Source organism: Muscardinus avellanarius, assembly GCF_963383645.1.
Source record: "Muscardinus avellanarius genome assembly, chromosome: 21".
Lineage (NCBI taxonomy): Eukaryota > Metazoa > Chordata > Mammalia > Rodentia > Gliridae > Muscardinus > Muscardinus avellanarius.
Window position 1 is genome coordinate 11,228,562 of NC_137807.1, and position 143,315 is coordinate 11,371,876.

The 143,315-nt window shown below is 50.2% G+C and overlaps 1 protein-coding gene across 2 annotated transcripts; it reads right to left on the minus strand.

Moving 5' to 3' along the window:
- Window positions 1-14,524: 14,524 nt before the first annotated feature.
- Window positions 14,525-103,508, minus strand: NOS1 (nitric oxide synthase 1; the record flags this gene model as incomplete). 2 transcript variants are annotated; one of them, XM_080717727.1, is made up of 28 exons in its annotated part: window positions 14,525-14,647; window positions 16,147-16,341; window positions 18,451-18,599; window positions 20,722-20,843; window positions 21,922-22,009; window positions 22,657-22,867; window positions 24,606-24,775; window positions 25,371-25,564; window positions 34,788-34,866; window positions 36,021-36,159; window positions 39,769-39,943; window positions 44,012-44,128; window positions 47,618-47,719; window positions 48,894-48,952; window positions 49,488-49,592; window positions 51,285-51,429; window positions 54,960-55,045; window positions 55,449-55,643; window positions 59,719-59,820; window positions 61,314-61,488; window positions 61,631-61,770; window positions 64,884-65,025; window positions 69,062-69,153; window positions 69,871-70,033; window positions 73,337-73,482; window positions 75,418-75,546; window positions 92,321-92,444; window positions 102,784-103,508. In XM_080717727.1, the coding sequence occupies 28 exons, from the start codon at window positions 103,506-103,508 to the stop codon at window positions 14,525-14,527; spliced, it is 4,392 nt and encodes a 1,463-aa protein (XP_080573853.1). The 2 variants fall into 2 exon arrangements, with proteins under 2 accessions (XP_080573853.1, XP_080573854.1); XM_080717728.1 differs by lacking the exon at window positions 47,618-47,719.
- Window positions 103,509-143,315: the final 39,807 nt, after the last annotated feature.

The window sequence follows — 143,315 nt, forward strand, 5'->3', positions numbered from 1 at the left end:
CGGTTTCCGCCTCCTGTTCCCGCTGTGGGGTCCCATGGTGGGGAGGGGGAACCTGACCTATCAAGGGTGACTTAAGCCATGGGGAAAGGTGATTGGAGATGACGTCACCAGTGGTCTGTACATGTGTAATCAATCCTCATGGCTCTTCATGGGACGTGTGTTCAGAAAAAAAAAATCTGTGGGTGGAGTTTTGGCTTCCTGATGTCAAAGGTCACCCATCCAATACCTGCACAGACCCAACTGATGTCAGTGATTTCAATAAAAGTGACCTAGACACTGGCCGTGGTGGCGCACGCTCGTAATCCCCGCGCTTGGGAGGCTGAGACAGGAGGATCGCACGGGTTGGAAGCCAGCCTCAGCTACTTAGTGAGGCTCTCAGCAACTTAGTGAGACCCTGTTTCCAAATAAAATATAAAATAGGTCTGGGGATGTAGCCTGGAGGTAGAAAAGCCCCCGGGTTCCACCCCTAGTACCACACACACACACACACACACACACACACACACACACACACACACAGTAACCTAGGTAACTGCTATCATCATGAAATACATGTCACAGGTATCTTCTACAGCAAAACTAGTGGGAGACTAATAATACAGAGCTTAGCTATGTGCCCTTCAAAGTCAGTGATTTTTATTTTTTATTTTTTATTTTTATTTTTGGTGGTACTGGGGTTCCTGGAAGCCCTTCTACCTATGGGCTACACTCCCAGACCTATTTTATATTTTTGAAACAGGGTCTCTTACGCCAGTGCGGCTGGCTTCAAACCTGCGCGATCCTCCTGTCTCCGCCTCCCGAGCGTGGGGATGACAAGTGTGCGCCACCACGCCTGGCTCAAAGTCAGTGATTTTTAAAGTCAACTAAAGCAAGTAACTAAACACAAGAGAAGCTGGAGGGCTTACTCAGTTTCCCTCAGTTTCGTGGGCACAAGTTTTGGCTCGGTGTGAATCCTGAAGCCAAGGGACAGTTATTTATGCACTATTTCTCGGCCCATCTCCCTTCTTGTCTTGCTAATACGATGCTTGGTTTCCCGAGGTGTGCTTAGCAAGGATGCCTGCGTTTCCACCTGGTGGCTGGTCTGCAGACCGCACGCTCTGCTGAGGTCTTCTGCGTCCTGTCCTCAGGGAAGCCCTGCTTTTCATTCCATAGCTGTCTCCCAGCTGTAAGAATGTACACACCGCTGGACAAGGCGGCACACGTCAGGCATCCCAGTACTGGAGAGGCTGAGACCGGAGGGTCACAGGTTCAAGGACAGCCTTGGCAATTTAGTGAAACTCTCAGCACTTAGCGGGACTCTGTTTCCCAAAAAAAAAAAAAAAAAAAAATCGGGGCTTGGAGTATGGCTCAGAGGTAGAATGCTGAGAGAGAGAGAGAGAGAGAGAGAGAGAGAGAGAGAGAGAGGGAGAGAGAAGAAGAAGAAGGAGGAGGAGGAGGAGGAGGAGGAGGAGGAGGGGAGGAGGAGAGAGAAGAGATTGAGATTCAAGAGGGTCAGACAAAGAGAAGTAGAGAGTGGACTGATGCCAGCCATAAGCCAAGAAAAGTAGGCAGATTGTAGAAGCTTCTGGAAGCTGGAAAGGTCAAGGAAATGCCTTCTGTGCGTGGTGGCGCACGCTTGTAATCCCCGCGCTTGGGAGGCAGAGACAGGAGGATCGCGCAGGTTCGAAGCCAGCCGCGCGCGCTGGCTTAGGAGACCCTGTTTCCAAATAAAAATGTAAAAATAGGTTTGGGAGTATAGCCCGGAGGTAGAAAGGCTTCCAGGAACCCCAGTACCACCACCACCAAAAAAAAAAGAAAAAAAATATATAATTAAAGACAAAAAGGGCTGGGGGTGTAGATTGGAGGTTGAATGCCCCTGGGTTCAATGCCTAGTAACCACAAAACAATACACAAAAACCAAATGATTAAAATAATACAATTAAAACAATACAATTAAATACAATACAATACAATTAAAACAATCCCCTCCCCCGAGCCTGGTCATACAGAGAATTTTGGGTTTTTAAGAAAAATTCACTTTAGTTATTTCTGGCATCTAAATTCTTAGGTTGTTTGATGAACTTACTCTCAATTTCCCCTGGAGACCATTGGTAAGTGATCTCCTTCCCACGATGTGGATTAATGCTGTATCGATCCACCCAATGGTAAATCCGTTTCTTATGTTTTTGTTCTTTTGGCAATTTTGCGAAGGGTAAAATAAATAAAAAACAAAAAAAAACCAGAAATGGGTTTACTATGCAACTGACGGTGAAGCCCATATGCTATATCAATCTGCAGGGACTTAAAAAAAAATCGTTCCCCACACCCATGCTTGGTTCTCACCCTCTGCTTCTTTGATTTGTGCTGAGAAGGTTCTGTTGTGGTGTAAACTGGGATTTTCACCTGGTTGCCAGGCAACAGAAGCCATTCATTTGGGAGGCATGTGATGCTAAATTGTGCCCAGAAGCCTGTGAGGCTGGACCTGTCAAAATCCCAGTGTGTGTAGAAATCGGGTGGAAAATGGTTAAACCCACAGGTGCCCAGCCTTCCCCAGAGCCTGTGCTCATGGGCAGGATGGGGAAGGTGCCCAGGAACTGTCTTTTTATTTTTCTATTTTATTTATTTATTTATTTATTTATTTATTTATTTATTTATTATTTTGTGGTACTGGGGATGGAACCCAGGGGCGTTCTACCTCTGAGCTACTCCTCCAGCCCTATTTTAAAAATTCTTTCTTTCTTTCTTTCTTTCTTTCTTTCTTTCTTTCTTTCTTTTTTTTGCGATACTGGGGATGGAACCCAGGGGCATCCTACCTGCAAGCTATACCCCCAGCTCTATTTTTAACTCTTTATTTTGAAACAGGGTCTCATTGAGTTGCAGAGGTCCTCGCTAAGTAGCTGAGGCTGTCCTCGAACTGCAATCCTCCGGTCTTAGCCTCCCAAATGCTGGGTTCCATCCCCAGGCCCATGAAAAAAAAAAAAAAAAAAAAAGAAGTGACCGTGCAGCCCAACATGGTGGCATACTCCTGTAATCCTCGTACTTGGGAAGATGAGACAGGAGGATCACAGGTTCCAGGACAGCCTCAGCAGAGTGTAGCAAGATTCTCAGTGACTTAGTGAGACCCTGCCTGTTTCAAAAACAAAAAAGAAATAAAACGGGCTGGGGATGGAGCTCAGAGTTGAACCCTGGGTTCAATCTCAGTACCAAAAAAAAAAAAAAAAAAAAGTGACCTTGACAGCAGTGGTCAGAAATGGCCGGAGAAACTCGACGATGGCTGCTTGAACTTCTAGAAGAGAAAAACCTGAGACTGGGAAAATTGGTGGGAACCATCCATCCCATCCCACCCATCTCCATGTGTGGCACCTATGAACTCACCCCTCCTATCACACCAAGGCAGTCACAACAACCAGAGCCAGGTGATGAGGAGGCGAAGGTCCAGAGAGGCTGGGTCACTTACCCAAAGCTGCACAGTTAGGAAGTGGAGGAACTGGGGTCGAACCAACACAGTGGGTTCTCAGTAGCATGGGGTGGAGGAGGAGGAGCAAGAGGAGGAGGAAGAGGGAGAGGAGGAGGAGGAGGAGGAGACGGAGGAGGAAGAGGAGGAGGAGGAGACGGAGGAGGAGGAGGAGGAGGAGGAGGAGATGGAGGAGGAGGAGGAGGAGGTAGGAGGGAGAGGAGGGAGGAAGAGGGGAGAGGGAGAGGAAGAGGAAGAGGGAGAAGAGGAGGAGGAAGAGGGAGAGGGAGAGGAAGAGGGAGAGGAGGAGGAAGAGGAAGAGGAGGAGGAAGAGGGAGAGGAGGAGGAAGAGGAAGAGGAGAGGAGGAAGAGGGAGAGGGAGAGGAGGAGGAAAAGAAAGAGGAGTAGGAAGAGGAGGAAGAGAGAGAGGAGGAGGAAGAGGAAGAGGAGAGGAGGAAGAGGAGGAGGGAGAAGAGGAGGAGGAGGGAAAGGAAGAGGGAGAGGGAGAAGAGGAGAAGGAGGAAGAGGAAGAGGGAGAGGGAGAAGAGAGGAGAAGGAGGAAGAGGAAGAGGGAGAGGGAGAGGAGGAGGAAGAGGAGGAGGAAGAGGAGGAGGAAGAGGGAGAGGAAAAGGAGGAGGAAGAAGAGGAGGAAGAGGAGGAGAAGCAAGTAGGAAGAGGGAGGAGGGGGAGGGTCTTGGGCTGGACAGCGGGGTTCAAATCTACCTCTGCACATCCTCTAGCTGCTGATCTTGTACAAGCTCGTCTCCCCATGCCTCAGTCTCTCGGGCTTTAAACTGGGGTGCAGCAGTCCTGGGCTGAACAGTGATGTATTATTCACCTCCGAGCTATACCCTCAGCTCTGTTTTTCATTCTTCATTTTGAAACAGCGTCTCACCAAGCTGCAGAGTCTCATGAAATAGCTGAGGCTGACCGCGAACCTGCGATCCTCCCGTCTCAGCTTCCCACGTACAGGGATTACAAGCCTGTGTTACCACGCCTGGTTCCTTTTTAGTTTTTATTTGCTAAATTGCCCAGGTTGGCCTAAACTTGGGATTCTCCTGCCCCAGGCTCCTGTGTAGCTGGGATTATAGGTATGTACCTGGAAAGTTAATAATTTTTTTGAGGGGGTCCTGGGGACTGAACCCAGGGGGAATCTACTTCCGAACTGTATCCCCAAGCTCGTCTTATCTTGAAAAAAGATCTTATCAAGTTGCTGAGGGTCTCACTAAATTGCTGAGACTGGCCTTGAACCTGTCATACTCCTGCCTCGGCCTTCCAAGTACTGGGATTACAGGTGTGTGCCAGCACACCTGGCTACTTAATACTTTTTTTTTTTTTTTTTGCAGTATTGTGCATGGAACCCAGGGGCATTCTACCTCCAAGCGACACCCCTAGCCTTATTTTTTATTCTTTATTTTGAAGCAGGGTCTCACTGAATTGCAAAGGGCCTCACTAAGTAGCCGAGGCTGTGCCCAAACTGCGATCCTCCTGTCTCAGCCTCCCAAATGCTGGGATTACTAGCGTGCGCCACCACGCCCGGCTCTAACCAATGCGTTTGTACAGGACAGCAAGATCAGGGCACTGAGAAGAGTTCCCTGAAATATGCTGTCTCTCATCTTGGCTTCAGACATGAGGCTCAGGGATGGGACTAAGGAGTTAGGAATGGTGTGTGCGTGTGTGTTGATGCTGGGGGAAGTTATCTTGTAATTTATAATTTTTTATTTTTATTGATCATTTATGGAAATCGACTTTTGTGTACCGATCTTGTATCCTGCTTCATCGTCACGTATATTATTCCTTTCTTTATACAAATTCCTTAGGATTTTATATATATAGAATCATACTTTTTTTTTTTGGTAACTAGGGATTGAACTCAGGGGCATTCTACCTCTGAGCTCCATCCCCAGCCCTTTTAGATTTTGTTTTGAAACAAGGTCTCACTGAGTTGCCGAGGCTGGCTGTGAACTTGTTGATCCTCCTGTCTCAGCCTCCTGAGTACTGGGATTATAAACATCATACACTACCATGCCTGGCTATCTTGTAATTTTCTTTTGTAGTAATAGGGATGAAACCCAGGGGCATTCTACCTCCGAGCTACACTCCCAGCTCTATTTTTTATTCTTTATTTTGAAACAGGGTCTAAGTTTTAGAGGGCCTTTACTAAGTAGCTGAGGCTGGCCTCAAACCTGTTATCCTTCTGTCTCAGCCTCCCAAGTACTAGGATTACAAGTGTACACTGCTCCCAGCCCTATTTATTTTTTATTTTTTATTTTAAAACAGGGTCATGCCGGGCGTGGTGGCGCACACTTGTAATCCCCGCGCTTGGGAGGCGGAGACAGGAGGATCCCGCAGGTTCGAAGCCAGCCGCGCTGGCGTAAGAGACCCTGTTTCAAAAAATATAAAATAGGTCTGGAAGTGTAGCCCGGATGTAGAAGTGTTTCCAGGAACCTCAGTGCCACAAAACACACACACACACACACACACACACACACACACACACCAACCAACCAACCAACCAACCAAAACAGGGTCTCAAAGTTGCAGAGGGCATAACAAAGCAGCTGAACCTGGCTGAGAAGCAACAATCCTCCTGTCTCAGCTTCCCACGAACAGAGATTACTAGCGTGTGCCGCCATGCCTGGCTGCTCTCTTGCAATTTAGAGGCTGAATGTCCAGTGGTTTGTGGTCTATGATCAGGAAATTGGCGTGAATACCTAATTGTCCACAGCGTCCAAATTTCCCTGTCCAAAAGGCCATTCTAAAGCCTCGGCACCCCCTCCCGTCTATCCCTTTGTAGTAATCAACCTGCCAGGACATTGGGGATAGACTGGCACCTCTTTGTCCATCTTTGCAGTGCCCTGGTGGTCTCTTCCTTTGAGAACCAGGTCTGAAACCAGGTAGGAATTAGCTCTGGGGTCTCCAGGCTATGTACAGGGCGAGGAAGGGGGCGTCTCTGGAGCCCCTTCCACAGATGCAGCTGTGCGGCCAAGGTGGTGCTGGGAAGAGGAACGAAGGGGATGCTAAGCTGGACCACGCAGGTGTTTACTGGGAACCAAGGTCCATGGCCGTCAGTGCTCAGCCCCTCGGGGGTGGAAGCTGTTTGTTCCTGGAAGGACGGATACAAAGGTATAAAACTTGGCCCTGGCCCCAGGCAGGTCACCTGCGGTCTGTAGCCCTCCCTGCAGGACCGGCTGACTCTTCTGCGGAGCATGCCCGGCCCAGGCTTTCCCTCTGGGTTCCCCCTTCCCAAGGGCATCCCCACCCCAGGCTCCTTCGGACTCCATCTCTCAGCACGGACTTCCTCGGGGCGCCCAGCCTGCCAAAGACACAAGGAATTCCAAGCAACGCCAACAAAACAAACCACAAAAGCCAGCCAAGTCGAGTCCACTTTTTAATATTTTAACCATAATGCAAACAGGCATAAGTAGACTTTTGTTGAATCCCATAAAAGTAGAAGGTGAGAAGTACACGGCAGAGCATGCGGCGAACACGGCCTGGACAACCTCGCGGGCGGGCGTGGGGCTGGGGCAGGAGCGGGAGGGAGCGCACGGGACACTGGCGGAGGTTAGCAGCATCAGAGCTCGGAGGTAGGGGGCGTGTGAGTCACTGACCGCGCTTGAGAGCCGGGATGTCTCCGGCCCCAGGATGAACACCTCAGGCTGGGTCCAGCCACGCGGAGGGGTCGGTCGGGCTCCCTGGTCCTTTTGCAAAATTGCTGCTGAGCCTGGAGTGGGTCTTGTGAGCACGATGAAAGCCCAGCAAAGAGGCGGGAGGAGCTCGGGGCACAGGGAAGCCTCACAACCCGCAGGGCTCGGTCAGAACCAACCAATGCCGGTGCATCTGGTCAGAGCGGAACCACCCATCTTTCTAGCTGGGAAGGGAACCTGTGAAACTGCGCTCTTTTTCCCCTTCAAGACTCAGTTTGGCAGTGGATAATGAAAGCAGCCATCAGGCAGAGGAAGGCTCTGCTGGGTTTCTCCAGGAAGTCCTTGGGGTGTGGGAGGGAGGCATTCCACTGCCCCTACAGTTCAAGTGCAGTGGTGTTCAGTCCAAGGGCTGGGGGAGATCGCCTTCCCGGGGACACTGAACACCGTCTCAAGAGCTACTTGGTTGTTACAATTGACAGGAGCTGCTACAAGCGTCTAGTTGGGGGCAGGCCATGGGCGCTGTTCCACGCTGTACAAGGCCCAGGACTGTCCCCAGGACAAAGGCTCAGCCAGCCCCAAACACCAAGGAGGTCAAGGTCGACAGGCCCTGGGCTGGAGTCTCCTAGAGCTTTGGGAGCCCAGGCTGGGCACGTCCACGTCCTGGTACCACTGTCTAAAATATTTCAGGAACGGTATGTTAAGGCACCTGTGCCTCTAGGCCTGCCGGGGCTACCATGGTCACGCCGGACTCCCCTTTGCATCAAGTGTGCTTTCTTGTCCAGAACCACTCAGATACTTCAGGACAAATCAAGGCGATGAGCCTGCCAAGACATATTAACTCCTCGCTTGAGTGTCCCCTGATGTGAAATGCTCGAGTGTTTCAGATTTTGGATTTTTCAAAGTTTTGGAATATGTGCACACGCAGAATGAGATATCTTGGCGATGGGACCCAACACTAAATAGGAAACCCATTTTAGGACTCCTAGATGGCTTATCCACAGAGCCCAAAGGTGATTTTATGTAAATATTTCTTTAAACAGTTTTATGCACAAAATGAATTTTCCACTTGCAGTGTTATGTGGGCAAAATTTTGGATTTGGGGGCATTCTGGAATTTGGGATTAGGGGTGCTTTTCGGGGAAGCCCAGGTTAGCATTTTTAGCTCCGGCTGGCAGTCTCGGGCCAATATGATGCTTCAGACAGAAGGCCTGGGGGTAAGATGAACAGTGGCAGGCCAGAGACCAGAGACAGCGGAATGGAAATACAAGCCAATGGGGCTGGCTCAAGACATGTGCTAGAAGCCCATGGTTTCCCAGGGGCGAGGGTGCAAACACCGTGTTGGGGGCTGGCGCTGTGGGGCGGAGCAGCCCAGATGCCCAGCTTGCCCCATCCAGTCAGGAACCACCTGCCCCATGATCTGGGTCGGAACACCTCTGTGTTGTTTTGGGCCTAAGGCAAAACCTGACCTCTTTGGAAACACGAAGCAGGTGGCTGCGGAGGGAACATTTGGCAGAAAAATCCTAGAAGGATTCACACTGGGCTCCAGGAGAAGCTGTCTGTCTCGCCAGCACTGTCCGGATTCATCTTTCCCCGGAGTCTGTTTCCTCACCGGACCCCTTTTGCAGCTGGACCTGGCTCTAATTTCTTGGTCTTCATTTCCCATTTATTTATTTATTTTTGTGGTCCTGGGGGCTGAACCCAGGGACATCCAACTTCTGAGCAACACCCCCAGCTCTATTTTATTTTGTAGCAGGGTCTCGCTAAGTTGATGAGAACCTCACGACTTGCTGACGCTGGCCTAAAACTTGTGATCCTTCTTTATCAGCCTCCCAAGTATCTGGGTTACAGCTGAGTGCCACCATGCCTGGCATTCTTCTTCTCTGTGACAGATGGGACATCAGGTCCTGCGAAGTCAGTCCCCGGACTCTGATAATTATCCCAGTTGCCCCATCCCTCACTCAAGTCTTGGTGACGGCAACCGCCATCAATGGCTCAACAGGTCAGCCGTCCACTCTAGGTGGAGGGTGGATACTTTCTTTCCAAGCATCCCGGTACCACAGTTTCCCTTTTTGGAAAACATTTTTAAGGACCCCTGTTGCCTACTAAACACAGTCTAAATCGCTCGATATGCCATTTCTCTCTCCCCGTTGTATAGAGAGGATCCAGCCCAGCTCCGATCCTTTCCTCTCCTTTCCTCTCCTTTCTACTCCCTGGCAACCTCTTGACTTCCAAAACCCACTGATGAAGTCCTGCCCATTTCTCAACCTCAGATGCTGCTGTCAGTTCTGCAAATGGGCATCTCTACCTGCCTGACTCAAACTTCCTGCCAGAAAGGATCTGCATTCTGCTTCTCTCTGTATATGTCACCGGGTCTTCCACACAGGGTACCCTGTGAGGCCGCATAGGGTACTTGTGAGGCCGCACACTACCAGGAAGAACCAGGAGTCAGACACGTTCCAGATTAGGTGAAAAATTAAGATTCATGAATGACCGGGCCAGGCATTGTACCTGGGCGTTGTCCCATCCCATCTACTTTGTTATACAGGAGAAAGTTAAGTTAACCGGCCATCTGCAGGAGAGGGGCGGAATGATTGTGTGGGCTCCGGTCTATTCCCCAAACTCTACTTTGACCCCGTGAAGCATTTTCCCCCAAGAAAGATGCCTGGATAGCCAGGCATGGTGGCGTACGCTTGTAATCCCAAATTCAGGAGGCCAAGACTGGAGGATCATGGTTCACGGACAGCCTCAGCTACTTAGTGAAGCCCTCTGCCACTTAGTGAGACTCTGTTTCAAAATAAAGAATAAAAAAAGGGCAGGGGATGTAGCTCAGAGGTTGAATGCCCCTGGGTTCCATCCCCAGACCCATAAAAAAGAAAAAAAAAAAAAAAGAAAAAAGAAAGATGCCTGGCTGTCGCTCACCAAAGACACTCAGGGAAGCCTGCTCTCCTCCTAGGGAGCAGGAACTGGAGTCCTCTGGGGTGAGGGGCGGATATGATGTACCGGTGTTCCTGATTCAGGGGTATCACGTTCTTCCCTGTCAAACCCGCTTTTATAAAATGGGGTTGCGGCTACTGCAGGCCAGTTGTTATGCAGCAATCTGGCAACTCTCTGCCTACCTGTTGCCAAAACCACATTCTGCCTGTATTCTTGGCTCCAAGGTCTGAACTACAGTCCACCAGCAGAGGGCAACATTTGTCCACCCTGGGTCAGAGCTAAACCCACACCTGGACTCTGTCTCTTGTGAGGCCTCACACTACCAGGAAGAACCAGGAATCTTGGCCAAAAGAACCCCACAAAAACACACACAAAAGAGACACAAGCAAAAACAATAACAAGAAAAAAAAAACCCACATCAGCCAGGAATTATGAGGCAGCTTATGTTGGGGGTTACAAACCCAATGCTGGCAGTTACAAAGTCTTTACTTAAAAAAAAAGCCTTGCTGGGAAGAAAGACGAATAGTGGTTACTAAATCATTATAAAATCATTTCTCTGGATGCTCACCTGCTCCCGGGAGGGTAGGGGTCTATGGGAAGGAGGCACCTGGCATATAGTAAGCGCTCCTAACTCAGCAGTAGAAAATCCTTTGTGCACGAAGCTTGGGCCGGGGAGGGACACGCTCATCAATACCTTCCTCTTGGATGGAAGTTAGTTAGACATGGAGGTTCAGTCCTTTGGAATCAGTGACATCTTAGAAAGTGTCCCCAAAGGCTCAATGTGTTGGAGAGAAAGTGGCTGGGAGGATAAGCAAGCAGGAGTCAGAACTCAGCTGGCTTCCTTCCAGGCAGGGAAGGGTCACCACGGGGTGCTGAGGGCTAAGTCTCTACATTCACAAAAGAACGAGCAGGGAAAACAGCATTAAAGGGAGACAGGTGAGAGTATGATGGACGGCATGCCAGGCAAGGCTTGGATACCAGCGGGGGAAGATGAGATGAGGTTGGCCCTTTACGAGTCTGGGGGTTGGAACTCTTGGGATTTTGGTATCCTAACGGTAAACTCCTTCCAAATGGGGCCATGACACTTTCTCTTTGGCAAAAGAGTTTCCCCTCCGCAAACACCAAGCATCGACATAAAAAGCATGTGAGTTTTCTGTCTGAAAAAATTAAACAAATGTACCAGAAGGGTAAAGCCCAGAGCCATCTCTCAAGGCGGAGCGTCATGGGGACTTCTGAGCTCTCTCAACACAGCCTGGCATTGATTTTTGGCACGTAAGTGTAGAAGAGCCCTCCTTCCCCATTTTAACTCTGAGAGGGTGAACTCGCCGGGCTGCCTCTGAAGGAGAAGACACGCAGGCCCTGATTCCTACTGAAGACATGGCTGCCCAGTTTCTGAATCTGAGTCGAGGGTATTTATTTGTTAAAATTATTTTAGCAGGTTAAAAAGCTGGGAGAGCATTTTCAGAAGGTAGAAAGCCCTGGGGCCAGACTCTCCCCGCCCCAAGTCATAGCTCCTATAGAAGCCACGTGGCTCCCCATATTCTGGTACCTGTCTCCACCATGATCCTCCTTAACCGGCTCCAGGTATTTGGACAAGGGTGTAGCGGCGAGCCTCCTGTGCAGGAATTAAAAATAACACCTGTTTTCTCCTTTGACATTGACTCCAAGCTCCAAAGTGCTAAAGTTCAATCCATTTGTTTCCTTCAGGATCCTATGGATAATATCAGGGAAAAAGGAGAACTGATTCGTCCAATGTCCCTGCTGACCAAGCGGGAAGACCAGAATTCCCAGCATGCTCGCCGGGACAACGGGGCCTCGGGGCTTCATGTTGGGATTTCAGAAATGGGGTCAATAAATGTGGCCAGATCAGTGACCCTGGCTGGGATGGGTGGGTTTGAGGAAGGCGTTTTGCTGATGGGTTCATGTCCCAGTTAGGACTCCGCTGACATGTGTCATTATCTGAAAGTAGGGAATTCCACGATTCCCCCTTTCATGGGGAGATTTTCCTCTTAATCATATAACCCTCCTATTCTTTGACCTTTTTCCCAGGAAAATTAGAGGGCTTCCCAGTGTTTTGAGGGCCATCAACACAGACCCTTAACTATGGACACACAGGAATTAACACGGGCTAGGACACATTTCTTGGCACCCAGGGTCTTCCATTAAATAGTGGACTCTGATCTAAGATCAACATACTTGCAGAGGCAGGAGGACGAACAGAGACCTGGCCTGTTTCATACACACACACACACGCGCGCGCACACACACACACACACACACACACACACAAAACTGAAATATCATCATAAAAAAGAAGCAGGGTGGGTGGGTAGAGGGGATTCAAGCGGCAGGGGACTGGCTGAGAAAACTCCTGTCCAGCACCTTCCACCTCTCCAGTGACCATCACGGAGGACAGACGCTAACAGGAGCAACGGCCGGCCACAAACCAGTGGTTTCATGCACCGCGCGTGGCCCTTGTTGACAGAAGAACGGGGAGAACACGATTTTGTAAGGGCCACAGCAGATTATAAAGGCGTCGCATTGCAGCAGGGAAACTCAATAGCAAACCCAGGAGAGCTGAGGAAACCACTGCCGGGCGAGGGCCCAGAGGAGGAAACCGGGACGCAGAGACAGGTCGAAAGGCAGCGTGAGGGCCACGGAGTCCTGGAGGAAGGTACGGCCGTGTGTGTCCGCGCGTAGGGAACCTGCGGCCACCCTGCTGGGGCACTTGGGGTGGCCGCCCTGCCGTCCGTCTTGGCAGGAAGGAGGATGTGGTTAGGAGCTGAAAACCCTGTGATGGGAGGAGAGTAGGGAGAGAGTTAGCATAGGAACCTGGCCATTCTGCATCCTCAAGAGACCCAGCAGAAAGCATGTGCGCTCTGGGCTCAGGGCCTTCATATCTTTCATTCCTTCTCTCGCTCAAGTGTGCTCAATAGGACCTTACACACAGTATGGACTTGTCTTCAGTGAATAGATAAAAGGATGCTTGCTCTCCAGAATAACTGGCCAGGAAGCCTTAGAGGGGCTTTAATTAATTAATTAATTAATTAATTTTTTTGTGGTACTGGGGGTGGAACCCAGGGGCTTTTCTACCTCCAGGCTATACTCCCAAACCTATTTTATATATTTTTTGGAAATAGGGTCTCACTAAATTGCTGAGAGCCTCACTAAGTAGCTGAGGCTGGCTTCGAACTTGTGCGAGCCTCCTGTCTCAGTCTCCCAAGCACAGGGATTTTTTTTTAATTTTTATTTTTGGTGGTACTGGGGGTAGAACCTAGGGCTTTTCTACCTCCGGGCTATACTTCCAGACCTATTTTATACTTTATTTGGAAACAGGGTCTCACTAAGTTGCTGAGAGCCTCACTAAGTAGCTGAGGCTGGCTTTGAACCTGCGCGATCCTCATGTCTCAGCCTCCCAAGCGTGGGGATTACAAGCGTGCGCCACCACACCTGGCTCTTAGAGGGGCTTTAGACACCCAAGGATGATGGACAAAGAGTGTGTTTGCAGGTAAGTTTCTTGTCTCCAAGAGAAAACAATGAGGGTGCTGAGTCTCAGAAACTGTGTGGGCTGGGGGTGTTGCTCAGTGGTAGAGCTCTTGCCTAGCATGTGTGAGGCCCCGGATTCCATCTCCAGTGCTGCAAAAAATATATATAAATGCATATCATAAATCAAAAGCCAAACAAGCTGGGCGTGGTGGCGCATGCTTATAATCCCAGCATTTGGGAGGCTGGGACAGGAGGATTGTGGTTTGTGGACTGCCTCATCTACTTAGTGAGGCCTTTTGCAATTCAGGGAGACCCTGTTTCAAAATAAAGAATACAAAACAGGGCTTAGAATTTAGCTCAGAGGTAGAATGCTCCTGGGGTCCCATCTCCAGTAACAAACACACACACACACACACACACACACACACACACACACACACACACACACAAGCCGGGCATGGTGGTACACACTTGTAATCCTACTCCTTGAGAGGCCGAGACAGGAGGATCACAGGTTTGAGGACAACTTTTGTAAGTAGTAAGGCTCTCATCAACCTAGGTAGACCCTGTTTCCAAATAAGAAATAATATTGGGGTATAGCTTGGAGGTAGAATGCCTCTGGGCTCAATCCCCGGTACAAAAAGTAAGAAATAAAACAAGTGAGATTTAAGTACTGAGACTTCATCTGGGTCGCATCAGTTTCTAAAGTTTGAGTGAAACTGTCTTATCAAGTGCAATTTTCAGGGAAGTTGGTGCAAAGTGCAAGAGTGGAGAAGGAATCCATCTTCCAAAGGCTGGAGCCTTCCTCCACTAGGGGGCGCGCCAGGTGAGCGCAGGCTGCCATTATTTTAAGAGCCTCTGGGTGCCCTGGAACGCTTGTTTGTATGCTAATCGCTGTACGGCCCCCAGGTGGCGCTGCTGTGCTGGGCTAGAGACCCCACCATGGAAAAGTCAGATGTCCTGGTTCTCCAGGGCCAGCCCAGAGGGCTCTGCCCGCACCTCCCCACCCAAGGGATGGAGCCCACTTACTCATCCGCGTCTTTTTTGCTCTCTTCAATGAAGGCAATGGACTCTGATCTAAGGCGATTGGTCACTTCATATGTTCGCAAGGTGACTCCAAAAATATCCTCGTGGTATCGATTGTCATCCTAGGGGACAGAGACAGTCAGAGAGAACAGCCTTCTGATGCCAGACCAGGACTTGGAGAGGGGGCAGACACGGCTGACACCCCGGCATGGAATATACCTAAAGAAGATGGTTCCTAAAGAAACAAGACTAAGCCCAGTGTCCTGGGGCACCTGTGGTTCCTGAGGCTGTGTGAGGAAGACTGCCCCCCAGGGGTAGCCCGGGGGCTGAGGCTTTGGGGATTCTGAACCCAGACCTGTGAGGCCAAGCAGACACCTTCCCAGCCTCCCCTCTCCTTCCTCCGACTCAGCCCTGCAAATTCAGACCTGGGCAGGCAGGTTAGGTGCAAACAGTCTCAGCTTCTCACTCAGCCCTGGACACCCGCAGAGAGAAGGGCGGGCTGCAAAGCTCACAGCTCAGGGACACCCCACAGCGGCTCAAGTAAGGTCTTTTTAGCATCCATGAATTTCCAAAGTGCTGGAAGCTCTTTTGGAATATTTTGGTCTAGAATATTCTCAAAGGGCAGAGGGGGAAACGCATCTCGCTGCGGAGGAGGGGTGATGGTGGAGAACTTGGCTCGGCTGGCGAGGCCCCACCGTGCGCTGAGTCCCGGCATCCCTTCCTCTCACGGGTTTTGAAGAAAGTCGCCCTTTAGTAGACGGGGAAGGTTTCATCCCTAGATAGAGGAGTCCTGGGGAATCTGATGATGTCTCCCTAGGATCGTGTCAAAGAGACTGAGGATAGAGCGGCCTCTACAGCTTTCCTCTGTGACATTTCTATCAGAAAGTTCTTTTTTTAACCCACTGGGGTTTAGCACCGAATTTAGAACAAGGGCTTCTTCTACAGAAAGCAGCTCGTTTAGGAAAGCACGGCTCAGGCTGGGATCGCCTCTGGAGATTTGTGGCTGGGGACTCGGTTCTATTTGGGGCAGTCGGTCACACTGTTAGGAGCGGTGCCAGCCTCCTCCCAGCCTTCAGGCGCGTTAGGAAAAGGCCTTGAGCTCAGGGTGGACGGGCTCCACACCAGGTGCGCGGCTCGGAAAGCCACGCGGGTGGCTCGGACCCTCTTTCCCACCTGGGACAGATTTCTTTTCCTTCCCTCCCTCCCCACGTCCCTCCTTTCTCCTCCTCCTCCTCCTCTGTCTTCTCTCCTCTTCTCCCTCCTCTTTCTCCTCTCCTTCCTCTCCTCCTTCCCCTCCTGTTCTCTTCTTCCTCTTCCCTTTTCCTTCTCCTTTCTCCTTCACCTTTCCTCCTCCCCTCCTCCTTCTCTCCTTTTTCTCCTCCTCTTCTCCCCTCTTCCTCCTTTGTCCCCCCCCCCCTCTCCTTCCACCTGCATGCCCACCATCCTTCCTTCTCCCTCGAGCATGGTCCAGGTCCCCTATATCCCCTGCCCGCAGTGGCAGGGCAGAGTCAGGAGCAGGGGTATCACCCCGGCTGCCCCGATCATTGTCAGGCGGGCGACACCCAGGGGACGGTAGCAGATGCCAGAGAAGGGGCCCGGCAGGTGCCCGCCGCGTGCTCACCCTCAGCCTGCTGATGAACACGCCGGCGTCCTCCTCCGAGAGCTTCCCCTGTTGGGTGAGGATGCGCTGGACGGCTTTCAGGACGTCAGCGGCCATGGTGACGTCCCCGCAGACGTAAATGTGCCCCCCTTGCTCCTTCAGGGCTCGGTACATGGGCTCGGCCAGCTGCTCTTGGAGGACGTCCTGTACGTACTTCTGCCGGGGTGGGGGGAGTGAGCTGGAGTCAGCCCTGTGGAGGCCCCTCTAGGGAGCAGGAGAGTGCTCCACAGATTAGCCCTGGAGGACCCTCTAGGTAGCAGGAGAGCCTCCACAGATTAGCCCTGGGGGACCCTCTAGGGAGCAGAAGAATGCTCCACAGATTAGCCCTGGAGGCCCCTCTAGGGAGCAGGAGAGTGCTCCACAGATTAGCCCTGGAGGCCCCTCTAGGGAGCAGGAGAGTGCTCCACAGATTAGCCCTGGAGGACCCTCCAGGGAGCAGGAGAGTGCTCCACAGATTAGCCCTGGAGGATCCTCTAGGGAGCAGGAGAGTGCTCCTCAGATCAGCTACTAGAAAATCCTCTAGGGAGCGGGAGAGTGCTTCATGGATCAGCCCCTGGAGAGCCCTCTAGAGAACAAAAGAATGCTCCCCAGACCAGCCCCTGGAGGACCCTCTAGGGAGCGGGAGAGTGCTCCCCAGACCAGCCCCTGGAGGACCCTCTAGGGAGCGGGAGAGTGCTCCCCAGACCAGCTCCTGGAGGACCCTCTAGGGAGCAGGAGAGTGCTCCCCAGACCAGCCCCTGGAGGGGCAGCGAGGCAGCATTACCCCCCTGCTCCTCTCCCCCAGTGCCCCTGTTTACACAGGGGTGCCTGCACACGTGGGTCTGGGGGCAGGCTTGGTCTCTGCAGGCATCCTAGCCCCATGTCAGGAAGCCCCAGGACAGCGGGTCAAGGCAAGGGCCTGCACCCCTGCACAGCCGGCTGCTGCTGCAATGGCTGGAGAAGAGCTGGGCCCGGGTGGCGCGAGGCGGACTCCAGCAGCTGGTCTTTAACTTATCAGGGAATTCCCGCCTGGCAAGGCTGCCATCGGGCTGGTGTATCCTGACGCAGAACAGCTGTTAAGGTTCACATCTGTCCACGGGACCTTGTCAAACAGCTACTGAGGAAAACCTGTGAGTGCCCCATCTTTCTCCCTGGGACCCATGGACACACACATGGACACACACATGGATGCACACATGGGCACACACATGGACACACACACACACACAATTTTTTTTTTTTTGCAGTATTGGGATTGAACCCAGGGGTACTCTACCTCTGAGCTCTATCACCAGTCTTTTTTTTATTTTTTATTTTGAGGCAGGGTCTCACTACTTGAGATCCTCCTGCCTCGGTCTCCTGAATAGCTGGGATGATAGGTGTGTGTCACTGTACCAGTTGTTAAACAGTTTTTTTTAAAAAATTCTCTTTGTAAGCATTTCTTATTATGGTGAAAGACACACATACATGTTAAAGCAGATGAGCAATGGCATTAAATACCAGGTTGTGCAACCATTACTACTATCTAGTTCTAGAACTTTCTGGCCAATCTAAATGGAAACCTTGTACCCACGAAGCAGCGACTCCCCGGCTCCCCTTGGAAACCACCAGCCTGCTTCTGTCTCTAGGGCTTTGCCTGTTCTAACATTTCATGTAAACATAACCATACAATACGACTGTTTTATTTGACATTTCTTTTTTTGGTACTAAGGATCGAACCTAGGGGAATTCTGCCTCTGAGCTACACCCCCAGCCCTACTTTTCAAGATTTTTGAAATAGGGACTCACTAAATTGTGGAGGGTCTCCCTAAGTTCCTGAGGCTGGCCTGGAACTTGCGATCCTCCTGCCTCACCCTCCCAAGCACTGGGATTACAGGCACATACCACCATGCCCGGCTTGTTAAATATTTTATTTGTTTTATTTTTTGGTACTAGGGATTGAACCCAGAGGCATTCTACCTCCAAGCTATATCCCCACCCTAAATTTATTTCTTATTTGGAAACAGGGTCTCACTAGGTTGCTGAGGGCCTCACTACTTGCTGAGGCTGGCCTCAAACCTGCAATCCCCCTGTCTCAGCCTCCCAAGTACTGGGATTACAAGTGTGCACCACCATACCTGGCTTCTCATTAAGTATTTTATAATATACCCTTTCCAGGCTTTCTGAAGTAGAGAGCAAATTCCTATTGGGGAATTCAGAAAGGGCAGGGGGTTTTCGGAGATGGACTCTCTAAGAGTGTACACATGCGTGTGTATACAAGTGTGCGGGGTGTGGACTGGGGGTTACCTTCGGTTTGTCTGGCTCCCGGGAGTAGGCCGTGTACAGCTCTCTGAAGACCCCCTTGTTCTTGGCCTGCAGGGTCTCCTCCCTGTAGAGGTGGTCTAACTTGGACTGCCGGCACCCGAAGACCAGGACCATGGGGCAGGGACTCATTCCTGGGGACGGCAAGACACTGGCTGGGGAGTGGCCGAGGCGCCAGGCGGGCTGCTGAGACCCGAGGGCGTGCCACGCAGACAGAGCCAGCGAGCGCCAGTCGGCCCGCATGGTCGGGCTGGGCGGATCTTCCCTCCGTGGGTCCCGGTCTTTCCTTCTAGCTCCCAGACCACTTCGCGGCCTTCCCCAGACTTGAGCTGGGCCGCCTGGGTTCCAATCTCAGCTCTGTGTGACGATGCCCAGTTGACTTACCTTTCTGAGCCTCAGTTTCCCCATGTGCAAAATGGAAATGGACCATCCGTCAGTGTTTGCAGAGGACTGGTTCCAGGCCTCCCCCGAGACACCAAAATCTGAGGATGCACCAGTCTCTCCTATGAAGCGGTGTGGTGCTTGCATACAGCCTACGCACATCCTTCCGTCTACTTTATTTTATTATTATAGTTTCTTTTGTGGCAATGGAGATCAAGCCCAGAGGCATTCTACCTCCAAGCTACACCCGCAGCCCCCTTTAAATTTTCTTCCTTCCTTCCTTCATTTCTTTCCTTTCTTTCTCTCTCTCCTTTCTTTCCTTTCTCTCTCTTTTCTTTCCCTTCTTTCTCTCCCCTCCCTCCCTTCCTTCCTTCCTTCCTTCCTTCCTTCCTTCCTTCCTTCCTTCTTTCCTTCCTTCCTTCCTGTGGTACTGGAGTTCCTGGAAACCCTTCTACCTCTGGGCTACACTCTCAGACCTATTTTTTTAATATTTTATTTGGAAACAGGGTCTCTTAAGCCAGCGCGGCTGGTTTCAAACTTATGTGATCCTCCTGTCTCTGCCTCCCAAGCGTGGGGATTACAAGCGTGCGCCACCACGCCCAGCTTAGATTTTTTTTTCTTTTAAATGAGGTCTTGCTAGGTCACTGAGGCTGGCCTTGAACCTGTGATCCTCCTGTCTCAGCCTCCCAAGTACTAGGATAAGAGCTGTGTACCACCACGCCTGGCTTTTATTTTGAGTTGCTTTTCTCTCTTGTTTGTTGCTCTGCATCCAGCACCTACTTTAGTTTCAGGAACTCATTAGGTGCTTAGTAAATCTTTTTTTTTTTTTTTTTTTTTGTGGTACTGGAGATGAAACCCAGTAGCATTCTACCTCCAAGCTATACTCCAGCCCTATTTTTTTTTTTTTTTTTGCAGGTCTGGGGATGGAACCTAGGGGCATTTAACCTCCAAGCTACAACTCCTGCCCTATTTCTTATTCTTTTAGTTCTGAAACAGGGTCTCACTAAGTTGCAGAGGGCCTCACTGAATAGCTGAGCTGTCCATGAACCGCCATCCTCTGGTCTCAGCCTCCCAAATGCTGGGATTACAAGCACGTGCCAGCTCCCAGCCCTATTTTTTATTCTTTATTTTCAAACAAGGTCTCAATGAGTTGCAAAGGGCTTCACTAAGCAGTAGCTGAGTCTGTCTGCTAACCCTGATCCTCCTATTCCAGCCTTCCAAATGCTGGTATTACAAGTGTGAGCTCCCATGCCTGGCTCAATAAACCCTTGTTTGATGAGTGTTACAATGGTCACTTCTCTCTTTTCTTCTCCCAGAGCTGAGCCGAGCTAGAGGTTTAGAGCTCACGTAGCCAGGCCTCCTCTGTGGGATGGCCTCATAAGCACACCCATTTGCTTAGGACGCATGCTTACCCCTAATAGGGCTACTGGATTTTTTTTAAAAAGAGGGCACAATTTAGCTGGGCCCGGTGGCACACACTTGTAATCCCAATACTTGGGAGGCTGAGACAGGAGGATCACAGGCTCATAGCCCGCCTCGGCAACTTAGTGTGAACTTGTTTCAAAATAAAAGAATAAAATAGGACTGGGGGTAGAGCTCAGAGGTAGAATTCCTCAGTGCCACACACACATAAAAAGGCACAACTGAAATAGTCAAGGCATGTTCAAAGACATGTTCTTTGGGGAGATGGGATTTCAGGCCCTTAGACAGAGCTGTGTGGAAGATGTGCTTGGATGGACCGTGCGAATTACACCCTAGGGGTGAGGTTGGTACTTCAAGCCCCGGTAGTTTAGCGATGGAGAGAAGGCTCTTCCATTCTTTAGAGCAGTGGAAACTCAGGGCTGGGAAGCCAGTAGCTGCTGGCCTGTACCCTACCTTTGTGCTGGATGTCGAATTGCCGCTGCTGCCAGAAGCTTCGGAAAGGGGCGATGCCGGTGCCAGGGCCGACCAGGATGCAGGGGACCTGGGGGTTGCGCGGCAGGTGGAAGCTGGGGGCCCTGGACAGGGAAGAGAGTGTTGGAGGCTCTGCTGAGCTCAGGGCGGTACGGGGGAGCGGAGCCCCAGGCAGACAGCCGCCCTCTCAAGCAGACAACAGAGTGACCTATGGCCCTTCAACCAGGGCTAGGTGCCCCCTGCGGGTGGGAGTCCCAGGGATCTGGTGACTGCTCCGTTCCCCAGGGTTCTCCATGGTGATCTATGGCACACATCCCTAGGCATGACAACCCCAGATGTCTTTAGACACTGTCAAATATCCCCAGCATGTTGGTGGCAGCGTACAAGTCATCCTGGATTGATGTAGCCATCTGTGAGATTTTTCTTTTCCTTTGTGGTGCTAGGGATTGAACCCAGGGTCATTCTACTTCTGAGCTATACCCCCAGCCCTATCTTATCTTTATTTTATTTGAAACAGGGTCTTACTAAGTTACTGGGACTGGTCTTGAACCTGTGATCCTCCAGTCTCAGCTTCCCGTGTACCGGGATTACAGACGTGTGCCACCATGCCTGGCTGTATTTTTGGAATACACCAGGGGATTCTGATGTCAGTGGTACGTGGACCATCCTGTACACACTCTACATTTAATGGTTGGCTAGGGACTCTGTTGGCAAAGCAGGTGTCTGTCATGGGTCTGCGCTCAGGTCTACGCTCGAAAACTGAGATGGGGAGGAAAAGCTCCAATTGACAGGGCTGGTTGAATCTTTTCCCTCTCTGAGAAATTGGGGACAGGTTAGGGGCGACCAGTAACATTTAGATAGAATTTCCACCAGTCTGGAAATTCCAGGAAGGCTGAGGCTCTATTTGCCTGGTTTTCTAGCAGGGAGCTCAGCACTTGATATATCTTTATTACATTGATATATATTTATTACATTGACTTTACTTTGCCTGGAGGACAGTCTTAGACTGCTCTGCTGCTCCATCCCAGGATCCTGTTTCCCTAACAACCCGGGGTGATACGGGATGCTGATGTGATACTAGCTGCTCCAGCCACCTCTCTAGAACCCTTCCGGCTGGTCCAGCTACTCCCACTCGTGACGCTGAAACCGAGAGGACTGCCCATATCTCTGCTTGACACTTACCCCCTCACGAAGCAGGGGACCACTTCGTCAGCCTGTATCCGGTTGAGCCAGGAGGAGCACACGCCATGGTGAATTGGTCCTTTTCCATCTAGCAGAATGAGCAGGGTGGTCTAGTTCAGCGACTCCCCCACCTCCCTTGTCTCGATGGCGCCACTCCCTCCAATGGAGTGTGCTGGCAGGCCAATGCCCTGCCGCTTCTGCATTGGAATTCCTGGTCTGGCCCTTGCTCTGAAGGGGAGTAATTGGTAGAGCTGGGACGAGAGTATGGCTGGGTTCTGTTAGTTATGGGTAGCTTGCATTCCAGTTATGCCCACGAAAGGGCCTTGGTCAAGATGCTCTGGGTGGCTTGCTGGGATTCGGGGCTCAGAGTTCTCCAGACACTGTAAATTATAATTGTTTTATCAAGGATGGAAAATATATAGGGGTCAGCTGGCCCCCAACCAGCTGGGCCTGAAACAGCAGAGAGCCCCCCAGGGAACGGGGATGGCTTGTGCTAGCTGCTGCCTGGGGGTGCCGGGGATGGAGTTAGCCAATGAGGCCCCGGGCTGGGAAGAGCTGAGGCTCCCAAATGCACACCTCGCCTCCTCCTGAGTCCTGCTCAGGGTCCCAGGACAGTCTGCCTGCTCCTCGTCTATCTTGTTTTCTAGCTTTGGGTATGAATGTCCTGTAGGGTTTGGGGATCTGGCCAGGGACCTCTTAGCCTTGGGGTCTGCAGAGCACAGGGCCGGTGCCCACCTCGGGTGTGGTAGGAGACGACGGCCACGGTGAGGTGCACCTCGTCCGGGTACATGTCGGGGGAGGAGCTGATGGAGTAGTACCGGGGCTGCAGCAGGGACAGCTGGGTGAGCAGCAGGGTGGCCGGCATCTGGATGGACGGGAACTCCTCCAGCACCTCCACAATGGTGGGGTTCTTGCCCCATTTCCATTCCTCGTACTCCTGCAGCCCCTGAGCCAAGGAGAAGACAGAAGACGGCTTGAATCCAGCGCCCACCAGTGGGTGCTTAAGGAGGTCCAGGGAAGGCAAAATACAAGGCTGAGTAGCCCGCCCTTGCAGAGGAAGGATGCGTGCTGGGTTTTAATCTCCTGAGGGCCTGAGGAAATGAATGTGGTGTGAGTTCCACTGGGCTGTTACACCAGAATACCTGGATTGAGACAACAGAAATACACTGGTCACTGATCTGGAGACACTGGCCCATGGTCAAGGGGCCAGCAGCCGGGGTGTCTGCTAGGGCTACTCTGTGCGTGTGGCACCTGCCACGTGTCCTCACAGCAGAAGGGGTGACCTGCTCCCTCGAGCCTCGTTAGTAATGATATAACCCCACAGATGATTGCAGGGCCCTCCAAGGCCCCATCTCTTAATACCATCAGCTTGGGCAGAATAGGGAGAGAAAGGAGAGAGAGAGGAGAGAGAGAGAGAGAGGAGAGAGAGAGGAGAGGAGAGAATACTGAGGGGGAGAGACAGAGAGGGAGGGAGGGAGGGAGGGAGGGAGGGAGGGAGAGAGAGAGAGAGAAAGAGAGAGAGAGAGAGAGAGAGAGAGAGAGAGAGAGAGAGAGAGAGAATGAATGAATATGAGTACATTACTGGGGATGAAATCCATTCTACCTCCAAGCTACACCCACAACCCTATTTACTTGTTGTGGGGCAGAAGGATTCTGAGGCACGCAGTTTTTGGAAGGGACACAGATACTCAGATCGCAGCAGGTGTTACTGTTCTTCTCATTTTCGGATGAGGACACTGGACGGTGCAGAGGTCCTCTAAAACTGGATTCGAATCTAAGTGGGATAGCGGCACACCTACAACCCCAGTACTTGGGAGGCTGAGCCGGGAGGATCACGGGTTCAAGGACAGCCTCAGCAACGCAGTGAGACTCTCAACCACCTCACTGAGTGCTGTTTAAAACTAAACAAATTCAAAAGGGCTGGGAGTGTAGCTTGGAGAGAGAATACCCCTGAGTTCAGTCCCCAGTAACAAAATAAATAAATAAATTAAAAAATAAAACAAATTATATGCACTTGTTAATTAGCCCCCCCCCCCTTTTTTTTTCCTCCCTACCACTCAAGCTCCTCTCCTGAAACACAGAAGAAAGCAAAACCATCTTTTCTTGCTGGAAGCTTGCTTAGTGGGGAGGACATGCAAGTGGGAGGAGCCTAAGAGATCTCCTGAGTGCAGTTCTTACTGAGCGAGGCTGAGCAGCAGCTTGGGGGTGGCTAAGTTTCTGGACTGGTTCCTAAGCAAGGGCGGTATGCTCTGTCTGGCCCACCTGTCCACCAAAGGCCTCTTCTATCCAGCAGTCCTACCTTCGGCTCCTCCGCACTGGAAAAAACTTATCTTTACATCGAGCATTGTGACGTTCAGTTTCTTTTTCTTCCCACTGTGGGCTAAAATGAACTCATGGAAACTCAAGTTAACAAACTGCCTGCAGGAGAGGCCAGAAATTTCTATGGTGGCCAGAAATATGTGGGTCTCAAGGGAGTCACCGGTTCCTTCAGGCCTTAGAGTTAGGGGAAATGGTTAGGACCAAGCTGGACAAACCAATATGGCAGCCGTATGCAAATTAAAAAATGGCACCCACTGCTCAAGACTGCCATCCGCTGGGCAAGTGCTGGAATAACAGCCTCACAGATCTCCAACATGGAGGAGGTGAAAGGCGCCCCTGGGGTTGTACAAAGCTCAGGGACCCACCTTGCTGAGGACCAGCAGACGCTGCTTCTCCTTCTCACTGGTGGCGAGGGAGGCGAACTGCTGCAGCTGCAGGGGCGTTGGCGGCGTGGTGATGTCCAGGTAGTACTTGAAGGCCTGGAAGATGGTGCAGGGCGGGAGGCGGGGCTCGTCCCTCCAGTTACTGATGACGCCTGCGGAGGGACAAGGGGTGGGGAGGTGAGGAGGGCCTGGTCCAAGTCAGCCGCCCAGGCCTGCCACGGGGCGGGACCGGGCAGGTGAGCAGGACGGTCCCAGACCTGAGCAAGCTGTCAATTCTGTGTGTGTGTGTGTGTGTGTGTGTGTGTGTGTGTGTGTGTGTATGTGTGTGTGTGTGTGTTTGGTACCGGGGATTGACCCAGAAGGATTCTACCTCTACTTCCAAACTACATCCCCAGTCTATAGCACCGTTTGATTCTGATAGAAGTAGGAATGTGATTTCAGCTATGATTTTCTTGGTGGGCAGTGGGGTACCACTGATTTTTTCCAAGGGGCCATGGTCATAAGAAGCTTCTCTCCCCAGTGATGAGTCCCCAGTGTCCAGGAGTTATGAGCATCTGCTCAGCTGTTTGGGCCACGGAGGGTCAGCCATGAGAAAGGGGGAGTCTGTCTCAGAATGTGGAGGTGACAGACACATACCCTACTACCTGGCTTGCTGAGTGGACATTGGAACGGGCCTCCTCTCCTTCCCCACACACCCGCCACCTCTGGACCTTCCCTGGGGATGGCGAGGGCCCCCGGGAGCGTTACCCAAGGCCGTGTTCCGCTCCTCCAGCATCTCCACCTTCACCATCTGGTTGACGGGCGGCGCGTCCTCCAGCCGCTCAATGAGGGCGTTCACGAGGAGCTCCTGGTTGCCAGGGAAGACGCCCAGGTGGTCCCCAGGCTGGTACTGTAGCTCCTGATTCCCGTTGGTGTGGAGACGCACGAAGATAGTCGATCGGCTGTAGGGAAGGACCAGGGGAATGGTACCACCAGGCCCACCAGCTCCCGTGTCTCGTCCACCCTTGTGGAGTACAGGTCCTCCAGCTCTCGGGGCCTACAAGGCCTGTGCCCATCACCCCACACCGCGGCTTTGAGCAAGGTCAAACCGACGGCCTTCCGGGAGCCCTGAGCGGAAGAAGCAGCCCTGGACATGGCTGCTCACCTGACCCAAGCTCTCCCTTGCTTTTCCTCTGCTCAGTCTCCTCTCCTGGTTCATTTTCATCTTCCAAACTCTGAACATTGACGCACCCTGGGGCTCAGTCCTCAGACATCCTGCTCCTCTGGTTCCTTCCTTCCTTCCTTCCTTCCTTCCTTCTTTTTTTTTTTTTTTTTGCGGATCTGGGGATGGAACCCAGGGGCATTTTACCTCCGAGCTACACCCTCAGCCCTAGTTTTTATTCTTAATTTTTATTTATTTATGTTTTTGGTGGCACTGGGGGTGGAACCCAGGGGCTTTTCTACCTCCGGGCTATCCTCCCAGACCTATTTTATACTTTATTTGGAAACAGGGTCTCACTAAGTTGCTGAGAGCCTCACTAAGTAGCTAAGGCTGGCTTTGAACCTGTGCCTTCCTCCTGTCTCAGCCTCCCAAGTGCTGGGATTACAAGCGTGCGCCACCATGCCTGACTATTTTTTATTTTTATTTTTTGCGGTACTGGGGATGGAACCCAGGGGCATTCTACCTCCGAGCTATACCCACAGCCCTATTTTTTATTCTTTATTTTGAAACAGGGTCTCACTGAGTTGCAAAGAGCCTCACTAAGTAGCTGAGGCTGTCTGTGAACCGCGATCCTCCTGTCTCAGCCTCCCGAATGCTGGGGTTACAAGCGCGCGCCACCACGCCCGGCTCTCCTTTTCTGTTTACTTTTCTCCACTGCATTCCCGCCCCTGGCCTATAGTATCCTTTATTTCCTTCTGTAGTTTGTGACTGTCCTGGGCAGGGTAACATAAACAATGGTGGGGCGTTCGCCATATGTCCACCGCGATTTCCTCAGCACCTATGACAGAGCACAGCGCATAGCAGGTCCTCTAAAAGCACGGGGGCTAACATGGCATCCCGGTAGTTGGGAGGCTGAGACAGGAGGATTGCAGGTTTGAGGGCAGTCTTAGCAACTTAGTGAGACCCTGTTTCAAAAAAAAAAAAAAAAAAGAAAAAGAAAAAAGAAAAGAAGAGAAAAGAAATAGGGCTGGGGTGTAGCTCAGAGGTAGAATGCTCCTGGACTCAATCTCCAGTACCAAATGATTAATATGTAAATAAATAAATAGTATGCGTTGGCCTGGCATGGTGGCACACACTTCTAATCCTAGTACTTGAAAGGCAGAGACAGGAAGATTGTAGGTTCTTGGCCAGCCTCAGCAATGTAGGGCCTCCACAACTTAGCGGAACCCTGTTTCAAAATAAAAAATAAGCCGGGCGTGGTGGCGCACGCACGCTTGTAATCCCCGCGCTTGGGAGGCGGAGACAGGAGGATCGCGCAGGTTCGAAGTCAGCCGCGCTGGCTTAAGAGACCCTGTTTCCAAAAATAAAAAAAAGTATACAATAGGTCTGGGAGTGTAGCCTGGAGGTAGAAGGGCTTCCAGGAACCCCAGTACCACCAAAACAAACAAACAAACAAACAAACAAACAAACAAAAAACGCCAGGTATGGTGCTGCACACTCGTAATCCCAGTACTTGGGAGGCAGAGACTGGAAGGATTGCAGGTTTGTGGCCAGGTTCCCCTGTTTCAAAATAAATAATAAAAACAGAGCTGGGGTAGCATGACCTTGAGTTCAATTGACAGTACTATTGAAAAAAAAAAAGAATAAATAAATTATGGCTGGAGTGTAGCTCAGAGGTAGAATGCCTCTGGGTTCAATCCCCTCCCCCACACAATATGTGTTGAATGATGGAATCTCAGGCTTTCAAACTTAACCAGTTGCTGGACAGGGCCTGAAGCAGAAGCAGGGTCTCCAAACTGAAATTCCATCTTTTCTAGAAATTCCAGGTTCCATCCCCTTTTGTAATCAGAGACTTCACATTGTCATGATAAAGAAAGAAATACCTGGCCTTAAACTTGGGTTCTTCTTATGCATAAATTCACCATTTCATTAAACTGAGGGCTCTAAGAAAAAACCTAGAGGGAAGGGTGTCCGCGCCCCTTCCGCTAACTCTTGTGTTTCAAGTCCAGGAGGCCTGTGTTAATTAACCGCTTTAAGAATGAATTCTCAGTGGGGCTTGGTGGTGCCTGCTTGCAATCCCAGTACTTGGAGGCTGAGACAGGAGGATCACAGGTTCGAGGACAGTCTCAGTAACTTAGTGAGGCCCTCCGCAATGTAGTGAGATCCTGTTTCAAAAAAAAAAAAAAATTAAACAGGGCTGAGGGTATAGCTTAGAGTTAGAAGGCTCCTGGGTTTAATCCTCAGTACCACAAAATAAAAAAAAAATTGAGAAGTAGACATTCTGGACCTGTGGAAAATTTTAGGTCTGGCATAGTACATTTTACTGAATCCCCGAAGCATCAGGGATCCGGGCCACCTTGGTAAATCCCAACCAGGAGCTGTGTTTCCTTTTCAGATCTACAACTCTTCACTGACAGCTGCTTTCAGTTTTGTCCACCGAGGCGTTTGATATTCAACATGAAAGTTCCTACACCCGCTATGGTATATAAATCACTCTTGAATAGATCAACGGGATTCGCCAGTTAGAGGAGTTTCTGGCACAACCAAGAGCCCTTTTGTGCTACAAATAGCCACCATTATGACGAACAGTCGAGCTCACACATTTTTTTGTGTGCGTATGGGGGGGAACATCGAGTGTCTTCTCGGAGGGAGGCGCTCCATCTGTAGTATGATGGGGACCTCGGTGGTCAGAATTGTGACCGGAACTGTCAGGGCCTAGGGCTCCTCCTTCTTTCCCCCCAAGCGCGGATCTCGCCCTCTCTGGAGCACTGATCTTGTCAAATTATACAGATGTGCATGATTGATTCTCCCCTGAGCTCACGCCAGTCTCTGGTTCCCAGGGAGCAAAGACATCAATACAGGGCGCTGGCGGCAGGAAGGGGATTAGCAGGAGCCGGTAGCCAGCAGGGGGCGCCAAAGGGCTTCCAATTTGGGAGCCTCCGCGCTCCCCCATAAAGAGCCTTTGAAAGGCTCGCAAATTAATTCCGGCTTTCTTTCCAGACCCACCAACAATCCTACAAAACAGGAAACGCGGAGGACCTGGACTTGCAGAGCCGGCGCACGCTCTGAGCCAAGTCCTCAGAAAGTGGTCAGGCAGATGAAAGGTTAGGAAGGGGGAGAATTAAAAGCCACTTGCTGAGGTCCTAGAATTGAGGCCACGCTGCACAGGGGCCTTGATACGTTGCTGGAAACCTGCTCCTGTGGATAGCACTGGCCTGGGTACCTGTCCTTGTAAATCTAAGCTGTATTCTCTTTCTTTCTTTCCTTTTTTCTTTCTTTCTTTCACTGGGATTGATCCCAGGAGCATTCTATCTCTGAGCCACACCCCTAGCCCTGTTTATTTATTTATTTTTGGTAGTACTGGGGATTAAATTCCTGAGCTACACCCCCAGCCCTATTTTATTTTATTTGTGGTACTGAGGGGGGGTGGAACCCAGGGGCCATTTACCTCTGGGCTACACCCCCAGCCCTGTTTTATATTTTATTTGGAAACAGGGTCTAAGTTGTTGAGAGCCTCACTAAGTAGCCGAGGCTGGCTTCGAACCTGTGCAATCCTTCTGTCTCAGCCTGCCAAGCACTGGGATTACAGGTGTGCATCACCACGCCCAATTTACTTTTTATTTTATTTTGAGACAAGGTTTCACTAAATTGTGGAGGGCTTTGCTACATTGCAGAGGCCGGCTACAAACCTGCAATCCTCCTGTTGGAAATTCCCTACTACTGAGATTACAAGCGAGGGCACCACACCTGGTTTCAATTCATGTCCTTAAAAGCTTACTCCAGTGCTGTTTGGAAAGTAGATCTTTGAGCACAGAGGCAAGAAACAAAGAGACAAGCTGGGCGGCTATTCCAGCCACTCTGACCAGAGACGGCCACGCGTGTGCTCACGGTGGCTGCTGTGAAGCCGGGAGACAATTCATGGATCAGACCAAGCCTCTGAGATGCCAGGAAGAAGGGAGACGAGGATGACCGACACTGGAGATCTGGGCTGGAGCCTGTGCTGACATCCTGTGCTGAGACGGGGAAGGCTGAAGAGGAGGGTTTTATCCGCCGGGAGATGGGAATTAAAAGTTATCTCCAGCCGGGCGTGGTGGCACACACTTGTAATCCCAGCATTCGGGAGGCTGAGACAGGAGGATCGCGGTTCACAGACAGCCTCAGCTACTTAGTGAGGCCCTCTGCAACTCAGTGAGACCCTGTTTCAAAATAAAGAATAAAATATAGGGCTGGGGCTGTAGCTTGGAGGTAGAATGCCCCTGGGTTCCATCCCCAGTACCGCAAATAAAATAAAATAGCCGGGCGTGGTGGCGCACGCTTGTTATCCCTGCGCTTGGGAGGCGGAGACAGGAGGATCGCGCAGGTTTGAAGCCAGCTGTGCTGTGCTGGCTTAAGAGACCCTGTTTCCAAATAAAATATAAAATGGGTCTGGGAGTGTAGCCCGGAGGTAGAAGGGCTTCCAGGAACCCCAGTACCACCAAAAAAAAAAAAAAAAAAAAAAAAAAAAGCTATCTCCATCACACACCCTCTCCTGATAATGTCCAGAGCACTCAGCCTCCTTGTCCTTCCATCCTTCTAGACACCTCGCTCTGTTCTCTTTTCTACCCGACCACCCGGCCTCCCTTAGGGCCTCAAGCCGTGCACCTGCCTCCTCCTCCTGGCTTGGAGGACTCGCCCCTTCACCGCCCACTAGCACTCCAGTCCACCCTTAAGTACTGTCTGCTAATTATTGTGCATATATTAGGGAATTTATTTCCAGGCAGGACATGACTGCGGTTACATTTTTCCCTTTTAGATTTGCAAGGATCGCCCTCCCCAGGCTGTTGACTTCCTCCTCGGCACTTTGCTCGCAATTAAGGGGTCTCTAGTGGGGGTAATTTGTAAAGTCCTGGGCCAAATAGCCCTGACTCTGGCCTTGGGCAGGAGAAAATGGGATGGTCATGCTTTTCTGCTCAATTATCCATTTTTTCCTTTTTTAAGATAAGCTGTATAAAGCTGGAAATGGGATGAAGGCTGAAAATGAGCGGAGCTAGAGAGTATGCTTTTAAGGAGATAAACACTTAGGGCCAATTTGGTCCTTTTTGGGCTAATTCATGAGTGTTTTAATACTATGTTCTAGTTCCCAAACTTGCGTGGAATATTCTCGTCTGCCACCTTTCTAGGCTTAGACTCAAGTATCCTTCCTGGACGCAGGCAGGGGCTGATCTGGGGATTTGGGTTCGATTTAGTATCAAAATATTTGCAAGTTTTCTTGCTGCTTTAGGCACCATGGTTTAGGGAGGTCTTAGGATAAGCCAATCATTCACAGCGCGGGCTGAAAGAAATGGCTAGAAGATTCTTAGCCACTTCTCTTCCCATGCTATTTAAGTCATGCCTTTTCATAGGATAGACACACACACACACACATACACACACATACATACATACACACGGGATGGAACCCAGGGGCATTCTACCTCCGAGTTAAACCCCCAGCCCTATTTTTTATTCTATTTTGAAATAGGGTCTCACTAAGTTGCAGAGAGTCTCACTACATTGCTGAGGCTGCCTGCAAACCCGCAATCCTCCTATCTCAGCCCCTGCCCCTGTCCTGGGATTACAAATGTGCACCAGTATGCCTGGCTCTTATTTTATTTTGAAACAGCTCTCAGTAAATTACAGAGGCCGGCCTTGAACCTGTGATCCTCCTGTCTCAGCCTCCCAAGTACTGGGATTATAAACACGCACCACTATGCCTGGCTTGATAGATAAATATTCTGAATACAGTTTATAAGAGGCCACTATGCTATGAACATTGCCTTTAAGTAATTATTCAAAGAGAATCATTTCCCCACACCACTTCCTGATGGTTTGAGGATCTAGCAGGGAATACAAGAACCCTTAGGCTCTCTCTTATTTATCACAGATTTGGAAGACTACATAGAAAGCCGGACGTGGTGGCGCACACCTTTAATACCAGTACTTGGGAGGCTGAGACAGGAGGAGCTCAGGTTTGGGGCCAGCCTCCGCAACTTAGTGAAGCTCTCAGCAATTTAGAGGAACCTTGTTTCCAAATAAAAAATAGATTAGGGCTTGGGGATATATTTTGGAGGTAAAAGGCTCCTGGGTTAAATTCCTAGAACCAAAAAAAAAAAAAAAAAAAAAAGACAAAAAAAAAGACTGTTGAGGTGGGGAGGCTGGGTGACTAGAGCAGAAATGGAGAAATCGGAGGCGCTGCTGTGTGAACCTCATTTGTGAGACTCACAGGAGCCCTGCGAGGCCGCTCAGGCCATCTGTGTAGTCATTTGGCACAAAGACTTTGGAATCTGATAACCAGGTCGGCGCGACCTTGAAAAAGTTACTTGCGGTTCCTGTCATTTCTCATATTTAAAATGTGGACGGTCACGGTCTCTTCTCACTGGGCTGGCCCGGCTCCCGCGCAACGGGCTCTGCACAGCGCTGGGAATAGAGGCCCCTGCGTGAACCGTAGCCATCTTTCTAGGCTTTGTTCCCAGCTTCTAGGTAAGGAGACAGGGCTCAGAGCGCCCGAGCGACCTGCCCGATGCCACACGGCTACTGCAAGGGAAAGCCGGGGTCAGAGCCCAGGGCCGCAGCTCCCGCAGCCCCGTGCGCGCCACGCCAGGTAAAGGACCAAGATTTCCAAGCATCTTCCTGGGCCGTCTTGCATAGTGAAATCCTAGAGCGGTCGGCACGAAGAGCTTCATTAGCGCTAAAAAAATTGCTTATCCCAGTGGCGGGGTGGACGGCCCGGGTCAGATCATTTGCAGAAGAGAGAAGGTGTTGAGGAGCAGCCAGGACGCGGGCTTAATGGGATTCAGGCTGGCCGCAGAGGACACCACCTGCATTCTCGGGTGACATTAGCACACGCGGCTCAGATGGGCGATGGCAGTAATAGCCCAGCGACTCGGCAGCGGTCACACGACCTCCGCTGCACTGCGACCAGGTCTGAGGGTGACATTTCCAGCAGGAGGCTGTGTCCTTTCTCTAATGCCAAAGGCTCGGGGAGCCAGGGCTTGGGAGAATGATTTGAAGGAACCAGGGATTGTGGGAGGTTGGTCAGTGTTTTTGCCTATTTGCAAGTCTTTTTTTGGGTACTGGGGGATTGAACCCAGGCGCATTCTACCTCCAAGTTACATCCCCAGCCTTTTTTTTTTTTTGGTGGTGCTAGGGATGGAATCCAAGGGCATTTGACCTCCGAGCTACATCCCCAGTCCCATTTTTTATTCTTTATTTTTATTTTTTATTATTTATTTATTTATTTATTTATTTTTTGTGGATCTGGAGATGGAGCCCAGGGGCATTCGGCCTCTCGAATACTGGGATTACAAGCATGTGCCACCACGCCCGGCTATTCTTTATTTTGAAACAGGGTCTCACTGAGTTGCAAAGGCCTAAGTAGCTGAGGCTGGCTGCGAACCACCATCCTCCTGTCTCAGCCTCCCGAATGCTGGGATTACAAGCGTGCGCCACCACGCCCGGCCCCCAGCCTTATTTTTTATTCTATATTATTATTTTTTTAATTTATTATTATTATTTTTTTGGTGGTACTGGAGTTTCTGGAAGCCCTTCTAACATCTGGGCTACACTTTCAGACCTATTTTATATTTTTTTATTTTGAAAACAGGGTCTCTTAAGCCAGCGTGGCTGGCTTCGAACCTGCGCGATCCTCCTGTCTCTGCCTCCCAAGCGCGGGGATTACAAGCGTGCACCACCACGCCTGGCTTTTATTCTTTATTTTGAAACAGGGTCTCACTAAGTTGTGCAGGGCCTAAGTAGCCGAGGCTGGCTGCGAACCTGCGATCCTCCTGTCTTAGTATTGGGATAACAAGTGTGCACCTGTGTGCTGGGCTGCAAGTCTCTTACTTGGGAAAAAATGACTTGGGTTTGAATATCACTGGGAAAGATAACTGGGTTTAAGATAAATGTCTAAACCAGGCATGGTGGCACAGGGTTGAGAGGGGTGTAGGTCTGAGGTAAAAATGCCCCTGGGTTCAATCCCTGCTAACACACACATACACACACACACACACACACAGACACACACACATACACATATACACACACACATTAAACTACTAAGAAGATATGCTTTGGTTATATTGGGTATTGAGATATTTGGCTATATTAGATATATTTGTTAATTGACTATGTTGGATATTATGATAATTTCTAATAATTATGACTTTAAAACAGAGACTGGGCTTTTTTTTTGTGGTACTGGGGGTAGAACCCAGGGGCATTCTACCTTTGAGTTACACCCTCAGCCCTATATTTTATTCTTTATTTGGAAACAGGGTCTCACTGAGTTGCAAAGGGCCTAAGTAGCTGAGGCTGTCCGCGAACCGCGATCCTCCTGTCTCAGCCTCCCAAATGCTGGGATGACAAGCGTGCGCCACCACGCCCAGCTATTTTTTTTTGTTTGCTTAACAGTGTTGGGGAATGAACCCGGTGGCACTCTATCTCTGAACTACACCCCCAGCCCTATTTTCTTTGGAAATAGGAACTTGGTAAATTTCTGAGACTGGCTTTGAACCTCCACTCCTCCCGTCTGAGCCTCCCAAGTACTGGGATTACAGGCCTGCAACACCACTCCCGGTAGAACAGATTGCCAAGCAAGGAAATGACCCTCCTGTCATCCCAGAGACACGTACGCAGAAGCCAGGTAACTATTTTTGCAGCAGTTTAGAAAAATTACCCACAGTGAAGAAATGCTTGGACTAAGCGGTTTCTGCTGAAGGTGCCGTGGTGCAGTGGGTGTTTAGCGATGCCACAGGGGTGTGGCTCCCTGCTAAAAGTCACTCTGAACCTTCCTCTTGCCCTTTTTCACCCGGTCAGCACCAGCCCCTTTGTCTGGGCTTGCAGGTCGGAGCTTAGCCAAGGCAAACAGGAAACGCAGGTGTGCCCAGCGGCCGGCAAGTTCTGCAGTGGTTAGGCAGGTGGGGGCCTGTTGGGGAGCCAGGAGAGACCTCTCACCCCGAGGGTGGCACTGGGGAGCAGAGAGCGGCAGCTCCCAGGGGCAGTCCTACCTGGATTTAGGACTCTGGAGGTTTTGACGGCTCAGAAGCCGGGCGGCGGAGACTCGCTTTTTGTGGACGTTAGAAAGAGCTGCGGGCAGAAACAACAGTCTTGGTGAAAGGAAGCTAAACAGGTGTCTGTGAAATGCTCCAGCTTGCTGGGCGTAGTGAGATCCTAGGATGTGGGAGGTCGAGGCAGGAGGACGGCAGGTTTGAGGCCAGCCCCAGCGACTAAGCGAGGCCTGGTTTCAAAATAAAAAATAAAAGCCAGGCGTGGTGGCACACGCTTGTAATCCCAGTACTTGGGAGGCCGAGACAGGAGGATCGCAGGTTCAAGGACAGCTTCGGCTACTTCGTGAGGCCCTCCGCAACTTAGGGAGACCCTGTTTCAAAATAAAGAATAGCCGGGTGTGATGGCACGCGCTTTTAATTCTAGCATCTGGGAGGCTGAGATTGGAGGATCACAGTTCACAAACAGCCTCAACTACTTAGTGGGGCCCTTTGCGACTCAGTGAGACCTTGTTTTAAAATAAAGACTAAAAAATAGGGCTGGGAGTATAGTTTGGAGGTAGACTGCCCCTGGATTCCATCCCTAGTACTGCAAAAAAAAAAAAAAAAAAATATATATATATATATATATATTTACATAAAATAAATAAATAAATAAAAAAGTAGGGTTGGGGGCGTGTAGCTCAGAGGTAGAATGCCCCTGGGTTCCATCCCCAGTACTGCAAAAAAAGAAAAAAAAAAGAAAAAAGAAAAAAGAATAAATAAGTAAAGAAAGAAAGAAAGAAAATAAGATAAAAAATGAAAAATAAAATAGACCTGGGGATGTAGGTCAGTGCTAGAGTGCCCGGGGGCTCAATTCCCAGTACTAACACCACACCACACCACACATCATTCTAGCTCTTCGTGACCCTCTATTCACACTTATATTGCCCTTAAAGTGAACTAAAGAAATAGAAGAGGCCGGGCAGGCCTGACTTGGGATTGCTGAGGCGGTTCTGGCTAATACAGAACAATAAGCCAACTTGGTGGAGCTGAGGAGACGAGGAGGGTTCTGGGACGCGCCCTGCAACTGGAGAGAGAGGCCCGCAAGCACATGCTTTCCCGGGCGCGGGTCTTTGGGAAGGCCACACTCGAGGAAGACAATGCACCTTCCCCAGGCGGGTTTTGGAGGAAGATCTCCCGCCGTCCCCCCCTCCCCGCGGTCCGGGAGCCTCGCCGGGGGGCGGTGCTGGGTACCTTGGGTGAGTCCTGGAGCCTCGGCCACATAGGTGAGGCGGAACTTGTTCCTCTTCCAGCTGCGGTCGTTGCTGATGAGGGAATTGTTCGCCTTCTCGATGTTGACGTCGTCGCCCACGCAGAACACGTCGCAGGCTGCCTGTGGCACACACGGACGCTCTGTGACCCCTGTCAGTCAACAGAACCTCCCCTGACAGCTCCAAGCCACAGCATGCGCTTCTCCATTCTCCCTCCCTCCATCCTTCCTTCCCTCCCTCCACCCATCAACTCATCCACCCACCCACTCATCTATCCAGTCATCTGTCCATGAATCCACCACCCCTCCCTTCCTTCCTTCCTTCTTCCCATCCATCCATTTACCAACTTATCTATCTATCCATCTATCTATCTATCTATCTATCTATCTATCTATCTATCTATCTAACTTACTTACTCACCCACCCTTCCTTCCATCTGTCCGTCCGTCCATCCATCCATCCATCCACCCACCCTTCTTTCCATCCATCAACCCACCCACCCTTCCTTTCATCTATTTATCAATCTACCCATCTATCCAGTCATCTGTCCATTAACCCATCTATCTATCTATCTATCTATCTATCTATCTATCTATCTATCTATCTACCTATCTATCTATCTACCAACTTACTCACCCACCCTTTCTTCCATCTGTCCATCCATCCATCCATCCATCCATCCATCCATCCATCCATCCATCCTTCTTTCCATCTATTCAACTATCCATCCACCCACCCTTCCTTCCATCTATCAACCCACCCACCCTTCCTTTCATCTATTTATCAATCCACCCATCTATCCAGTCATCTGTCCATTAATCTATCTATCTATCTATCTATCTATCTATCTATCTATCTATCATCTATCTATATCTATCTATCCGCTTACTCACCCATCCACTCACCCACCCTTCCTTCCATCTGTTCATCTAGCTATTACTCCATTTATCTTTCCATCCATCCATCCATCCATCCATCCATCCATCCATCCATCCACCCATCCACACACCCATCCTTCCTTCCATGTATCCACCATCTGTCCACCCACTTGTCCACCCTCCCACCTGGCCATCTGTCCCCCGCGTGCCACCCATTCACTCATCCCATATTTTTAAGTGCCCTGGATATGTTGGGTGTGTCACATTTTCATTGACCTTCGGCTCTAACTTCTACTGAAGATGAAACTGTATGATGACATTTATTTCTAAAACCACGTATACAGACTTTGCATTAAAGAAGAAAGTAAACACCACAGCGTTTCCTATTCATCTTTCTCAAAATTTAAAATTTTTGTCGAGGCAAACTCTACTGAATATCTGGATGGCCGCATATGAGTTTTTCTCTTCTCTTGTCTCCCCTCCCCTCTCCTCCTCTCTTTTCTTTCCCTGGCGCTGGGGATTGAACCCAGATGTGTATGAGACACGTGTACTACACGTGCTTTTCTTTTTTGGTCAACTTCATTGGTTTTCCAATGTTAATAATTCTAAGAATTATTGCTTTGACTTACTATTATTATTTTTGAGATGGGTTCTGGCTGTGTTGCCCAGGCTGGCCTAGAACTCCTGGGCTCAAGTAATCCTCCCCTCTCAGGCTCTTCAATAACAGGCATTACAGGCACATGCCATGGCAGGATTACTTTTTAATAATAAAATTTAAGGACTGGGCATGTATCTCGGTGGTAGAGCACTTTCCTAGCATGTGTAAAAGACCTGGTTCCATCCCCAGCATGGCAAAAAGGTAAAAAATTAAAAGTTTTTCAGGAACGTCTTTAACATCATCTAGCTTTGTGTTGACTTTAAAACGATTCAAGTACTCATAAATAGACACATGGATAAACAAAGTGGAATATCATTTGGCCATAAAAGGGATACAACCCCAACTCTTGCTTTCATAGGGATAAACCTTGAGAATGTGGAAGAGGACAGAATCAAGAGGCCACCCATTATACGATTCATTTGCACGAAGTGAACAGAACAGGGGAATCTGGAGACACAGCAATAGACTGGTGGTTGCCGGAGCTGGGAGTGGGCTCGGAGAATGGGAGGTCGATCGCTAAAGGGTCTGAAGAAGGCTTTTAATAGGCCTGACTTCTGGGACATTAAACTGAAGACAGCCAATAGACGTCAAGGACAACACCATGACGTTAGATGTGAAATAGGCCAACTCATCTCACCTGCCTTTGCCTGGGTGGATACGCAGGGTCTGGGCTTACAGATACAGCCCCTACCACAGAAATCCTTATACTCAGGGCCTCAGTTTCCCCTTTGTTCTCTGTCTTTGCTTTCAAGATGAACAATGGTGCCAGTCAAATGATGGAAGGTTGCCGAGTCCCCCTTTCTCCTGGGGCTGTGGATGAGAGCACAGTCCAGGGCAGGTAAAGGTGACGGGGTCCACATTCAGAGTCCCCTGTCCCCAGGAGCGCCAGCTGGATTCTGCCCCATAAGGGGGATCACGGGCGCTGCTTCCAAGTGACCCTGTATTTAGAGCGGCGCTATCTGATGTTCTACCATGGTGGATACCTTCCATGTTGTCTAAGATGGTGACTATTGGCCGCCTCTGCTGCTGAGAATGTGAACTAAGTAATGTACGAGTAAGGCGTGAATGTGTGTGTGTGTGTGTGTGTGTGTGTGTGTGTGTGTGTGTGTGTGGTACTAGGGATTGAGCCCAGGGCCATACTACCTCTGAGCGACACCCCCAGCCTTATTTATTTATTTATTTATTTATTTATTTATTTATTTATGGTGGTACTGGGGGTGGAACCCAGGGGCTTTCTACCTCCGGGCTATACTCCCAGACCTATTTTATATTTTATTTGGAAACAGGGTCTCACTAAGTTGCTAAGAGCCTCACTCAGTAGATGAGGCTGGCTGCGAATCGGTGCGATCCTCCCGTCTTGGCCTCCCAAGCGTGGGGATTTCAAGCGTGCGCCGCCACACCCGGCTTATTTTTTGAGACAGGGTCTTGCTAATTGCTGAGGAACTCACCCAATTACTGAGGCTGGCCTCAAACCTGCCATCTTCCTGTCTCAGCCTCCCAAGTACTGGGATTATAGGTGTGTGCCATTATGCCCCGCTAAGACATGGGTTTTTATATTCTATTTAATTTTATACAGTATACTGTACATATGTAGACTCTATTTAGCTTTTGTGGTGTTGGGGATGGGACCCAGGGCTGTTTGTATGCTAGGCAAGTGCTCTACCATTGAGCTATACCTCCAGGCGAGAGAGAGAAGAGAGGAGAGAGAGAGAGAGGAACGAGAGAGGAGCGAGAGAGAGAGGGAGAGAGAGAGGAGAGAGGAGAGAGAGAAGAAAGAGAGAGAGGAGAGAGAGGGGAGAGAGAGGGGAGAGAGAGAGAGAGAGAGAGAGAGAGAGAGAGAGAGAGAGAGAGAGGGAGAGGGAGAGAGAGAGGTAGTTTTATGCCAAGGATTAAACCCAGAGGCATTATACCTTTGAACTATACTCCCAACCCTTTTAAGTTTTTTTTTTATTTTGAAACAGGGTCTCTCTAGGTTGTTGAGGGTCTCAGTTAGTTGTGAGGCTGGTCTTCAACCTGTCATCCTCCCGTCTCAGCCTTCCAAATACTGGATTAATTCACGAGAGCTCTATAAAGCTGGCTGACACACAGGGGAAGTAGAGGGGCCCTCAGCTTCCGTCTCTTTCTTGACAGGCTAGGTGCTGTCTTGGGGCGTGGGGTGTGTTATTTCTCCCGGGGTCTCTGAGGATCTGGATTACCTTGAAGACCTTCTTGGCCCAGGTTCGGAAAGCCTCCTCCTGCCCACACAGCTCATCACCTTCCCGCATCTTCAGGATTCTCTCCCCTCCCAACTCCTCCAGGAGGGTGTCCACAGCATGTCCGAAGGCGCAGAAGTGGGGGTATGCCCGGGAGCCGAGGCCAAACACAGAGAACCTACGGAGGAGACACGGGCGTGCGAGGTGACTGCGGGGTAGGTCTGCCTTACAGACGCTTTATGCCGTGTGTCTGGGCCTGCTTTGGACCTCGCCGGAAGTGGAGTGGCGGGTCTTCAGTGGACAAGAACGCCCCAGCCTGCCTCTCTGCAAGGCCAGCGCATCCCGCGGTGGCCCGCACCCCAGATGAGCCCCGGAGTGGAGCTCTTAACCTGCTCCATTCCGGGTCCTGCCCTGTCCCCGAATCTCTTCCTGAGGACCATGGAGACAGGGTGGGATGGGGGAGGAGGGGAAGCAGTGAGGGAATTGGGAAGGGGATCCTCCATCATTGGAGGATGAACCTGAGTTGGGCTCAGGAGCCTCGCCCGTGGAACGAAGGTCCACCCCGGTCGATATCCGCTCTTCTCAAATCCGCGCTCACCTGTCCTGAGTCATCCTTGACTTTCCAGCCTGCCCTTTCCTGGGGCTCCCCAGCCCTGAGTGTGTGGAACCAGGCAGTACTTCTCCCATCACTCCTTAACCTACGATCTTGCTGGATCTGGGTACCTACCCCACCTATTCCTCACAGGACAGGAGCATGGAAGCGAGTGGCGTGGATTAGCAGGAGGGGTGAGAGGAAAGGGCTTCCCAGCCTCAAGCCACCTGCCTTAGTCTCAGCCCGGTGCAAATTTAAAATCTGCTAGCGGCAGGCCTGCCTGTGTTAAGGTGTTGTTTCCCGTGTCTATTACTTTTATTTGTGAGGTCCGCCATATTTAACGAGCTCTCATTCTGTTGATTCCTTTCTGCATTCCTGACCTTGCTTTTGGCCTTTATATTCTAAGTCATCAAATCCCGTGCCACGGTCTGAATGTATGCGTCTCCTCAAAATTTATTTGTTGGACCTAATCCCCAAGGCGATGGAATTAGGACATGGGGCCTTGGGAGATGATCAGGTCAGGGTGGGACCCTCGGGATTGAGGTCAGCGCCCATGTAAAGGGCTGAAGAGACCAGAATCCTTCCCTTCTGCCATGAGTGGATGCATGGAGAAGGTGCCGTCTGTGAACAGGAAAGTGGGCCTGTGTCAGACTGACTCCGAAGCTGCCGGTGCTTTGATCTTGGGTGAGCAATACATTTCACCTACAAATGGTTGAGGGGATTCATTCATTAATGCACTTCTGGGTGGACCTAGAGACTGGTTCCACCATTTGTAGTAGATTCACATTCCCACCACTGTCTTCACCGAGGATTTAAAAATTCTTAGTGTAAGCCTCCAAACCATCAATTGACTAATTTCTTAGAGGTGGGCCCAGACAGCAAATATTTTCAGGGCCACAAAATCAAAAGTACTATGTGAATACTTAACGAACAAGAAAAAGAATTCCTATACAGTTTTAATTGATGAAATTTAAAAAAAAATTATTATTATTATTATTATTATTATTATTATTATTATTATATTTTTTGGTGGTACTGGGGTTCCTAGAAACCCTTTTACCTCTGGGCTATACTCCCAGATCTCTTTTATATTTTATTTGGAAACAGGGTCTCTTAAGCCAGCAAGGCTGGCTTTGAACGTGCGCAATCCTCCTGTCTCCACCTCCCAAGCGCGGAGATTACAAGCGTGCGCCACCACGCCCGACAAAAAATACTAATATTATTATTTTGCAGTACTGGGGATCGGACCCAGGGACATTCTACTTCCGAGCTACACCCCTGGTCCTATTTTTTAGTCTTTATTTTTTGAAACAGGGTCTCACTGAGTTGCAAAGGGCCTGGCTAAGTAGCTGAGGCTGTCTGAGAACCGTGATCCTCTGGTCTCTGCCTCCCGAATGCTGGGATTACAAGCATGCATCACCATGCCTAGCTCTAAAAATTATTTTATTTTTTTAAATTTTTTATTTTTGGTGGTACTGGGGCTCCGGGAAGCCCTTCTACCGCCGGGCTACACTCCCAGACCTATTTTATATTTTTATTTGGAAACAGGGTCTCTTAAGCCAGCGCGGCTGGCTTCGAACCTGTGCGATCCTCCTGTCTCTGCCTCCCAAGCATGGGGATTACAAGCGTGCACCACCACGCCCAGCTCTAAAAATTATTTTAAGTTAAATTAATTAGCTGGGCGTGGTGGCCCACGCTTGTAATCCCCACGCTTGGGAGGTGGAGACAGGAGGATCACGCTGGTTCGAAGCCAGCCGCGCTGGCTTAAGAGACCCTGTTTCCAAATAAAAAATATAAAAAAAATAGGTCTGGGAGTGTAACCTGAAGGTAGAAGGGTTTCCAGGAACCCCAGTACCACAAAAAATTAAATTAATTAAATTAAAAATTAATCATTAATAATAATGATGATGATGATATTGAGTATAATTTAAAAAAATACAGGCCAGGAATGAGATAAATAGGATTGTTTTTTGAAGGGATAACATTCTGCTTAGCTGGGACTTAACGGTCATGTTCCCATCATTAATTATGAATGTATCAGTCTGAGCTAATTGGTTATAGAAAGTTATGTAGTGGCTGGGCTGGGCTTGGTCCACAAGTGTTAGTCACGCCTCTGCTGTGATTAAGAAAATGTATATGTGTGTGTATATATATATACACACACACACACATACAGATGTATGTATGTATATGTATCTATGTACGTACATATGATATATATTATATATATTACTGGGAATTCAACCCAGAGACGTTCCACCACCAGAACTGAGGGTTCAATGTTGAGTCAAAAATGTACTGATGTTAAAACCTATAAAGCCCACACTGAGGGTGAGTCCTAAGGCAAACTGTTGGCTCTGGCTGATAACGGTGCATCATGGAGGGTCACTGGTGGTAACAAAGGTACCACGTTTGTGTAGGATGCTGACGCCGGGGAGGCTGCAGTGTGTAAAGACACGGTGATGTGGGACTCTTTGTACTTTGTGTTCAATTTTTCTGCGAGCCCAAAGCTGCTTAAAAAAAATAGAGCCTATTTAAAAAAATATACTGATGGACACGATCCTTCCAAAGCTAGGAATTCTGCGACCTGCTTCATCTGTTAAACATTGCTCTGAGCTTTGGCTAAAAAGGTTTAGTAGTGAAGTTGGGAGCAATTTGTGGGTCAGCCTGAACATTCTTCCTCCGGGGTTATCTGTGTCAGTCTCACCTTGACCAGTATCTGTGAGACCAAGGGTTTGATATTCAGTTTTATATCTTTCCAAATACTCATTGAATTGAACACACAGGGGTTGAAATGAACAAAACATCTATTCGAATGTGCCTTAAAATTACTTCATGGTATATGACTAGTCTTTGGAGGGCTAACATAGTGGTAGGCTAGGGTACTTATTTTTAAATATTTTATGATACTGGGGGTGGAAGCCAGGGGCTTTCTACCTCTGGGCTATACTCTCAAACTGATTTTATACTTTATTTGGAAACAGGGTCTTACTAAGTTGCTGAGAGCCTCACTCAGTAGCTGAGGCTGGCTTCGAACCTGCGCGATCCTCCTGTCTCAGCCTCCCAAGATTACAAGTGTGCGCCACCACAGCCGGCTAGGCGAGGGTGTTTAGAATCTGATTACACATTAAACTCCACTGGGGAAATATAAAGAGAAAAGGCCACGCATGGCCCGGATTCTACACCTGTCACGTCAGAATCTCTGGAGGTAGAGCCTGGTTATTGTACTGGGATATTGCAAACATCCCTAGGTGAGTTTGAGGTACATTCAGGTCATGGAAAAGTATCCCCCAAAACTTCTATCAAGTGTAAAATGTATCCATTGGTAAGGACATCTCAGTGGGCACGATCTGGGTGGTGTTAATATTCTTCAGCACGAATGCTGGGGCGGACTGTGGGTAACAGGGCTCTGAAAGAGGGTAACAGGAAAAGGTGAACCCAGGAAGGCCAGGCAGTGAGCTTTAATGGGGAGGGGCCCCAGGTGGCCAGGACACAGCTGGTTCCACAGAGGGTAATAGAGGAGGGAAAAGAGAGGGAAGCCCCCCCCCAAAAAAAAAAAAAAACCAACAACGGAGGGCCCACCTTGCCCCTAGGCCCAGCCGCCTTGGAGCTCGGAGATCGGAGCTCTTCCCCGGCCCCAGGCCCCCTGCTCACCTCACATTGGCCAGGGGTCCGGTACTCTCGAAGTTGTCTCTGAGGTCAGGCCCATCGCCTGATGATTTGCGTGAGTCGGAGTAGGAGGAGACACTGTTGAATCGGACCTTGTAGCTCCTGCCAAAATGAATGGCAGTCGGTGAGGATTGGCTGCGAACCCCCTTCTAAGGACAACACCCTCTTTGGATCTTCAAATTATGATTCTGGTTCTAGCAACCTCCCTCTCTGTCTCTGTCTCTGTCTCTCTCTCGCAGTAGTGGGGAATGAACTTAGAGGTGCTCGAATGCTCTACTATATCCCTAGTCCTTTTTGAATTTTTTAAATTTTGAGATAGGTCTTGCTAAGTTGCATACATTACCCTTAAACTTGTGATCCTCCAGCCGCAGCCTCCAGAGTCACTGGGATTACAGGTGTGGGCCTACGGCACCGGGCTAAGTACCTTCCTTCTCTTACGTGTGTGGCCTTTTCAAGATTGAATCAACTGCTGGGCATGATGGCACACGCTTGTAATCCCAGCATTTGGGAGGTGGAGACCAAAGGATTATGGTTTGCGGACAGCCTCAGCTACTTAGTGAGGCCCTTTGCAACTCAGTGAGACCCTGCTTCAAAAACAAAAAGACTAATGCCGGGCGTGGTGGCGCACGCTTGTAATCCCAGCATTTGGGAGGCTGAGATAGGAGGATTGTGGTTCGCAGACAACCTCAGCTACTTAGGCTCTTTGCAACTCAGTGAGACCCTGCTTCAAAATAAAGAATACGAAATAAAGCTGGGGTGTAGCTTGGAGGTAGAATGCCCCTGGGTTCCATGCCCAGTACTGCAAAAAGAAAAAAAAAAAAGAAAAGAAAAGAAAAGAAAACAAACAAATAATAACAAACAAAAATCAAAACAAAACAAAAAATAAAAAGACTAAAAAATAGGGCTGGGGGTGTAGCTCAGAGGTACAATGCCCCTGGGTTCCATCCCTGGTACCACACACACACACACACACACACACACACACACACACACACAAAAGGTGATTTAAGAATGTATCAACTGACCCCTGCCCACTACAATGATAACTGTGTATCTTCACCTGACCATACCTGTAACTTTCCTATGATCCCAGTACATGGGAGGCTGAGACAGGAGGATTATAGGTTTGCAGCCAGTCTCTGCAACTTAGTGAGATCCTGTTTCAAAATAAGAAATAAAATAGGGCTGGAGGGTTAGCTCAGAGGTAGAATGCCCCTGGGTTCCATTCCCTGGCCATGCCTGACGTAAGAATCTAAGAAACTTTAGATCTATACAGTTAAAATGGTAAGAGTAGGCCGGGCATGGTGGTGCCCGCTTGTAATCCCAGGAGACAGGAGGATCGCACAGGTTCAAAGCCAGCCTCAGCTACTTAGTGAGGCTCTCAGCAACTTAGTGAGACCCTGTTTCCAAATAAATTATAAAATAGGTCTGGAAATATAGCCCGGAGGTAGAAAAGCCCCTGGGTTCCACCCCTAGTACCAAGAAATAAGGTAAAATAAAATAAAATAAAATAGTAAAAGTAGTAAGAAATCAGAAACAAAATGTACCATCCCCTAACCATGCAACCATGCTTCCTTGTTTTCCAAACTTTAGTTAGGGTGCACAAGAATCACTTCAGGATCTCGTTAGAATGCAAACTCAAGTTCATTAGGACTGGGGCAGGGTCTGAAAGCCAGCCATTCTAACAAGTTCCCCAGGGATGCCAGTTTGCTAGTTCCTGGACCTCACCTACAATGGCTAGGTACTAGCTGAGCGCAGTCTTAGATGTGGTGAGCCCAGCCACTCTGAAGGCTGAGGCAGGAGGGCTCCAAGTTTGAGGGCAACCTGGGCCATGTAGCAGCTTGTCTCCAAATAAAAAATAAAAAGGGCTGCGTGTGGAGCTCAGGGGTAGAGTGCCCCTGGATTCAATCCCCAGGACTGCAGAAACAAAAACAAACAGAAAAACCCCCAAACCAAAAAACAACCCCCGCCCCCAAAACTCCAAAACAAAGAACAAAAGATAGAACTATACTCGGGCTGTCTAGTAGCTGTTGCTGAGTGTGGCAATTTAAATTTAAAGTTAAATTAATTAAATTGGGATTAAAAATGTGCTTTCTCATTTGTGCTACCCACCTTCGGGTGTTCAGTGGCTACAGGTGGCTGGTGTTTTGACAGCACAGACTTAGAGCATCTAAGACAGAGCTCGGCTATCGCAGCCAGCGCTTTCCTTCCACAGAGCTATGTCCTTAGACATTGCAGAAGTGAGTCACAGGTCACATTTCAGGTAAATATGCGCATATACCAAAGCTTCAGCATGAAAAAGCAAATGCATTTCCCTCCCTTCCTTTCTTCCTTCCTTTTTTTTTTTTTTTTTTTGTGGTGCTAGGGAATGAACCTAGGGGATTTTACTTTCAACTTACACTTTCAGCTCTATTTTCTTTCTTTTTTTTTGTGGTAATGGGGATGGAACCCAGGGGCATTCTACCTCCGAGCCACACCCCCAACCCTATTTTGTATTCTTTATTTTGAAACAGTGTCTCACTGAGTTGCCAAGGGCCTCACTAAGTAGCTGAGGCTGTCCGCGAACCGCGATCCTCAGGTCTCAGCCTCCCGAATGCTGGGATGACAGGCGTGCGCCACCACGCCCGGCTTTTTCGTTTTATTTGGGAACGGGGTCTTGCTAAGCTGCTGAGGCTGACTATGAACTTGTGATCCTCCCGTCTCAGCCTTCCAAGTACTAGGATAACAGGAATGTACCACCATGCTTAGCTAACATTGGATTTTTTTTTTTTTTTATCAAATCATTTTCAGAGGGAAGGAAGACGTTCTGGGTTCAACTCTCAGCATGAGAGGCTCAGGAACCTTGAGACTTGGAAACAACTGGTCTCCCAGTTTACCCCTAAAAGTGGTAAGTTTTGTTTGCAGACAAGGCAAAACCCAAGCAAAGCAAAACCAACCACAAAATCCTAATACCCCCCAAATAAACAAAACAACCCCAAACCCCAAACCTGAGTCAAGAACCCAACACAAAAATCTAAGTGCAAAAGAAAAAAAAAAAAAAGGCACAATTATGTAGAAACCTGGCAGCAGGGTTTCTAAACTGGGCGTTCTTCAAAGGTTTTGCTCCGGCCTCAGGAAAAGTTCTAAATATATGCAAGTGTATTTTCTGCCCCAAAATAGTCTCACGTTGAGTCACTTCTCCAAATAAGTCATGCAATATATCAGGGGGTGGCTGTGTCGTTAGTGTGGGCAGCGAGGTTGATGGGTGTGGGGTAAAAATAACAGCACGTGTGTTTGTGCGAGGCCGGAGCTATCTCAAATGTTTTCCTGTGTGCTGGTATCCCTGGATCATGGGCCATAGGCTCCACAGGTGGGCAGGGCTGACGTCACGTCTCCCCATTTGTCAGATGAGAAAGACAGATGCCCCGGAGAATTCACACCGTGTGCTCGAGGTCGTTGAGAGTTAGATGCACAGTGTGGGTTAGGATGCAGGTCTTCCTGGGAGCCAGATGCGGCCAGGATGCTCGGGCACTGGGCATGCGTACATTGAGGTGCACACACACATACGTGTATACACGCACACGCATGCACACGTGCACATACACGCTCTACCTGTGCTGGCTGTCACGAGCGGCAGCCAGACCGTGGACTTCTGTGTCACCGTGGGGGAGGGAAGGCCCTTTACGGGGAAAGAAACGCAAGGGTTCCGGGTACCTAGAGGGGAGAACGGATGGTGCCCTAGCTCTCCCTGGAGGAGGGGTGTGGGGCGCGGCTGAGGCCAGCGGGCATGGCTGGGTAGGCAGAGCAGAGCGAGGTCCAGGATGCTGGAGCTGGGTGCAGCAACGGGCTGACTACAGGGTTCTGTCGCGCTCCATCCCCCGGGTATCCCATGTTCAGCGCTGCGCTCAGCTAGAGAAAACCATGTGTGATTTCCTGCATGACACCGTCTGTGAACACCGGCAGCAGTGGCATCCAGTGCTCATCTGAAGACACAGGGATCTGCTCCACGCTCCAGGGAACACGGGTTAGCTTTGGATATGTTGTGTATGTGCCCTGTGTGCTATACCTCGCGGAGGAGGATGCCAGGGGTTTTCTTTTCTTTTCTTTTTTTTTTTTTTTTTGGTGGTACTGGGGTTCTTGGAAGTCCTTCTACGTCCGGATTACATTCCCAGACCTATTTTATACTTTATTTGGAAACAGGGTCTCTTAAGCCAGCGCGGCTGGCTTCGAACCTGCGCGATCCTCCTGTCTCCGCCTCCCAAGCGCGGGGATTACAAGCGTGCACCACCACGCCCGGCTTGATGCCAGGGATTTTCAAGGGTGATTTTATTTACCCAAGTTTCACCCTGTGAAAGGCCCTTAGAGCCAGCCCCGGGTCAGACGCCATTCCTCTGTGAACGTCTGGGGACCACAGGTGTCTTTGCCTTGTGGGATCGTGTTGTCTGGCCTCTGTCCTCAGCCCCCACATTGCTGACAGTCTGCTGGGATTTCAGACAGAAAAGGCCCCAGAGGCGCTTTCCCTGTTTTGAATGTGGGGCTCCGAAGGGGGAAGAAGGATAGGAACTGATATTTACACACGGTGCTCCACTTTTCTCGGGTCTCTTCCTTCTTCTTTTAAATTTGATTCTTACTAATCAGGAAGTTAAGGTAGGTCTTGTGATCTCTATTTGTCAGAAAAAGAAACAAGGCCCAAAGCTGGAAAATGATGTAGGCAAAGACCAAAGTCTTAGCCCCAGAGGATCGGGGATAACACCAGCTGAGATCAGTCTCCGATGGACTCTGGGTCACAACCGCTATCCGGAACCTAAGTGTGAACCCCAGGTGCCAAAAGATGGGTGTCGGTGGCCCCTGCGGGTGTCACGTGACGTCGGAAGGCTCACTCACTTACTTTCTTTCCTCCTGGATGGAGTTGGGGTGCCTCATTTCCATCAAAGCACAGCCGAATTTCTGGGGGTCAGAACAGATGAGCAAAATGTGAAGTGTCTACTATTAGATAATCTGGGGCAGGGTTGGGCACAGGATCTAGGGCCCTAGCCATTAAAAGAGGAGCCTGCTGCCTGGGAGCCAGCTGTTGGAGATGGTCAGGGGGTCAGGTGGGCAGCGCTGCTTGGGAAGCAGGCATAGCTGAAGACTGGCTGTTTAAAGGTCTGGGTGTGTGGACTTCCTGCACCTGCACACAACGCTCCCTTGTGGCCTGCTCTCTCTAAAAAAAAATCATTGCCCCCCTGTCTGGAGCAGGGGACACCAAACTCACGATTGGAGCCCGCAGCCCAAACACGCAGCTCCCTTAGCTGGCATTTTCACTCGGGAGACAAATAACACCGAGAATTTGGAATTGTCCAATCTCGGCATCGAAGTCGCTGGCTTCGAGGCTCTGGGTGGGTTTGCCTCTGAGCAGCGGGCAGAGGGGAGGGGTCCCGCTGCAGCCCCTCCTCCTTCCCCGTGGATGGAACTCAAGCTGGAGGAGGGTCGGCCCTCTCACCTCTCCGTTCTCAGGAGGGTCTCCGTTGCCAAAGGTGCTGGTCACCACCAGGACCAGGGTTTCATGTTCCAGGTGCACGATGTCATATTCTTCCATGGACATCACCTGGGGGGTGGGGGAGGGGACGAGGGCAAAGGCAAGGGGCGGGGGGAGGAAAATGGGGTCAAGGAGAGAGAAAAGAAGTGGGCCATTTTGAATCATCTCCTTTGGAAGGAGAGACAGATACTCTGGACTGTGAATATTTCAATGGGCTCCGTGGTTAGAACCGAAAGCTTTTTGGTAGCATGGGATCTTGACCCCACACTGCCATGACTCTCAGGCCCTCAGGTCACTGGGGCCTGAGGTTCACAGGAGTCTGGGGTTGAGAGCCAAGGGCTTGGCTGCCAGAAGACATACAATTTTTTTGGTAGTGGTACTGGAGATTCAACTCAGGGGCCTATAGCCTCTGAGCTATACCCACAGCCCTATTTTTATTTTTAATTTTTAATTTTGAAATGGTCTCACTAGGTTGCTGGGGGTCTTGCTAAGTTGCTGAGGCTGACCTCAGGCCCGGGATCATCCTGTCTCAGCCTCCCAGGTACTGAGCGTACAGGCGTACAACCTTATGCTTGGCTCGAGACATAGATGTCCTTGGGCCTCTTGCGACCAACCGATCCTGGGTTCTTCCTGACTCCATTTAAGCTGAGAACAACCTGGCTAGGCCTCAGTGGTCCTTCTCAACCTCTTCTCTAATACTGCCTCCAGCTCTGTGACATCCCCAGGGCCAAACAGCTCTGAGGCACCTGCCTTGGGGAAAGATGCTACTCTGCCTCAGCATCGCCTGAACAACATTTCCCAAAGTAGGCTCAAAGGAGGTCCAGCCTTCTGAGATGCTCATAAAAACAAGTGGTCCATAGCCAGATGTGTTCGGAAACATTTATAGTCTATCCATTCTTCTATGTATATTCAAAGATTAAAGGCTCTGAGGAGTCCTGCAGTAATGGAACCTACTGAGCTGTATGTAAGTGAGAGATTTCCCAAATGGCTCATCATAAGCCTGCTAACAGATATGGGGACCTCCTCCTCCTCCTCCTCCTCCTCCTCCTCTTCCTCCTTCTTCTCCTTCTCCTTCTCCTTCTCCTTCTCCTTCTCCTTCTCCTTCTCCTTCTTCTTCTTCTTCTTCTTCTTCTTCTTCTTCTTCTTCTTCTTCATCTTCTTCTCCTTCTCCTTCTCCTTCTTCTTCATCTTCTTCTTCTTCTTCTTCTTCTCCTCCTCCTCCTCCTCCTCCCTCTCCCTCTCCCTCTCCTTCCTCTTCTTCTTCCGCCTCCTCCTCCTCCTCCTCCTCCTCTTCATCTCCTCCTCCTCCTCCTCCTCCTCCTCCTCCTCCTCCTCCTCCTCTCTTTCCCTCTCCTCTCCCCTCCCCTCCCCTCCCCTCCTCTTCTCTTTCTCTCTCTACTGGAGATTGAACCTAGGAGTGTTCTACTTCTGAACTACACCCCCAGTTCTATTTTATTTTGAAACAGGGTCTTGCTACGTTGCTGGGAATCTTGCTAGGTTGCTGGGGCTGGCCTCAAACCTGTCTCAGTCTCCCGAGTGCTGGGATCACAGGCATGCGCCACCATGCCTGGCTGAGATGGAGTTTCATTTGGTGGTTCCTGGACTCCTGGAGTGTTCGTGGGGAGAGGAGTATCACAGGCCCCTGACACTTAGGTAAATGTGGGTCCGTGTGCCTCTCGCATGGTCCCAGGTGTCTCTCTATTCTCCTCCCCCTGGTCCCTTCCCGACCACATTTACTCCAGCGGGCCCCGCCCCACCCACCTTAGCGTCGAAGGCGTGCTGGAAAATCTCACACAAGGTCTTGGCGTACGCTTGCGACTTGCCGGTCTCTGTGGCGTAGAGGATGGTCGCTTTGACCCTCTTGGCCATTGCTTGACCCATCAGCTTAGCCGAGAACTTGACGGCTCTGTGGGGTGAAGACAGAGAGGAAAATGGGAAAGAAACACAGGGGAGAAGCTGCAAGGTTGGGACATTCAGGCAAGAACCGTGATCCACGCGGCTGGACCAGAGAGAACCGACTCTCTTCCTTGATGGTTTCAAGGGTCGAGGCTGCTGATGCGGGCACCAGAGCGACCGTCTTAGGAGATTCCCCAGAGCAGCGGGTCGTGAGTGAAAATGGTGGGTTCATTCTGTTAGCTTGCTATTTGATGGCGTCCCATCTCAAGACTCCCGGTTGGCCAGGCATGGCCCCAAGGGTCATCGTTCATCCATTCCCTCCTGCATCCATTCGTGAGATGCTTGTTGAGTGCCTATGTGCCAGACATTGTTCTAGAAGCAAATAGACTCAGGGCATAGTTGTGGGCAAGCAGCTGTCATGAGGTTTATGTTTGTGACACACACACACACACACACACACACACACACACACACACACAGAAGCAAATCACTAACAAGATACCAGGCATTGAGTTAGAAGACTTTTTTTTTTTTTGGTGGTACTGGGGATGGAACCCAGGGGCATTCTACATCCAAGCTATAGTTCCAGCCCTATCTATCTATCTATCTATCTATCTATCTATCTTTCTTTCTTTCTTTCTTTCTTTCTTTCTTTCTTTCTTTTTCTTCCTTCCTTCCTTCCTTCCTTCCTTCCTCCCTCCCTCCCTCCCTCCCTCCCTCCCTCTCTCTCTCTGGTATTGGGGATGGAACCCAGGGACATTTGACCTCCAAGATACATCCCCAGCCCTATTTTATATTCTTTATTTGAAACAGGGTCTCACTGAGTTGCAAAGGGCTTCACTAAGTAGCTGAGGCTGTCTGCGAACCACGATCCTCCTGTCTCAGCCTCCTGAATGCTGGGATTTCAAGCGTGCGCCACCACGCCCGGCTAAGGTTTCTAGATCCACAAAGGGCTGGGTTCTTTAGCAGTGCGAATCCAGGGCCTTGCGCAGAGCATGGTACCTAACACATGCTAAATAAATATCTATAAAAAAATCTATGAATTTAAAAAGATGGCCAGGTATGGGGGTACACGCCTGTAATCCTAGTACTTGGGAGAATCACGGATTGGAGGCCAGCCTCAGAAACCTTGTGAGGCCCTCCGCAACTCAGTGAGACTCCGTTTCAAAGTAAAAAATAAAATAGGGCTGGAGATGTAGCTCAGAGGTAGAATGCCCCTGGGTTCAATCCCCAGTACCCTCCCTTAACATACACACAATGAATTAATGAATGTGTGAATGAATGAATGAAAAGATGGCTCCACCTAGGCCCTGGTGGAGTTTAAGTGTTAAGGGCAGCCTCTTTCTTGCTAAATCCAGAGTCCCCCAAACCCAGTGTTCCTTCCTCTCTGCCAGCAGGGAGCAGGCTGGCAGAGAGGCGAGAGACTCGGGAATACCTGGGCTGCACCTGAGGGATCCTCCCTCTTCTTCTTCTTCGGGGGAGTCTCAGTGTAGACAAATTGCTAATTTTCTCCCACCTGGGTATTACTGATGGTAAATTTCTCAATTTTTAGAATTAGGGAAACCACCCACGCTGCAGGAAGACTCTGAGCAAACCTGGAGAAACCCAAAGGAATAAAGGTGCCGGGAAGGTTCCCCTGGAAGTCTCGGAGCATCACGGCGCAGCTATAATTAACTCCCATTATGTCGACTTCAAAGCTAATAGCGCAATTAATGTTTTAGATTTCTCTCTCCTTTCTTTTCCTGGAGACAGTAGAACTGAATCGAAGCCAAAGGTTGTCCTCGCTGAGAAGATTCTAGATCCTCCAACAGGGAGAGGGTGCCGTTGCTGAGTTCTTACTTGGCGGGAGGGTAGAGCGGGGCACAAGGGAGGGAGATCCCAGTGGCTACATTTTGGGGGTCAGTGTCTTGCCTCTGAGGCCCGTGGTGTAGATGGCCCCTGGTAGACAACTAGATAGCATACAGAGAACATTCTGGACTCAGGCTAGCCCAGTCCATCCCAATATCTGCTTCCAAAATGCTAGCTCCAAATAGGGGTCTCTGCTGAGCGCATCAGCGGGGTTCTCTTTCTTTGGGTCAAGCCTGGTGTGCTCACGAAATCAGCTCAGCCTGCCTCACCCTACTTCCTGCGGGTCCCTGCGGGCCGAGCATCCTTCAGGAAAAGCAGGAGCCCGGCGGTCGCCGTCCACGCCTCCCGTCCTCCCTTCTTGGCTCAGCGAAGTCTAAATCTCCAGCTCAATTGACACTTCCCAAGGAAGCCTGCCGGACCTCTCAAACTCGGCCAAGTCTATTTTATGGCGGCGGCAGGAGCCGCCCCGAGGCCCCTGCTGAGCTGACGTGCTTACTGTATTCCGTGGTTCCGAGCTCCCTGAGAGCAGGGACCGCACTGGTCTGGCTCACCAGGACAACCGAGCACGGCGCCAGGCAGAGAGGGAGCACGGCACTCACTTACCAACTAAATAAATGGACACATGAATGGATGGATGAATGAATGAATGAATGGACGAGTGAATGAGTGAGTGAGGCTGGGCCTGCAGGATCCCAAGGCTGTGTGTGGTAGAGTTGACTCATCCCTGCTCCTCCCTCCTCTGACTTCCTGCTGCAATTGGCCATGATGGGAATATTTATACCACAGGAATTGGCAAATTACCAATCAAGGTATTGCTGTTATATAATATAAAAAAATGTAGTTTTTTGCGGTACTGAGGATTGATCCCAGGGGCATTCTAATTCTGAGCCACACTGCCAGCTCCAGTTTATTTTTTATTTTGAAATAGAATCTCACTAAGTTGCTGAGGCTGGCCACTAAACTAAGATCCTACAGTCTTAGGCTCCCAAGTACTGGGGTTACAGGCATGTGCCACCATGCCTGGCTACCATGACTATTACTATTATTATTTTTTTTATAGTACTGGGAGTTGAACCCAGGGGCAGTCTACCTCTGAGTTACAGTCCCAGCCCTATTTTATTCTTTATTTTGAAACAGGGTCTCACTAAGTTGGCCTCGCAAGTTGTTGAAGTTGGCGGTGAACCTGCCATTCTTAGTGCTACTATTACTAAGGTTATAGTCACACTATAAGGTTATTACTTAGTAATAGTGCTACTATTCCTGATAGAGCCAGAGCTGGGCGTGATGGCGCACACCTGCAACCCCAGTACTTGGGAGGCTGAGACAGAATGATCACAGTGGCCAACCTCTGTAACTTACAGAGGCTCTCCATAACTTAGTGAGAATCTGTTAAAAAGATACAGAGCTGGGAGTGTATGGGAGTGTAGCTCAGAGGCAGAATGCCCTGGGGTTCACTCCCCAGCAACACACACACACACACACACACACACACACACACACACACACACACACAGCCGGTCACCACCATTCGCAGCTGGATTCACCTCCGAGGCTCAGAGGTGAAAGCGATACACGGGGTGGGTGAGGAGGATGGGCCAGCCCTTTTACAGAGAGGTCGGAGGTGCAACATCTGCCTGGCTTCCTTTTCCGGGGCTCCCGGGTCTGTGGGCACATCCCCGCCCCCGCACTCACTCGGCCAGCTTCTTGAAGCCGATGGCGCGTCGCTTTGTGGGGGTCCCGTTGGTGCCTTTCCAGACGTGGGTATTCCAGGGATCGGGCTGGGAAGAGGAGAGGGGACTATGATCAGCCATCAGAGAATTAAGCAGAAGATGCCCAGGAACCCCTGCGGCTGGTGGCTGCCAATCTGTAGCCGGAAGGCAGGGATTCAGCAGTGGCCCCCCGCAGGTGTCCCTGGCCAGGGGCGGGCGCTGCCTTCTTGAATTTCCTGCCAGCCCTTCCCACCCGGCCCTCGGTCCCTCTCCAACTTTTCTTGTGAGCCCTGAATACTTGTTTCATCTCTATTGGTCTTTTAGCTAGACCCGTGCGGTCCAGTATGGGAGCCACATGTGGCCACTGGACATTTGCACATCCAAAGTGCCAGCCCGAACTGAGATGGTGCCCACGTGTAACCCACACAGCAGCTATGGGAGGCGAGCTATGGAAAGCTGCAGAAAGGGGTACCTGGTATTCGAAGGACGGGGTGAGCCGGTAGTTAAGCATCTCCTGGTGGAAGACAGGGGTGATGCTTCCGGACATGGGGGGCACGATCCACACCCAGTCAGCCGGGCAGCCCCCGCGACAGCGGTACTCATTCTCCATGTGCTTGATGAAGGACTCGGTGGCAGAGTGATGGTCGACGATGGTCACTTTGTCACTCTGTGGGGAGGGCAGGGAGGAGGAGACGGAGGTAAGAGAAGGTGGGCATTCCGGGGCTTCCCCCAGGCCTGGCCCTGATTTTTAAAGAAAGCTGCTAAGATCGTTGTAAACAGAATAAAGTGAAATGGTGAGTCCCATTCCTTTCAGTCTTGCTAATAATTCCCAGGAGAAGGTCTCTGTTGGGTGCGAATGCGTCTTTAACCCCTTTCTTACCAGTGGTACCCACATCATCCTAATCTCAATAGTGAGAGGGGGCGGGAGCGGGCGGGACCCGGAGGGAAACCGCACCAAGTGCTGTGTGCGCACGTGTTTCAATCACGCTGGACCTTATTTTGATGTATAATTACGAAGCGCCAATACAAGCGTACTTTAAAAAATCTGAATTCCGCTGACCCATCCAGATAAAAAAATGTAAGAGGGAGGCCTCGGGCAGCAACTAGCTAGACTTGAAAATTTCATTTTCTCCCTCTCTCCCTCTTTCCTTCATTTCTTTTTCGTGATGGGGATTGAACCCAGAGGCATGTTACCTCTGAGGCACACACTCAGTTCTATTTTATTTTTTTGTGGTCCTGGGGATGGAACCCAGAGGATTTCTACCTCTGGGCTATACTCCCAGACCCATTATCTGTCTTTTATTTGGAAACAGGGTCTCACTAAGTTGCTGAGAGCCTCACCAAGTAGCTGAGGCTGGCTTTGAACCTACGTGATCCTCCTGTCTCAACCTCCCAAGTACTGGGATTACAAGCGTGCGCCACCACGTCCGGCCTATTTAATTTTTTTAGATTGAAACAGGGTCTCATTAAATTGCAAAGAGCCTCACTAAGTTGCTGAGATCAAAACAGGGTCTCATTAGGTTGCTAAAAGTCATTCTAAGTTGCTGAGGCTGGCCTTGAACCTGTGATCCTTCTTTCTCAGCCTCCTACGTACTGGGATTACAGGTGTGCGCCACCACACCTGGCTTCTTGTGTGTGTTTATTTTTTTATTTATATTTTTTTGGTGGTACTGGGGATGGAATCCTTCTACCTCTGGGCTACACTCCCAGACCTATTTTTATACTTTTTATTTGGAAACAAGGTCTCTTAAGCCAGTGAGGCTGGCTTTGAACCTGCGCCATCCTCCGGTCTCCGCCTCCCAAGCGCGGGGATTACAAGCGTGCGCCACCGTGCCTGGCATGTGTGTTTATTTATTTAGTATTACAATTGTGTTTTTAATTTTGCAGTTACCTTACGGCAACTGATACTTGTACCAGTATTGGGAAGAGGCATCAAAATGTATTAAGGTGCTGGTATTGGAAAATTGCTTTGATAATTTCCAAAGTGTAAAATCTAGTCAGAGCCTGGGTGCTGCGCAGGCGCTCAGGCAGGGAGGGGCGGCAGCTGTTACAATGCAGAGTTCCTCTCTGTCTTTGCCCTTCATTCTAATCATTACCCTATAGTAAAAGCCTTAGAGTCAACTGAAGCCGTTAGCCCTAAAATTACAATAGAGGCAACCGGTGCCTCTGTTTACCTCCTCTCCTCTGGGATCAGCCTGGGCATAGGAAAGGTAAACTTTGTGTGTGGCTTCAAAGCACCCTAGTTGATGAGCAACCAATACTGCCCAGTACAATAGACAAGGGCCAGGTAGATTCTTGACCCTTGCACTTAGGAAGTGCACTGTCCGGAGATAAAGAGGCACCGCCTGGCTAAGGGATAAGTAACCAGCCCATTGCCTTGGTAACACTGATGAGAAAGATACCAATACAAAATCTATTTAAGGGTCGGAGTCCCCAAAAGGGGCCAGAGTTCCATTTTTGGGATCTCCAGCACGCGGGTGAGCAGGCTGCTTTTTCCTTCTCTTCTCCATTTCCTACTGATCTATTTCCCACTCATTTTGTAATAAAGATTTGTTAAAGCTGCACTGAGCTGCCTCTTAGTTTTAATTTTTTTTTTTTTTTTGTGGTACTGGGGATGGAACCCAGAGGTTTTTACCTCCGGGCTATACTCCCAGACCTTTTTTTAAAATATATATTTTATTTGGAAACAGGGTCTCACTAAGTTGCTGGAAGCCTCACTAAGTAGCCGAGGCTGGCTGCTTCGAACCCGCGCGATCCTCCTGTCTCAGCCTCCCAAGCGCGGGGATGACAAGCGTGCGCCACCACGCCCGGCTGGTTTTAATTTTTCTATCCAACCAACCTTAGTTGACGAAGAAAAAGAACCCCCACCATTTCAAACCGTAACAATACTGGTTCTCCGTTTCGCAGGGTGACATAAACTCTTCTGAACATTCGGAGTTTTAGGTCATAAAGCGATTAAAAGTAAACACAAGTAAATCCCTGCAGAGGTTAGAGGAGTGAATGCCCGGGGCGTGCTGTGGCTGGCAGGCTCGGGTTCACATAGTACCCAAGTACTTACTCCTTCTCTGCCCACAGCACCCCAGGCACGCGTCTCACGCACATCCCCGCTGTCTCTGGCTCCCCGGCCTTGAGCATGGATACCCCGGTCCACGCCAGTGAGGGGCGGCTCTGTGCTCCTCGCCCCACCTCAACTCTCTTCCCTGTGCTGTCCTCCCTCAGCTCCCCTCTCTCCACACTTCTTTCTTGGGGCTTATGGCTTCTGTACAGCTCGATCCCTGGCTTGATTAAACAACGCTCAGCTTGTCATCCGTGTGAGCCTTTCACATGTGTCCCGCTGCCCGACAGGATGGGAAGGCGCCAGAGAAAGGAGGTGTTCTCAACTCTAGAGAGTGACCCCGATTCTCTTCATCCCTTGCTTTTTTTTTTTTTTTTTTTTTTTGGTGGTACTAGGGTTTCTGGAAACCCTTCTACCTCCGGGCTACACTCCCAGACACCTATTTTTTATATTTTATTTGGAAACAGGGTCTCTGAAGCCAGCACAGCTGGCTTCGAACCTGCGCGATCCTCCTGTCTCCGCCTCCCAAGCGCGGGGATTACAAGCGTGCGCCACCACGCCTGGCCGTCCCTTGTTTTGAAGCAGCTGAATGCAGAGTCCTGGTATATGCCCATCCACCTGGTTTGTTTATTGCTTATTATATTAATTGTATAGGGGATTGAACCCTGAGGCTCTCTACCTCTGAGCTGTACTCCCAGCCCTTTCTGTGTTTTTATTGGGGATTGAACCCCGAGGCACTCTACCTCTGAGCTGTACTCCCAGCCCTTTCTGTGTGTTTGGAAACAGGGTCTCTCTAGGTTGCTGAGAATCTCACTATGTTGCTGAGGCTGGCCTTGAACCTGGAATCTTCTTGTTTTAGCTTCCCAAGTACTGGGATTACAAGCATGTGCCACCACACCTGGCTCTGGTGTCTTTATTAATAGTGCCCTCTCGTGCTCCCCAAAGTGTCATTAGACAATAAAATTTTTCAAGCCGGGCGTGGTGGCGCACACTTGTAATCCCAGCGCTTGGGAGGATGAGACAGGAGGATCGTGATTCAAGTCTAGCCTCAGCTATTTAGTGAGGCCCTTTGCAACTCAGTGAGACCCTGTTTGAAGATAAAGAATAAAAAATAGGGCTGGGCGTGTAGCTTGGAGGTAGAATGCCCCTGGGTTCTATCCCCAATACGAAAAAAAAAAAAAAAAAAATTCCAGCCATTCTACCACAATACCATTTTCCAGAGCCTCCATGGCTGTGACTAGGAGGATGAGAATCTGCTTCTGTTATGTAACAGTCTGTGTCTTGAAGAGATGACAAGCCCCAGGGGACATCTGTCATCACACCTGTAACCCCAGTACTTAGGAGGCTGAGACAGGAGGATTGCAGGTTGGAGGACAGCCTCAGCAGCATAGCCAGACCCTGTTTCAAAATAAAATAATAATAATAATAATAATAATAATAATAATAATAATAATAATGGAGGCTGGGGGTGTAGCTCAGAAGTAGAATGCCCCTGGGTTCAATCCCCAGTACCATAAAAATTAAAAGTAATTGTAAGCAGCAAGTTACACCCCCCTTTCCACCAAAAGGCCCCACCCAGGACCCATGGGACCGGGAGCTACACAGACAGGAAGCCGCCACCCCCACGTGTGGTTCTGGTGGCTGGGTCTCTTAACCCTCCGTGCCAAGGCTTCGACCCCGGTGCTACCTGGAAGCTGTAGAGAACCGCGATGTTGATCTCTACCAGCGCCTGGTCCTTCCACAGGGAGGAGGTCTTCCTCATGTCCAAGTTCATCTCCTTGGCCACTTCCTGAGAGAGGAAAGAAACAGCATAGGCTGGGCACCTCTGGAGTTCAGAAGAAAGACAGCCAGGGCCCGTGGTGCACGCCTGGAATCCCAGCTACTCAGGAGGCGTGTGTGTGTGTGTGTGTGTGTGTGTGTGTGTGTGTGTGTGTGTGTGTGCATGTGTGTGTGTGTGTGTATACACGTGTTTTTTTGTGGTACTGGGGATGTTCTACCTCTGAGCTACATCCTTACCCCTATTTTATTATTTTTTATTTTGAAACAGGGCCTTGCTAAGTTGCTGAGGCTGGACATATAAACCGGTGACCCTCCTGTCTCAGCCTCCCAAGTACTGGGATGACAAGCGTGCACCACCATGGCCAGATGGATTGAAAATACTTCTAAGAAAATTCCGTCTGTACTGAACATTTTCATTAAAAGACTATGTACAGCTGGGCGTGGTGGCGCACGCTTGTAATCCCCGCGCTTGGGAGGCAGAGACAGGAGGATCGCGCAGGTTCGAAGCCAGCCGTGCGCGCCGGTTTAGGAGACCCTGTTTCCAAATAAAAATGTAAAAATAGGTCTGGGAGTGTAGCCCGGAGATAGAAGGGCTTCCAGAAACCCCAGTACCACCAAAAAAAAAAAAAAAAAGACTATGTACAGATATTTTCTTGTCATTATTCTCAACACCACATAGTATAACAACTGTTTTTATAGCATTTTATTGTATTAGGCATTCTAAGTCCTCTAGAGATGGTGTAAAGCATGTGCCAGGATGTAGAGAAGTCTATGCAGATATTGTGCTATATATATATAATTATATATATATATATATATATATATATATATATATATAATTTATTTATTTTTTGCGTGTGTATGTGCTTGGGTATTCTACCTCCGAGCTACATCCCTAGCCCGAGTTTTTTTTATTCTTTATTTTATTTTATTTTATTATTTTTGGTGGTACTGGGGCTCCTGGAAGCCCTTCTACCTCCGGGCTACACTCCCAGACCTATTTTATTTTTGGAAACAAGGTCTCTTAACCCAGCACAGCTGGCTTAGAACCTGCGCGATTCTCCTGTTTCCACCTCCCAAGCGCGGGGATTACAAGCGTGCGCCACCACGCCCGGCCTTATTATTCTTTATTTTGAAACAGGGTATCTCGCTAAGTTGCAGAGGGCCTCACTAAGTAGCTGAGGCTGTCCGTGAACATATAACATAACATATAACATATAATATTCTCCTGTCTCAGCCTCCCAAGTGCTGGGATTACAAGCGCGCGCCACCACGCCTGGCTGATACTGTGCTATTTTAACAAAGAATTTGGGCATCTGTGAATTTCTCCTGGACTAACTTCTGCACGTGCAAAGTGCTTACACACTGTCAGCATGTGCTTGTGGTGTGTGTTTGTGATTCCGTTCCAACCCCTTCTGGTTCTCAAGGTCCAGGGCTGCGGACGTGGTCCTCGGCCTTGTCCTTGCCTTTCCGCTTGGGCTGGGCCCTGGGGGCCTTACTTACCTCCAGGATGTTGTAGCGGGAGTTGTCACAGTAGTCCCGGACCCCGATCTCCGTGCCCATGTACCAGCCGCTGAAGGGGCAGGCACTGAACTCCAGGCCGCCGATCTCCAGCAGCATGTTGGACACGGCGGGGAGCCCGTACCACTTGAGCCCCAGGTCCTTGAACCAGGCAAACCTGCGGAGGAGCAACAGACAGGCTCGGACGGAGCAGGCGTCTCCTGGGACACGTGCCCGTGTCCGGGCCGCGGAGAGAGTCAGGGGTCTGAGAAACGCACAGAGGGTCCCTGGGGCGACGTCCAGCATGGGGTCCCTCTTACTTGGGGTGCCTGATGGGCACTTCCAGTACCAGCTCCGGCGGGATCTGGAAGAGCTCCGGGTCGTTTCCGTTGGCTTGCAGCAGGAGCGGCAACACATCGAAGCGGCCCCGCGGGGGCTTCCAGCCCTGCTGGATGCAGATCTGCAAACAGACCACTGCTCACGGGCCGCGCCCCAGGGCCTCCACCCGCAGGATGCCAAGCCCGGGTCCAGGGCCCGTGCCCAGCGGCCGTGTCCTCGGGGGACCTCACGGCCAGCTACCCCCGTTCACACGGCTCTCCATGTCTGTGGGCCCAGGACACAAGCCCAGCCTGTCTCCAGCAGCCGGCTTCATGTTTTCAGGTCTTCTGGGAACTCCCAGAGGCCCAGGGCCGAGTCTGACTAGCTGTGCACCTGCTGTGCCTGCGCCACGGCGCTGCGCGATGGTGAACCAAACGCGGTGTAGAATTGCTATACAGATGCGCCTGTTAGCGCAGCTGTCCAAACGTATGGCAGGAGACACGTAGGTAATTAAAATTTGCTAGTGGGTTATGTTAAAATAGCGGTGGATTTTTTTTTATTACTATATTAGCCTAAGTTATTTATTTTTAGGTGAACCCAGGGACATTTTACCTCTGGGCTACCTCCTGGCCCTATTTTATTTTTTACTTGGAAACAAGGTCTCACTAAGGTTCAGAGAGCCCCGCTAAGTTGCTGAGGCTGGCCTTAAACCTGCAATCCTCCTGTCTCAGCCTTCCAAGTACTAGGATTGTAAGTATGTGCCACCACACCCAGCAATATAGTCACTTTAATTCAATGATATACTTTATATGAATGTTAATATATTAAGAATGTGTCAAAATATTACTATCAGGATATTCAAATTTTACATATATATTCAATTTTACATATATTCAAATTTTACATATATATATATATATATATATACACATACCTATATATATTTTTTATGGTACTGAGGCTTGAATGCATTATACCTCTGAGGTATACCCCTAGCCCTATTTTATTTATTTTATTTTATTTTTGCGGTACTGGGGATGGAACCCAGGGGCTTTCTACCTTTGAGTAACACCCCCAGCCCTAATTTTTTATTCTTTATTTCTGAAACAGGGTCTCACTGAATTGCAAGAGACCTTACTAAGAAGCTGAGGCTGTCTGAGAACTGTGATGCTCCAGTCCCTGCCTCCTGAATGCTGGGATTACAAGTGTGCGCCACCATGCCCGGCTTTAGTTTTATTTTTAAACAGGGTATCGGTAGGCTGCTGAGAGCCTCACTAAGTTGCCGTGGCTGGCTGCAAACCTGCAATCCTCCTGTCTCAATTTCCCAAGCATTGGGATTACAGTCATGTACCACCATGCCTGGCTCAAATTCTATATTTGATATTAAATCAAATATGCAATATATTTACTCATCTAAAATATATCAAATATGTATAATCTATAACATAATAAAATCCATTAAAATCAACACTAATTCATTAAAGATAAATAGTAAAGTGCATATATTTAAATATAAATATAATAATATATTTAGCGTTACAAGTATACTTAGTAATTCAGTACATTTAGCATTCATTACTATATTAGCCTACTAAACCTAAATTATTAGTATTTCAACGTATGATCATATAAGAATTATCAGCAGCTGGTCTTGGTGGTGCAAGTTTGTAATTCCAGCGCTTGGGAGGCTGAGACAGTTGGTTCACGCAGGTTCAAAGCCAGCCTCAGCTGCTTAGTGAGGCTCTCAGCAACTTAGTGAGACCCTGTTTCCAAATAAAATATAAGAATAGGTCTGGGAGTATAGTTCTGAGGTAGAAAAGCCCCTGGGTTATACCCCCAGTACCACCAAAAAAAAAAAAAAAAAAAAAAGAATCATGAGCCAGTTCATTTTCAATTTGGCCTTGGGAGCTAGTGTGATTTTCACTTAAGCACCTCTCAGTTTGGACCAGCCATGTGGGAAGCACTGCTTAGCCACACACAATAGTAGCTGCGCAGTGCAGGTTCGAAGCTTGCCTGCCCGCCTTCCCTCCAGGACAACCAATGGCCATTCTAACCCTGAGCTCCCCTTTTGAAAGTGTCTTGCTACCTGCCTGCCAGCCTCGACTTCTGACTCCTTCTGTCCCAGCCTCCCCAGAGCTGGGGTTACAGGTGTGCCCACCACACCTGGCCGGGGGCGGGATGTTTCTCAAGGTATAATTATGCGGTTAGGTTTGGTGTGATTGTGTGCTGTTAGCCGAGGGAGGAGGCCCTGAATCACGGGCTTTGGAGAACACATCCTGGCCCGAGAAGGTTCTAGAAGGAAAAGGTTGGGCACTGAAGTTCTGCTCACCGCAAGGCAGGGCCGGCCAAGCCCACCGCCATCACCCAGCCGAGTGGTGGAGAGCCAGGCTGAGCCTTCTGCAGCACAGGTGGTGCCCTGGCCCTGGTGACAGCCCCCTTCCTGGGAGAATCCTACTGTCATGAAAAAGCCACCAACAAAGGCAGTCGGCAGCCACAGGCATGGAGACCCCGCAGGCCTGGCGCTCCCTCCTTGAGGAGGCGCTGGGCGGAGTCAGAGGGGGCTTGAGTGAATGACAGAGAAGATTTCCTGGGTCGAGGTGGGGGAATAAATATAAGATGGCACCAGGCATGGGGGTCACAGTGTGCATTAGCTTCTATGTGTTACAGGACCACTCAGGAGGGACCCCGGTTTTTTGTAGTGTTGGGGTCATTCTGCCTCCGGGCTACATCCCCAACCCTAGTGTTTTAGAGTTTTTTTTTTTTTCAGTACTGGGGATTGAACCGAGGGGGCATTCTACCTCCGAGCTACATTCCCAGCCCCGTTTTTTATTCTTTATTTTTGAAACAGGGTCTCACTTAAGTCCTGGAGGGCCTCCCTAAGTTGCTGAGGCTGGCTGCAGGTGAATCTGTGATCCTCCTTGTCTCAGCCTCCCAGGTACTTGGGTTATAGGCATCTGCCTCCTGGTGGCTTTTATGAACTGACATATTTATAAACATTTGTGGTGTGCTGGTGGTGGGGAGAGTCAAGCCTACCCAAAGAATGGTTGGGTGGGTTTTCCTTTACTTTTTTTTAGTACCCCTGGATAAGTCCTTGGCACTGGTGAGACTCAGTCTACCCAGCAACAAAATGGGCCAAGAGTTTCCATGGGGGGCAGCAGATGTGGAGAAGCAAGAACTGCAGCCGTTCACCTGGAACCACAGCTTCAGAGTAACTGGGATCCGGGTGGGGCGAGGTGGGGGCACACGCGCTCGCACCTCTGTGAACTGCACGTTGGCGGGGTCCCCCAGGATGGAGCCATCGGGCTGCTTGTAGCCGGCGTAGCGGATGAGCTGGGAGTTCCAGACGCGGTAGTCGTGTTTGCCGTCTGTCCTCTGGGGAAATATGGTGATGGCCGACCTGTGGGGACAGGGCAGGGTGCCTGGCGTGAGGGCTGGACTCGAGCTTCGTGGAGACCTGCCTGGCCCAGGGCTTCGGGAGGCTCTGGGTAGATCCCCAGGCGAAGGGGCAGACGTCTAGGGGCGCCGTGGCCTGCTGCTCCACAGGAACTCCTGATTGGCCAATGGTGGAGGGCGGTGCCTGTGACCTCTGCTGCAGGCAGGAGGGTGCTTCCTGACCCAGGGACTTTTTTTCTAGAGGGTGTATGTGTGTGTGCGTGTGTGTGGGGGTATTGGGATGGAACCTAGGGGGCATTCTACCTCTGAGCTACATCCCCAGCCCTATTTTATTTATTTATATATATATTTATTTATTTATTTATTTTCGCGGGTCTGGGGATGAGACCCAGGGGCATTCGACCTCCAAGCTACACCCCCTACCCTAGTTTTTATTCTTTATTTTGAAACCGGGTCTCACTGAGTTGCAAAGAGCCTCACTAAGTAGCTGAGGCTGTCCATGAACTGTGATCCTACAGTCTCAGCCTCCCAAATGCTGGGATTATAAGTGTGCGCCACCACGCCCGGCTTATTCTATTTATTTATTTATTTATTTATTTATTTATTTATTTATTTATTTGTGGTACTGGGGATAAAACCCTTCTACCTCCGGGCTATACTCCCAGACCTATTTTATATTTTATTTGGAAACAGTGAGGCTGGCTTCGAACTTGCGCAATCCTCCTGTCTCCGCCTCCCACGCGCGAGGATTACAAGCGTGCGCCACCAACGCCCAGTTGATTTTATTTATTTTTAATTTTGAAACAGGTTCTCACTGAGTTACTGAGGACCTTGCTAAGTTGCCCAGGCTGGCCCCCAACCTGCGACCCTCCTGTCTCAGCCTCTCAAGTACTGGGATTACAGGCGTACACCGCCATGCCGGGCTGCAACTTTACAATACTGATGCGAACCTGTCTTCCACGGGCTTCTTTTGAAGCAAGAATGTCCAGGGACACACCAGGCTCTAAGTCCCTTCAATAGTGCTGTGCTCTGGGGCTCCCCTGTTCTAGTCTCTCTTCCCTTTGTGGCCCTCATTTGAAGCCTTGGGAAAACGGAATCCTGAGTACGTGCCCCAGACTCAGCCTGCCTCACCTTCCCCAATCACCTCTCTGCTTCTGCCCCTAGTCATCCCCAACCCTGCCCCATGAGAGGCAGACTTGAGGTCTACTCTCCTGTCTCCGTACACAGCCGCCTTGTGGGGAAATTCTTTTTGCAAAACTCATTTCAAGTAATGACGCACCGTGTCCTGGGTAATCAAATGGGCCTGGTTTGATAATACCTTTTCACAACATTTCCCCACCCCTGAACCATGCTAAAATTGACTACTTACGAAGAAAAAATAAATTCACTTGGATGGTTTTTATTTTACTTTATTTTGGGTACTAGGGATGGAACCCAGGGACCTTCTACCTCTGAGCTATACCCTCAGCCCTTTTTTCCTTGAAACAGGGTCTGGTTAAGTTGCTGAGGCTGACCTCTAATCCGTGGTCTTCCTGACTCATCCTCCCAAGTACTGGGATTACAGGTGTGTGCCACCGTGCTCACGTTCATTAAGAGAAAATTGTAGGTTTTTGGCCACTGGCCTCACCTACCTACATGGGCCACCATGAAAATTGTGTTCTGTAATTAAATTGTTTAAAAGTCTGATAGAAGACCTTGGCTGGGGCCTGGCCTCTTTGTTAAAAGGGAGCTCGGCAAGCATTAGAGAAACATGAACCAGGTCTCAGCACCTAACTGGAAGGACTGAAAAAACCACTGCCAAAAGAATATTATTTTTACATGTGGTTGGTTATGATCTCACGTGCGGGTCTCCAGCCCCTGTGTCCTAAGTGAATGGTCTCAGGACAGGCTGCAGGATCGCTGTACTGGCTTCCTGTATCAACATGGGGTCACATCTCAAGTTCACTCACTGCCCATGACTCTTCTCCCATACCTGTTCCTGCAGGAACATGGCCCTGCCATCCCTTGCCTGGAATCCCAAGAACCAACTCAAATTCCCTGTCTGCACCCAGCATCCCCTGGCTTGCCAAGGTCACAGGACCATCTGTCTGAGCACATCTTTTAGGTCTTAAGCCTCCATGCAACAGAGGCAGTATTAAATACTGCAGGAGTGTGGCGTCACACCCAGGTGGATTTAGTCTGGCTGAAGGAAAAACTCTTACAGAGTCAAAGGTGCTCTTAAAAATACTTTAGCCTAGCCGGGCGTGGTGGCACAGTCTTGTAATCCCAGCATTTGGGAGGCTGAGACTGGAGGATCGTGGTTCACGGACAGCCTCAGCTACTTAGTGAGGCCCTCTGCAACTTAGTGAGACCCTGTTTCAAAATAAAGGATAAGAAATAGGGTAGGGGGTGTAACTCAGAGGTCGAATGCCCCTGGGTTCCATCCCCAGACCTGGAAAAAAAAAAAAAGAAAATGAAAAAGAAAAAAACAAAAAACTTTAGCCTTGCTAGGTTTGGGAGGCTGAGACAGAGGATTGAAGGTTTGAAGGCAGCCTCAGCTACTTAGTAAGGCCCTCCACAACTTAGTGAGACCCTGTTTGAAAATAAAGAATTAAAAAAAGGGCTGGGGGTATAGCTTGGCAGTAGAATACCCCTAGGTTCAATTCCCAGTACTGAAAAAACAAACAAACAAAAACAACTTTTAGCACTGCCGGGTGTGGCATATGCTTGTAATCCGAGTACTTGGGAAGCTGAGACAGGAGGATCGCGGGTTCAAGGCTAGCCTCGGCAATTTAGTGGGGCCCTCAACAACTTAGGGAGCCCTTTTAAAAAATTAAAAATAAAATGGAACTGGGATGTAGCTCAGGGGTAGAATGCCCGTTGGTTCAGTCCCCAGTAACACACACACACACACACACACACACACACACACACACACACGCACACACACCCTCCCTATCAGCTGTATTGGAGATGAACACAGAATGAGTCAAATGTTTTTTTCTCTGGCACTAAGACACACTGCTATGTATTTGGTTGCGTACCAGATGAAGTGCATTTGTGTGAGGTATATATATGTATATATATATAAAAAAGCATGTTTAGAAACACCAGTCACACGCAGACAGTGGGCGCGATGCTTGCGCGATGCGTGGGAACCTGGATGGGCAGAAGACGCCGAACGCAATTACGCCCGTCACCTGTTTCCTGGAGCGCGTTCTCACCAGAGGGCAGGTCAGACGCACCGCGCAGTGCAAATTATATCATCTCTCCCCTTCTCCTCTCTGGCCTTCCTCTCACTCTTATGTAGGAATTATTTCTATACGTGTATACATTGTCTTATGACTCATTACTTTAAGCCATGAGTTTTAAAGCTTAAGAAAAAAACAGCTGAATATTTTCTTTTCTTTTTTTTTTTTTTCGATACTGGGGATGGAACACAGGGGCATTCTATCTCCAAGCTATAACCCTGGCCCTAGTTTTTATTCTTTATTTTTTATTTTTTTATTTTTTTGGTGGTACTGGGGGTGGAACCCAGAGGCTTTCTACCTCTGGGCTATACTCCCAGACCTATTTTGTATTTTATTTGGAAACAGGGTCTCACTAAATTGCTGAGAGCCTCACTAAGTAGCTGAGGCTGGCTTCAAACCGGTGCAATCTTCCTGTTTCAGCCTCCCAAGTACCAAGATTACAAGTGTGTGCCACCACGCCCAGCATCCTTAATTATCTTTTAAACCAAGGGAGATCTGGAGGCTGCTCCAGACAGCAGAGCAGAACATGGTCAAAGGAAGTTGTTGCTGACCTTGGGATTTTCCTAGTCCTAGGAATCAAAAACAATTCTCCTCGCTCTCTTTGTGGGTGATAGAGAATTGAGGGTTGAACACATTTATTGCTGCAGGTTTGCAAACTCCATGGGAGTCTGCTTCCCCAGAGAAGAGGGACACAGGGTTCGAATGAAGAATGCCAGGCCACGTCTCCCAGCATGGCTTCTGTTCCTAGCCGAGGAGCCATGCTGGGGAACACCAGACTCCCTCCCCTCCACACCCAGCGGGGCCGCTCACCTGAGGTTGCCTTTGTTGGTGGCATACTTGATATGGTTGCAGATGTAATTGAACATCCCGTGAGCCGTGGTACAGTCGCGGGCGTCGAACACCTGAAAGCGGGGTAGGGCGGGATGGATGACCTCCCTCTCCCGCCTCCCCAGCAACCCTAGTGCGGTTTTCCCATTTTGGGAGAATCCAGAGTCCCCCCTCTGGCTGCTGCCACACTGGAGAAGTGAACACTTCATCACGGAGTCCTCGGTTGCCTTTTATATTCTCTGTTTTCTAAGCTAATAACCATCGTCCGCGAGACCCGGGAAAGCGCCCCGCACGTGTAAATGAGGAGCTTTGATGGTTTGGCTGTATTTTCTGTTAGGAGACTAGGGTTTACGCATTAGAAACCAAAGTAAGTGGCAGATAAAAACAAACTTTGATCCTGACAAGCAGTCGACTTCCCATGCGAAACTGTGTCCTAGAATAAAATCATTCCAGGCGACGCGGAAATGAATAACTTCAGGGAGTAGGCAGAGAGCACGAGTAAGCAGAGAGAGAGTAGGCGCAAGGCAACAGGGAGTGGTGGGGTCTGCGGAACACTGGAGGGCATATGTCCTAGCAAGAGAGACGCAAACTCAACGTACAACAGCCGGCGTGGGCTGAATTTAACATGACTCTTGTCAGGATTTGGCCACGATCTGAAAATATGGGGTGTCATAGCCCACCATCTGATAGGTCCTTGAGGCTAATGGGTACAAGGATTTGACCTTTTCAAAGCTCTATCCGCCCTCCCTCTCCTATTCCCTCCTCAAAGGGTTGCTGACCTCACCACCTACCTGCAGCTTGGACCACTGGATCCTGCCAACGCAGCGGGAGGCATTCCTCCAGGCGTGCTTGGCCCCGTAGATGAGCTCCGTGTCCTTGAGCTGGTAGGTGCTGGCATTCTCAATCTCCTTGTTCACCTCGTCCAGTCTATCCATGTGTGCTTTAGAGCCAAATCTGAGTGAGCGGGGAGGGGGTGGGAACATCATCGCTATGATTTGGAAGTGCCCCCGAAAGGCCTAGGTGTGAGGGGCTTGTCACCGCCTGGGACACTACGGAAGGTGGTGGGACCTTTAAGAGGCGGGGCCTAGGGGGAGGAGGTTAGGTCAGTGGGGGCGTGGCCTTGAAGGCATTGCTGGATCCTGGCCCTTCCTCTCCCCTTTTGGTTCTAGGTTGCCACGAGGTGAGCAACTTCCTTCACTACGTTCTCCCGCCACGATGCTCTGCCTGGCCATGGGCCCAACAGCAATGGGGCTGACAGACCGTGGACTAAAACCTCCAACACTTTGAGACAAAATGAACTTTTCCTTCTTTTCTTTTTTCTTTTTTTTTTTAGGGAATATAAGAGTTTTATCTAGGGAAGAGGGTACAGTTTAAGAGAAGGCCATCATAGATGGTTACATTCCAGAAAAAGGCTACAGAACAGCTTGTTTTCAGAAGTGGAAAATGGCCAAACTTTTTTTCCTCTTTTAAGTTAATTCTCTTAAGTATTTAATCACAGTGAGGGAAGGCAGACTAACCCAATTACCCTTTGGTAGAAGTTAGTGGAAGAAATGAGCTATTAAAAAGGCTAGAGCCTGAAAGGCGTGGTGGCGCACGCTTGTAATCCCCGCACTTGGGAGGCGGAGACAGGAGGATCGCGCTGGTTCGAAGCCAGCCTCACTGGCTTAAGAGACTCTGTTTCCACATAAAAATGTTAAAAAAAAATAGCTCTGGGAGTGTAGCCCGTGGGAGTGTATCCCGGAGAGGTAGAAGGGCTTCCAGGAACCCCAGTACCACCAAAAAAAAAAAAAAAAAAAAAATGGCTAGAGCCTTAGAAAAATCCTGCATTGCAAGCCAGGCATGGTGGCACATTTGGGAGACTGAGACAGGAGGATCGCCATTCACGGGCAGCTTTAGCTATTTAGTGAGGCCCTCTGCAACTTAGTGAGACCCTGTTTCAAAAAATAAAGAATAAGCCGGGCGTGGTGGCGCACGCTTGTAATCCCCGCGCTTGGGAGGCGGAGACAGGAGGATCGCGCTGGTTTGAAGCCAGCCTCACTGGCTTGAGAGACCCTGTTTCCAAATAAAAATATAAAATAGGTCTGGGAGTGTAGCCCAGAGGTAGAATGGTTTTCGGGAACCCCAGTACCACAAAAATAAAATAAAAAATAAAATAAAAAATAGGGCTGGGGGTGTAGCTTGGAGGTAGAATGCCCCTGGGTTCCATCCTCAGTACCACAAAAGAAAAAAAAAAAAGGAAAATTCAGCATTGCAAAAGAATAGGAGTTAAAACCACCATGTGACCCAGCTATACCACTCCTTGGAATTTATAAAAAAAATTAAAGTCAGCATACTTTAGTGACACTCACACACACCCATGAGCATAGCTCTGGAGTTCACAAAAGCCAAGTGATGGCACCAACTTTGGTGTACATCGATGGAAGAATGGATCATGAAAATGTTGTCTATACATGGAACTGGAGAGCAGGCGAAGTGCAATAAACCAGACTCAGAAAGTCAGGGGTTGTATGTCTGCTTTCTATCACACATGGAAATGAGAGAGACCAAAAGGGGAGTGTGGCTCAGGGAAACAGGAAGGAGACCAGAGGAAGGGAGGATGGGAAGGAAGGGGGATGAACTTGACCCCATGTGGTATGGGTATGCACCAATAACAAGGAATCCCACTGTTACGTAAAAATCATAATTCACCAATACATTTTTAAAAGTTTTAAAAAGAAAGTGCTTAGTTGACTTCTGCATGCGATAGGCAGAGCATAAAGCAGAGAATGTGTGCTCGATGCCCCAAAGCAGGCAGGACACGGGACTAAGTGAGCTGGGGCCATGGGGCGAGGCCTTGTCCACAGGGCACAGCCCTGACCCTGCTCCAGCTGGCTGTGGCCCGAAGGCAACGGTGTCCAGGACTGCCAGGCCTCATGCAGGAGAAACTGGAAAATCTGATTTTTAAAGGGAACTCTTATTAAGTTTCCTATGTTGAAAATACAGTCAATTTTAGACAGTTAAAATAAAAAGCATTATGGAAAATTTTATGCTTACAAGAAGATGTACTTAGAAAAATATAATAATCACCCATGTTTAGGGCCTAAGAAACAAGCTCCTAATTCTTTGGGTCTGATTTCTTCCTCTAGCCCACTCCTCCCAGAAGGCATTGCTACTTCCTGTGGCCTTTATCATTCTTATGACTTTGTTTATATGCGTGCCATATTTGTAGACCATGTAAGACATTATGCTACGTGCTTAAAAAGCTTACTTAAATGTTCTGTAATGAATGTGAGTCTCTATACCTTGTTCTTTCTCTTTGGTTGGTTATCTGTGAGCCCCATCCCATGAACACACAAAGCTCCAATCCCTTTGTTTTGATGGTTTTAAGCCCAGGTGAGCGTCCCTGATCGGAAAATCCAAAATGCTGCAGAATCTGAAATTTATGTGAAAGTTTGGGATTTGGGGGCATTTTGGAATTTATTAATTAATTAATTTATTGTTGCTGGGGGGTTGAACCCGGGGCCTTGTTCGTGCCAAGCCTGTGTTCTACCACTGAGCCCCATCCCTCAGCCCCATAGATTTCAAAGACTTTCAGATTAGGAATGTTCAACTGGTAAAAATCTATGCAAACACTCTAAAATCTGAAAAACTCTGAGATATGAAATATGTTTGGGTTCTAAGCATCTTTGATAAGAAATATCGAATCTGTACTTTATCTCTAGCACAGACTACGGCTTATTTCCCTATTCTCTGGTTGATGGAGCTCACGTGATTTCTGGGAGGTATTTTAATATTTTTGTGTTTCTGGGGATTGAACCTAGGGGTGTTCTACCTCTGAGCTATTTTATTATTTGATTTTGAAACACAGACTTGCTAAGTTATCATGCACTGGTCTCGAACCTACAATCCTCCTGTTTCAGCCTCCCAAGTACTAAGAATACACTGAGCATGTGCCACCGTGCTCGGCTTTGGAAGGTTAATTATAAAGTTTTCCTACTATAAATAATGGTTCCGTCAACATGCCTGCTTATGAACAGGTGTGACTGTTTCTGTAGGCATGGAATTGCTTGAAATATTTCAAATTGGAGCCACCCAGGAGCCATCTGGGGGACAGATGTGGCCCCCGGGTGCCAGGTTCCGGCCTCTGTGAATGGCAGGCGGAGACTTTACTCTCAAAGTAACTTGGCTCAACTATCTCCAAAGCTGAAGCTGACGCCTCTGCCCCTGACAGACACTCAACAACTTACCCCGGGCTCTCCGGAGTCCGCAAACACTTGCCTTTTAATTGAGGAGTAGTACTGATCGATGAACTCCTTGGCGAGGGGGAAGAGCTCCCCCTTGGTGCGGACGTCTTCGGGCCTTCGCGTGTGCTGAGAGGGCAGCATGATGGAGCCCATGCAGATGTGCTCGGTGCACCCTGTCTCCTGGAAGACAGGAGAGAGCCGGGCAATCCTGTGATTTCACCCACGTCTGGCAATGGTTTTCGGGTTTTTTTTTTGTGTGTGTGGTGGTACTGGGGGTCCTGGAAGCCCTTCTACCACCAGGCTACACTCCCAGACCTATTTTATATTTTAAAATTTGGAAACAGGGTCTCTTAAGCCAGCGAGGCTAGCTCCGAACCAGCGTGATCCTCCTGTCTCCGCCTCCCAAGCGCGGGGATTACAAGCGTGCCCACCACGCCTGGCACGGCAATGGTTTTCATCCATTGAGCCGTAGTCCAGGATCTGATACTCAGGGGAGAGTTGGCCTGGCCTTTAATCCCAAAGGGATTTCTCAAGGACCAGCTTTAGATCACTGTTGGACACGGTCATCCGTGGTAACAAACAGCCACACGTGAAAGTTCCCAAAGCCTTGGCCCTTATCACTTAGGGCGTCGGGAGCTTTCTGACTTGGGATCAGAATCCTTGGCACTAAATTCCGGAAACTTTTTTGATTCTACATCGATCAAAAAAGAACTAATAGAGCCGGGCATGGTATCACATGCCTATAATCCTAACACTTGGGAGGCTGAGATAGGAGGATTGCAGATTGGATACCAGCCTCAGCAACTTAATGAGCCTCTCAGTAACTTAGGAAGACCCTGCTTCAAAACAAAAAAGTGCTGGCGATGTAACTCAGAGGTAGACTGCCCCTGGGTTCATCCCAGTACCACCCCCACTATATATATATATACACATCTATACCCCATATATATGTGTGTGTGTGTATATATATTCCATACATATGTATATATATCCCCTATATATCCCATTATATGTGTGTATATATATATTCCAATAGAAACTCATTTGAATATATTTATGGTACATTGATTGTAGAAAACGCTCCCCGTTCTTTCTGGCCTGTATTTTCTTTGCAGCGTGGCTTTAAAGCAGTTCCCTAAGCTATCCATCTGCCTCTTCACCCCTGAAACTGGGCTGGTTTAGGCCCAGAGAATGTGGTATAATGCCCTGGACCATGTCCACGCTGAGGCCTCAAGAGATCTCGCATGCTTCTGTATACCCACAAGGCCAAGCTAGCTTGCTGGAAAAGAAAAGACCATACAGAGTAGTGTCATTTCAGTCGGGGCCATTCTAGACTGGCCTGCCTCTCAGATAGTGGCAGATGATCGAGATAACCTCACCAAGACCATCTACAACTGGTTAAGGTCCACAGAACCATCCAGAAAATCTGCAGACTTTTAAAGAGTAATAAATAGTAGTTGTTTTTGACCACTGAATTTTGGACCTGTTTGTTAGTCTGCAATAGCTAACAGATACAACATTCCTCTAAGAGGGCCATTTCTCACAACAATTTAAAGCAATATGCTGGCGTGTTGGCCATTAAAAATATTATATAAAAATTTCAAGGATGGGCTGGGTGTTGGTGGCATGGGTCTGTAATCTCCGTACTTGGGAGGCTGAGACAGGAGGATCGCAGGTTCAAGACCAGCCTCGGCAACGTAGCGAGGCCCTCCCCAACTTAGCGAGACCTTGTTTGAAAATGAAGAATAAGCCAGGCATGGTGGCACACGCTTGTAGTCCCAGTACTTGAGAGGCTGAGACAAGAGGATCGCAGATTCGTGGCCAGCCTCAGCTACTTAGTGAGGCCCTCTACAACTCAGAGAGACCCTGTTTCAAAATAAAGAGTAAAAATAAAGAGTAATAAAGGCTGGGGGTGTAGGTCAGAGGTGGAACGCCCCTGGATTCAATCCCCTACCAAAAAAATTCTGTTGGAAATGAAGGGCACGGACACAAAGCGTTTACACAGGTGAGCGAGTGGAGCAGGCCAGGGATGCTGCTGAACACCTGCATCCAGTGGGACGGCTCCCATGGCAACAGCATCACAGGCGTGGACCGGGCCAAGGTGGAGACACTCACCAGTGTGCTCTTGAGGTGGAGGGTGTCGGTGAGGACCACGTCAGTCTCCCAGTTCTTGACCTTGAGGAAGCGGGGGCACTTGGAAGGGCTGCCATTCTTGGTGGGAGACTGTTTTCCCGAGGCGGGGGGCTGGAGGAGAGAATGGAAGAGGGTTATGCAGGGCCTCGAGGGGACCGTGGAACTGTCTCCACTGGGACCTGGAGCCACCGCTTTCTAGAATCTGCCAGGAGTCACCAAGTGTGTGTGCTTGGAGGAGGATTGGTCCTCACTGGGTGACGGCTCCTCCACTTGGGAAGGAGGAGGTACCACGGAGGAGCCCCGGGTTCTGTTCTGGGGAGAGGGATCGGGACCTCGAAGGTGGTTTCTGACATCTCTGGGACTCTGACCCTGGCACAGAGGGTGCGTAGTGAGTAGGGACTCAGTATTTGTTGAATGAATAAATGACTATAAAGCAACTAAGGGTCTCTTCTGAATGATAACAGCTCTCAGAACTGAGGAGACTGGTAAATTTACTTGGATTTCCGAGCGTTCCCCGACACTATCCAGATTCATCAGTTCTGGCAAGTACTGGGAAGATAGAAAGTTTTTTTTTTTTTTTGTTTTGTTTTGTTTTTTGGTGGTACCGAGGTTCCTGGAAACCCTTCTACCTCAGGGCTACACTCCCAGACCTGTTTTATACTTTTTTATTTGGAAACAGGGTCTCTTAAGCCAGTGCGGCTGGCTTCGAACCTGCGCGATCCTCCTGTCTCCGCCTCCCAAGCGCGGGGATTACAAGCGTGCGCCACCACGCCCAGCTAGAAGGGTTTTAATTGGAAAGTTTTGAAGCAGTTAGTGCTTTTCCCAAATTTCAGGTTTCTGCCTCTCATAAGTGCCACACCTAGGCCGAAGCGGTGGTGCATGCTGAGACGGAGACAGGAGGATTGCAGAATTGAAGCCAGCCTCAGCAACTCTGTTTCAAAATTAAAAAAAAAAAAATAAAAAGCCAGGCACATGCCTTTAATCTTAGTACTTGGGAAGCTAAGACAGGAGGATTTGAGGATGGATTTGAGGATAGCCTTAGCAAGTAGTGAGACTCTCGGCAACCTAGTAAGATCCTGTTTCAAAATAAAACAACGACGGCAATAAAATTAGGGTTAGGAGCGAAGGTTGGAGGCTTGGAGGCAGAATGCCCCTGGGTTAAATTCCCAGTACCCAGACACTGGGTTTCTCTCAGCCAGTTTCCGAGCTGTCTGGGCCACTGCCATGAGAGTGCCGGAGGCCGGGCGGCAGCCCTAGGGCTGGGATGACAGACCTGGTGTTGGCGGTGGGGTTGGGCCCAGGACCCCTGGTCAGGGCAGATGGGCAGGAGGGGCGGGCGCAGGAGGTGCGGGGTGTGGCCGGGGCTGCCAGCGCTGGCCTGCACTGCCAGGCATCGAGGGCGCGGTAACAGGCTTAATAAAAGCGGCCATCTGTTGAGGAGCCAGATGTGCGAGGGGTAGCGGTGAAGAGCAAAGTAATTGGCCGCCCGAGCGGGCGCCTGCCACCCTCGCGCTGGCTCCGCCGGATTGCACACTTGAAACCAGCCATTAGGAGGCCGCTGGCAGGGCTGTTGTACTTGGGCTTTGATGTTTTAATTAGCCAGCAGTAATATTAGATGACTCAGGGGGGGATGAGTGGGGAGATTAATATAGCAGTTAGGGGCTCGGGGAGCGGGATGCGAATGCTTTTCTGAGTGGGACCCAAGTGCTCCAGCTTCAAATGCAGCTCAGGGGCGCTTAGAAGTTGCGGTGTTGGGGACGGGACCCAGGTGGGGTTCTGGCTGCAGCTATGTCGCGCTTTGGTGGAGGGAGCCACTGCCTTGATCTCTGCACACCTCCTCCTCAAGTTGCAAAGGAGGCTGGGAGCTCAGGGACACTTGGTAACACCTCTCTGCTTAAGGAGCTTGCAGAGGTTCCGAGGAAAAGGCCTTGCAGCCCTGGCAGTGGCGCTCATTCCAGAACCGGCGCAGCCTCACACAGCCAGGGCCGTGTTCTAGCCCAGGGGTTGGGAAACTGCAGCCCGCCGGCCAGATCGGGACTGCTGCCTGTTTCTGTCCAGCTCATGCGCTAAGAATGGTTTTTCCATTTTTAAGCTGTTGAATATAAAAATACAAAGAAGAAGAATGCTTTGTGACACATGAAAGTTCAAATTTCAGTGTCCGGAAATAGTTTTGTTGGGACACAGCCACGCTCCTTTGTGCAGACAGCTCCTCTGTATTCCAGAGGCAGAGTGGATTGCTGTGATGGGGACTAACACTGGAAGGCCCACAAAGCCCAAGAAATTTCCTATCTTGCCTTTGATAGAGAAGGCTTTGTAGACAGGCGTGGTGGCGCACGCTTGTAATCCCAGCATTCGGGAGGCAGAGGCTGGAGGATCGTGATTCGTGGACAGCCTCAGCTACTTAGTGAGGCCCTTTGCAACTCAGTGAGACCCTGTTTCAACAAAACAAAGCAAAAAGACTAAAAAAATAGGGCTGGGGGTATAACTTGGAGTAACACAGACAGACAGACAGACAGACAGACAGACAGACAGACAGACACACACACACACACACACACACACACACACACACACACACACACGGCATTATAGCCTTCTGCTCTGAAGGGTCCAGGACCTGGGGCTGACTACGGAGTGCCCAAATGCCCCGTGTGAGAGGTCTTTCCCAACCCTTCTATAAAATAGCACTCTGAGCTGGGCGTGGTGGCGCACACCAGTAATCCCAGTACTCAGGAGGCTGAGACAGGAGGATCGCAGGTTCAAGGACAGCCTCAGCAACTCCGTGAGACCCTAATTCAGAATAAAAAATAAAATAGGGCTGGAGGTATAGCTCAGAGGTAGAATGCCTCTGGGTTCAATGCCGAGGACCACACACTGAAACAAAAATAATACTCCTCAAAGGCCTAGTATTTGCATAATACTATACAATCCTTCCATATACTTCGGATTATCTTTAGATTACTGACAACACTTAATACAATATAAATGCTATGGAAATAGTTGCTACACTGTATTATTTAGGGGGTAACAACAAGATAAAAATGTCCATCCATACTCAGTACAGATGCAGTCCCCCCTCCCTCGATATCCCCCTGGGGTTGACTGGATCCATGGACATGGAAATTGCAGATCCAGAGGGCTGATTTGTTTTCTGCCTAGCCACTCTTTGGTTTATTCTGCCCCCCCCACCAACCCCTAGAACAGTGTTCCCCAGCACATGTTCATAAAACATCTCAGCCAGGTGTTTGTTGAGTTATCCCAATACTTGGGAGGTTGAGACAGGAGGATTGCAGGCTTGAGGCAAGTTCATGGCAACTTAGTGAGACAGTTTCAAACTAAAACATAAAGAGAGCTGGGGATGTAGCTCAGTGGCAGGGTACCCCTGGGTTCAATCCCTAGTACCATACGTGCACAAAAACTGAAGTCTGTTTTAGACCTGTGTCCCTCCTTCCCAAGTATACACCTCGAGGCCCTAAGCACTGGTGTGGCTACGTTGGGAGATGGAGCTTTACTGGTTAAGGATGGTTCCATGAGGTCAGAAGGATTAGCTCATAGGAGGGATGGCCTTTAGGGAAGAGGGTGACCTAGTGAGAAGGGGGCTGTCTGTCCTCCAGAAAAGGAGGCCCTTGCCAGAGCCGGACCATGCTGGCCCGATCTCACACTTCAGCCTCCAAAATACTGAGAAAAACTAGGTTGTTTTAAACACCTAGTCCAGCCGGGCGTGGCGGCGCACGCTTGTAATCCCCGCGCTTGGGAGGCGGAGACAGGAGGATCGTGCTGGTTCGGAGCCAGCCGCACTGGCTTAAGAGACCCTGTTTCCAAATAAAAATATAAAAATAGGTCTGGGAGTGTAGCCCAGAGGTAGAAAGGCTTCCAGGAACCCCAGTACCACAAAAAAACCCAACAACACCTAGTCCTTTTCAACAAATGGTGTTGGGAGAACTGGCTATCCATTTGTAGAAAGATGGATCTAAATCCTTACCTCTCACCATGCACAGGAATCAACTCAAGGTGGATTGAAGACTTCGTAATTAGACCAGAGACTGTGAAGTTAGTAGAGGAGGGCATAGGCTCAATACTCCAACATACAGGCACAGGCAGTAACTTTCTCAACAAGACCTCCAAAGCACAGGAAATTAAAGCAAGAATTAACACATGGGATGGAATCAAACTAAAAGGTTTCTTCTCATCAAAGGAAACCACTAAGAACCTAAAGGGAAGCTACAGAATGGGAGAAGATCTTTACCAGCCACCACTCTGATAGAGGAATGATATCCAGAATGTACAAAGAGCTCAAAGGACTCTTCACTAGCAAAACAAACAACCCAATCAAGAAATGGGCAAATGAACTGAATAGACGCTTCACAAAAGAAGAGATACAAATGGCCGATAGATACATGAAAAGATGTCCAACATCATTAGCCATCAGGGAGATGCAAATCAAAACTCCGCTGAGATTCCATCTAACCCCAGTCAGAGTGGCAAACATAAAGAAATCAAATAACAACAAATGCTGGCGAGGATGTGGGGAAAGAGGAACTCTTTTACACTGTTGGTGGGAGTGCAGAGTAGTTTAGCTACTATGGAGATTAGTGTGGAGATTCCTTAGAAAACTGGGAATAGATCCACCATATGATCCGGCTCTACCACTCCTGGGCATCTTTCCAAAGGGGTTGAAATCAGAGAACTACAGCAACAGATGCAGACCCGTGTTCATAGCAGCACAATTCGGAACAGCCAAAATATGGAACCAACCTAGGTCTCCAACAGATGAATAGATTGAAAAATTATTAGAAATACAAACAATTCTATTCAGCTATAAAGAAGAAGAAAATCATGTAATTCGCAAGAAGATGGAAAGACCTGGAGAACATTGTATTAAGTGAGATCAGCCAAGCACAGAAAGAGAAAGGACATATGTTTTCTCTAATATGCCCAAACTAGGGGGCACTGGGGATACCAGAGGGACTCCAGATAATGGAGGGGAAACCTCAGCAAAGCTAGAATGGAAGGAGAGGAGAGGAAGAAGGCTGAGGTTGATTAATGGAGAAGCTACATTGGAATATGTGTAAAAGTATGCGTATAGCATGGTCAACCCGGACACTCAGTGTAGGGGGGAGGGGAACTGGGGGAGAGGGCACCAAGGACAGTCTAAATGTATACCATTTCCAATATGTGCCACATATAAATAAAATAAAAAATAAACACCTAGTGTGCAGTACTCTGTGATCTCAGCCTAAGCCAACTAAAATACAAAATCTACCTAGCTGCTAAAATTGTAAAGTTGATCAAACGCTCAGCCAAGGACTGTTCTCCACGGGTGGGAAGAGGGCAGCCCCAGGGCTGGGAACTTGGGCGTGACCTCACCTCGGCCGGCGTTAGGAGCACGGCCATCTTCCATGTGCCACAAGTCCTCCAGAAACTGAAACTACCCTGAGAAATTAAAAAAATGCATTTAAAAACCTCCTCCGCTGCTGGACACCCCGGATGGCAACCCGGCACCGCAGAGTGCGGGTTGTCCTGGCTGACCCGGAGCCGCGGCGGCTGGCTCCTGCCGCCCGGCATACAGGGGACCGCGCTGCGCATCCTAGCCCGGGAAGACGTCCAAATGCCAAGTTCTCCACTGCTGTTGACTGAATACATATTGCTTTCACACCATTGTGAAGCTGAAAATTGCCAAGTCAAACCATCCTAAGTTGGGGACCGTTTGTGTACAGCTTAGGATCCGAACCGCTTGTGTGTGCGTTTTTGTTGGATCGTTCGAAGGTGACTTTTTGTATATGGCTGGTAGGAGGCGAAGGCAGACAGACTTACAGAGAGGCGGTTGCATCAATGCAGCAGGAGGCTGTGTGTGTGTGTGTGTGTGTGTGTGTGTGTGTGTGTTGGGGGGAATGGAGTCAGGTGCAGACTGGGCGTGCCCGTGCATGCCTACAATCCCAGTACTAGGGAGGCTGAGGGAGGAGGATCGCAGGTTTGGTAACTTAGGTAACAAGGATGCCAGCCTTGGTAACTTAGTGAGACCCTGTCTCAAAATAAAACATAAAAAGGGCTGGGGTGTAGCTCAGTGGTACAGCAGCCTTGGGTTCCATCCCCAGTACTGCAGGACCAGAAGGGAGAGGGTGCTGGGACGCGGGAGGTGGGAGGGAGGGCCTTGGGGCAGGAGAGGATGGGGAGGCTGGAGCAAGAGAGGCTGTAGGGGCCTCCTGCCTGGAGGCTCAGAGCCTTTGGTAGGTGCCGGGGAGCAGGAGCAGGGGCCTGGGAAGGCTGGAGGGAGGGAGGTGCTTGAGGTGGGCAGCAGACAGAGTAGAAATGGACAAAGGGTCAAATGCCTGCCCTTCCCAACAGTAGCACCTGTCACCTTCAGGAGCCTCCCTGGAACCAGCTTTGAGAGGTACAGCCAGGGAGGTGCTGGGAGACACAAAATAAATACCTAAAGAGCTGTATGGCTGAGTTGTAGCCCCACCCCTGCCAAATCGCCTAAACCCCAATACCTCTGAAGGTGACCCTATTTGGAGTGTGTGTGTGTGTGTGTGTGTGTGTGTGTGTGTGTGTGTGTGGTGTGCTGGGGATTGAACTCAGGGTCTTATACATGCTAGGTAGGAGGTCTACCACTGAACTACACTCCGGCCCTTTAGTTATTGTTTTTGTTTTTGTGGTACTGGGGGATTGAACCCAAAGGCATTCTATCTCTGAGCTATATCCCCAGCCCTATTTTTTTTTTTTTAAATTTTGAAACAGGGTCTTGCTAGGTTGCGGAGGCCTCAGGAAAATACCAAGACTGTCTGCGAATCTGTGCTCTTCCTGTCTCAGCTTCCCAAGCGCTGGGATTATAAGCGTGCAACATCATGCCCGTTCCTAGCCCTTTCTTAAATTTTATTTTGAGACAGGGTCTCACTAAGTTGTCCGGGCTGAATTTGCGATCCTCCTGCCACAGCCTCCTGAGTGGCTGGGATTAGAGGCGTGTGCCACCACTCCTGGCTAGAGACAAGATCTTCACAGAAGTAACTAAGTTAAAGTGAAATTTTTAGGATGGCTCTTGCTCCAATATAACTGGTATTCTCGTACAAAAAAGGGGGCAATTTGAAGTGATGGGTGTGGTGGCACACATTGTAATCCTAGTGCTTAGGAGGCTGAGACAGGAGGATTGCACAGGTTCGAAGCCAGCCTCAGCTACTGAGTGAGGCTCTCGGCAACTTAGTGAGACCCTGTTTCCAAATAAATAGATCTGGGTGTATAGCCTGGAGGTAGAAAAGCCCCTGGGTTCCAACTCCAGTACCAAAAAAAGGGGAAATGTAGACACACACACACACACACACACACACACACACACACACACACAGGATGCCATGTGGTCTGAAGACGGCATCTCCCAGCCGAGGTGTGAGGCCGGAACGGGCTCAGTCATGGCCGTCACAAGGAGCCAATCGCTGTACCTCCTCCATCTGGGACTCCTGGCTCCACGGCCCTAGCCAGGGCTCCTCCATCGTGGTCTCTAAGCAGCCCGCCCTGCTTGGCTCATCCTGAAACCGGGACATGGCGCCGGGGCCAAGCCGGGCAGCGGGCCATCTATGCCAGGGGCCAGGCTCCTCGCGCTGTGTCCTCCACCGCAGACCCGGGCGGGACCGCTCTGAATCATGGGTAGCAGCGGTGGCAGCTCAGGGAAGGGGCAGGACCAACCCCCAAACCCACGGCAGCAGATACCCACCTGTCCATGCATTCAAACACCGCTGCCTAGGGAATGCCAGCAAGTGTGGGGAGCGCCTGGGAGTGGGATTTCCTTGTGCTGCTTCCGAGCATTAAGCGCAGAGTGATTCACTATTTACTTTGCAAGCTTGAGGCTCTAGTCGGCCCCCTCCCTCTGCTTCAAAGATCCAGTCTATGGGCCGTGGGGGATGGGGATGCTCAGGGCTCAGACGTGTCCAAGTTTGGAAGTTGAAGGGGTGCGAGGAACTCTGAGGGCAAGGGGGCTTTAAACTAGACAATTGTTGCTTTCTCCGGACCACGGTGAGACCACGGCAGAGTCGGTTGTTACTAGATGACTTTAAACTGGGCCACGATGGAAAAGTGCACTAGAGATTCATTTGAAAAATGAATCCCATGATTATCTTGTAGCTCAGCTCCAGGACATTGAGCTGCCCTGTGTGTCTTGTTAAATATAAGTGTGGAAACCTGGGTTTGATGGCGCAGGCCTGTAATCCCAGTCCTTAGGAGGCTGAGACAGGGGGATTGCAGGTTCGAGGCCAACGTTAGCATCTTAGCGAGACCCTTAGCAACTTAGTGAGACCTCATTTCTAAATAAAAAAATAAAACAGGTCTAAGGGTATAGCTTGGAAATAGAATGCCCCTGGGTTCAATCCTCAGTACCAAATTGAATGAATGGATAAATGTAAATTTCAACAAAGCATAATGAGATTTTGGCTTTTAAAATACCCTGGGACCATCAGTGAATAAAAGTTGGTTGGGCCTCTCTTGACCTCTGAGGTTGTCTGTTTGGAACAGGGCTTGGAGACTGCTATTGATTTGCAGAAAAAAGGAAAAATCACTTGCAGCCCGGGCAGCCTTTCTGGGAGCAGGGTTTGAACCCAGGGCGGCGCAGTGGATAAGCACACTGGCTCCTAAACCAAAATGACCTCGTCCCACCCAGGCAGCAGCGGGGACAGACTGCCTCGCCGATCCCCAGTCCCCGCTAGTAAAACAAACACTTAGCAAATATGTGGAAATGCCGGCAGGCTGAACCCAAACACCGGACAATTCAGTCCCCGCTTCCTGGCTCCGCCCTGGCACGGACCCCCCAGGGCGGCAGGCCTTGCCGGCTGTGCTTCTGTGTCTGGCTCTCTCTCTCTTTGTGTATGTGGTACTGATTGAACCCAGAGGTGTTCTACCTCTGAGCTACACTGCCAGCCCTGTTCTATTTTTTATTTTGAAACAGAGTTTTGCTAAGTCTTGCTGAGGCTGGCCTTGAATGAGGCCTCCTGCCTCAGCCTCCCAAGGCCTGGGATTACAGATGTATGCCACCTCTCCTGGCTGATGGCTGATGACCGGGCTCTTGACGTGACTCTTGGGCCAGCCAGCAGGTGGAGGCTCACAGGTGGGACATGATAGGCCAGCAGGAAGGGAACTCTGCTGCCTCGGGGCTCAGAGGGGCTCTTAAAATGTCTAGAAAGCATCCTCATAGAGCACCTGTGGCCTGGGGTCTCCCTGGTAACCAGAGAAGGGGAACCCGACCTGGACCTCCACCTCAGGTCATGAGCTGGACCAGATGAGACGGCCGACCCCTGTAGCTGGGACCAAATGGCTGCTTCGTGCTCAGGATTCAGGGTTCCGCCACGGAGGGGAGGCTAGAGAGAGGCCTAGAGACGGGGGTGACTCACAGGCACCCCAACATGTCAGCCATAATAGATGGAGTCTGCTGAGGCGGCTGGGTGGGCTTTGAGGGTAACACAGGTGCGCGAGTCCAAGAAACCCTGGATAGCACGGCATTGTTAGCCTGCTGCGTGTGGCTACGTCTGCAGCTTCTCCTTCTGGAAACTTCCTTCTGGGAATTTGAGATTTCCAGAAGGTAAGGCAAATATTTAATGAAAATATGAAGGTTTGGCTGTGAACTCTATCAGAGCAGTGATCCCATTCAATTTTGTTCTTTTGCTTTCTTTTTTTTTTAATGTGTATCACTGGGGATTGAAATCAGGGGCACTCTCCCCTTGAGCTATACTCCAAGCTCTTTAATTTTCTGTTTTGAAACAGGGTCTTGCTAGGTTACTGAAAGCCTCCCTAAATGGCTGAGGCTGTCCTCCAGCCTGTGACCTCCGGTCTCAGCCTCCCGTATCCTGGGATTACAGGTGCGCACCGCCACGCCTGGCCAGTTTTACTTCCTTCAGAGCAGCCTGTAGCAAGCGCCTACCCAGAGCCCGGCCTTCGCACGTCTCCTGGCTCATTGAGTCCTCATGGTAACCTGCCCTTCAGAGGAGGAGACAGAGAGTCTGAGAGGTGAAGCAGCCATTTGTAAGTTAAAAACGTATAGCAACAGAGCTGGGCTCTGGAAGGTTCCCCCTTTCCGCTGGAGGCTGTTGCTGGAGCCCGGCCCCCAAAACGCACATGTGAAGGTGTGCCTGTCAAGTCACATCGAGTCGCCTTGATGACTGTCAAGGACGATGACGTGCTCACCGGGAGGAGGTGCAGCCGGCCAGTGCCTCGGCTGGTCCCCTTCTGTCTCTGGTCACGAGGGTCTCTTCTAAAATGGGGGCGGGCTTCTAGTTTTCTTTCTGCCTCACATCAGCAGTATAATAATTTGCCAAATAAAAACAATAACAAAGATTTCTCGAGTACTCATTCTGTACCAGGCCAGTAGAGCTAAGAGTGATTTCTGGGGCTCCCTGGCTCAAATCCCATGTCTACCATTGACTCTGAGAAGGGTCTCAGTTTCCTCCTCTATAAAATGGGTACAGTGACAGTGTAGTCGCTTCTCAGCATCCATGGGGGACTGGTCCCAGGATCCCTGGAGATACAAGGGCCTGAAGATGCACAAGGCCCCTTTGTAGATAATTTAGTATTTGTTGCTGAGTTTTCTTTTTTAGGTACTGGGGTTTTAGCCTAGGAACATTCTACCTCTGAGCTACACCTCAATTCCTTTTTATTGTTATTTTGAAACAGGGTCTTGCTAAGTTGCTGAGGGTGTCACTAAGCTGCTGATGTTGGTCTTGAACCTGTAATCCTCCTGTCTCAGCCTCCCAAGTACTGGGATTACAAGTGTGCATTACCATGCCTGGTTCTGACATTATTTTGAAACAGGTGTCACCAAGTTGCTGAAGGTCTCACCGAATTGCTCAGGCTGGCCTCGAACCTGTGATCCTCCTGTCTCGGCCTCCCAAGTCCTGGGATTCCAGGCTCGTGCCACCACGCCCATCTCTGTCTAGTATTTGTAAAGAACCTATGCACATTCTCCTGTATACTTTAAGATATCATTAGATGACTTAAAATACTTAATACAATGTAAACACTATGCACATAGCTGTCCTACTGTATGGTTTAGGGAATAATAAGAAATCTGTACATATTTAATACAGATGTAATTAAAAAAATTTCCATCCACTGTCAGAACCCATGGATATAAAGGGCCAAGCATCCTCCACTGGATGGGGCTGGGCGTTAGTCAAGGCCATGGGCCTAAAGTGCTTGGCACAGTGCTCGCTGTTGCTCAATAAATATTAGCCATTATTGTTACAGCTGACACCATTATTTTTATGAGTTATCTCATTTCAGTCTTCTCACAATGCCAGGAGCCCGTTAGCTCCGATTAGGGGGGCTTAGCAGAGATGTGAATTAGCTGTCTGACTGCAGTCACCAGCTAGAGGGCCGACCCTGGCCCCTTCCTAGGGCTCTGTGGGCAGGGGAGCCAGAGGTCTATACTGCTACACATCTGCAAGGATATGTGGTTTCCATCCTTTTTCTTTTTCTTTTTTGCAGTACTAGGGATCGAACTCTGGTGCATTCTGCCTCTGAGCTACGCTCCCAGTCCTATTTTATTTTTATTTCAAAACAGGGTCTTGCTAAGTTGCTCCGGTTGCCCTTGAACCTATGAGCCTCCTGTTTCAGCCTCCCAAATTCCAGGATTACAGGTGGGCGCCACAACTGGCTGCTACTGTTATTTTCATCTGGACATCTGCCAGGGTCCAGCCCTAGCAGGAGTCGGGGGTCGTGTGTTGGTGAGAGAAGAGTCGAGAGAGAGAAGACCAACACACGACCCCCGACTCCTGCTAGGGCTGGACCCCGGCAGACATCGTTAATGCGCATGCATCAGGGCTGGCTGAGCGATGGAGGTATGCAGGTTCATGGAGCCCGCCGGTCTGGCTGCCGCTCTGGGACAGCCTGGGAGAAAGGGGCCTGGGGACCTTTGATTCCCTGGACTTTGGGGAAGAAGTGGTCCACAAGTCTCTTAATTTTGAGACCTCTAGAGGCTGTGGCGGTGGTGAAGTACAGAAAAGTTTTCCCACAGATTCTGAAGTCTCTGAAGCAGCCAGGAATCCCGGGGTCCTGGTGGCGGGTTGGGCAGGGGGCTGTCAGTAGAGAAGCTGTGCACCTGCCAGGAGTGGGGGCGCACGCTTGTAATCCCAGTACTTGGGAGGCGGAGACAGGAGGATGGCGGTTTTGTGGCCAGTTTCAGCTACTTAGTGAGGCTCTGTGCAACTCAGTGAGACCCTGTTTCAAAATAAAGAATAAAAAATAGGGTTGGGAGTGGAACTTGGAGGTATTATGACCCTGGGTTCCATCCCCAGCACTGTAAACCAACCAACCAACCAACCAACCAACTAATCAACCAACCAACTAACCAACCAATCAACCAACCAACCAATCAACCAACCAACTAATCAACCAATCAACCAACCAACCAGCCAACTAACCAACCAACCAACTAACCAACCAACTAACCAACCAATCAACCAACCAACCAACCAACCAACTAACCAACCAACCAACTAATCAACCAACTAACCAACCAACCAACCAACCAGCCAGCCAACCAACTAATCAACCAACCAACTAACCAACCAACCAACCAACCAATCAACCAACCAACTAACCAACCAATCAACCAACCAACCAATCAACCAACCAACTAATCAACCAATCAACCAACCAACTAACCAACCAACCAGACAACTAACCAACCAACCAACTAACCAACCAACCAATCAACCAACCAACCAACCAACCAACCAACCAACCAACCAACCAGCCAGCCAGCCAACCAACCAACCAACCAGCCAGCCAGCCAACCAACCAACGTCAGCACTGCTGGTCCTGGCATCAGAGTCCTCCAGGCTAGCACTGGCTGGCTAATGGACCTCAGGAGAGCTGGAGCTTTCCCCTCTCCCTCAGAACCCTCTAGGACCACTTCTCCTTCCCAAAGGAAATAGATCTGCCATCTCATCCCTGACCCTTTAGTCAAAGAAGCCTGCAGTTGTCCAGGAATCATCTCTGTCTTGTTTATTTATTTTTATTTTTTTGCAGTACAAGGGATGGAACCCAGGAGCATTCTATCTCTGAGCTACACCCCCAGCCCTATTTTTTATTCTTTATTTTGAAACAGGGTCTCACTGAGTTGCAAAGGGCCTCACTAAGTAGCTGAGGCTGGCCATGAACCATGACCCTCCTGTCTCAGCCTCCCAAGTACTGGGATTACAAGCATGTGCCACCGTGCCCGGCTCTCTTGTCTTCTTTTTATATGTGTGTGTGGTGCTGCTGGGGATGGAACCCAAGGGTATTCTGCCTCTGAGTTCTACCCCCTACTCTAGCCCTATTTTATTATTTTGAAATTTTATTATTAAGTTGTGGAGGATCTCATTAAGTTGCTGAGGCTGGCCTCAAACTTGCAATCCTCCTGTCTCGGCTTCCCAAATACTGGGATTACTGGGCCTGTGTGCCACCATGCCCATTTGAGCTGCTGCTCTTTAAGCAAGGGCGGTGTGAGAGGGGATGGCCCCGGCCCTGCCTCCTCTGCTTCTTCTTTATAACCCAGAACTCAAGGGTTCCTGCAGCCCAGGAATGACAAATTCTGTTACCTAGAGGTGACAGGTAGGTAAGGTAAGCCAGCAAAGCAGCCGAGGTGTTTCCAAACACACAGTGTTTGGTTGGATGTTAAACACATAAGAATATTTGTCATTTTAACAAAACACAAAATCTTTTCTGACACACATAAACTTCTGGATCTCCATGTGCCACGTATAAGAAAGAAGTAGCCACCAAAAAACCTGAATTCTCATTCTAACTATTAGTCGGAAGTCAACAGCACTAATGTTACAATAAGTGGCGAGGAATACGTGGTCTCCATGAGAGGATGGTGATAAGGAGGGGTGAGGCCTGTGGCAAAGTGGCGAGCCATGCCCTGTCTAGAGAGGATTGCTATGATTCAGACTGCAGACTGCTGCCCCAGAAGAATGTAGGCCCAGTAGAGTCAGACTTTGCACATTGGTGTTTTTTGTGTGTGTGTGTGTGGCAGTAGGGACTGAATCCAGGGGCATTCTACCTCTGAGTCACACTCCTGGCTCTTTTCATTTTTTGTTTGGAAACAGGATCTCACTGAGTTACTGAAAGTCTTGCTAAGTTGCCGAGGCTACCCTCGAACCTACGATCTTCCTTTCTCAGCCTCCCAAGTACTGGGGTTACAGGCGTGCACTGCCACACCCGGCAAACTGCGCGAATTTTTAAAGAAAAGCTGTTGATACTTCTATGAAGAATTTGAAGCCGGGCGTGGTGGCGCACGCTTGTGCTCCCAGTACTTGGGAGGCTGAGACAGGAGGAGTGTGCAGGTTGGAAGCCAGCCTCAGCTGATTAGTGAGGCTCTCAGCAACTTAGTGAGACCCTGTTTCAAAATAAAGAATAACAATAGGACCGGGAGGGGGGAACTCAGAGGTCGAATGCCCCTGGGGTCCATCCCCAGACCTGCCAAAAAAAAAAAAAAAAAAAAAAAAGGTCTGGGAGTATAGCCTGGAGGTAGAAAGCTCCTGGGTTCCATCCCCAGTACCACACCCCCCAAAAAAAATTAAACAATGACAATAAATTAAAAATACAAATAATAAACTATCTCTCAGGAAAATAAAGTAGAGAGCTGACAATCACCTCCGCAGCCTCGATCTGGCTGGAGGCTGCCTCTTCCTCTTCTTTTTTTGTCTTGGGAGGGCTCCAAATAAGGCCACATCCCCCCATTTTCAACTAAAAAACTAACAAGGAATTTTGCACAATATTAGTTTATTTAATCATTCATGGCAAGAGTTCTCTAATGCTCAAAGAGTGGACTTGATATATTTTTTTTCTTTTCTGGCTGGGAATTGAACCCAGAGTCTTGTGCTTTGATAAACAACAGCTCCACTAAGCTACATCCCCACCCAAATACCAAATATGGCTGTGTGTGTGTGTGTGTGTGTATGTGCGCAAGTAATACTAGAGATTGGACCCAGGGCGCTCTACCAGTGAGCTACATCCCCCGGTTTTTTTTTCTTTTCAAATTTTGAAACAGGGTCTTACTGAGTTGTCGAGGCTAGCCTTGAACCTGTGATCCTCCTGCCTCAGCCTCCCAACTGGGACTGGGATATGCCATTGCTCCATCCCCACCCCTCACCCCTGGGTGGCCTTGAGTTTTGAGGAGGGCATTATAAGAGCTAACAACGGTGCTCTTCTCCCGCCTAACATTTCTGGGCATCACTACCAGAAGGAGAGACCCAGCTGGGTCTGAAGCAGTGTGGACCCTGCTGACCATCTGCAGCCAAGAAAAGCCTGCTGCCCTAAGACTCTGGAAGCCCCCCCCCCCCCCCGAATCGAGGTGGAAATGCTGAGGGTCCTTATTTGGACAGTGAGTGGGGCCGCACAGATGAGGTTCAGGGCCGAGGGAGCAGGGCGCCCCAGCCTGGGGAGGACCCAGCTCCTCCCTGCCCACGCAGGACATGCTGGAAAATACACACACCTCCCGCGGTGGGTCTGGCCATTGAGCCACTGCCTGGGCAAGAGAGAAAAAGGCTCTGCGGGTCTCCAGCCAAGTGGAGCTACTCTTGCGAAAGGAAGAGTTGACTCAGCTGTCAACACGCTCTCAGCAGATTGGCAAAGGCCGAAGCTGTGACAGCAGATAGAAGGGGCGTGGCTGCGGGAAACAGCCCGGCTCCGGCTTAGCTGGTAGGATGGATCCAACCCCAGGGGCAAGCAGTCGGGCAATTTCTGCCCCGATCCTACACATATGTGGCCTTTGTCTCAACAATTTCATTCCTAGGGCTTTATTCTATCTGCTAGCCTGCTCAGGGGCCAAAAGGAGGTACTGGCCCCATGCCACGCATGACAGTGCCACCCATTGCAGCAAAGGAATGGCCATGGTCCGTGTGTTTTAGGAAGGATGTTCCTGGAACATTATACAGTTGTCTAAAGGAACCAGGGCTCTCTCTACCTGCTGGCTGGGACTTGTTTCCTGGACATGTTGACAAGTGAAAAATCAAGGTGCAAAATGGTCTGTGTCACGGGCTCTCATTTCTTTTTTTTTTTTTTTTTTTTGGTGGTACTGGGGTTCCTGGAAGCCCTTCTACCTCCGGGCTACACTCCCAGACCTACATTTTTATTTGGAAACAGGGTCTCCTAAGCCAGCGCCCGCGGCTGGCTTCGAACCTGCGTGATCCTCCTGTCTCTGCCTCCCAAGCGCGGGGATTACAAGCGTGCGCCACCACGCCCGGCAGGGGCTCTCATTTCTATACAGATAGGAAAAGAGTGTGTGGGTGCATCTGTGTGTACACAAGGCTGCTAAGAGAACACAAACAAGTTAGTAATACCGCTGGCCTCTGGGAGGGAATCCATGGCTGGGATCAGGGGAGAGGAAAAAGCTTATCACCATGTATCATGTGTGTGTGTGTGTGTGTGTGTGTGTGTGTGTGTGTAGGGATTGAGCCCACGGGTACGTGGCACCTCTTAGCCACATCCCCACAGCCCTATTTTATTTTTTTTATTTTGAAGAACAGGGTCTCACTAAGTTGCTGAGGCTGGCCAAGAACCTGCGATCCTCCCGTCTGAGCCTCCCAGATCCTGGGCTGCCAGGCACGTATCACCACGCCTGGGTCCCACACATCTTTTATCTCTTTTAAATCTGTAACCACATGATTGCCTTTCGTGATAGAAACAGAATTGAAAGTTGACAAATGGCAAGCTTACAGACAAAGCAAACCAAAACAAACCTTAAGCGAATCCCAAATTCACATCCCAGGATAAGCCCTCCTGGCCCGTCTCCCCAGCCCAACAGCCATGGCAGCTGGCTTCTGTCTCAATGTGGATTGGCGTCTACCTCCCCTCCCAACCCTCAGCCTCCTACCTGGGTGAGTTTGAGGAGCTGTGGGGGGCCAGGCCGGCACCCCACACTTACCTGCTCTTTCTCTGAATTTGGGTTGTTGAGGACCGGCACGTCGCCCTTCCCCCACAGGTCATTGAAGACTCGGTCGTTGTCCCCGCCAAGGGGCAGGCCTTTGTGTGGCTTGCCATCCAAGTCCCTGAAAGGCAAAGTGGGACGTCAGGCTGGCTGCCTTGATCCCCAACCCGAGTCTGTATGGAACCTCAGAGGCTCCTCCCATGCCCATCTCTGGACCCCACTCGCTGCTTGGTGAGGGCCACCAGGAACAAGTAGGAAGGCAGTCTGTCATCAGCATGAGAAGGCGTTCGTCCAGGTTGACCCTGATGGCGGGTGCCCATCCCTCTTTGTGGAAGTTATTTGAGGACAGCCATGATACTGAATTTCACTCATCATTCTCCCCTTTCCCATTTCATAGATCTTGGAACATACAGGCCCATCTCCTAGGGTGAGCCCCCGAACAGTATCAACACCTGTGACACCTGGTGGCGGAAAAATTAGGAAGGAGGAAGGAGAGGGAAGCCCTGTGGGCCAGGGCCACAGATCACTGTCATCCTAACCCGGCTTTTAGCTTTTGTTGAGTAACATTAGCTCAGGATAAACAGATGATTCTGATAATAAAGGAAACATAGCAACGAAAATACTCATATTTTTCATAATCATACGAGCACGATTGAGTACTTACTATATGCCGGGTACTTTATGTGTGTTTTATTCCACTTAATGCTTGTGACAACTGTACGTGCAGCAATGATGGTTAATCACAGTTTTACCGATGGTCTGAGAGAGAGAAGCTAATTTCTCAAGGTCACACAGTTAGTCAGGGGGAAAGGTGAATAGTCTAGCCTGGCCTTTAGATCCATTCTGAAATAGTGGCTTTTACTCTCATTGCCATTTATTATCATCATCATCATCACTATCATCCTCATCAGTATCATCACTATCATCATCGTCATCAATACCATCATTGCCATCATCATCATCATCATCATCACTATCATCATCATCAGTATCATCACTATCATCATCATCAATACCATCATTGTCATCATCATCATCAACATTATTTTCATCAGCATCAACAATATCCATCATTATTATCATCCTCAACGTCAACATAATTAACATCATCACCATTGTCATCCACATCATTATCAACGTTATTGTCATCAACATCAGCAATATCATCATATCATTGTCCTCAGCATCAACATCAACATAATTAACATCATCACCACTGTCATCTACATCATTATCAACATCTCTGTCATCATCACCACCATCATTGACATAATCAGTACCATCATTGCCATCATCATCAACATCACATCACATCATAACCATCACCATCATCACCATCAACGTAATCAACATCATCATCACCATTAACATAACCATCATTATCTTCTGTATCATCATCACCATCACCATTAATGTACTCAACATCATCATCACCATCATCATCCTCTGTGTCATCATCATCACCATCATAATCATCATCATCATCACCATCATCATAAACATCACCATCATCACCATCATCAACCTCTGTATCATCATCATCATCACCATCAACATCATCATCACCATCAATATACTCAACATCATCAACCTCTGTATCATCATCATCATCATTATCATCACCATCACCATCACCATCAACATCATCATCACCATCAATATACTCAACATCATCAACCTCTGTATCATCATCATCATCATTATCATCACCATCACCATCATCATCCTCTGTATCATCACCATCACCATCACCATCACCATCCTCTGTATCATCATCATCATCACCATCACCATCAACGTAATCAACATCGACATCATCATTACCACCCATGTCATCATCATTGTGGTCATCATGATCACTGCCACACTCATCACCATTCCACCCTCCTCCTTGTCAACATCACCACTGTCATCAACAACATCAGTCAACTTCTGCTCATCAGCAGAGCCATCAATACCACCATGATCAGCACCATCACCATCATAGCCACCCTCCCTATCACCACTGTCAACTTCATCACATCATTGTCTGCATCACCATCACCATCACTACTGCCCGCATTGCCGGCATCACCATCACCACCATCGTTCTCCTTCTCACCATCACCAGCATCTTCTTGATCACCACCATCATCATAATCATCAGGAAAGTGAGATTCAGAGAGGTTAAGCCACTAGCTTAAGTCACATAGTTAGTTGGTGCTTGTGAATTCAAACCTAGGCTTGTTCCTGCCTTTGGAGTCTCTTAGCTACTAAGCTGCTTGGGTCCCTGCCCTGGGCCTCCAACAGGGATGGATGAGGCTATTTCAGCTGGATCCACAGCCTGTCATCCTGAGATGGAGAGAGATCTTGGTATCAACATCCAGTCTGCCCACCATCCCTGCCTAGCCCTGTTCCTCCAGCCTGTGTGAGCTGCCTTCCTGCATCCTGACATCCTGTCTCATTTGGTCCTCCCATACAATTTATTCTATGACACTGGTTCCCTAACTCTGGGCAATGTAACTTGCTCTGTGCCCCATCACAATTTTAGTCCTGGTCTACCACACTGTCTCTCGTCTTGCCCTCTGTTCCACACCCCAGCTCTGGGGACTCCTCCACTCCCAGGCTGGTGCATGGCCATCATTTGAATGAATCAGGAGCCAGGGCCTGGCTCGGTGTGCTTGGCCCGGCATGGTCCCTCTAGCTGCCCACTTAGGGCCGGCCAGCCCCTCCTGGCTGGGCTTCACATACGCCCTTGGCCCACATCAAAGCCACGTGTCTGCTCTTCTGCTTGGAGAGCTTTGCACTTATCAGAGAGAACATTCTGTTTTACCCTCTTTAAAATGTCACCAAAACATAGCCAGAGTGGTTCATGCTTACGGACGTTTCCCAAGTCAGTGGCTTATCTACAGGTGACAAACAAAGGGGCCGTCTCTGGACAGAGCTGCTCCAATGCCACTCGGCTCCACTTCCACTCGGAAACTCCCGATCCATGACATATAACCGGAAGTGGGGACTCAGCAGAGAAGGGAGGAGGTGACTTATAGGGATCTCTGTAAGGTCGCGGGTATTTGCACAAAAGTCTCTTCACTCTCAATGGACATTAAAAGCCCTATTTTATAGAAGAAAAAAACGGAGCCCAGAGAGGTTGTGTAAGTTTCCCAAAGTCCCACAGTGAGCACAGAACAGAGAGCTGACGTTTAAAACTAGGTCTGACTGATAGACGACCCAGATCCTTTCCTTTAAAAAGATGCAGACAGAGAGAAACTAGCCAGGGTACTCATCCTAAGTCAGAGGTGACAGAACAAGAAACCCAACATTTGCATGACGTTTGTTTACAAAAATTACAGGGTAAATTACTTAGGCAACTCTGAAATGGCTCAAATAGCTCATCTTGTGTGAACCTGCAGGAAGAACTTAGGGGTTTCTTCGTCATTCTTAATTTTTTTTTAAGCCACAAACACCTTTGTTTAAGTAGTGCATTTGAAGTGTTTGCGCCAACACAAACTTATTTTAATTTTTTTTTTTTTTTTTGGTGGTGCTGGGGTTCCTGGAAGCCCTTCTACCTCTGGGCTACACTCCCAGACCTATTTTTTTTTAATATTTTTATTTGGAAACAGGGTTTCTTAAGCCAGCGCGGCTGGCTTCGAACCTACGCGATCCTCCTGTCTCCGCCTCCCAAGCGCGGGGATTACAAGCGTGCGCCACCACGCCCGGCGCAAACTTATTTTAGAGTCGTGTGTGATGAGCAAGAGAAGGACGTCCAAATCAAGAGATTCTGTTTCCATTCCTCCCAGAAGCAAAATCAGAAGTAGACGTAGTTCGATTCCTAGCCCAGGAACTGTCACTGGTAGCCAGGCGTGAGGGAGGGAGCTGGGCGGGGTTCCACCACAAGTGCGCTCAGATGGACAGTTTGCTAGTTATATGCTCTGCACCTTTGGACATTTAACCTGCCCAGCTTACTGTTCCTTAAACTGGTGTTGGTAATAGTATGGCAAGTGTTCAGTGAGGTAAAGCTCACAGTGCCCAGCAGTGCAAGGCACCTGCTGTTACTCTTACTACTAATCGGCTTATGGGCGGATCAGACGGAATCCACAGAACTTCTGGTTCGCCTAGAGGCGTGATGCTTTCTCCCTCTTCCCTGTCTAGTGAGACCTTGCAATGAGGGAGATTTGGTGTCTCCCTGTCCTGTATCGTGGCCACTATATGTGGCCATGGAGGACTTGAAACGAGGCCATTGCTGCTGAGGGACAGAATGTTTAATGTGAAACACCAGGACATTGTAGATCTGGTTCCTGCCCACCCTTGTGTGTGGCCACCCAAGGGCCCGAGACCCATCCTTGTTCCTGAGGGGGGACTGAGGAATCTGACTCCACTATGCGGTTCTTCCCCGTCTTTTCTTGGGCATCCTTCCCCTTCCCCGTGGACTTGGCATTTGGGAGGGGACCAGTGTCCCCAGAGCCATCACGTGGGCGCATATGGTGGATCTCAAATTTCAGGGTGCATCCGAATCAATGGAGGGGCTTGTCACGGTCCAGATTCCTGAGCCCAGCCCCTGAGGAGCCTGAGCTGCAGGTCCAGCTGAGAACCTGGAATCCGCACTGTGAGAAGTGCACCAGGTGTCCACAGACGCCCAGAGTCCATTTCCTGGACAGCAAGATTCCTTCCTGGGCATACGCGTGGCCCTTCCTTCCTCCAGCCCCTCTCCAGCTCTCCCACCCCCTGTTCTGTCTCACCATAAGGCTAGGTGTGAAGCCCTGCCTCCCGTCAACCAGCTTTTTCTACCTCTTTGGCAGGAACTAAACTAAATCCCCTTTTCTTCCACTTCGCTAGCTGGAGGACGGTGCAGCGAGCCAAGCACCGGGGCAGCACCTCTGAACCTTCGCAGAACCTATGCCAGACCCTTCCAACCCTGGCTTCCTGGGAGCCAGGCCCCTGATCTCTACACAGAGGGAGGGGGTCTTTGGGCCTCATCCCCCAGGGTCAGCCTGCCCAGTACTAACCACTGACCAACTGACCCTGCTGATGGCCCGGCAGGGGAGCAGGTGTGCCAGACCTGTGTGCCAGGCGCGGGGGTGGAGGTGGGGGCTGCTCTCTGCGCTGGCCTGGCCCTGCACAGAGGAGCGGCTGGCAGTTCTGGCCCTGGCAGCAAGCCCTGCCCGTGTTTCCAGCAGATACCATGCTCTGACTAACGCCCGTTCCTTCTTGCCCTCTGAGCTCCAACAGCCCTCGGTGACTGTGTCCACCTGACTGAAGATGCTGGGCTAAGCCAAAGCAGAAACATTTGGGGGCTGTGCAAGCTGGATGTTGGGTCTCAGCAAAACTTCTCTCTCTCTCTCTCTCTCTCTCTCTCTCTCTCTCTCTCTCTCGTGGTGCTAGAATTTGAACGCAGGAGTGTTCTCTCTGAGCTCCACCCCTAGCCCAATTCTGTTTTTTTTTTTTAAATTTTATTTTAAAATAAGGTCTCACTAAGTGGCTGAGGCTGGCTTTAAACCCGTGACCCTCCTGTCTCAGCCTCTCAACTACTGGGATAACAAGCATGTGCCACTGGGACCACCTTGTTCTCCTTGGTGAGATGGAGATGAGCGAGGGAAGGTTTTGCTAAGTAGTCAGGACGTTTTTGAGAGTGGGAATGCTACTGTGAATGCAGGAGCTGTGCAGGGAGCTGACACCCTGGGGCAGTTACTGTTATGACTCCTCTGTGTGTGTGTGTGTGTGTGTGTGTGTGTGTGTGTTACTGGGGATGGAACCCAGGGGCATTCTACCTCTGAGCTACACCCCCAGCCCTAATTTTTATTCTTTTTTTTGAAACACGGTCTAAGTTGTGGAGGGCCTAAGTCACTGAGGCTGACCACAAACCTGCGAGCCTCCTGTCTCAGCCTCCCAAGACCGGGATTGCGCGCTCCACCACACCCGGCTCACCGTCATGTTTCATAATGTCTCAGAGCTGGGCAGGATTCTCATTCACGCCTGCAGGGCCCAGGCTAGGACACAGGCAGGACCGGCTGAGTTAGGATGCTGAAGGATGGAGAGCCCGTGAGCCCCATCTCCCTAGGATGTGGCCCCTACAGGGCGTCTGTACTGCCATTTTGGACAGGTATGGCCTTTCTTCTTATTATTCCCTAAAGCAGACAGTATAATAACCTAGCAAGTCCTTTAGAAATTTAGACTTATTTTTTCAAAATAAAAAAAAAATAAAAAGGGCTGGAGGTGTAGCTTGGAGGTAGAGTGCCCCTGAGGTCAACCCCCAGTATCTAAAAAAAGGTGGAGGCTGGGAATGTAGTTGAGAGGTAGAATACTACTGGGTTCAATCCTCAGCATGTAAAAAGAAAGGAAAGATGAAAGGAGGGAAGGAGGGAGGGAAGGAAGGAAGGACTGACTTTAGCTCAGGCTCATCATGGAAGATCCCCTTTAAGGCGAGACCTCTAGGTAGAACCAGGGCAGCATCCTGGGACCGGCGCTGTGTGCCTCTGGGTAAGTAGCTTTACCTCTCTGAGCCTTAGTTCCCACACTTAGAAAGTTGGCTAAAGCCACATGCCCTACTTCTGGGGTGGAATCCACACGCTCTAGAGAAGGCCCTCCATAGCTCACTGAGCGCCCTGTGAAGATGGGGGTGGCGGTTATCAGAAGGCGGGCGCGGCTGACCTGCTGGTCCAGATGGACGCCGGGCCGGGGACCTTGGCCTCCTTAGAACCCTCCCTCGGGGCTGAAAGCTGAGCAACCTGGATTATCTTCCACTCGCAGTGTTTTAAAGTGACCACTCCTGAGCACGGAAGGTGCCAGAAGCTCCCAGCTGACCATCTTCTTCCTAATCACTGGCCGGGCCACCTACCTCCTGGGGTGAGGGGACTGTCTCTAGGGTAAATATTACTTCTCATCCCAAATAAGTGCCACCTCCAATGACTGGCTGATGGAGGGGCGGTGGGAGAGATGGAGCAGAGGGGGAAGCCTGTTCCTTAAGAAGGAGGAGGGCGACCAGGCAGGGGAGACGAGAGCGTGGGACGCAGGCTCCCAGCCTCCTCATGGCCGCCAGCAGATGTGGACCAGCCACTGAGCCTGGACCTGGGGCTGAGGGCTTGGAGGAAGCCAGGGCCCACCTCACCCAAACAGAGCCCCGGCTAGAGGCGTCGGGAGGCTGAGAACTTCCCAGGCGACCCAAGCAGCCTGCCTTTCCCAGCCCTGGGTGATCTCAAAGAACAGTCTGGCTTTAGAATCCTGATTTCTGACTTGGAACACTGATTCTTCTATTATTATTATTTTTGTGTGTGTGGTACTGGGGATTGAACTCAGGGACATCCTACCTCTGAGCTCCACTACCAGCCCTATTTTATTTTGAAACAGGGTCTCACTAAGTAGTTGAGGTTGGCTGAGAACCTGCGATCCTTCTGTCTCAGCCTCCCAAGTACTGGGATTATAGGCCTGTACCCCTACGCCCAATTGGAATACTTTTTATTTCTTTATTTTTTTGGTACTGGGGCATTCTACCTCTGAGCTACTCCCCTAGTCTTATTTTTATTTATTTATTTTGAAACAGGGTCTCACTAAGCTGCAGAGGGCCTCACTGAATAGCTGTGGCTGGCTGCGAACCTGCGATCCTCCTGTCTCAGTCTCCCAAGTGCTGAGATTATAAGCCTGTGCCACCACGCTTAACAAGGTTCGATTCCAGCCGCTCTGAGGCTAACGGCAATGGGCTGGGGCATTGTGGCTTGTTATGGTGCAGTGGGTAGCTGGAGGGAGGCAGCGTGGGGTAGGGAGAGGGAACTGTCCGGCAGCACCAGCGACAAGCCCACCCGAGGGAAAAGCGTGCGATGGCTGCACAACTTCTGGCCCTTCCTGTAGGCAAAATGCAAACGCAGCCCTGGGCTCATCAAGGCAGCACGGGCTGACCCGCGGTCTCATCGGTTTGCTTGCTGCTTCAGAAAGTCGCGTCACCAAGGCGACGCAGCAGGTGGCATTTGAGTCGTCCAAACCACACACCTGTTCCTCGGCAGCTGTTGCTTTCCTGTGTACAGCAGTTCTATGTTTAGGCACAAGCATCTGGCCCTCCACTGGGGTCAGGCTGAGTGTTGCTATGTCAGTGACAGCTTCCTTTCTTGGAAGTTACTCCTACGCTCTGTCTCCTTTATTTTATTTATTATTTATTTATTTATTATTTATTTTTATTTTTTTGGTGGTACTGGGGTTCCTGGAAGCCCTTCTCCCTCCGGGCTACACTCCCAGACCTATTTTTATTTTTGGAAACAGGGTCTCTTAAGCCAGCGGGGCTGGCTTTGAACCTGCGATCCTCCTGTCTCTGCCTCCCAAGCGTGGGGATTACAAGCGTGCACCACCACGCCCGGCTTGTCTCCTTTATTTTATAGTGAGGGCACTCGATTGATAGAAAAATAGTAAGAGTGGGCCTATTATTTTATCTACGAATTAGCTTTTGGTTAGTAAAGGGTACATTTAAATTTGTTAGCTGGTTGTGGTAGCGCACGCTTGTAATCCTAGCATTTGGGAGGCTGAGACAGGAGGATCGCGGTTCGCGGGCAGCCTCAGTTACTTAGTGAGGCCTTTTGCAACTCAGTGAGACCCTGTTTCAAAAATAAAGAATAAGCCGGGCGTGGTGGCGCACGCTTGTAATCCCCGTGCTTGGGAGGCGGAGACAGGAGGATCGCGCAGGTTCGAAGCCAGCCGCGCTGGCGTAAGAGACCCTGTTTCCAAAAATATATATATAAAAATAGGTCTGGGAGTGTAGCCCGGAGGTAGAAGGGCTTCCAGGAACCCTAGTACCACCAAACAAACAAAAACAAACAAACAAACAAACAGGGCTGGGGATGTAGCTTGGAGGTAGACTGCCCCTGGGTTCCATCCCCAGTATCACAATATCTATCTATCTATCTATCTATCTATCTATCTATCTATCTATCTATCCTTGTTAACATGGTGTGTGTGAGGGTTAAGTCTGACCCAGGCATGAGCCCCAGACCTAGGAGAACAGATACAATAGTGAAATGTCAGTGATTCTTAGAACTGCGCACGCAGGTGGCATCCTAAGGCCCCGCGTGGCCCTGCGCAACTCTCCCCGGCCTCCCATCCTACAAAGTGGGCCTTTCTGCTGTTTTCTGCCAAGTCCCCTCCATCACATGCAAGGCTGAGATGGGGCGGCAGGGGGAGGACCACCAGGGAGGCAGGTGGAGAGCCAGATGCAGCTCCCAAGCTGGAGAAATGATGTGCAGGCAAGACCTACATCAGGCCCCACCCGGAATGTTCTTCCCCCAGACGGCTGCTGGCTCCTTCCCCTCCAGGCCTTCCAAGTGAGACCAGACCTGAGCTCTATGTTTAAAATCCTACCTTCCTCAACACCAGGACCTTCTCTCCACTTTATCTTCTTAGCACGCATCACTAACACAGTACTATTTTATATTCTTCTTATTAGTTATCTTCTCATCTATACTGTAAGGCCTCTGTGATCAGTAGGGATGCCCCATTTTACCCCTTAGTATACCCCAGATTCTAGTGTCTGCACAGGCTGAGTCCTCACTGAATATGGGGAATTGAATGGAGTTAAGCCCCTACTCCCCTACCCAGGGCTTCCCGGGGCTCCCTCTGCAAATGCTTTTGGGACCCTCAGGTCTTGGGAGGGGTTTGGAAAAACTTGGCCTGGTTCTAGGCATGTGCAGCCAAACCCAGGCAGCATGGGGGTTGGAGGGCCGGTGCCTAACCCGTGTTGCCAGTGTAAGGTGCCCCGAGAATTTCTTTCTGACCTTCTACCGTCCCACAGCTGGCCCAGCTGGAGCCACCGTGACCCACAGTATTGCCAAGAACCAGGACGTGCAGGTCGACAGAACACGGAGGGCTGCACCTGGGTCTTTAAGTGCTAGCCGCTCCCACATGATCCCAACAAGACCTCGGCTTTTAGGAGTCAGCAGACTCCGCCCCTTCTTTAGAGCCCTTTTTTGCCCTCCCCTGGCTCTGGCTCGGTGGCAGAGAAGCTGCTCAAGGGTGGTCCAGGGCTCAGATCCTCCCCTTTTCCCCTCTGGGTGGCAGGAGCCACACGCCCAAGTGCACTGTGCAAGGGCTTGAACGATGACTTTAGGATTGACACTCCTCCTGCCTCCAAGCCTCAGTAGTATACGGTGTGAACTGTTTTACACACACACACACACACACACACACACACACACACACACAGCGTGCACACACACCACCTTACTGGGGACCTGGAGGATTACCTGGGGTACAGGATGCCCCATGCCATAATATGAATTAATTCTGGGCGTCACAGCAAGAGCTCTCACCTAGCAGTCACGTACACCCACCCCTTGCGATTGTAGTTTGAAGGGGAAAAGCAAGGGTGGTCGAGGGGAGGCGTCTGAGCTGTTCAGGCAGCAGCATTTGGGCTGTGAGGCTGAGTCTCAGGGTATGTGAGCTCACTGGCATGCACGTGCACACACGCACACGCGTACACACACATGCGCACGCGTACCTGCGAAGCTTACCTGTCCACCTGGACTGCTGTGTCTTTTGTCTCCGCCTTGACAGGTCCTCCTCTGCTGACCCCTTTGCTTCCGCTGGTGAGAAGGCTCAGCACCGGTTCTATCTCTCTGAGCAGCTCACTTTGGTCCCCGCTGTCTTGGAGGCTGGCCTTGGCACTTTTCTTGGCAGGGTCCTGGCCTGGGGGCCTGGGAGCCAGGCCGTTGGCTTGGGCCAGTGAGCTGGCTCCCAGCTCATTGCCTTGAACACACTGAGGTCCGTTCCCAGGCCCTGAGGCCCCATCCACCACCTGCGGCTGCTCTTTGCCGGCCGACGGCTGGTGGGACAGATCGACGGCTTTGGTGGAGGGCCCCAGGGGTTGTGTGACCCGGATAGTCTTGGGGGTCCCATCCCCGGTGAAGGTGGTCTCCAGGTGCGTGGTGAAGCCCTCAGGGCCCCTCAGAATGAGGACCACGTGGGTCTCGGAGGCGATGCCCCTGAGCACCTCCAGGGCGCTGTCGTAGCTGAGGTCCACCAGGGGCCGGCCGTTCACCGCCAGGATGATGTCCCCGGCCTGGATGAGGCCACTCTGCTCTGCAGCACCCCCTCGAATCAGGTCAGAGATGATCACCGGCGGCTTGCTGACCCGCTCCTTCACCAGGAACCCCAGGCCCCCGACTTTGCGTTTGAAGAGTCGGACAGAAATGACGTTGGGCTGGATTTGCTGGACGCTGAACATGTGATCCTCCATGGTGCCCGGCAGGCAAGGCTCCCGTCTCAGGACCTCAGAACCTATCAAGCCAAGGGGACTTCACCAAGAGAGGCCGGTGCTGGGGCTCTGCCGAGAGGAGCCGGGGAGGCAGGGGCTGCGGAGGTTTCAGCTGGCTCCGTCTTTGACGTCAACTTAGCGTCACCCGCTCAGGGCCAGTCTGCCGTTGGTGGCATGATTTCATGCGTCTGCCTCCTTCCCTGTCCTCTAAGGAACGACGGTCGACCAGGCAGACGTCAGGAGGAGCAATGGGGCGCGTCCCTGAGCAACAGGTCAGGCAGGGCGGGGAGGGGCGCGTCTGGGGAGGCGTCTAGGACAGACCCGTGATTGATGTAGATTATTCTCTGAGCATCTTGTCACCCGCTTGTTAGATGCAGATGAGAGCAGGGGCTTCTGGAGCTGGAGCGAAGGGCCGGGGAGGGGATGGAAAGGGGGGTAAAAAAGAGAAAGATTGAAGCAGACCACCCAGCGCCACCCTCAAAACTGAGATGGAAACGCCGCCGACCCGCAAGCCTAGTCACGGATACTTGGGAGTTTTGAAGCCGACCTAGATATGAAGTTCTTCTTCCTCAAAAGACACCTCCTCCAGTTTAGCTGCCAGCTGCCCGGTTTCATCTCCATGATCAGAGCCCTCAGTGACCAAAGGGTCCCCCCGCGGACACCAGGGACAGTCAGTCCCCAAAAGTGAATGATAAAAATCACAAGACCCCTCTTATCTCTTTCCCACTGCCGAGCCGCCGGTCCAACATGTCATGGGGGTTGACGTGCAATGTTTTGCAATCATTTTTCATTTTCACTCAGCAGCTCAACCAGCACAGATCTCAGGGCTCCCCACTCCAGCCACACCCCGGTCCCCCAACCACCACCCTGCTGGAACAAGAATGGCGCCACCTTCCTCCTATGGATCCATGGGCACGGGGTGCTAACGGACCTTCACCGTTTTTTTTTTATAATTTTTAGCTCATTTCGAGTTAGAAAAATAAAGACTTGGCCACATTGGAGATATCATCAACACCAAAGAGATGGATTTGTGTAAGACTTTGGAAGACGGTTGTGCCCTGTGTGACCACATGAAACGCCGAGGCAAAAGTGCTAGGAAGATGGGCTCTCTGCTCCGAGGGTTGGCACAAGCACGTACGAGTCATCCAGTGAATATTTGTTGGTCAAAGGAGAAAAAAAAGCCCACAGACTAAATAGAATAGTCTAGGGATGGAACCCAGGGGCATTTGACATCAGATACATCCCCTGCCCTATTTTTTATTCTTTATTTTGAAACTGGGTCTCGCTAAGTTGCGGAGGACCTCACTAAGTAGCCGAGGCTGTCAGTGAACCACGATCCTCCGGTCTCAGCCTCCCGAATGCTGGGATTACAAGCGTGCACCACCACACTGTTTTTGCACTTAGTTTTGTTAAACATGTTTTTTATTTTTTTATTTTTATTTTTTTTTGCCTTTGAGTCTAATGATAATCCCTCAGCAGACGTTGGGACCAGAGCTTGGGAAGGTCTATGCCCTTGTCCAAGGTCTTATAGAACATAGTCTATAATAGACTTATAATAGACTTATATTATAATAGACTTATAATAGGTCTTATAGATAGGGGAATTTGAACTTGAGGCAGTCCTACTCTCAAGCCGAGCCTTGAAACTTACATGCTAGTTATTTTAAATTTATATTCTGGTGATTTTGTCATCTCACACTGTCGTTCCGTACGATGCTGACAATTCTCAAGTTACTGATTCTGGTTGCTCCGGGGTTTGGGGTATGCTGGGGTACCGAAGGCTGACAGGGGCCACGCTGGAGACGCCGTGGTCCAGGGGAGGGGCAGGTGCCTGTGGCACGGGCACAGGAGGCTACACCCATGGCTCCTCTGTCCATGTGTCTGACACGTCTGGGCTGGGGCAGGTGATCTGTGGGTGGAGGGTGAGTGTGATGGGTGGGGTACCAGAAAGCCCCTTTATCTATCTTCAAGTCCCAGCGCCACCTCCATCCCAGCATCCTTTCCTGCCGGCATCCTCAACACGCTTTAGCACAAGGAGAGAGCCCCCATCTGCCGCGACTGGCAAACGGATACTCACACCCTCGTTTCCCTTTTAGCGACTTCCCGGGTCACCCTAGGGCCAAAGCGGCCATCAGGCTCTGCCTGGCTGTGAGAGCTGGTGGGTGTAGAGGCCCCCCTCGCACCCCGAGGAGGTGCTGCCCTTGGGTCCCCTGCAGGGAGGGTGTTTAGTTAGCACTTTTGCGGTTTGCATTATGTAACTCTGCCAGCCCCTCTGTGTAGGTGAGGTAATGCATACCCGGGCCCAGCCTGGGCTGCGCTCTCCATCTGGCGTGTGTGTGTGTGTGTGTGTGTGTGTGTGTGTGTGTGTGTGTGTTTCTCTCCGCGTAGGCATCACCCTCATGCTGTGTTATTTCTCTGTCGTGCGTGGCCCGTGTGTGTGTCAGCCGGCTGAGTGTCTCTTAGCATATCGCTGCGTGGAAGCCGCCCAGGACCACCGTGCCCCTCCCCACCGGGAGCTCCGCCACGCCTGTATCTCCTGGCTTGCTTAATTCACCCGAGCTGCGTTTTTTCTGGGACCAAACCCAGTTGCTGCTTAGTGGGAGTGAGAGGCAGCAGGAGCCTCCGGAGCCCTCAGGGGTCCACCTTTGGCTCTGGGCTCCATTCTTGAATGGAAAAGGCAGCATGAAGATGAGTTGGGGGGGAAGGGCCCCTATATGCGTTCCTGCCAGACACTGGCTTGGCCGGATTTCAGCCAGGGACAGAGACGGTACTTGGCCTTTGTGTACTTTGTACTTTGCTAAAGAGAAAAGGCAACACACATCAGGCAATCCCCACCCTCCCCTTACCCGCTCAGCATGTTTGGGGGGTACACTCCTCTTGCTTTGCCGTTTTCTAGAATCAGGAGGGCTTCTGGCTGGTGCTTGGGAAACTGGGGTGCTGTTTTGTTCTCAGAACTTTGCACCAGAATAGAAACTTGATCTCTGGGCGGAATGGGACCGATGGTGGCTGGGGCGAGTCAGGGATATTCATTGACTATCTGCATGCGTGCGCGCGCACACACACACCTGCAACAGGTTTGATCCGTGATTCTGGCGCTCTCCGCTGTCTTAATAATTCCATGACGCCTTTTCTTTCTGCCTTCTCTCCCCAAAGAACGTCCTCACCCACTGTCACACTGCATCCTCATCCTTACCACGGTCAAGTTCGTCTGCCCCCATTTTACAGATCAAGGGATCAAGTCGCTATCGGGACGCCCGCTGGTCCCTGGGTGTGAGCATGTGTCTGTCCGCCTCCCCAGGCCACTTGCCTGCCACCAGGGAGCTTCTTAAGGTTCTCCCTGGCTCTGTCTGCCGTGTCTGGGAGACCGCTTTATTTGCTGCGGACCTCAATCTCCTTATCTGTAAACTGGAGCCATTAGGAGAAATCACAGCTTTGAATAATTGGGAAGATCTGATAAAGTGACGAAGTCCTGAAGGCAGGAAGTTAGCAATGTCAGAGTGAATCTCAGAAAAAGTGATTTCTTGCCCGGCATGGTGGCGCACACTTGTAATCCCAGCGCTTGGGAGGCGGAGACAGGAGGATCGCGCAGGTTTGAAGTCAGCCTCGCTGGCTTAGGAGACCCTGTTTCCAAAAATAAAAAAGTATAAAATAGGTCTGGAAGTGTAGCCCGGGGGTAGCAGGGCTTCCAGGAACCCCAGGACCACCAAAAAAAAAAAAAAAAAAAGTGGTGTCCTATTATTGTTATGTAAGATGTCCCGATTCGGGATCCTGGGCTTTCATTCAGAACACTCTCTGCTCCATCACGGTCCTGCCAAAGGAGCTCTTTGGACCCTTCCCTGGAAATCACGCTGCGGAATCTCACCCTGGTCACAGTGGGGGCATCGCCATCCACGCGGTGACAGGAGCTGGGGGAGCAGCCTGCCAGCCCGGCCTCCGTCTTTGGAACTGGGATTTTAAACAAAACATGTGCGCATGCCTGCGGAGTATATGCCATGGAAACAAAACTTGGAACCAAGCCTCATTTGAGTACTTACTTCAGCGGCTCGGGGTGTGTTTATTTCATTTACTGCTTGCAAGGAAATTGGTGGCCAACAACAGTGGCTTCTCAGTGGGGAAGGAGGGAGCCCAAACAGGCCCTCGCCTGGTGCCACCACCGCGCGTGTGACCTGGGACCCCGTGTTGTACCCGGAGCCTCTCTCCTGCAGCCGGGGCAACGGGAAGAGCGGCGTTGTTGAGGGCCTGAGTTTACCGTGTGCTGAGTGCGGCACCGAGCTCTCCGCATAGGTGTCTTTCTTAGTTCTCACAGCCACTGTGCGAATCAAGGGCCTTTTTATCCTCACTTTAAAAGGAGGTGGATGAGCCGGACGTGGTGGCACATGCTAGGAATCCCAGCATTCGGGAAGCTGAGACAGGAGGATCTTGGCTCGGGGACAGCCTCAGCTACTTAGTGAGGCCCTCTGCAACTCAGTGAGACTCTGTTTCAAAATAAAGAATAAAAAATAGGGCTGGGGGTGTAGCTTGGAGGTAGAATGTCCGCAGGTTCTATCCCTAGTACCAAAAAAAAAAAAAAAAAAAAAAAAAAAAAGAGGATGGATGAGATTCTGACACGTCAACAGAGGATGGAGGCAGACCCAAGTCTAGGCATTGGCTTTCCAGTGTCATCTGTAATCCTAATGTGTCAATCCTACAATGTACAATGTTACATCTCCGTCCTAAAGTGTATCTCCTTTCCATTCCTATGCTAATCCCATTCAGTGACTGTTTTTTTTTTTTTGTGGTACTGGGGATGGAACCCTTCTACCTCTGGGCTACATTATATATATATATATAAAAATATTTATAAATATATATTTATATATATATAATATATATAAATAATATATATTTATATATAAATATTTATAAATATATATTTATAAATATAATATAAATATATATATTTATATATAAATATTTATAAATATATATTTATAAATATAATATATATAAATAAATATATATATTTATATGTCTGGGAGAGCTCCCAGACATATATATATTTATAAATATATATATAAATTTTATTTGAAACAGGGTCTCTTAAGCCAGAGAGGCTGGCTTTGAACCTGTGCGATCTTCCTGTCTCCGCCTCCTAAGTGCGGGGATTACAAGCATGCACCACCATGCCCGCTGGTTTTTATTTTTGTTGTTGTTTTTTGTGGATATATGTGCGGTGCTGGGGATGGAACCCAGGGGCATTCTATTTCTGAGCTATACTCCCAGCCCTTTTTTTATTTTTATTTTTTACTCTGAAACAGGGTCTAAGTTGCTGAGGCTGGCCATAAACCTGCCATCCTCCTGTCTCAGCCTCCTATGTATTAGGATTACAGGCGTGCGCCACTATAACTGGCTCAGAAAACTCTTTTTTTCTTTTTCTTTTCAGTACTAGAGATTGAACCCAGGGGCATTCTACCTCCGAGCTACACTCCCAGCCCATTTTTATTCTTCATTTTGAAACAGGGTCTCACTAAGTTGCAGAGGGCTCACTAAATAGCTGAGGCTATCTGCAAACCTGCAACCCTACAGTTTCAGCCTCCCAAGTAGCAGGATTACAAGTGTGCGCCACCATGCCCGGCTTCAGAAAACACTTCTAAAAAGTTTTACCTACTAAGAAAAACCAGAGTAATGTCTGGCTGCCTGTCAAGGGTGACCCCTGGGTATAGTCACGGTAAGGTTAAGACAGTGAGAGAGAAAGCCGCTGGAACCACAGAGGAGCGGCCCTAACAGGGTATCACCTGCACTAAGGGTCCAGTATCCAAACTCCTGTCTTCCAGCATCAGTCAAATCTGACCCATCCTTAAAATGAAGAATGAGGTAGCTGGGCATGGTGGCACACACTTGTAATCCCGGCATTTGGGAGCCTGAGACAGGAGGATCATGGTTCGAGGGCAGCCTCAGCTACTTAGTGAGGCCCTTTGCAACTCAGTGAGACCCTGTTTCAAAATAAAGAATAAAAAACAGGCTGGGGGTGTAGCTCAGAGGTAGAATGCACCTGGGTTCCATCCCCAGGACCGCAAAAAACAACAGAAGAAGAAGAAGAAGAAGAAGAAGAAGAAGAAGAAGAAGGAGGAGGAGGAGGAGGAGGAGGAGGAGGAGGAGGAGGAGGAGGAGGAGGAGGAGAGAGGAGGAGGAGAGAGGAGGGGGAAGAGGAGGAGGAGGAGGAGGAGGAGGAGGAGGAGGAGGAGGAAGAAGAAGAAGAAGAAGAAGAAGAAGAAGAAGAAGAAGAAGATAGCTCTCCATTTAGAGATAAGATGTGAGCTCCCAGACACAACCTTAAGTGAAGATTAAAAAAAAAAAAAGAACAAAAGTTGAAATGGTTAAATTCTATACCTATCAATGCTACAATGATTCTAGAAGAAACAGACATGAAGGGCTGCATCTTAGGGGCATGTTGGAAGTCAGAGGGATAGGGAGACGTGCTTGGTACTGAATACCCTTTTTTCTGCTTGAGCATCAATGTAAATTATGTTTTTAATCACACATGTATTGCCCTTTAAATGAAAAAATATTAAAGACAACAAAACCTGGCCTGCAAACTCTATGCCATTTTCCATTTGCACACCCACGAAACCTCTCAGAGAGACAGCCCTGTTTCCCTGTCTCCTTCGATCTCATTTCAAAACAGATCCCATGTCCTCCAAGTTCTTCAAAAGCAAAACAAAACACCACCATCCCCCACACAAACAAAAGACTAAAAGCGTAAACCCAACTGCGTTCCTCTTTAAAAAAAAAAATAGCCCAAACAACCAACTTCCTTACATCCCCTGAACGGCTAATTTGCAGTCTTTCCCCAGAGAGAGTACCACCCAGGAATCAAGTTGAAATGCTTTCTCCCACGCCAGCAAGTCAGAGCTGCAAACCTGCCAACCCCCTGCAGATGAGGGTAGGGAGCTGGCATCCGTGCCTTGGGGATCCCAAGGCACAGGAGCACCCTGGTCCAGAAGCATCTCCCCAGCCACAGAATTCCCCCACCATCATGGCGACCATCGGCCCAGGATGACTTGGGTCTTCTGGGAACTAATGCCCACGCATTAGGGGCAGGGGCAGGCTCAGCACAGCAGAAACAAGAGCACCGATGACTGTCGGACATTTGATAGTGCAGCCAGGCATGGAGGTGCACGTCTGTCATTCCAGCACTTGGGAGGCTGACACAGGAGGATCACAGACTTGAGGTTGGCCTCAGGAGCCTAGTGAGATGCTGTTTCAAAACAAAAAGGGCTGGGAATGTAGCTCAGAGGTAGAATGTCCCCAGTTCAATCCCTAGTAGTAAGCATGCACACATGATTTATCACCAGTGCTCATCCTGTTACGAGGGTTGGGAGACCCGCGCTCATTGGCTGCTCAGAACAACCTCTTTGAATGACAGTTTGACATTATCTACCAAAAACTTAAAGCACGCCTACCTTGGGCCTGACCATCGAAATTTTGGACTTTCTCCTGCAGATCAGCTGTAAGGCACATTCTTTTTTTTTTTGGTGGTACTGGGGTTCCTGGAAGCCCTTCTACCTCTGGGCTACACTCCCAGACCTATTTCATACTTTTTTATTTTTTTTCAGAAATAGGGTCTCTTAAGCCAGCACGGCTGGCTTCGAACCTGCTCCATCCTCCTGTCTCCGCCTCCCAAGTGCAGGGATTACAAGCGTGCGCCACCACGCCCGGCAAGGCACATTCTTGATCACACCTATGTGTGTGTGCGCACACACACACATTCTCTGCTTGGTTATTCAGAACATCAAGAGATTGAGAAAATCCTAGTGCCCATCACTAGAGGTCTACTAAATAAACCAGGGCATGTCCGTAGGATTGAATTCGGGGGCAGGCATTAAATAAGGGGAAAGGGTTCGTCTAAAGGGATCAATGGGGGAATGATTTTCACAATATATTGGTAAGTGTAAAAAGCAAGTGGAAAACACTAATACAGACATACATTTGTGTACCCGTCCCATGTATCAGTCTGTATTTCCACATAAGCTTGGGGATGAACCGAGTATTGTGCGTTGAGATTGTGAATTTACTTATTATTACAAAGATGAAGACTTATATTTCGGAGTGCATTGAAAGGAAGAACTCGCCCCTGGCAAATGCATAGCACGGTCACCTCTTGTTTTTAGAGTCTCCTTAGATAACACATTAAAAACAAACCATTTCAGACCAGACGCGAATGTAATCACAGCCAAGAAAACGGCTCTATGACTATCAGGAACTCGAGTAGCGGTGATCTTAAAAACAGTCTTTAAGCATTAACAACGACAACAATGTCAACAAAGATAGCACATGTTTTCCAAACCTCAGTACATTTTACTTTTTCTCTCTCTCCTTCTCTCCTCTTTCCCTTCCTGTCTTCCTTTTCTTTCCTTCATGTAATCCACTAACATTTTTTATTTTTATTACTAATATTTTTATGGTGCTGGGGATGGAACCCAGGGGCATTTTACCTATGAGCTACACCCTCGGCTCTAATTTTTATTTGTAAACAGGGTCTTGCTAAGTTGCAGAGGGCCTCACTAAGTTGCTGAGGCTGGCCCTCAACCTACAATCTTCCTTCCCAAGTACTGAGATGAAAGGTTTGCACTGCCTACCCACCTTTCATTTTTTTTTATTTGTAAACAGGGTCTCTTTAAGTTGCTGAGGGACTCAATAAGTTGCTGAGGCTAGCCTAGATCCTGTGATCTTTCTGTCTCAGCCTGCCAAGTACTGGGATTATAGGCTTGCACCAAAATACCCACCACTTGTTCTTTATTTGAAAACAGAGAGTCTACGTTGCTGTGGGACTCACTAAGTTGCTGAGGCCAGCCTTCGTCCTGCAATCCTCCCGTCTCAGCCGTCCAAGTCCTGGGATCATAGGCATGTGCCACCATGCCTGGCTCATTGGCAGTGGAAATGTAGACAAGACAAGCGGGCACTGGCCTATGAGTTCACAAGTGGTGGCAAAAGTGGGTTGGTCAGAAGTGTCAGTAACAACTATAAGAAGAAAAGAAGCAGGGACGTAGGGTGCTGATGAGAGCGTGTGCGAGAGGCCCAGTGTAGTCTGGGTTGTGGTGGGCAGGGTGGGCCTCCTGGAGGAGGAGGAGTCAGAGTCCAGAATTGGCTGGATGAAAGGTGGGTGGTGGAGGTGAGGGATGGAGGCATAGCAGCAGGTGAAAGCACTGTGGTGGGAAGGAGAAGGTACTCTGAGGCCCTGGATGAAGTGCTGTGTGGTGGGGGAAGGAAGCCAGTATCTTGATACAGAACTGCAGGGGCCGTCGGGAGCTGGGCCTTACAGTCCTCTTGAGCAGCAGCGAATGATTTTGGACTGTATTCCTTTGTGTGTGTGTGTGTGTGTGTTGGGGGGTACTGGATATTAAAGCCAGGGGCATTCCATCTCTGAGCTACACTCAGTGCACGCAAGTTCGTGTTCTCTCTCTCTCTCTCTCTCTCTCTCTCTCTCTTTCTCTTTCTCTCTCCCTCTCTCCTCCTCTCCCACCCCCTCTGTGTTATAAAGATTGATTGAACCCAGGGACACTCTGTCTCTGAGCTGCAGCCTCAGCCCTTTTGATTTTGAAGCAGGGCCTCACTAGGTGCGGAGAGTGTTGCTAAGTTGCCGAGGCTGTCCTCAAATCTTGTCCTCCTGTCTCAACCTCCTGAGTACTGGGATTACAAGTATATGCCACCAGACTTGGCTTGGACTTTGGTCTTACAGTGAGGACAAGCCATGGCAAGTTTTGAGAAGAGCCGTATTGTGGTCTGATTTGATTTTTATAAAGATCACTTTGGTGCTCTGATGGCTGGCTGGCTCCAGGGGCCCATTTAGGAGGCTGGGGTTAGAGTGACGGAGGGGAGGAAGGGGAAGTGGGTACATTTGAGAGCGCTTGAGGAGGCTGAGGTTGGATGGAGGGGGGTGAGGGGGAGGGAGGTGTTCACAGCGATTTCCTGGCATGTGAAGCCATCTCCTGGGAGAGGGAATTCTGGGTGGTGGGGTAAGAGAAGGCGTCGGGATGAATGGAAGTCGTCTGCTGGCCTTGTCCTTCCGCAGTGGCAATGCATGGCTTAATTGAGTCAACAATTCCCGAGAGCATCACTTCCGCCCTTCCGAGAATTCAGGAGGATCACAGAAAGGACACTCGCATCAGCGCATCCTCCCGCCTCGTCACCGCCCGGCCATTTGATCCTGGGAAAGTCACTTAACAACTTGACTCTCAATTTTCTTTTGTGAAATTGGAAAGGTAACGAGAACTCATTCCTGAGGATTTCTGTGACGATTCAGTAAGGCTGACACCGTCAAGAGCACTTTGCACTGTAAATGTCAACTGTAATGACAACGTGGAGTCTTTATTTTTAGAAGTACACAGAACGCTGGCCTCCGAGCTGCAGCTCGGCGTGAACCTGAGACTCCACCAAGTTTCTACTCTCCTGCCTGGTATTCTTCGATGTTTCTGGGGTGTGGGGGCAGGCAAGCTCAGTCCAGAACATGGCAAATGGTGCTGAGGGAAGGAAAAAGAGGTAAGAATGGTGTGATGCAATGGTCTGGATTTCTGATGTCCCTGAGACCTCACAGAGAACGGGCAGCCATGTTGGAAGGAGCTTGGTTGAGGGGTCTCTAGGGAGTGTGGCCTTGGGGATTATATATAGGTCATCCTCCCCAAGCCCACTTTTTTTTCCCTGACCTCCGTGATATGAAAGCAGAGCCCTTGATTTCTACCGTTCTTTGCTTACCACCGCCATGTCCTGAGCTCTGCAGACCCAGCCTGACATGGATCGAAACTTTGAAATCTCCAGAGCTGTGAGCCAATAGCTCTTACTTCCTCTAAGTTGTGTGTGGTCAGGCTTGGTGGGTCGGTGAGAATGCTGACTGAGATTTAAGGAAGCCATGAGAATATCAGATCCCTTAACGTGGAAGCTCCCTGTAAATAAATCAGTGACTACCTAGTCTTGAATCAGTTACAGGTGTATTTCAGCAAAGGGAGAACACGTTACGTAGAAAACACAAGGTGCAATGGTGTAAGGAATGCCACGCATGTCAGAGATATCAATAATAACAATAAATGTGATTGGCTCAAACTTGAGGAAAAGCTCAAGACTCTCAGATGCGATAAAATGCATTCGCCCTCAGTTGGCACAGATGTGAGGACGAGGACCAAGGACAGGAGGGAGGATAGTTCACCGAGGCAGGCATAGGGCTGGTATACACCTACTGTTCTCTTGCTGCTAAGACATCATAAATCTTTTTTCAAGGCTAGAATGTAATAACAACAGAGAGCCGGGCGTGGTGGTACACACTTGTAATCTCAGCATTGGGAGGCTGAGACAAGAGGATCGTGGTTCACAGACAGCCTCAGCTACTTAGTGAGGCTCTGTGCCACGCAGTGAGACCCTGTTTCAAAATAAAGAATAAAAGGCAGGGCAGGGGGTGTAGCTTGGAGGTCAAATGCCCCTGGGCTCCATCCCCAGACCCAATTAAAAAAATAATAACAGAAATGACTCCCAGAAGATGTTATCTGGTAAGCACACAATAAATATTTTCTGAATAAATAATAGGCTATCCACACAAACATCTCATGTTGAATATTTAGTAGTTATGTTGAAATATATGAATTTCAAATGAAACTCCCTGATTTCCTATAGTTCAAGCCAATATTCTAAACATTTTTATATATAAGCTAATTGTTGAACAATCTGATTTAATTTCTGAAAAAAATCTGCGAAGGACGTGATATTATTATTCTCATTTTGTAGATTTAAAATAAGCCCAGATATGAGCCGGGCGGTGGTGGTGCACGCTTGTCATCCCAGCATTCCGGGAGGCTGAGACAGGAGGATCGCGGTTCGCGGACAGCCTCAGCTACTTAGCAAGGCCCTCTGCAACTCCGTGAGACCCTGTTTCAAAATAAAGAATAAAAAAATTGGGCAGGGGGTGTAGCTCGGAGGTCAAATGAGTGAGATCATGGAAAGTCCTATCGCCAGTGTCGGTGGCATGGAATCAAAATGAGGTTCTTCTGAACGTGAAGCCTTTGCTTTCGTCACTTGCTAAGCACCAGTGTATATTTTCAATTTGACTGCCTGATTATATGTGGTGACCTGTAATTTTAGTAATTGGAAGTTGAAAGGGACTCCAGGCATTTTCTACTTCAAGAGATTTTTCTCTTCCATTCATAATACCGAGTCTGCAGAGTGCCTACAGGGCACGGGGAACCCGGGAAGCCTGAACTGTGTGCATGACTCTTGTGCTTGTGTATTTGCAGGGGGAAAGGATTTATGGTATGAACGTAATTTTCCCAGCGCTGTACCTCTCCATAGTTACAGGGGTAGAAATCACTGGTGAGGTTCTTAGAAACATTTAGAGCTAAAATCAAACTCAGGTTTGATGTTTATTTTCTCTGCCTCCCAATGAAAATAGGAAGTGTGTGTGTGTGTGTGTGTGTGTGTGTGTGTGTGTAATTTTTTCTTTTTTGGTGACTGGAGATTGAACCCAGAGGCATTTTACCTCCAAACCGCACCCGCTTAGATCTTAGTGAGATCTGGTCTCACTGGGTTGCCAAGGGCCTTGCTAGGATGCTGAGGCTGGCCTCGAACCTGCCATTCTCCTGTTTCAGCCTCCCAAGTACTGGGATTACAGGTGAGCGCCACCACATCCAGCTCGGAGTCTTGTATTTGACAGCCATGTTAATCTCAGAGTGTGAGACACACACTGCTGGGTGGATGCTCTATTTAGTTGTCCTGTTTTTTGATTATTTCAAATAATCAACCTGTTAAGTGCTGCCTCTCCACTCTTCCTAGTGAACCACCTCCATCACCTGTCTCTTATGGGGCCAAGAACAGGGCATACGAAGAAATCACTACAGGTTCAGGGAGGGAGTGAAGTTAACGAGTTCTATTTACTTGTCAAGGTTAATATCTGAAAGAAAAAATTTCATAATTAGGATAAGGAGCCAGTTTTACTTCTTTAATGGTATAAGTGAAACATCCATGTAATATAGTTTTTAAAAATAAAAAGATAAGGATCTTGGTATTAGAGACCTCTGTGGACACGTCTACGCTGTTTTTATTGAGTAGCTACTTTGTCCTTCCAAACCCTGATCATCCTAATGGCCTGTTAGCTTGGCTGCCCCTGGAGGACAGAGATCACTTTTTGGGGTTTTAGTGTTGTACTCAGTACTCAGCACTTGCACAGTATAGGTGCTCGAGATACTAGCAAGACCGCAGGTATTGAATGAAGCTGCCCACACGGGAAGTGAGAGAGCATGATGGGGACTGTGCAAAGCTAGAGAGCTATGTGTGCAGGGCAGTTGCAGCTGGTGGCGGCTGTGAAGGAAGGTGAGGTTGAAATCATCTCACTCCCTGCCAAGCGGCTGCAGAGGGGTCATGCTATCGCCCGTTATAAATGGAGGACCCAGGGATGCATGAGCCCTCACACACTTGGGTAACAAAACTGGGATTCAGGAAAGAATTGGTGACAGGATGGTGTGTGTGTGTGTGTGTGTGTGTGTGTGTGTGTGTGTGTGTGTGTGTTTTACTGGGGATTGAACCCAGGGGTTTCTACCTCTGAGCTATATCTCCAGCCCTATTTCATTTTAAAACAGTCTCACTAAATTGTGGAGGGCTTTACTCTAAGTTGCCGAGGCTGACAGCAAAGCCGGGCTCCTCCTGTCTCAGCCTCCCAAGTACTGGGATTACAGATATGTGCCACTGGGCCCAGCTCCTTTTCTTAAATTTTCGTTGTTGATGTTTTTTTTTTTTTTTCTCTTGGAAGCAGGGTCTCACTCGTTTGCTGAGTCTTACTAAGTTGCTGAGGCTGGTCTTGAACCTGTGATCCTCCTGTTCCAGCCTCCCAAGTCCTGGGAAGACAGATGCTCAGCTCAGGATGGGTCTTGATGAAGTTGGAAAGCCATGTGTGATGGGCGTGGCCCAGTGCCGGCCCACGGACCGGCATCAGTGGTACCCCCCTGGGTGCGTGTAAGAAACGCAGAGGCTCGAAACCTCCCAGGCCTTTGCATGAGGCCCTGGGCTCTAGGTCCCCAGGTGACTCACATCCACATGACACTTTGAGAAACGCAGGTCCACTCCGGCTCTGGACGCCTGGCATGCTTTTGTGCAATCCCCTGATGGGTCAAGCAGAACCCTTCAATCTGGTGGACACGATAATATTAGGTTGAACCATACCAAACTGCCGCATGCAACAATTTTGTGACCTACAAAAACGGCAATTTCAAGCGAATGTTCAATTCCAACTCAATCTATACTCTGTTCTGTGCAAAAAATTTTTCAGATCTAGGGTATGATGCGTTTCCAGAAGTTTCTGGGCAGAGTCTATAAATAGCAGCTCGCAGGCATAGAGGTGGATTTCTTTTGGTTAACACTGCTAAACAATTTTTTTTTCCTTCAAATTGGTTCCCACCACTTAAAAACTGGAGGTTTCATGTAAGATATGAGTTTCTAGCTTTCTGGGAACAGCGGGAGATGTGCCACGCTGGGCTGTATTCCTGAATGGCAGCAAACAGCCAGAGGGGCACGCCCCTCGGATGGGCGTGGGCTCTTGGGGTCTCCTCGGTTTCCCTGTTATTGCTTCTTGATAGAACCCTGGAGGCATTTGCTTAACTATGAGACTCCTGCTAGGTAGGGAGTTTTAAAGAAAGGTCACCTTTCAGAGCTATTCAACAAAGGGATAGTGATTGCGGTCCTGTTACAGGCGCACCAGATCCAGGTGTGTTGTGGGATCTCCCCAGAGTTCTGGGCATCGACCCAGCCTGGGCCTGCGGCCGAGGCTCCATTCTGACCTCCAATCCCCTGGGCAAAGTCTGCTGAGCTCTGAGCAGCTCATTTTGTGGGATTCGTCCTACTCGCTGCAATGGCTCCTTGCTTTCAGGATGGGGCTTTCTCTTCTGATTGAACCAATCCTGGCCTGCTCAGGAGAAGAGAGGGCTCCAACCTCTGTCCTTCATTCAGAGAAAACACACAACCCCGGGTCCCACACTCTCTTTTCTTTCCTTCCTTCCTTCCTTCCTTCCTTCCTTCCCTCCCTGTCTGTCTTATCTGTCTGTCCCAGGATTTGACCCAGGGGCATTCTACCTCTGAGCTACACTCCCAGTCCTTTTTTTTTTTTTTTTTTTTGGTGGTACTGGGGTTCCTGAAAGCCCTTCTACCTCTGGGCTACACTCCCAGATCTATTTTATATTTTTATTTGGAAACAGGGTCTCCTAAGCCAGCGCGGCTGGCTTTGAACCTGCGCGATCCTCCGTCTCCGCCTCCTAAGCGCGGGGATCATAAGCGTGCGCCACCACGCCCGGCCTTTTTTTTTTTTTCCTTTGAAACAGGGTCTTGTTAAGTTTCTGAGAGTCTCAATAAGTTGGTGAGGCTTTCCTCATACGAGTCATCTTCTTGTCCTGTCTCAGCCTTCTAAGTCCTGCGATTACAGGCATGGGCTACCATCCTCCTGAAAAGTTTTTTGTGGTACTGGGGACTGAACCCAGAGGCATTCTACTCCTAAGCTACACTGTCAGGCCTTTTTTTTTTATGTGGTACTGGGGTTCCTGGAAGCCCTTCTGCCTCCGGGCTACACTCCCACGGGCTACACTCCCAGACCTATATTATACTTTTTAATGTGGAAACAGGGTCTCTTACGCCAGCGCAGCTGGCTTGAAACCTCCTGTCTCATCCTCCCAAGTACTGGGATTACAGATGTAACCCACCATGTCCGGCCTGGACATTTTTCTTACTAACCTTACCTTTGGGTGACCCGACCCGGCTGGGTCTTTATCTTTATTTACATGTGTATCTGCTGAGCCCTAGGAGACACCCACCCTTCTGGGCCCTGCATGGTTCCTCCCACTCCAGCCTCACACACCGGGGCTCTGCAATTTCCCCCCAAAATAAAGTCACAGAACAAGAGAACCAGGACCCCTTCCCAGTGTCTGCACCAACCTCACAGAGCGGGGATGGAAGGCTGGGGCAGAATGCCATGGTTAGGATCAGGGGCGCTGTGTCACGTCCTGACTCCTCCCAGTGCCAGCTCTGTGGTCTTGGACAAGCCCCGGAGCACCACTGCCCCCTCATCTGTAACATGGAGAATAACAGTAGCGATGGCTTCTCTTAGGTTCTGAGGATTCCCTGAGCTAACGTCCCTTTTCCCGCTGGCCCAATCACTTCCGTGCCTCTGCCACACCAGTGTCTCACCTATGCGGTTACTTAATCTTTTTCCTTAAAATCAATTCACTTTTTATACTAAATACTTAATACAGCCTCACCCTAAAAAACTGTATGCACACATCTGGGTATAAAGGTGCTAGCTACATTTTTCTATTATCTACCCAAACTTTTTTTTTTTTTTTTTGGTAATAGTGGAGATCGAAGCCAGGTGCATTCTACCTCCAAGCTACACTCCCAGCTCTATTTTGTATTCTTTATTTGGAAACAGGGTCTCACTAAATTGCTGAGGGCCTAAGTAGCTGAGGCTGGCTACGAACCTGCAACCCTCCTGTCTCAGCTTCCCAAGTGCTGGGATTACAAGTGTGCGCCACCATGCCCGGCTCTACCTAAACATTTAATAAGTCAAGTTTAAAAAAAAAGGGGGGATATAACTTTGCTCTCATCATGAGAACACTTGGAACAAAGAGAGTGACATTGTACAATTGAACTGGGACCAGTAATCTTTAGGAGAGGCACACCTGGCAGAGACAGGAGGGGTCTGACAGCCGCGGCAGGCCAGAGGGGCGGAGGAGATACAGCCACCAAGCGCGAGGCAGGGTCCTGGAGAGGGTGCTGCGGCAGGGCAGCATGTTTGTGGACAGGGTAGTGCGGTTCAATAGGGTGCGCAGTGGAGCTAATATACGTCAGCTTCGATGTCCTGTTTCTGATCATCATTCTGGGGTTATTTATGCTATTAACATCTGGAGAAGCTATGTCAGGGTACACAGAAACTCCGGGTACTATCTTGCAACTTTTCCATAAATCTAAAATTACTTCCAATAAAAGGCAGGCGGGCGGGCAGCCAGCCAGTCAGCCAGCCAGCCTTCCTTCCTTCCTTCCTTCCTTCCCTCCTTTCTCTCTCTCTCCCTCCTCCTCTCTCTTCTTTTTATTTTTTGACAGTATTCGGGATCGAACCCATGGACATTCTCCCTGCAAGCTGTGCTCCCAGGCTGATTTTATTTTTTATTTTTATTTATTTTTATTATTTTATTTTTGGTGGCACTGGGGTTCCTGGAAGCCCTTTTACCTCCGGGCTACACTCCCAGACCTATTTTTTTATACTTTTTTATTTGGAATCAGGGTCTCCTAAGCCAGCGCGCGCGGCTGGCTTTGAACCTGCACGATCCTCCTGTCTCCACCTCCCAAGCGCGGGGATTACAAGCGTGCGCCACCACGCCTGGCCTGATTTTATTTTTTATTTGGAGACGGGGTCTAAGTTGCTGAGGCTGGCCTCAAACCTACTATCTTCCTGTCTCAGCCTCCCAAGTCAGGGATTACAAGAGCGTGCCACCATGCCTGCCAAATAAAAGGGTTTTCAAAATGCGCTCTGCTGAAGTCTTTCCCTTCGTCCCCGACCACCATCAGCTTTTTCTATGGACTCGCCGGTTCAGGGTATTTCTGTAAATAGGATCCTGCAATAACTAGCTTTAACATATCTGGCTTCTTACGCTCCGCAGGATGTCTTCAAGGTCCACCGGCACATAGCATGTGCCAGCACGTCATTCCTCTTTTTTTTTTTAAATTAAAAGCATTTTTTTCTTATTTGGAAATGGTTTGGCTAAGTTGCTAAGAGCTTCAATAACTGGTAGAGGCTGGCTTCGAACCTATGCCCCTTCTATCTCAACCTCCCAAGTACTAGGATTTCAGGTGAGCGCCACCACAGTCGGCCCTGTTTCGTTCATTTTTGTGCTGAATTCTATCCCATTGTATGAATAGACCGCATCCATCCTCCAATAGACATTTGGGTTCTTTCTATCCTTTGGCTAGGGTGAGCAGCACTGCTGTGAACAGTTATCTGTGCACAAGTTTTTCTTTAGACACCTGTTTGCAATTCTCAGTGGGTTTGGAGTCTTCTATTGGTGATAAAATGTTTTGGAAGTAGATTGTACAATATTGTGAATGTACCGCCATTTAAAAATGGTTAATTTTTTGTGGTACTGGGGATTGAGCCCAGGAGTGCTCCACCTCTGAGCTATACCCTCAGCCCTATTTTATTTTTATTTTAAAATAGGGTCTTGCTAACATGGACGTGGTGGTACATGCTTGTAATCCCAGTACTTGGGAGGCTGAGACAGAAGGATGACAGGTTTGCAGCCAGCCTCAGCTACTTAGAGAGGCCCTCTGCAACTTAGTGAGACCCTGTTTCCAAATACAAAATAGGGTTGGGGTGTAGCTCAAGAGGTAGAATGCCCCTGGGTTCAATCCTCAGTACCACAAAAAAGAAAAGAAAAGAAGAAGGGTCTTGCTAAATTGACGAAGCTGGCCTCAAACCTAAGCTCCACCTGTGTCTCAGCCTCCCCATGTCCTGGGACTGCAGGTGCGCACCGTCCTGTCTGGCGTGATTCCGTGAATTTTACCTCCAGAAAATAAAGCAATAAAAAAATAGGAAGCACTCGCGCTGTGCCGACTCTGCTTTAGAAACCTGTCCTTTTGTGGCCTAGCGTCTGGCCAGGGTCAGCGCGTGAAGAATGTCGGCTGATGTAATCACTCCCGGAGATTCGCGCGCTGCCGGCCTCTGCTCGGGGACACTGTCTACAAAATCCGCTGCTCTCCCCGCTCCGAAGCATCTGCAGGTTTAATCTATGGCTCTCTGTGAAGGCCAGAAATAAAATCTCAGGGTTCCTGGGCCGTACCACAGCACACCTGGCTTTGAAAACCAAGCACTCTTTCTGCTCTGCTAAGACGCGCAGAGCTGGCCCTCTCCATGGGAGGCTGGGCTTGGGCATCATGTGGAGTACCCATCCACAGATGGCCGCTGGTTACTTGCTGACCACACACAAAAGTGATTTCAACAGATTATTATGATCATTATTGTGTGTGTGAGTGTAGTAATAGGAATTGAGCCTAAGGGCATTCTGCCTCCGCACTACAACCCTGGCCCTGTTTTATTTTGAAAAAGGATCTAAGTCTCAGAGGCTGACTGCGAACCTGCAATCCTCCTGTCTCAGCTCCCATGTACTGGAATTACAAGCGTGCATCACCACGCCAGGCTCAACAGATTATCCGACAAGCTTTGCCTTCCTCAAGAAACCGGCATTTTATTTCCCTGGGGTGCCACCCTAGAGTTTTTTCAGCTAGCTTGCACTGCCCTGGCATGGTACATTTGATTTTGTAATGCCCGCTCCCATTTCCTCAGAGTTCCTTGGTATATATTTTAGTGTTTGAAGTGAAGGCAAATGCCTAATTTGTTTTGAGGATTTCCTGAGTTCTCTGCAGAAAACCAGAGACTCCGCAGCACATCCCCGGCTGGAAGCATCTCCTTCCCTCTCGCCCTCCCTCTCCTTCTTTCTTCCTTCTCCTTCTTTGTCTCCTAGGTGCAGTCGACCTTCCATCTACACCCTAGCCCTTTTAATTTTCTTATTTTGAAACACCGTCCCCCTAAGTTGCAGAGGGCATCACTAAGTAGCCAAGGCTGGCCTTGAACCTGCATTCCTCCTGCCTCAGCCTCCCAAGTACTGAGATTCTAGGCCACCATGCCCAGCCTTCTGTTCCTTGTATGGACCCTGACTGACAAATCTCTCCCTCCACTGCCCCTTGGGTCTAGAGATAAGGAAGACAAGAAGCAATTCTGGTGGTGAGGGGCTTGCTGTGTTTAAGCCAAACTACCTCCGTCTCCATCCCCCTCTTTACTACGAAGTCACAGAGCACAGACTGTGCACCAAGCATTTGGTGGCTCCGGGAAGCCAGCGAGGTAGAGCCGTGCTTGATTTTGCAGAAGGGGACACCCAGGTATAGACGGCCAGGTATAGACTGCCCGATGAATGGCTGTGGGTGAATTCGAAGTCAGCTCGGTGACCCCTCAATCTGCCTCCTGTCCAACACAGACATCTAAAGTGTCCAAGAGACCGTGTCATAGCACGGCACGCTCTCCGGGCCTGGGAGAAACCCCGACACTGAGGAGCTCAGGGTATTAGCTGTCGTCCTGAGCAATCCCACAAGCTCCCTGGACAGACAGACAGGCAAGCCCAGGCTGCTCCGCCAGCCGCCAGCCACCAGCCGCCAGCCGCGGGAAGGGCGACGAGGAAGCCACTCCAGGGACGGACCCCCAGCTCATTTCTCAATTCCTCAAGAGGCCCTGAGCCGGTGCTGCTGCTGACAGCGGACCCCATGGTCCGCTCAAGGCTCAGTGCTCCTGATGTAATGAGCCCGGGAAAGAGGGCCGGATCGGGATGCTAAACAGCCATGAATGACACTGTTACCAGTCTTCATAAAGCGCGGTGACTCACAGCCCTAATTAAAACGCCGAGAGGAAGATGCACGGAAAGGCTGCCATGGGAAACAGTGACATTCTGCTAAACTGCGGGGTTATTTCTTCCAGGAAAAGAAAGAGAAGGGGAGAGGGAGGGAGCACGTGTGCACACGATTGTGTATGTGTACACGCGTGTGCACATCTATATGTGTGTGAGGGATGCCGATGGGGAATATTATTCTTGCAAGGAACTTGAAAAAATTTAACCCAGAGAAAGTAACTAAAACTATTCCTGCCTCCTGACTTTCTATTTCAATAATATTTCTCCACAGAAAATTCAAGAGAAAAGTAGAACAACACCCTTAAACTTTCAAGTGGATTCAACCACTATTACCATTTGCCTGTCTACCTTTAATCATTTACCGGGCTACCCATTCGTCTGTCATCTATTTATAGATTCATCTGTCACCTGTCTGTCCATCTATCTATCTGTCTTTACAGTAAACCACTTAAAAATAAGACACAGATGTCACGATGCCTCAGCCCTGAATTCTTAAATGTACATAAAGAATCTTAGGAATAAAATTGTATTCTCTAAGTCTTAGTTGAAAAAGATCGCCGCTCACAAAAAACATACTACTACTATCATGTCTAAGAAAATTAACTATGTTTACAAATGTCACCCGATACTTTTTTTTTAAATGACAACTTTAAGTAGTCAATCTAATCGTCACTATTTGAGAGAGAAAAGCCAACCATCTGCCTCCTGGCAGTGAGAGACCAGGCCTCTTGAGCAGAAAGAACCTGGGGTGGGTTCTTGTCCTCAGTTCTGTGAGATGAATTACACAATGCTTAGCCACTGGCTTTGAATCAGACAAGAATCTAGCCTGACTACCTGTGTGTGTGTGTGTGTGTGTGTGTGTGTGAGAGAGAGAGAGAGAGAGACAGAGAGAGAGAGAGACAGAGAGAGAGACAGAGACAGGAGAGAAAAGAGAGAGAGAAAGGAGAGAGAGAGAGAGAGAGAGAGACAGAGACAGAGACAGAGACAGGAGAGAAAAGAGAGAGAGAAAGGAGAGAGAGACAGGAGAGAAAGGAGAGAGAGAGAGACAGAGACAGAGACAGGAGAGAAAAGAGAGAGAGAAAGGAGAGAGAGAGACAGGAGAGAAAGGAGAGAGGGGGGGAGGAGAAAAGAGAAAGAAGAGAGAGAGTCAGATAGACAGTTAGACAGGGCTTAAACTCAGGGACCTTTTAGCTCTGAGCTATATCCCCAGCCCTCTTAAAAAATGTTTTATTTGAAATAGCGTCTCGCTAAATTTTGGAGGGTTTCACTACATGGCTGCGGCTGTCCTTGAACCTGCGGTCCTCCCGTCTCAGCCTCTCAAGCACCAGGACATCAGTTTTCAGAAACGAAGTCCCTAGATGTCATCCAATGCCATCCCCCACGTTAGCCGGACAATGTGGCTTCCAGTGATGGATTGCTTTTCCTGCAACCCAAACGCTCCCTCAGAAGCCAGTGAGGCACCATTCATATAGGGAGGTTCAGAAAGAAATATACCTTCTGAAAGCAGGTCCGGAGAAAGGCACCCCCAGAAATCCTGGGCATTGAAGGGAGCCAGAAAGGAAACATTTATCTACAGGTAGGGGGGTTGCATGTTGGTTAAAAAGATAATTGAAAACAATAAAACTGCCCAGCCAAGAAACCCATCTGATCTCATTAATTTATACCATGTTTCAGAAGAAGTAAAGGGATTTTATCTCAACAACGATATAATATTAGAGGAGAAATGATAACCAAAGGCATTTCCAGCTAACACTTATCTTAATAAACAGGCACATCGATGCTACTGACTCCGTTCATTACCCGAATACTGGCGCGTGAACATAATTGGCCTTCATTTTCCTCGTTGAATGTTTCAGAGCTGGGCTACTGCTTCAAAAATCGGACAGAAAAAGAGGCCCCAAATATGTCAGTTGCTATTAAGCGCTATTCTGATTGATCCCTGCAGATTACAATTCTAGGCTTAAAATTTTGGGGACCACAACGCCCAATGTGATAAGAAATAGCCGTGCTCCACCCAGCTCTTTAGTGACTAAGGTGGACTGCCCATGGGTTGCCTCGCTCCCTTCTAGTTACTGGCAAGTGGATATTTATTTTGCTGGCAGCTATGGAAGGTGTCTCCTCCTTCGTGCTACGGCCTTTCTTACAAGGTCTCGATGGAAGCTGAGAGCTCGGCGCTTATTATGCAAAGAAGCGGTGGACCTGACTCTTGTTTATGAATGTAGATCAGAACCTTTACCTCGGGAGTGAGGGCTGCTCATCGATTCTATTTGGAGTTAAGCAAGCTTTCTGAATTCACAAGATCCTGTCTTCATTTCTAACTGAAAATGGGTTCCAGGAAGACCCACCCTTTTAACTCCCACAGCAGCAATTCAGCTGTCTGGTTTGGAATAAAGACGGGCTTCTTGAGTATTACTTAATACTGGGTGAAGTTACTGGTAGAAGCTGAGATACCTCCGGGGCACCTCTGAAAACCTGCAGAATTTCTTGCAGGCACTTTTACTCTCAAACTCCTGAAGCATCGTGGGTGGCCCACAAAGCAGGCCCGTCAGCTCCTGAAAACCCCACTTGAGAAGAGGTGAAACTGTCATTGTAAGGAACAGATGCGCAAATCAGAGGTGGAAAAGGAAATTGCCCAGGCTGGATACGGGCACTTGGCCCTTGCCCAGGGCCTCTGCGTTTTCTCTCTGAACAGGCCCACCTTCCTTCTGAATGCAACCGATGGATGATAAATTGAGCAAGCGTCTGTCTTCAGCGAGGAGGAGAATGTAAAAGCCCAAAGGATTTTGAGGGGTAGTTACTTTGGGGCTTGCAACAGAGATACCTCCAGGGACAAGCGACATAAGCCATTGTCAAGGCTTCAGAGGTGACCTTCCAGCAAGAGCAAAGAAGGCAAAGCGTAACAAAAGGAAAACCCAACAAAATGAACGCGACCCTCACCAGAAAAAATCCCAACCAGCAAGATGCCCACGTGGTACCCTAACAGCTCCGTCTCCGCACGGAGAAGCCCCTGGATCCAGACTCCTCCATTTCACAGGTGAGAAGGCTGAGGCCAACTTTTCTCTTTCTTTGTTCTGACTACCCGGTGCTACCCCCTTTCCAGCGTCACACGCACGGTCCCAAGGAACCCACCTGACACCCCTGTGTGATTGTTACAGCCTCCTCTGCATGGATGACATGCTGGGGGTCACGTTGCTTAACACTCACCCCCAGTCACTGAGTCCGTGGATGGCCGAGCCTTGGATGTGTCCCTGGAAGACGTCCTCTTTGGATTCTAAATGGCTTTCAAGCTGGCTGCCACTGGCTCCGTGCTGCACCGAGGAGGCGGTCCAAACCAGGATGCCGACTCTGGCCTGCTTCCTCTGAGAAGTTCTCCCTGGATCCCTCGGCCACCCATCCTGAGGGCCGCAGCGCCTCACCTCTCTCTGTGTCCTCACAGACCTCTCCTCTGCGCTCGGTGTAGCCTTCCCGTGGTACCCCTGCCTGATCAGGCTGTGGGCTTCCTCAGAGCGGGCCGCAGGCCTCTGGAACCTGGGCACCCTGGACTAGCCACTGACTGCCCGTCACGTCACACTTGACGCACAGGCTGATGCCCGCCGCAGAGCTGCCCATGATAACTGTTTTTATCCTCAGCTTATTGTCACTAAACACGATTATGCCAGGAACCGTGCTTGCTGCACCCGGGGACGATGCTTGTGCTGGGGACTTAGGGGAGCTTTTTAATGGCTACATCACTTTCATTGAATGGAGTCAAGAGGGCTCAATTGCCCAACACTGAAGGGTGCGACTCACAATTCCCACCCCTTGGAATGGGTCTGTGAGCGCACACACAGCCGAGGGATTGCAAAGCCTGGGGGTGGGGTAGGGCGAGCTGCCTGCCTGCCTGCCTGCCAAAGTGGAAGTGAGCTCAAATCAAGGGCTTTGGTGGAATCAATGGAGCTAATTGGGTTTTATTAGCTGCTGCGATTGCTTGATTTCTGAAGTTATACCTGATAGGTCACTTTAAAAAGGAGTTTTCTCTCCGACGGGATTAACCGATGTGGCTAATTCCCAACATTAAAGAGAAACTCAGGGCTCACTTCCGGTGAGGTCAAGGTAGGAAGAATCAGGCTCAGTCTCTCCTGGACAGTTTGCCAATTCAGAACAACTGTCAGGAGAGATGGAATTAAATTTCCTTTGAATCTATGTGTGGCGGTGCACACCTGTAATCCCAGTACTTGGGAGGCCGAGACAGGAGGACCACAGGTTGGAACCCAGCCTCAGCAACTTAGTGAGACGCTCAGCAACCCAGAAAGATCCTATTTCAATCAATCAATCAATCAATCAATCAATCAATCAAGTAAATAAATAAATGGGATGTGTGTGAGAGAGTGTAGCTCAGAAGCAGAATGCCCCTGGGTTCAATCCCGAGTGCCACAGCATAGATAAATGAATGAATAAATAATTAAATAAATACATGCACTAACTTTAAGTTCTAAATCGCTGGGGCTTCTCCTTTCTGAAACAAACACGAAGTTATCATCGTAAGCACTGGACAGAGAGTCAAGACACCGAGGATCTAACCCAGCTTTCTTAGAGAAGTGACTTTCACCAAATGACACACCTTTTCTGAGCCTCAGTTTCCCTATTCACACAGTGGGGTGATGGATAAGTACCGAAGGCAATAGGATTTCCTGGGGACGTCTTGTTAAAAACGACTTCTAAGCTGGGCGTGGCGGTGCACACTTGTAATTCCAATATTTGGGAGGCTGGGACAGGATGATACAGGTTCTGGGCCAGCCTCAGCTACTTAGTGAAGCCCTTGGCAACTCAGTGAGATTCTGCTTCAAAATAAAAAAAGAATACAAAATAGGGCTTGGGGTGTAGCTCGGAAGTAGAATGCCCCTGGGTTTCACCCCCACTACTGCAAAAAAAAAAAAAAAATATATATATATATATATATATAATTTCGAGTTTCTTCCTGGGGATGCCAGCTTCACGACCAAGGGTGGGATCTGGCATCTCTATGTTCATCCAGTGCCTTGGTGCATTCTGGTGCTGATGGTCACTGGGCTGATGTTTGGATAAGATGACGTCTGAATGCTATAAGATATTAGAATGAGAGAAATATACAATGCCACGCTGATCGGTGATGGAAAGAACTCCCCTTTGTGCAAATGGCCCCCCCAAAAATGAAAACTGGTCCTGGAATGCCAAATTCAACTCCTGTGCCTCCACACTCCTAATAGGAAAGCACCCCCTTTTTGAGGAGAGCAGATCTCTTACCACATCGCAAGGCTCCCCAAGCCCTGCGTGGGGCAGGTTTTATGGGGCAGACCCATAGAACCTGAGTGACGGGCAATCTACTGAGTGTTGTCATAAGATACCCCAAAACATACACCCAAGAAAGCAACATGACCAAATTTGTTCCTGCTCACAATCCCCAGGTGGTGAGCTGACCTCCAAGTCCTCCTGTGTCCTGGGAAATCGGTCCCCCTGCCAGCGGGGAAGTTTGGGGAAACTGTCCTTTGGTACCTTGGACAGCGCCTTGCAGTTTTGGCAGAGACCCTCTGGACCTTCCCACACCACCACACCACCTCCTGCTTCTCAGCCTTCCCTAGGAGTGACACGGCTTTCTGCTGCTGGCCCTGGCTACCCGGAGGGGGGGGGGAGGCAGAAAGAACAGAAAGCGGGCTGGTCTGGAGGGCCCCTAGGAGAATTTCCTTTGGTCTTTTATCTTCCACCAGTCTTGGCATAAAACTATCATTTCCAGAGACCCCCCCCCCTTTACAGGCATTACCACGAAATCTCCAAAACAACCTCTTGTGGGAGTTATTTTTCTCATTTTGTACCTAATGGAATCTCCCGGAAGCCACACGGTCAGGGAGTAAACTAAACCTGGCCTCGGGCAGAGGCAGGTCTTCAACAGGTCCCTCTGCCATGCCGCTAGCTCCTTCCCCTACGCAGCCTGGGACTTGAGAGGTAGGAGGTCGCGATTTCTGGAGATGCAGCTGTGGTCCCGATGATTGGGGCAGCCTCTGGCTGAGCAGGGCCACAGGGAAACAAGGCTGTGTGGTAAAGTGGGGCACACGTCAGTCAGACCGCTCATGCGTGCAGAACACCCCAGAGGAGGGAGCGAAAGCTCGGGCTGAGGTCTCTGACAGGTGGTGACACTTGTCAGAGGTGACTACGGGCAGGCAGCTTGGTGTGCCCTGCCTTGGTTTCCACATCTTGCAAATGGGATTCAGCCACTGAACTGGAGACCTAGGGGAGATGTTGAGAGATTCCAGAGAAATCGTGTGTGTGTGTGTGTGTGTGTGTGTGTGTGTGTGTGTGCACGCGCGCGCGCCAGCACCTTGGAGGCTAAGCGGTGCTGTGCGCCTCTCTGGGGGCCTCTGGAATCTGGGCTGGGAGAAGGGCAGGATCAGGGTGGTGGTGGCGGGTTGTGTTTGGGGAGAGGGGGATGCCTCCCTCGTTGGACCTGCCAAGACTTCTCAGATCTATCAGCAAAGATGCCTACGGGCAAAGAATGAGGCTGGCCAGTTCAGATGCAGCACGGAGGCTAAAAACCCAAACCAAACCCCACAAAACCCCCAAAATTCCAAGGGGGAGAGGAATCAATTCCCCAGTGAGCTGTACCAATGCTTTCTGGTGTCTTCTACAGCCCCCCCCCCCCCCCCCCCCCGCTGTCCGCTTTTGCCCTGATCCCAATTAAAGAAACAGGGAAGATAAGGGTAAGTTTCCTCTCATTCCTTTGGGGGAGCGGCACAGGGGCGGGGTTCTTTCTTCTGTCTTCCAAGGTGGGGGCCATTTGAGGCCAGATGATGCGCCCCACCCCAGGCAGGCCTGCCTGCACCGCAGTGCCAGGGGCGCTTTGGGGGACGCTCTCTTCCTGGTTGCTCCTAATAGCTAGTCCCCAGCCTGAGCCAGGGGTTCTGGGTGGACAATGGGGATTGATGGGGGTCTCATCTGCTGGAAAGAGCTGGCTACTACTCCCCCAGAGCACTGCTACTGGAGCCCATTTGGAGGTGGGTACCACCTTTCTGATCCTGAGGGGAGGACCCTCACAGTTTTTGTCCCTGGAAACCGAGACGTGGAGTCTCCTGGACAGGTCCCTGGGAATTATAATAATAAACCAGCAGTCATATAATCTGCGTATGAGGCACTGGCCCTGGATTCCTAGCAGTGTTTGTGGCTTTTCAGATCCTCACAACCGCTGTCCCCACCCCAAGAGGCATTTCTCCCCATTTTACATATAAGGAAACCAAGGCTTAAAAGGCTTGAAGACTTACCTAAGAGCAGACGGCAAGTAAAGGGTATTTCGCTCTAGGATTAGATTCAGGTGTCGCTTCAAAGGTTCCTGCCCTGGCTTTACTGCCTTCTCAGCGCGCGTCTCTCCTCTCCTCTCCGCCCCTCTCCGCCCCTCTCCTCGCCGAGTGCCCGCCCCACACAGCGCGACCCCCAATCTCTGGCCCCCAATCCCGGCGCCAGGCGCGCTGAGAGCTGCTGGCCATCGGGCCACGGAGCTCTGGAGGTGGGGGCGAGCGTCTCCTCTCCTCTGCTCTCCTCTCGGACGCAATGCTAGGAACCCCGTCCAGACCCTCCCATCCAGAATCCCTGGGTGCCCCGGGAAGTTTTATCTTGCGGGCCCTGCTCAGAGCCTTGGCCGCCTGGGAGCAAGCCCATCGCCCGGGGTGCGCCCCCGGCCCGAGCGCGCCCCTCAACCAGCTCTGGGGACGCCCCGGGAGCGCTGGAGCCTCCCCCCTAGGAGACCCAACTTTCCCAGGTTGCGGGAGCCGGCACTCTTGCACCCCAATTCCGCCGCGAAAAAAAGTAAGGAGGTGGTGCCCGTGGTCCCGTCCTCGCCGCGGGAGCGCCAGGTGCCGGGCAAAGTTGGAAGCCGGGCAGGAGCGGAGCGCCCGGGCGGCTGGCCGGGCCACGAGTCGGCCGTGCCCGCGGCCGGGCGCAGGCAAGCCCCGCACCCCGAGAGCGCAAAGTTGCGCGAGGATGCCCAGGACCCGCGCCCCCAGCCCCGCAGCCCGCGGGCGCGCGGGTACCCAGCGGTCCGCCATTACCACCGCGCAGCGCCGGACCCCGCGCGGCCGCCGAGGCTGCAAAGTTGGCGCCCTTGGCCGCGTGGACCCCCGGCCGGGACCGGACCCCGGCCGGGGCCGCCCGCTGGGCGCAGGAGGAGGCCGCCGCGCCAAGTTGGGACGCTCGGCCAAGCCCGTGCGCTCCGGGGGCCGGGCCGGGAGCGGAGGACACCAGGGGCCCGCGGGGCGCGGGACGCCCGCCCGGGAAACTCACCTGCCGCCGAGCCCGGAGCCTGCGAGGCCGCTCTCCGCCCGCAGCGCGCCCGCCTCCTCCTCTGCCTTCTCCTCCTCCTCCTCCTCCTCCTCCTCCTCCCAGACGCCCGAGCCGCCGCGCTCCCGGCGCCCAAGCTTCGGGGTCGGCCGCCCCGCGGGGCTGGAGGCGCCAGACGCACCCACTCGGCCGGCCGGGAGCCGCGCCGCTCCGGCCCCTCCGCTTTGTGCCGCCGGGAGCGCTCCCCACCCCCTCGCCCGGCCCCCGCCCTCCCTGTCCCCTCCCCTCCCTCCTCCCCTCCCTCCTCCCTCCCTGCCTCCGTCCCTCCCGGCGCCGCCCGGCGAGCCCGAGTTCGGGACCGCGGTGCGGGCTTCCCCCGCGCGCCCCTGGCTCACCCCGTGCGCCCTGGGAGAGAGCTCCTCGCCCTGGCCGCTGGGAACCCGCAGGGATGTGTAGGCACCGAGCCGCGAGCTCGGCGAGGGTCGCGGGGGGCAATTTATTACTGAATGTCCCTCCTTTATTAGCGGTGACGTCCAACCCGGCTGGTTTATGGGTGCGGGGAGGGAGACGTCGCAACCCTCATTAAAAGAGCCGCTCTGGGCTCCAAAGCATACATCTTTTATATAACCTAATTTCCATTTTTTTTCCCTATCAGGAAACACACTCACAATGACAATTTCTGGGAGCCTCGAGGGGGCCGGAGGTAGTGGCCAGGCAGGGAGGACCGCTCCGTTTGGGAGGCTGGGCTGGTCATGTCTTTGTCAACATCAGTGTGGAAACAACAATTCGTAGGTAGTGGGACAGCGGGGCGCGCAGCCCCCCTCTCGGGGCGCTGGGAGCCCCAGAAGCCTGCGCATGTGGCAGCCTGGGCTTTGGCCCAGGTTCCTGGGTGAGCAGACAAGAAACAGCCAGTCAGTCCCTTGCAGAGATGCTGCCTGGTTCTGGTCTTTTCCAGAGCAGAGCTGAGGCCTGGCATCTGGGGAGGGGGAAATCTGGAGGGGACCCTGCACTGTGACCCACAAGAGGGCTGGGCAGGGGAGGGGCGGATTCCCAGAACCAAACTCCTCTTCCTTTCTTAGGGCGCCTGCCATATGGGTAACCATACAAACCCGGCTCGTCTCGAGCTGTCTTTTCCTGGGCAGATTGCAAAGGAGCTTGCATTTCACTGTCGCGGATGCTCAGGCACTCTTGGGGAAGAAGGGGGTGGGGAGAGTCGAGGAAAGAGAACAGTACACACACACACACACACACACGCACACACACACACACACACACACACACACACACGCTTCGCACCTGGTGCTGGGTGGCCCCCTCTCTCCTCCTCCCCAGCCTTGCCAAGGGGAGCGAACCCACTCAGAGCTCTGAGTTGCGCAGCCGAGAGAAAAGCTCCCGCCTCTGTCACTAATAGAAGCTTTTCAGCCCGTCTTGCAGGTTGGGCAGAGAAGAAGGGGGCGTGACTTTGGGGGCAGGAAGAGGGGTCTAGGGGTGAGGAGGGAAAGAAGGAATGAAGCAAAATCCGACTCTGGGACTGGTGCCTGCGGGTCTGGGCTGTCTTCAACAGGAGAGGAGCCCCATCAGCCCGGGGCTGTGTGTCTCCCACTGGGCCGTGCGTGGGGCAAGACCTGGAGCCGTGAAATGGTCCTGGGGTCATCGTCGTGGATCCACACAGTGAGACGCTTGGCATCGCGCCCGGCTTATAGTAAAGGCTCAGGAAAGAGCGGCCGCCGCGATAGAACGGTGCCATAAGCTGGGTGTGCGTCCCAGGGAGCCAAGCTGGAGCCGAGTTCTCCTGGCAGCCTGGGGTCCCTCCCCATCCTGAAGCCAGCGTCTCCTGCCTGAACCATTTCAAAGTTGAGCGCTGGGTTTCAGTGGAGTTGGTCCCAGAACACTGCTCTCTCAATTACCATGGCAACTGGGGAAAATCGGGAAGCCAGGGAGGGGAAGCTGCTGGCGGCTCACCTGCTCCACTCCCCAGTGCCTGCTTATGGGTGGGGGTCAGGGCTCAGAGAGGCTCAGGTAGGGGCACCTGTCCTGGGATAAGAGCTACTTTGCGACCAAGGAGAATGGGTTGGTCTGGAGGGACCGCAGAGTCAGGAGGTGGTGGGGTCAGGGCTAAGGCAGAGCTGGCCTGGATTTGGGAAGAGGGGGAAAGAAATCCCACTGCCCCCGATTCTGTCCTTCCTGCAGGTATCCCAAGGCAGTTGATGGCAACGCATGGTAATGTAGCTCTTGAGACAGGGACCTTGGAGGGGGAGGAGCCAGGGGTGTGTGTGTGTGTGTGTGTGTGTGTGTGTGTGTGTGTGTGTGAGAGAGAGAGAGAGAGAGAGAGAGAGAGAGAGAGAAAGAGAGAGAGAGAGCGACAGGGACACACAGAGGAATTGGTAGAAACAGCTAGCTAGCTAGCTATAGAGATTGATTGATTGATTGGCAGAGAGAAGGAGAAAGATAGCCAGAGACTGACAGAGTACTCCCTCCCTTATTCCGGCTGTTTCCTTAGAAATATCGGGAACTAGTAACAGTACTGGTAGCAGGAGGAGAAAGAATGATGTCTATCTCACACTAAGTGCTTTTCATCTTGCGGGTTCTGAGCCAAGCATCTTATAGGCTCGCTGACTCCGATGAAGTGGCGGGATGTCTCCTTTTCCCCTTTCTTATTCCGTATCCCTCATTCCTGTTCTACAGAGCGGGGAAAGAGACTGGAGGCAAAGCCCTGGTCCCACAGTCATCTGTGGCCAAGCAGATGTTGGGATTCAGGTCCCAGGACCCCACGGCGAGGCTTTTCCATCCCCCTGTCTTAGGAGGAGGGGGAGGGACGATGTCAGAACCACTCTGTGGGAGTGTCAGGAGTTTGGGTGTGGCCCCTGTGTTTGGGGACCCTCCACCCTAAGACCAGGTAGCACTAATGACCCCAGTGACTGCAGGTAAAGGACTAAAGACTTTTCCCACCAATTGGAAAGTCCTGGGATGGTACACAAGCCCCCAGATGCTCCTTGGCTAAGGCGGCTTTGAGGCTGCTCTGGGTGTTCAGCCTCACCCAATCGCTCCAGGTCCCCTTGGTGTGTGGGGAATGGGGTGGCGGTGGCACCCCACCTTTCTCCAGGGTCAAGTAGAATTAAGCCCGCAGAGGCGCATCTAGGCATTTGATGATCACCGTGGTAACAATGACGGCTGGGTCATCTTGGTGCTGCACCCCGAATCCCTACGAGGCTGGTGTGCGGTAGAGAGGTTGTCCACTGGACCCCTCCTGGACCCTCACCGGTCCTCACCCCTTGGCTCAGGGGCGCGGGGGGCCCTCTGGCGGAACCAAGGGGAGGAAGCAGGTTCCTTTGCCGATGTGGCTGCCATCGAGGGGGTAATACATTATCCAGGGCTAATGAAAACATAATTATCTTCTTTTGGCTGCAGAGAGGGGCTAATTTAATAGGCTGCGATGGAACGGCATCTGCTGAATTCACTGAGCAGTAAAAACACTTGACGGGTGCGGGCCGGAGAGCGCACAGAGCGGGGCCGGCAGGGGCCTGTGATGGACACCTGGGTGGGGGAGTCAGGGGTGTAGCAGAGGGGCGTGGCAGCCCCGGGCCCTGGGGTGGAGGCGGAGGGCTGAGGCACCAGCAGGCATCTCTGATCCGATGGGCCTGGCCCTCTTTTCAGCCATGATTCTTGGACTAGTCCCTTGACTTTTAAGCCTTAGCTACTGCATCCATAAAATGGGTGTGAATCCTGCCTCGTGCACATTGACTTGGGAAGAGAAGAGCCACGTGCAGGGGTCGTGGCACATTCTAAGTGCTTAATAATAACACATCTATGCCTCTCCTGTGTGTTGGGCTAGCTGGCCTCTGCCTCTGGGTTTTTAGTGTAAATACCCCCAGCCCTGTGCCACCCTCACGGCCACCCTTTTATTCACCCATCATTTGCCATCTCACACTATTCCTTCCCTAAAAAGTATGCTTTCGTCTGCCTTAATGTCCCCAATGCCAGGGCCGGGGGGATGCTGGGAGGCCCAGGGGGTACCCTCTGGGCTCCTTCTGTTCCCATGACACACACATCCTCTGTGTCCCCTAAGCAGCCCCGCCCACCCAGTGTTCCCTTGCCGCCCGGCCCTGGTGCTTGGCTAGGGAAGTCGTTCAGATGTACGTGCGTAGAGGTGGCTGGCTGGTGGTCTCCAGCCCAAGCACCACTCACAGGAGGCTAAGGTCCAAGAAGCTTTGGAGACCCCTGCCCGGGATGCTGGTTTGGGACCCATATGAGGGGAGAAATGCTTTCACTGAGTGGCTCTGGGTTTGAGCCCCGGATCTGGAGTAGGACTGAGAGCCTCAGGGAGAAAGGGATGCCCCAGTTCCAGGATAGCCTGGAGTCCTCAGGGAGAAAGGGATGCCCCAGTTCCAGGATGGCCAACGCTCTACAGGGGTCTGGCAAAGATACAGGGAGGAGCCCTTTAAGGCTCCACAAGGCACCCTGGGCGTAAGAAGTGACATTAATTTTGGGGTGGAACACTTGGATTCCAGAGCCCGCTGTGCTCTGAATGTGCTGCGTGGGCTTGGGCAAGCCCCTTGGCATCTCTGGGTCTCAAGAGAGGATGCTAACTTGAGGATGGCCAACTTTTGTGCATTATATGCAAAATCCAGTGCGAGTGCGTTTTTCTACAGTTTTCTGTCATAGCGTCCAGTGGCGTTTTAAATAAGACCTGGCCTTGTAAAAGTGAGGCGTAACAGAACCAGAAAGTTAGAAAGATTTCTTGCCTGAGCATCCTGCCGGCAAGTTTCCCCAAGGCCCTACGACTGCGCCTCCCGCTCGGCAGTTTCCCAAATGACCGACAGATGGCGCTAAGCCTTCACTGAAGCGTCCTGTTTTCTGCAACCAGCCTGAAAACGGGCTGGTTCCTGCCAAACTGGGCTGACTTGGGTGAGATGGGAAGCTGGTTCCCAGCCCTATCTTGCAGCATCTGTCCACCCAGAGGTGGCATTATAAAGGATGTGAGGGCATCAGGATAAAGTGGGGCTCTGAGTTTGCTGTTTGTACTCCCAATTTATTTAGAGGATTCCTGCAATACAGTGTCTTGAGTTGGGGGTGAGACTGGAAGAGAACTTTGCAATAAAGACACTGTATCGCAGGAATCCTCTGATTGGGGGTCCTGATGGTCAAAGTCATGCTTGGGTGTGAAGGGCCAATCCAAGAGCTGCGTTTTGAAGGCAACGGCGGGGGAAATCCAGGGCTTACCGAGCTGGCAGATGAGCGCACGAAGTGGGCTGGGTGGGAGACATCAGGGGGGAGTGGGGTCTGTGGCCAACTGGAGTGTGCGTGCTGCCTAAAGCCATCCATGTCCCAATGTTTCCAAGATAGCTTTCCACCAGATTTAGCCACCTGGGCTGCCAGCGGGAGAATTCCAACCAAGGACATGGATTTCAGTGCTGGCAATTGGTGGTAAGAGGCAAGGGAGGTCTTTATCAGAGCGTCATACAGTGACCCTCAAACTGCCAGGTGTGTGAGTTTCCTGAGAACGCCGGGTGTGGTGGCATTCACCTGGGATCCCTGCCACTTGGGCAGGAGGATGGCGAGTCTGAGGCCAGCATGGGCAACTTAGCGAGATATAAATACATGGAGAAATAAAAAAGTGCTATGGGTGTAGCTCAGTGGTAGAGCCCTTGTCGAGCTTATGTGTAGCCCTGGGTTCAATGTCCAGAACCATAAAGAAAAGAGAATTTCTTGCCGGGCGCGGTGGTGCACGCTTGTCATCCCCGCGCTTGGGAGGCAGAGACAGGAGGATCGCTCAGGTTCGAAGCCAGCCGCTCTGGCTTAAGAGACCCTGTTTCCAAAAAAATAAAAAAAGTATAAAATAGGTCTGGGAGAGTAGCCCAGAGGTAGAAGGGCTTCTGGGAACCCCAGTACCACCAAAAAAAAAAAAAAAAAAAAAAAAAAGAAAAGAGAATTTCCTGAACAGGGGAATACCAGTCCTGGTTGCTACCTTGAAAGTTTTTTGGGGGGAGGTCTACTGATCTAGGTAGCTGTATTTTCAACAAGCTCATCAGGGGAAACTGAGGCAGGGGCCTCTGGCCCCAAGTTGGCTGCTCTGTGTGTGCAAGGTCACATCCTGGCTAGCCAGGCTGGGGCGCATCCCCACCTGCTGAGCCTGGGGTTTAGTAACAAGGCCTCTCAGCAAAAGTGACCCCAGCAGCAGAGATCTCTTCCGATTCAGCCCCTCCCCACCACATCCCAGACATGTACAGAGAAGATGTACATGTGGCTTATCTTTACGAATTAGGAAAATTCTGAAACCAGGCGTTGGGGGAGGGGAAGAAGGAGAAGGGGCAGGTCAAATTCCGGCTCTGTGTTCAGGAAAGCTACAAGACCAGGGTCAGGGGGCTGATTTCTTCGCCTGGTTCTATCTTCCCTCTGCTGCGTGACTTTGGACAAGTCCCCTCTCTGGTCCCTGTTTCCCCATCTATAAGGTAAAGGGGTCTGACTAGGGCCCAGCATCCCCCTCTGCTCTGGGATGGCTTTGGGCTGTGGCAGCGTCTTAGGGGTCCAGGGGTCTGGCTGGGGGAAGGTGCTGTGGTCCCTGAGTCCCCGCCTCCATCCAGAGCTGGGTATGTGGCTTCCTCACTGGGATTTCGTGGAGAGCACTGGCTTGGGAGTTCTCGGGGGGCATCTTCTCCTCTTTCTGGCGGCTCCATGCCTGGCACTGAGCAGGTGGCGGGGTGGGGGGGGCAGCAGAGACTTCTCTGCAGGATTCTGGCTCGTGGAGCCCCCAGTACAACGGAAAAGACAGACACGCTCATGGTGTCTGAGCAGCAACACCAGAGTATAGACACTGCCGTCTACACCACCTGAAACCCCAGACAGGGGTCCTGCCGGCCTCGCCCTGGCTTTGAAAGTGTTAACGAGAGAACCCACTTTATTCTTCCCAGCCTGACATCTCTGAGCTCCGCTGGCTTCATAGGCCCTGACATGTGATTTATCCAAGCAGACACTTGAGCAAACTGTCTTGTACTCGTCTCTAATTGCGTGGAAGAGGGGAGGGCGCCGGGGAGATGGTGCGATTCGGAGGCTCAGGAGTCAGTCCCGGCTCCTCCGCTTCCCAGCTCTGGGACCTCAGGCAGGTTAATCGCTCTATCTGAGCCTCAGCGTCATCACCTCTCACAACAGGGGCTAGTGATGTGCTCATTACACGAGATAGTGCGTGTGGGTGGGGTGCGGGACGGGGTCTTTGGCGCACAGCGGCGCCTGTCGACCTCTGGCCGCTCTTCCTCTTATCGTCCTTATTAGTGTGTGTGGGATTCCCATTTCTGTTTTGCAGGTACAGAAGCCAGGCTGGACCCGTCTTGACAGTCTCGAGTATGTCTAGCACTTTTCTAGAACATTCCCGGCGTTCAGTAACTCGTAACTCAGGGCGAGCCTGGCTTCTAGCGATTCTGATGGGCTTCCGAACTTGGGAATCCCGTCTCCAGGCCAGTGAGGACCGGCTCGGGGATTTAAAACAATCTTCAAGTGGAATTGTGCGCAGAAACAATATTCTAAATGGGCGACAGTAAGTAGAGAGAGACCACGGGGGAGGGAGCGAGACCCCTGCCTGCCCCGACCTCCCCAGGGAGCCCCGGAGCACTTAGGGCCTCTAGGAATAATGCCACTTCCAGAGTATCACCCTGCGAGCTTCCATCCTCTACCACTATTCAGCCAGCAAGCCAGCACTCCAGGCAGTGCTTGGGACACAGTGGGGTGTGTGTGTGTGTGTGTGTGTGTGTGACTGGGGATTGAACCGAGGGTTTTCTGCCTCTGAGCTACACCCCCAGCCTCATATTATTATTATTATTATTATTATTATTATTATTATTATTATTATTTGCGGGTTTGGAGATGGAACCCAGAGGCATTCAACCTCCGAGCTACACCCCTTGCCTTATTTATTTATTTACTTATTTATTTATTTATTGGTGGTACTGGGGTTCCTGGAAGCCCTTCTACTTCCGGGCTACCCTCCCAGACCTATTTTTTATATTTTTATTTGGAAACAGGGTCTCTTAAGCCAGTGTGGCTGGCTTCGAACCTGCGTGATCCTCCTGTCTCCGCCTCCTAAAATATTTTTTATTTTAAAACAGGGTCTCACTAAGTTGGTGAGGCTAGCCTCAAACCTGCTAGCCTCCTGTCTCAGCTTCCCAAGCACTGGGATTACAGGAGTGGGCCACCCTGCCCAGTTTCACAATGAGTATTTAATAAAAGTTTTCGGATACAAATAAGGCTTTTTTTGGGTAATATTAATAGATGATGGCAAGATACATGATATAAATATTGGTACCCAGCAGCACTGTAGCATTTAGTATATGTCAGGCACAAAGCCATGGTCTCATGTGTGCGGTACATGGTAGATAGGTTCGACAGTCCTAATCTGCTGAGCATGGGGGTGCACGCCTGTAATCCCAGTATTTGGGAGTCTGAGACAGGAGGATCACATATTCGAGGCCAGCCTCAGCTACTTAGTGAGGCTCTCAGCAGCTTAGTGAAACTCTGTTTCTAAATAAAAATAGGGCTGGGGGTGTAGCTCAAAGGCAGAATGCTTCTAGGTTCAACCCCCAGTACTGGGGGAAAACAAAACAAAAAACCAAACCAAACCCAACCAAACAACAACAAAACCCATGCCTAATCTGAAAATCCAAAATGCTCCAAAATATAAAACATTTTGAGCACTGACCTGTGTTGCAGGTGGAGAGTTCTGTTCCTGACCTCGTGTGGCAGGGCCTTGGTCAGAGGCCGGGGCACCAAAAACATCATATAAACAAGCCTTCCAGGCTATGCCTATGAGGAGCATCTGAAATGCAAATGGATTTCTGGTCCAGAGTTGGGTCCCGTCCTTGATATCTCATCATGTAGATGCAAAGACTCTAAAATCTGAACATATATAAACTCCAAAATACTTCTGGTTCTAAGTATGCCATAGAAGAGATCTTTTTCTTTCTTACTTTTTCTTTTTCTTTATTTTTATGGTATGGGGGATTGAACCCTTGTGGGTATCCTTTCTTTGAGCCACACACCCCTAGCCCTATTTTTTTTATTTTTGAAACAGGGTCTTGCTAGGTTGGTGAGAGTCTCACTAAGTTGCTGAGGCCAGCGTAGAACGCGCTGAGCCTCCCGTCTCAACCTCCCAAGTGCTGGGATCACAGGTGCGCACCACCACACCCAGACGGAGAAGGGATCTTTAGCCCGTGTCAGTAGGTTGGCACATTAGCGTTCCCCCACTTGGTGAGTGCAGAGCCAGGATCTGAGCCTGGGAAGCCTAACCCCAGGGTCTGCATGCTTAAACACATGGCTACTGGCCTTGAAGAGGGAATTTTTTTTGGGGGGAGGGTAAGTTTGGGGCACAGAAAGGTGGGGTGGCGACTGACAAGCTCATTATCATGGCCTCAGAATCACCATGGGTACCGTTTCCCGAGCACTTACAATGACCCACCTTGTCTTTTTTATTCTTCACAGCTGTCAAGTGTGATGTTATTGGGCAGCTTTTGGGGGGAGGAACTGAGGCACAGGCAGGTGGAATTACTTGCTCAAGGGTATGTGGCTCTGCGGTGGCACCTACACAATCTGAACTCAGGTCTGCTGGACCTCAGCGCAGGCCGATCTCAAAGAGACAGTGGTGAAGGTAGAACCCTGGGGTTTGGGGTGACCTGGGTCCATTGACTAGACTTCAGAACAAAGCGTGGCTGACTCAGTCCTGGAGCCTAAAAGAAGACAGGGGGATCCAGAGGATGCATCAAAAGGGGTGCCTCTCCTGAACTTTCCATTCAATCCAGGGCATCTGCGTCACGGCCGTATCCCGCCAGCCATTATAGACAGAGAGAGGGTGAGCACAGGCCAGTCGAGACACTTGGGCCGAATCCAGTCTTTGCCTCTTGCTTAGCTCTGGGCCCAAGGGGGCAATTTCCTAACCTCTCGAGTACCAGTATCTATCTGCCTAGAGAAATCTTTTAAAACTGCATTGGCCTGGCGTGGCGGCGCACGCTTGTAATCTCCGCGCTTGGGAGGCAGATGCAGGAGGATCGCTCAGGTTTGAAACCAGCCGTGCGCGCTGGCTTAAGAGACCCTGTTTCCAAATTAAAAAAAATATATAAAAATAGGTCTGGGAGTGTAGCCCGGAGGTAGAAGGGCTTTCGGGAACCCCAGTACCACCACCAAAAACAAACAAAACAAAAAACAAAAACAAAAACCCAAAATGTATCGGCTAACAGGTGCAAAGTACCTGAGGCTTAGTAGGCACTCAGCCCATGTATGTCTCGTTATTCACTCATTAGTATTTACTGTAATAGACTTCCTGGGCGGTCACCTAGGCAGGTGGGGTGGGGCTGGAGGAGCTGGTCCCTGGGGCTGTGGCCTTAGGGACTGTGCTTGTGTCTTTGAACCCCCTTGGCTTGCTCGATCTCTTGCTTCCAGTCTCCGCGATGTGAGAGCAGAGCCTGCGTGTTCTCTCCCTCCCACCACCACGCCCTGAGCCCCGCAGACCCAGCCTCACATGAACTGAACCTGAAATCTCCAAAAGAACTGTGACCAAACACATTTTTCTTCCTCTTGAGTTGTGTGGTCAGGATTCATGGGTTGAGCAGTGAGAATGTTAATATTGATGGAGACTCCTCCCATTGCTGTACTCGTTGGCCCAGCTTGCAGCCCTCAGGTGTGTGCGTGCGTGCATGTGTAGTACTGGGGATCGAACCCAGGGACATTTGGCTTCTGAGCTACTTTCCAGCCCTAATTTACTTTTTTTTTTTTGTGGCACTGGAGTTCCTGGAAGCTCTTCTACCTCCGTGCTACACTCCCAGACCTATTTTTACATTTTTATTTGAAAACAGGGTCTCCTAAGCCAGCGCGCGCGGCTGGCTTCGAACCTGCGTGATCCTCCTGCTTCCGTCTCCCAAGTACTGGGATTACAGGCATGTACCTCCATGCCTGGCTAGCTGTCAGTATTCTTAACTCACTGAAGAAATGTTGGGCGACTAACATCCCAGCTATCTCAAGTGATAGCTGGCAAGAGTCTGGGCATAAACATCTGAGTCCCTCACCTCTGGAGCAGGACAGCTGA